Raw genomic sequence first — 144179 nt, forward strand, 5'->3', positions numbered from 1 at the left:
AGCACTGTTGGCTTTTATGCTAGGCTGTTTAGTGTTCTTTTCCTTATTAACACTCTTCATAACATTGGCAGTAAACATCTGATGACAAATTCAAAGTGTGCTCAATGGGATCAAAATGCAACAGAAGCATCTCCAAATGCCTCCTGGCCCAACATCCTCCCCCTCCTCCTCTTCTTTCCTCTGTCCAGAGGTTTCTCAAAGGCAAGGTCATTAATTAACAAACCCTTCACCCCAAGCTCAGCCCTGTCAGCATCCGTGTTTTGGGTCTGACACAGAACTATTACCCAATGATCCAACCAGCTCATAATTTCAAGAGTCTGCTCAGAGAGATATTGAGAAAGACTTGAAAAGAACACTCACATCTACACTCACTATGCACTAGTGAATGGATGTTATGCCAGCTACCGCAACAAATAAATGTTCGCATTTCAATGGATAAACACAACAGATGTTTATTTTTCTTACCTATTAGTCAAGTGCAGGTGAAACTGGCCAGAAAGTATCTTCTTTCCAAGTGGTGATTAACAGACCCAGGCTCCCTTCTGTCTTATAACTCCATCATCCCCTGGGACCTCATAGTAATCTGCATCCATTTGTCAAATGCAGGAAGAATGAAGGCAGAGGGTATCTGTTTATTTAAAACCCCATCCCAGAGTGATGCATTCAGTTGGTGAGAACTAGTCACATGGCCACAACAAGTTGCAAGAGAAACTAGGAAACTTTGCCCTGGACGTGGCAGCTGCCCTCATCCAATAATTCCACTGTATGGAAGAGGGCACAAGAATGTCGTGGAGTAGCTAGCCCATTCCTGCCCCACTGGACAAGACACAACCTATGTTTATGTTCTGTATGGAAAGATGTACGTGAATGCCAAGCTCTTCCACAGAAACACAGCATAATGAGTATAAAGGTTAAGAATGAATTCTAAAGCCCGCTCTCTGTGTTCAAAGCCAACACTCCCTCTTTACTGTCAGTACAAAATTCAGTCTCTCTGAACCTCAGCTTACCCAGCTGTAATATGTGAACGAAAGTAGCTAATATAAATCAAGTATATAGGATTTATACTATACACTGTTCTAAGTGCCATATAAATGTTATTCCTTTTAATTCTAACTGTAATTCTATGAGATAGGTCTCTCATCATTATCCCAGTTATTCAAATGTGGAAGCTGAGGTACAGAGAGGTTAAGTATGTTGCCTGTGATCACACAGGTTATAATGGAACTCTTAGGCACTAGTCACAAGGCATCCCATAGAGTTGCTGTGAAGATTAGATGAAATGATAAATAGAAAAAGGTCTTGACAGCTAGTGAGCCCTTAACATACTTATTTACGCCACAAAATGTCTCCTCTACCAGCTTGTTACAATGCCTTACGTATATACAGTTAGAATTATTGTTTCAGGTTATGGCAGCAGTTTTCAAAGATGTTCTGCCTTAGTCCATTCTCAAAGGATACTCTTCAAAATGAAGGCTCCACGGTCCAATGTGAAAATGTTGAAGACCCTTGTCTTGGAGATTCATAGGCATATTAGCCTATCAAAGGCTTTGGTGAGTCCTGCCGTAAAGAAATCTGTTGAAGATTGTTTAACCCTACAACTGTCAACTTTATTTGCTTTTGCAACATATCCCAGAGTTAATCGAAGAAAAATCTTGATTGGTTAATCCACCAAAGTCACTTAATTAGAATTCTCAACCAGAAATGTGTCCCGTTACAACTCATTGCAGAGAAAAAAGGGTAAACAACATGTTAATCAGCTGATAACAGTACATTTAAAACAAAGGCAATAAATACAAAAATATTTTTATGAGAATGTCAAAGATATGACCCTTAATAAATAAATAAGTCATAAAAATTAAAAACACCAAGAATTAATCGATAATATAGGCAAAGGACAGGAAGAGAATATGTATGGAAAATGTAATGGCTGATAAGCATAAAAAGTCTTACTGGTAATCAAAGACATGTAAACTAAAATGAGGCCCAGTTTTTCACATGGCAAATGAATACTATTGAACACCTTCCACACTGGGCAGGATTCCAAACGTAAAAATATTTGTGCCCATTGACCTGGTCATGACTCTTCTAGGGAAGTATCCTTAAAAAATTAAAGAAGCAAATAAAGGTTTATGTACAAATATATTAATTGCAGTGCTATGTATAATATTGAAGGGAAAAAAGGCAATCAGCCCCATTGCAGAAAAAGAGCTGAGAATATCATGGTTATTCATGGCAAAATATTATGATGAGTCTAAAATGATATTTTCAGGGCTGGCCGGTTAGCTCCGTTGGTTAGAACATGGTGCTGATAACACCAAGGTCCAGGGTTCAATCCCTGTACCAGTCAGCCACCAAAAAATAAAACAGAATGAGATCTTCAAAGAAGTATTAATAACAAAAGGAAAATTCTTATGATATAATTCATAGTAAGACAAACTGCAGGATATGAAACTACCTTCACAGTATTAACTCAAGTGTATAAATATGCTAGTGGATGGGCTGGCTGGGTAGCTAGTTGGTTACAGCACAGCCTTATAACACCAAGGTCAAGGGTTTGGATCCCCACACTGGCCAGCTGCCAAACAAACAAACACTCAAACAAAAAAATTGCCAGTGGGACAAAGAGAAGAAAGGGAAGAAGGCAGATGAAGCAAATGTAACCAAAAATGTACCAGCCTGTAAAATTAGAGGTAATTTTGTTTTGTAATTTTTGGCTTTCTATATTTTCCAGCCCAGAAATGATTTTTGTTATCAGAAAAATAAAGTAAAAAAAAAAAAAAAAACAATAAAAGTTAGCATCAAATAAAATCAAAGAAGACATTTTCCCCTCACCGCTGACGCTGGTGGGTCTCTGTCCTCCGTACCCCAGCCTGCATCCGAAAAACTGATGTTTATTCTGAATGGCAACCCAGCAGCCCAGTGAGAGCCTCAGACACCGAGAAAATATTCTGCTGAATTTGCCACACTGAATTTCCAGAGGCAGACACGCACAACATCACATCTTGCAAAGATTTTCAGCAATAAGATTTGAAACCAAATGACTTCTTGGCTAGCCCTCATTTAACCAAAATATCATGTTAACCAAAATAGCACATTCACAGGGAATTCTGATCAGGTGATTTACATATAAATGGTTGTTTAATTATCTGCTCTGGCTGACTGATACCTTTGCCTTTTCTTTTCTGTAACATGGAAAACTAAGACCTGGCTACACAACTCAGTTCTGGAACATTCCCCTCCACTCTCTCCTGTAGTGGAGATTACTTTGTGTTCACCAAATCCCATATTTTTTTTTTTCCTCCTGGGCACACAGGCTACATCTCCCAGTCCCCTTAGGCAGCTAGGGACAGCCACCATGATGAGCGCTGGCCGAAGGATGGTGATCAGAGGTGATGTACACCACTTGCTGGCCTGGGTCATAAAACCCTCCCGTGTGCTATCAGCTCTGTCCGTTCTTGTTTTCTCCACCTGCTGCATACATGAAGAGAATCCAGTAGAGGACTTGGAAAGCCTAAGAAGCCATTAGAAGAAATGAGCCTGAATCCCCTAATGACTATATGGAGCACAGTGAATGCGCCCGCGCACACACACACACTCACAGATCAGGCCTTTTTGGAATGGTGTTGTAAATGAGAATTAAACAATTATTGTGCTATACCCCTGAAGTTGGGGAGGAGGAGGCTGTTTGTTACAGCAGTTAGCTTACCCTGACTAACGAATTACCATACTACAAACCCACTCAGTGCATTACTCTTGGTAAAATGATGACAGAGAGACATTTTAGATTAAGCAGAAGATTTAGAGATTGTTAGTCTTGGATTTACATTCTAGTCCCACCACTTTCTAGCTCTATGGCCTTGAGCAAGTTAACTCTCTCTCTCTCTGAAGCTCAGTTACTTTTCTGCAAATGGAGTATTAAAATTGTATCCATCTTGTTTTTTTTCTGGGAAGTTTAAATAAACGAATGCAATTAAGTGCTCGGTGCAGTTTCTGACAAAGATGCATAATCAACAAGTGGGAGCTTCTCTTTCTCATATGAGCAAGATCCATCATAGCAACTGCTTTTCTCAAAGAAAAACTAAACTTCACAATCCGAAAGCAAAGAGACAGGTCCCTGAGGTCAGCCTTCTGAGTACTGTTTCTTCCTCTTGACACTGCCCACAATTCCCTGGTCTCTAGAACTGTGCCCACCATCTCATTCACACGTCTTAAATTGAAATGTGTCTAAAAAACTAAAAGTAAGAGAAACAAAGAGAGGAAGTATCAGCAAAGAACTCTAAATCACCTTTGCTGTGTTTGAGTGTGCCTGTATCCTCAGAACAAAAACCATCGGGGATTAAGAATGTGGAATAAAGAGCCTTCACTCATTCATTCATTTAAAAAAATTTATTGCGCGTCCCCAGGCCAACAGACATGGTAGGTTCTGGAGTCATAACAGTGGAAGCAGCTCATAGTCCAGCGGGTGAGATACAGAAGTACAGAGATGAGAAATGGGGAGATTAGGGCTACAAGTCACTTATTTAGTCATTCAATAAATATTAAGCATGGAAATATGACAGGAACTCTTCCGGGTGCTGAGGCTTCATCAGTGAGCAAGACAGAAGGGAAAAAAAAATCCTTGCACTTACGAGGTTTACATTCCAGACAATGTAAAGATAATTTAGCAAATAAGTAAAATCTATTTCATGTTAGATGGTGGTCAGATCTATAGAGAAACGTAAAGTCAGCAAGTATAGCAGCAAGTGCCAGCATGGGACGGGGGGTTTTGCCATTGTAGGGTGGTCAGGGAAGCCCTCACTGAGGCTGAGCAGGTGACATTTAAGCAGAAGCCTGAGGGAAGTGGAGGAAGGCACCATACTGTTGTCCAAGGGAAAGTGTTCCAAGCAGAGAACCTCCAGGGCAGAGGCTGTGGTGCAGATGCTGGCTTAATGTGCTTGATGAACAGCAAGCAGGCCAGTGTGGCCAGGGTCGGGTGAGCAGCCCGGTTGCGTTATTCAGTGTTGCCCATCTTGTTGCACCAGGTTGTGTGTGCTTCTGTTCTCCAGCAAGAGGATATGGGGTGTGGAAAGGCAGGAGCTGGAGGAACATGCTAAACATGGAGATGAAATAGGCAAAAGCCAACTCTCATCATGTTTGCTACCATGGTGACACGCACTATCTTCCCTTGTCCAGAGATAAGGAGATTGCAGCCGTGAAGGTCAGTGGCGGAGAGGGATTGAAGCTCTTGCAATGCTCAAAGGACATGGCCGAATAAAACAGGAGAAAGACCACCACTGGGTGATGCAGATGAGGTGGGTGAGCATTAGGGAGACACAGGGCAAGGGCTAGGACTCAACAGCATTCCCTTGAGATTCTTCCCACCTTTGTCACCACCCCTTGCCAATGACACACATCCTGGGGAGAAGGTGGGCTAAGGAGTCGTTGGTTGTTTCTATTCTACTTTGAAGCCAGAAAGCTTCTAGGATAAGGTGGTGTGACCCTCTCCATTATTTCATGGATTCCTAGAACCTCACACCCTGTGCAGGGGCTCATGCTTGAGTGAAGAGCAGCCTCATTCTGGACAGTCACAGCAGCTCGCTCGGGAAGCCTAGCACTTTGCACACCCAGTTTGTAATATAATTTCTTCACTGTTCAAAGATGGTCAAGTATGAGCTTTTAAATAGGATTTTGAAAAAAATATTGACTTTATTTTTTTGGATAAAGCCTACACTTGTACAAAGCCCCAAAAGTCATTCCATGAAACCTCCCTGCTACCCTGTGCTCCAGCCACCCAATTCCCTTGCTACACCCAACCGATGTCCTCAGTTTCTTGTGTACCTGTGGTCCAAAAGAGATCATGTTGCTATGTCTTCACTCACCTCTTTACCTTTAGTGCCTGTGACAACACCTTGCTTTTTTCACTTAACAATAAATCATCACACATAGAGTCTCTTTCTTCTTTTACAGTTGCATAGTATTCCACCGTGTGGGTGAGCTATGATTTATTTAACCAGTCCCCCATGGATGGACATTGGGTTTTCGCCAATGTTCTGCTATTACAAACAATGAGGTAATGAATAGCCCTGTGTATGCAGCATTGTGTCCGTGTTTGAATATATCAGTGGGATGGCTTCCCAGAAGTGGAATGTCTCTGTCAAAGGGTGTGTGCATGTGATTGTGACAGATGCTGACCAAGTGCCCTCTTAGAGGTTGCTCCTAGTCACCCTCCTACCAACAATGTAGGAAGGTGCCTCTTTCTCTATACACTCTCACCCACACAGTTTGTTTTCAAACTTTTTTATTCCTGCCAATCTCATAGGAGAAAAATGGAATTTATTTAACTTGATTTATTTTTATTATGTGATTAGGAGGGCGGTTGTCTCCTTGGAGTAGATTGGGCCCCTCCACATCCACACTCTGCCCTTTTCCAACCAGCTCTCGACCTGGGAGGCTGACCTCCATGGACGATCACATCACTCAGGCTCCCTCAACTCTGGATTCTACTTAGGCTTCGCCCATAGGAGAGATAAGGAGGAAAGCAGAGAGAGAGAAGAGAGACATCCCTCGAGCCTCACTGAGTTTTGGCCAGTACTGCAGTCAAGGAAAGCAGTGCTCTGCCCATGAGCACAGAGCCTTGATGGAAACCCCTCTTCAATGACCAAAACTCTTATCAGGCTTCATAGCATCATTTTCTGTTCTCACCCCATTAAGCCTAGGTGCCTCTGCAGCCATTGGTGGTCCCCTTAGTTTGGTCCACACCTCTATACTTAGTGTCACAAAACAAACCCTTTGAGTGTGCCACCTGTTTCCTGCCTGGACTCTGATGCATGCAAAAATCTTCCCTCCAAAACTTAACATGCCAATCTTTTGGGGAGTTTGGTGGTGGAGAACAACTGATAAATTACACATCTAAGAAGAAAAAAGCCCAAGAAGAAAGAGGGCCCAAAGAACTTTCCAGTTATTTTCCTGGAACCAAAAGCCAGGTCTCTTCCCATTAACCATCTGTTCTCCCAGCAGAAGTGACAGTCTGAATTTTTCTACTTGGGGGGCCTAAAATATTCACATTTGTTCACCCATCTACTTTTCCTATCAAATCATCGTCTCTGGCCACCACCAGACCCCACGACCATTCTATAGAAGCCCCACCTTCCTCCCCAGCCCACCACACTTGGAAGCAGTGTGTGTTCGACTAGGTGTTGTCGACCGCTGCCACCCACATCATGAACCTTCAATGGCTCTGGACTTTCAAAGTAGAACTTAAACTCTAACTGATGAGATCATATGCAGGTTAATTACAAAGTTGCTTGTTGAGCATCTATTATGTACTGGGATCTGAGCAAACGAAGACAAACAAGATGCTTTTCTTCCTTTGAGGTTCTTATAGTCTGGGAGTATGTGGGAGACAATAACCTGATAACTGATTTTAATCAACAGTGAATTAAAAGCCTATTGGATCTATGCAAGATAAGGATAATTAGTGACTCTGAATTACAGAATTCCACAAATGGAACCAAAAAATATTCAAACACATAATAGCATGAAATTTCTTTGAAATGGAAAAAGAACTAAATTTGTAGTTCACAAGTGCACACTATGTTCCAGGAAATACTGATAGAGAATGATTGACACCGAGACATTTCCTGGTCAAGTTCTTAGACTTCAAGTGGAAAGAAATATTTCTTCAGGCCCCTGGGAACCACATCAAGGCATTGGCAATAGAGAAGTCATCCAATGAGAAATGTTCACAGCCAAAGGATGACTGAGGGATGTCTACAGAGTTCTGAGGAATAGAACGTGTGACTCAAGTAAATTGTATCCAGTCAAGTGGTCATGCAAGTATAAAATCAAGAGGGAAATTCCAAAGATAAAATACATTATAAAATATAGCATTCCAGTTCTTTTGAAAAAAAATTTTTTAAAAAGCCTGTTCAGTGATGAAATGCAGCCAACCAAGAAGCAAATGGGAAAGAATTTGTATGGCACTCAGTGCCAAAAAATAGTGGAACAATGTTGTCTTAGTTCGTTTTCTGTTGCTATAACTGAATACCTAAGACTGGGTAATTTATAAAGAAAAGAAATTTCTTTCTTAGAGTTTTAGAGGCTGGTAAATTCAAGGTCTAGGAGCTGCATCTGGTGAAAGCTTTCTTGCTGGTGGAGACTTTTTGCAGAGTCTCAAGGCAGCACAGGCAATCAACAGATCTAGTCACATGATAACTAACCCACTCTCATGATTACCCATTAATCCATTAACCCATAGATGGATTAATCCATTCATGAGAGTAGAGTCCTCATGACCTAATCACCTCCCTGAGGCTGCACTTCTCAATACTCTTACATTGGGGATCAAGTTTCGACATGAGTTTCAGAGGAGACAAACACTCAAACCATAGCAAATGTCTATGAAGCTCAAAAGGAGAGGAAGAATTTTATACCCAGCCAAGTGGTATTTCAATTATAAAGGCAACAGCCAACCTCAAGCATGATTGAACTCAGGGCAAACAACCCAATGATCCTGTCATGATAAAAATAGTATGCTTTGTAAAATCTAACCAAGTACTTTCCTATACTCTCATAGCTTGTATCACCCCTGGACCCAATCCTCATTATATAATTTTTCAGATCTTACAGGCTCTCTTTCCATGGACACTCTCTTTGGCCAGAACAAATGTTGTGGAACCCTTCTCTACCAACATGGGAGTTCCTCTTTCTTTGAGCCTTCCATGGGTACCAACACTCATGATGAGTTTTTCCTTCTGCACAACAGAACATGTCTCAGCACCACTGTGAAGCATTTGAAGAGGGCTAAGCTAAACTGGAGAAGCTAGTTTCCACCCTTAGACTCAGTAAGGATGAGCAGTCATACCTCACATCACCCCTCTGAGGAAATAGACTCTCATTTGCAATATCTCTGCATCCCTGCTCCAACATTGCTGCTGCAGGACCTATTGGAAGCTCCACACTTTCACTGTGACACCCATAGGAGATTTTCTGCTTTTTCCAACTTTTGAGGTTCTCCATGTGCCAAGAGTAAGTGCCAGAGTGGCCAGTGCACCAGCTTGGGGACTTCTGTGCCAGGTCCCATCACTGAAGACTCATATAGGAAGTACTGAGCTCAACTTGTATTCTTAGGATTCACTTGCTTTCTTCCTCCCTTCCTCCCCTTGGGATAAACCACCTCTGAGTTGCAGTGCTGACTGGCTTTCTTCCTAGCTCCCAATCAGAAAGTTCTCCATGTCCTTGGCAGGCTTGGGAAAGAGGAACCAATGGGAGGCTTTGTTGGGTATCATTCATTTGTTTATTTGAGACTTAAGCTCAAAAAGCCAGATCCAATCTTCAGAAGCTTATCTTTATGGTTTCCATTTTATTGAATCTCATTTTGCTAATTCCTCATGATTCCACATGCGCTATTAGCCATAATGGGTTCTTTATTGGTTTACCTTGAATAATATGTTAATTGATAGCTCTTATTGCCTTAACACCCAAGCTTTCCCACATTGAGAAGCCCAAACAATCAAGCCATTACTAATAAGGCTTGGATATGGGGAGATTTGTAGGATTCCAAACTTGGCAGGGGCAAGAGGGGTGTTCTTTATGCAGTGATGTTACAAGAAGAAGCTCCTTTGCCTGTTTAGAAAGGTGCGTTGCTCAAGTGACCGGTGGTAGGTTGGGAAGGCGAATGGGCAAATTTGGTGCAAAACACATCGCTGCCTTGAAAAGCCCCTTCCTGCCAGGTAATGCTGTGGGGATTCCCAGACTCAGCTTGCAGCCGGCACCCTGAAGACAGACAACACCAGGACAACGTCATGTTCAGCTATTTGTAAACCAAGCAGGAGCCTAGGAAACATCCTGCTCACGAGGAAAACATCGATTTGAAGAGGCTTGGAGTGGGGCTCGAGCCCCAACAAGCACGGAAGGGCTTCTTAAACTGACACAATAAATTAGTTCAAAGCCGATGACAGCCCGGAAGATTACCCACCGCCCCACAAAGGAGGGAACGCTCTGGTCCCCTTCACGAAAACATAGATAAAAATTGTGTTCTTCTCCTCTAATGAGGCAAGCTCAGATATAAGTCAATAGAGCAATTCATTAACAAATCTAATGAAATCCCCCGGGTTTCCAATGAGATGGCAATGAAAATCTCCTTGGGAGGATAGTCCATATGTTAAGGGTCAGATGGCTCAGTGGTTTCCTCTGGCCTATTCACCGCCCACATATGGCAGTTAAGGTCACTGTTATCAGACACTTTCTCTGTACACAAAACAAAATTTCCATATGGCCCATGGAAATGGCCCGGCCTGGCTCCTGGGCAGCTTCCCACGGCTCTGTCTTTGTGCGGCGCTGGTTAGAAGTGTAAAAGAGGGTGTGAGGGGTTACCTCGTCACTCAATCGCTTTCCCTGCTTTGTGCGTCAGTCCAATTTAGGGAAAATCTGCATCACTTTTTCCCCTGTCTTTCAGCCACAAATGCTCATGTCAGTCTATCAGAACGTGATGGAAGTACTGATCGCAGCCTCCGTATTTAAATCCTTTTGAAACCACAGTGACCTGCTGAAGAGGGTTCTAAGGGGAAGGACCGTCTCAGGGCTCTTTCAAATCCACATAAATAAAGGGCCTTTCCTGGCTTAAAGTGGCCCCTCAGATTGAGCCCCACAGAGCCCCTAAAAGAAGCCCAACACGATTGTCATGGATATTACATGACAGTAACAAGAACAGGCCAGGAAAGACAAGGCTCCTCACCGCACAAAACTGGACGGGGCTTTCTTCATGATTCGGGCCTCGGATTGTTGACAGCCCAGTAAATAGGCTGTTTAACCCTTTGAACATGAATAAAGAGGGTGTAGACAAATGCTTTCTGATGGAGTTTGTGCATGTAATAGGCAAGAGAGTACACACACTCGAGGACTTTGGGGACTTAGAGGGTGGTGGGGGCTGGCTGTGTTCTTATGCTGAGGTGGAAAGCCGCCACTGAATTTCTTATGAAACTGATGGAATGAGGCAGGGGTCGAGGAGAGCAGATCTGGACATGCAGGGGACCAGGACATTTGGAACAACAGCAGTGACACCTTTAATAGCCAACCTTCTGTAGCTCCCATGGCTTGTCAACATCTGGTGCTGGGGAAAGTTTGGAGAGAGGTCCTAGAGGCCCTTGTTCCCTCACACTTTTATGGTTTCGTTAACTATCTTCCTGAGACAAGGATCATAGCAACAATGGCAGTAGCAGCAAGAGCTGGTATGTAGTAGAGCTCCGACTGTGGCAGACACACGGCTAAGCACCGCATAGACGCTATCTCACTTAGTTATCATAACCACTCTGTAAGGAAGAAAGGATGAACCCCATTTTACTGATGAAGAAACTGAGGCACAGAGTGGTTAAGACACTTGCACGAGATTCACAGCTGGCGAGTGGTGAAATGTGACTTAGAACATTCTCACCCCTTCCACTACCCTGTCTCTAGTCCTGGTCTTCCCATTGTCTTGAAATGGGAAAATCCCTGCTCAGTCTCTTCACATTGTTTTAATAAATACAAGAATGCAGTTTCCCTTTCTCTCTCTCTCTCTCTCTCTCTCAATCTGATTTTAGGTGAAAATATTTCTCTTGACCTAAGAAGCCAAAATAAACAGGAGAATAAAAACTGCCTCCCAGAAATGTAAAATTATGCATATTCCCTCCAATTTCATAAGCTGTTTAGGTTACCATTGAAATGACTCCCCCGTGACCCACAATTCCTAAGGCTTGGCAGCTGTGGAGTTTCCATAAATCCAAATACTACTGTTTCTGACCTCTGACTGTACTTTAACTGGGAAGGGCCCTTTTAATTCATTTAATTCATTTTAATTGTCTTTGGGGGGACGAGAGCTTTCTTTGGCCAGCTTTGCTGGCAGGGGAAGCTGCTTGCCGAGCTCGCGCTGCCATTCACCGAGGCTCTCATGAAAATGCATGCCGGGCTCCAGCACCCTCGGTAATTGTAATATCTCTTCCTTACTGTTTATGTCAGAGAGTCATTACTGGGAGAGGCTGACACCTCTGACATGTGCAGCATCGACACACATTAGGTGGTCCTTAGATAATTTTTAGACAAAGTTTAGTTGGTGTTGCAGGAGCCCAGCCCGGTTGTAAGCAGCAGAAATAAAAGGAAAGACGTCCTCTCGAGTTGGCTCCTTGCACGTTAGAAGCAGCCCTATGTGTGTGGGTCTCTTTCTCTCCAGCTGAACACTGTGAAGTTCTTGGGGTCTGGGCCAGGTCATAATCACGTGTGTACTCTCTCCCTCTGGCCTGGAGGGTGGTGTTTCTATTGCTAGATATATTGTCTCCAGCATGACCTTGGGTGATTTACTTATGGTATCTCCTTTAATGTTCCTATCAAACTTATGAGGCAGGTTCTATTACTATTTAATAGAGAAAAAGGTCTGAAGCCCAGAGAGGTTAAGCAACTTGACCAGAATTAAACAGCTCATATGCCTGAATTCAAACCACGATGCGTTTCCCACCCTGCTGCCTTCCGTGGTGTAGAGCCCAGTGTGGTCAGAAGTCAGTAGGTATTTGTCCACATTTTGGTGGAAGGTGAAGGCTTAGGTTTACAGATGCTCTGGCACTGGTCTTATCCCATCCAGCGGAGCTTGGACTCGCTGGTCCTCTTGTTATCTGTTTTCCTCTGTGCTGCCCCTACAGTTTCTCTGACAGTCTGGGCATTCGTTTTAAGCAAGATCAATCTATGTTAAGAAATGTCTCATAATTGCTTGTGTTTTACTACAGAGAAATGAATGAGCATTTTCCATCTCCCAATTTAATAATGCTCACTCTGACTGCAAGAGGAAGCAGATCAATGGCTGGCCAAGAAAAGAAGCATTTTTTTAAAATTATCCACACTTTAGATACGTGATCTCTAAGTTATAACAAATTATAAGGTTAAGACCTCTTAGACAAATCCTAGCTGGTTAAAAATTTAAAACTCCAGGGTAAAGCAACGAAGTACTAATGAGCTTCAGGCTACTAAATATCAGAATCTAGGGGAGCAGCCGTGTTTCAGGTGAGAGCGTATGAGCGCACGACAGCCAGTCTATGAAACGTGGAAGGAAGGACTAGAGCGGGGGAGGCAGTGGGTATGGGATGGGGCTTCAGAGAGATGAAAAAGGTAACAGTGGTGGCTGAGAACATTCTGGATGAGACTGGTTGGTTCTCTGATTGAGAACTATCAAACGTGAAATTCCTCCGAATGCTTCATTATGTCAATGCAGCATTAGGTCTCCATAGCACATGCCTTTCAGCCTCTGAAGAGAAGAAAGAAAAGCATTTTATGAACTGTAGTGACTTCACACCAGGGTTGGAGAAAGAGAGAGAGAGAGAGAGTGAGTGTGTGTGTGTGTGTGTGTGTGTGTGTGTGTGTGTGTGTGTGTGTGTGTGTGTGTAAACCTTTCATGAGGAATCGGGATTAAAATCTCTAAGAAAATATAGCAGGCAGAAGCGACATGTAGTATTTATTTTCCCAATGGAAATGTAAACGGTGGCGGGGGAAGATGAAAATATTTAGAGAACAAACTGACCCGACCTAGTTGAATGCTCCAAGAAATGCCAGTCTCACAAAGCAGGGCAAGAGCTGGCAGGCTTCACTGCATCTGTGATGGCATGTGTCACGTAACCCTAACTGCCCCCAGACCGTCTGTGTTAAACGCCCCTCAGCTCATCACCGAAGCACACCATTCGAGGGAGCCCACAGCTCACAGAGGCCGAGAAGGACCTGATAAAGTTCAGACTGCAGTCCAAAGGTTTTGCTGGGATGCGAGATGACAATTCTCAGGTTATCTCCTGACTTTAGTAGTTCAGAACCACTTTCTCAGTGACCCAATCTATTATTGTCAGCTTCCTTTCCACACTCCTGATTCAGGAACCGCCCATAGTGACACCCCTTACATAGCCCCAGGTCTCCCCCTCTGATCACCAGCATCCCCACTGGGACTGACAATAAACCCCCAAATGACTCCATTTTAATTAATAATGCTAAAATGGGTAGTTTTGAGCTCCTGTTTGCTCAACACAAACCTCGCACTATCTGGCCAGCTTAGGTTTGAGTTCCACATTTAAAATTAAATTATGCTTGGGATAATATTGTCTTGAGCTCACAGTTGCTGACATGGATATTGACAAAGACTTAGCCCGTATTTTAATAAGAAAACAAAACACAGGGAAAGGCGCCAGAGTTTCCAGGCGGATCATTAAGAAGCCGCCTCGGAGGCCGGAGGCTGGTGGTGACGAATCACAGCTCGTCATACAACTTAAACTTCTTTTGACATCTAGTTATGTCGAAATGTGACTGATCACCTAGGGGTTGGAGCTCCTGAGAGGGAAAAGTTCACTGACAGACAGCAGCATGCAAGCAGCTCTTAAATGAGAATCAAGAGAAAGTAGCAACCAGGCTTGCTGACAGTCTGCAGCTGCTACCTGGCTCTGTCTAACTAAGGCAGGCCTGTTCTGGTGAGGAGTTCCATTAGCATCTGCACGCTTCTGTCTCATTACCACACATCTGCCCACCTTGATTCCAGTGACGCTGCCTCTCATCTGACAGCTCAGGCATTGTCAGGGACTGGATATTATGGGAGCAGGGTACAGCAGGCTCACCGTCTCTCCTTTTATTTTCTAAAGACTGGTGTATAGTTTGACAGTACCATGCCACGGAGGTAAAGGAGATAATTAACATATTGGGCAGTTCCTAAACAAAGCTGAGAAGCAGATTCCGGGTGAAACCACTGCTGCATGAGCGGGGTTGTTTGTAGGGCAGGGAGATCAAAGTTCTTGTAGATAGACCTTAGTTCTTTGCCCAGTCCCGTAGCAAGCCACATGTGGCCAAGAGGAGCTTAACTTCTTGACATTTCCAATTTTTAAAAAAAGTCAGGTTTCAATTTTTATCAACTTAACCATCAATATCTTGACTTTGGGTTATTGCGCAGAAACCCACGATACTGAGCATCTCATATGTATTTGATGTTCCCAAACGCACTTCATGCTAATGGAGGCGAGAGTGGGAGACACTGCTTGCCCTCAATTTCCTCCCATCACCAAAACTACAGGCTAGAGTGGCACCATTTATGTTAAACAGTAGCCTCCCATAGCTACCTTGAAACCAGAAATCTACCAGCAGCATGTGTCCCCCCAGAACCGCTTCAGAGGGTCAGATAGGAGGGTTTGGGGGCTCTTTGCTCACTTCCAGTTACCAAAGGAACTGGCTTTCCTCCCTTGCCTGCAGGGCTTTTCATGAGGAGAGAAGGAAGATCCCTCGTGTTCCGATAAGCTTGGGATCTGAAAGGGCTTGGAGCATTCCTGAGTTGAGTTCTGAATGAAGACTGAGGTCCCCGGCATGGCAAAGATGTAGGATAAAACTATTGTCCCTGTGAAGGGAGGGAAACCCAGCCCCCTGCTTCCCAGAAGCCCTCTTTACCCTGCTAACACAGAGGAAACAATAGAATTTGGCAGAGAGAAGGAAAAGTGCCTACTGAGACTCAAATCCCAAGGGACCCCAAAGGGAGCCTAAAATGGCATCCCTGACGAGCCCCAGCCAGCCTAAGAAGCTGGTGTGTGCGGTTGCATTTAGAACCATTTAGGAAACTCCTGGCTTCCCTCCTGGCGCTCACGGCTTTCATCCCTCTGATATTTCTTTGTTCTTCTGCTCGCTGAGGGTTTGTATGGGTTAATGGAAAAATTACTGCTATTTTGCAACAATGCAATCAAAGTCAGTTCAGCAAACCCTGATAAAGTGAGAATAGCTTATTCAGATTGAGCTGGCAGGTCTGAACTCACCATTGCAAAGTTTGAATACAAAATAAGATATTCCCCCTTTTTAAAAAAAAAAAGACAGAATCCGTTGTCATTCATGCTAAAAAGGCATTACAGACTGTCGACACTGTATAGAAAAATAGGAGATGTTGACCTTTTTATTATAGACTTTTCTCTACTGTTGCCCTTCTTTCAACTGCACATGGCTCCCCCCAGATCCCCCCGCCTCTCTCTGCACTTACACACACTCTCTTCAGCTGTATGTTATCTCAAATAATTACCCTCGCTTCTGGCTGTCCCTGGTGACTTCTGCTGCTAAAAAAGCTACTCATTGTCGGAGACTGAAGAGGGATTTCAAACCTGCTTCTTGTGGCCGGGCAACGGCTCTTAATTAACCACTCAGGTATTGTGGAAGCTCCCAGCCCAGCTCGCTTCCATATGGCTGGAACATGTCCGCAGTGATAATCATGGAAGAAAATATTGTATCAAAAAAGAGCTCACACAACCAAAAGCTTGTGCAAATTATTTTTAATGATTCTTCTCTGGTGAATCGGCTTATTTGTTATTTCAAGCAGAGAGAGAGAGGAATGCATTCGTCCTTGACCCAGATCCCCCCAGCCCACACCCCTCATGCCCCCCACCCTAAATCTGATCCTAAGCATTGTCATAAAGAAGGTGCCCCAGGTAGCAAAGCCCCTCCAGACGCCCTAGAAAGCTTTTCTCACTGTGATTTTCATAAGCTTTTGTTTCTATTGGGTGCCTCAGTGTTCTGAAACACACACACACAGATTTCACAGAATTTCCAACAAGCAAGTGATTTTAAATAACTCGAGGAGTGAGCTGTTTGGCAGTACGTCACATATTCACGCTTGTTGTATTTCTTGCTTTAAATAACGGGGGAAAGGGGTAAGGAGAGGTGGTGAAGTTTATAAATCAAATTAAAAATGAAGTTGCATTTACATTTTAAAACCCACCCACCCGCCAGCATACTGTGTCACTCGACATTATGTACGATTTTACTTTGCGACAGAAACCATTACATTTAAAAATTCATTACAGCAAGGTTAGTTAGACACATGATGGATGCAGCTTTAATCTTGCCATATATTATTACAGTTAAAATGTAAATGATGAAAAATATTTTGTGCTTATCAGCATTTATGTGGAAATGTGTTTTACAGTGATATATGGCATTATATTTCTATTATTGTGATGAAAAGAAAGCAATACAAAAAGATGAAGTGTTTATTAAAACATGGTTACTTGTGATAACATATTCCTGTTGTACATGACTTTAAACATATTCACCGAGGGCATTTGTCCAAAACAACTGTGAAATGTGTTTACTGTGCGAATTGGGCTAAGTTTTTTTCTTCTGATTACAGCTCTTTTTAACAGACTAATATTAATTCAAAATCATGTAGAATGCTATGAAGTTGGCAGCCCTGTTTCCTTTCTGACGTGGTTAAAAATGCGTGTGTGTGTGTGTGTGTGTGTGTGTGTGTGTGTGTGTGTGTGTGTTTAGAGACACAGTCCATGGTTATGAAAGGAAGGCTTGTATATTTATTTCGTATAATCAACCAGAGAAAGCAGGCCACCCAATTAAATGACGTTTCCAAAGTGATGTCATCTAGGACACAAAATCCTGTTAGAGTTGTAATTAACATAATGGAAAAGTAATAGCAAACTTCACTTTCCAATCAGATGAGCATAAAAAAAAAATGAAAAGGACAGACTGGGTATATTCATGGCTCCATTGGGGCTCAGGAATATTTCAGATATGACCATGGAAGATTTAACAAGCCAGGCACCCTGCAAACCTCACATACTATGCCTTACAGGGAAGGCACCGCCCAACACTACTTTTGCCAAGTTCACTCACAATGTGGTTCCTGCTTCTCACTCCCCTCACCTTTTTTTTGCCAACCCAGAACAATGGTACATCCAACGACAAAATGAAACAGAACACAAGAAGAAAAATAAACTCTCATCAGCAACCAAAAAAAAAAAAAAAAAGAGGAAAAGAAAATTTATTACTAAACTCTATTTAAAGAAAAGGAACAAAAGACAAAGGGCCTTCCTACATGCACTGCTGCTGTATCTCTCATCATTTAGGACAAGGACCCAAATGTTCTTTTCCTCATAACCTTTTGAGTCAGAATATCATAATTATGTTTACCCAGATACCCAGGAAGCATATCTGTTTAAGGTAGGTCCATTTTACCTGAGTCACTGTATAAATTGCAACTCTTTCTCCCACCTCCTGTTGATGACAGATCTTGGAATAGATTTGGAATTGACCAGACTTGAAAATCAGTTTCACCTTCCCCTCCTTTCACTCAACATCCCAAGTGTCTCCCAGAATGAGGGCAACACAAGCTTAATGCAAATTTCCATCAGGTCCTCATACACACCCGCCGGCTTCTTTTTTCCTTCTTCTAACATCTGCTTGTAGGAGGATGTTGTTGTGTACATTAGCACTGTAAAGTTTAGCACCCTTTAGGGCTACCTTTGGCACAGGAAACAAGGAAACGGTGGGCCAATGATAATACAGGCATTTCCTATCTCAGCACTCTCCCTAGCTCTGCTTCTCAGCTGCCTGGAGTTGTTATCTTTAGGAAGTCCAAGGTGGAGGAGAGGGAAAGCTTATCTGGCTTCCATCCTAGTTATAAAACATGAAGCTCCTCCCTGTACACCTTGGGGACATTGTCACAGAGGGGTTACATCCGCTCAGATTCCACGCCAGCGACCGAACGTGGGCCTGTGACCTATACTGTCCTCCATCTCCTTTTGTTTGTGGCATAAAACCGACTCAGCTGATTTCCTTCAAAGCACAGGTTGTAGGATTTGTGAGAATGTACAGCCCCAGCACCCTCTCCAAGGCATGCTCTTTCTCTTGCATCTCTCTCTTTTTTTTTTTTAATTTTTATTTTAAAGAAACACACATGCAAGCTTTCTCAGGGAAAAAGGAGCTCTCAACACAACTCGTCCCAAGCACACCCATTCAGTCCGTGTTCCTGTTTAAAGAATTTCCCTAAGCCAGGACCTGAGAAGCTGTGGACTGACCTGAGGCTGCCCTATTAAATGTATATATTTCTTGGAGTTGAAGAATATTTGCTGAAAGCTGGATTATCACTTGGTAGACCAGCAGCAGCTGTTGAAAACAAGGGCATAAAAGCTTGTTTATGTCTTTAATGGCCCACTTAATGATGGAGCAAGTATGTTATTCATAATAAAATGCCAACGAATAATCTTAATACCCCAATGCATGGTGCTAGTGAATTAAGAAACATCTGCTATGTCATAAAAGAACATTTTATTTGGGGTCTACATTAAAAACATGATTCCATGGAGTTTTACTGATTTATATTGTACACAACAAATTATGATGTCTTGAAGTAATTATACTTTACAATTAAACCTACAAGGGCCACTCTTGGAAAAAAAAAATTCTACCCAATCTTCATGATTCTAGATCATTTAAGCATATACTGTGGCCTTGCCTCAATATATTTTGACAAAGCAATGTTTAAAATCTCTCTTGGCATTTGTACTTCTCTAATAAGAGATCCAAGCTGAACAGTACTACTGAAATCACCACTGCAGAATAAAATGGCTATTTGTAGTCACAGAGAAAAATGTAAAAATAATTCCTATCTGCCTGTCTCTTGTCTGACTCTGACCCGGGAGCTTATTTTAATGTTACTTGAAGGGGGGAAATTCAGAGCTTGGACTTAGTCAGGGATTAAGTGGATGACCCCTCCCCAAAGGCTTAGCCTGTGTGGGGAGTGTCCCCCCCCCAGAAAGAGACTTGAGGAGTCTAGGAGAGAGTGTCCCTAGAGATGTCTCTGAAAGGGGGTAGGTGCTGAAGGGACAGGGTGTGGCCAGCTCAGTCTCAGCCCTCATCCCCTCTAGTCCAGATGGCGTCTGTCTCTGACACACCCGCTATCGCACCAGGAAGCCATGTGTCACCACCTTCATGCCCAACACCACTCATGAGCACAGGGACATGTCTATTGCTTCCTGGAGCTGGGTGCTTCAAAAAGGTCCTCTCGCTACACAAGAGAAAAGACAAGTTATTTTAAAAGCTGGCTGCAGGACAAGCTGGTTGTTCAGGGCGGTACCTCTTGGCCTGGCTGCACTGGAGAGTGACCTGGGAGAATGGAAAAGTACCTGTGCCAGGCTTGACTCCCAGGGATTCCAATTCCACTGACCTGAGATACTCTGTCCCCCCACCACCACACACATACCTTGGTATTTTTTAAAGCCCCCCAGATGATTCTCATGTGCAGCCAGGGTCAAAAACTACTGCTCTGGAGAAATTGGATTTTTTTTTACAGGTGGGTGACACTTTTGTAAGGCAAACACTTCCACGAGACTTTCTGGTTTTAAAAAGTGAGGCTGCCTACTGTTGGGGGGAATGTTAAATGGTGTGGTAGCTATAGAAAACTGTAAGTCAGACCCTCAAAAAATTAAAAATAGAATTACCTATGATCCAGCAATTCCACTTCCAGGTATTCCCCCAAAAGAACTGAAAACAGGGATTCAAAGAGATATCTGCACACCCGTGTTCATAGCAGCATTATTCACCATAGTCAAAGGTGGAAGCAACACAAATGTCTGTCAATAGCTGAATGGATGAACAAAATGTGAAATAGTCATACAATGAAATATTATTTAGCCTAAAAAGGGAAGAAAATTCTGATGCATGCTACAACATGAATAAATCTTGAGGACATTATGCTAAGTGAAATTAGCCACTCGCGAAAAGAAAAACATTGTATGATTCCACTTCTATGAGGTACCTGGAATAGTCCCATTCATTGAGACAGAAAGTAGAATGGTGGTTGCCAGGGGCTGGGGGAAGGAGGGAGTAGGGGTTTGTTTTTTAATGGGGACAGAATTTCAGTTTGAGAAGATAAAAGAGTTCCAGAGGTGGATGTTGGTGAAGGTTGCACTCCATATACATGTGCTAATGCTGCTAAACTATACACGTAAAAATGGTTAAGATGGTAAATTTTATGTTACATGTATTTCAACACAATTTTTAAAAATTTAATGTTAAAGTGAAGCTAATGATTGGCATAATAAACTGAAGTGAATTTGGAATTCCTTGTGGGCACTGGTGCCCTGAGAGAGGATTTGAACACTGGCAAGGTTGGGAGACACACTCTTGGAGAATGGATGGGTGGGCAGGTGGAGAGAGGGCAGTGGTTTAAGTTGGGACCCCAGGAGGGACCCAACCAGTGAGGAGTTTTCTGTGTGGCAAGAAATAGCCCATGAATTTTTAGAAAGAGCAATTTTCTATCACTCCATTTAAAGACGATTATTTTTAACTCTGTAGTGGGAACTCCTGTCACCACCCATATACCCTTAGACCCTGGCAAGAGGTACCCCTGCCCTTGGCAACAGTGATTTTAGGGGCCCCCCCACCCCCGGTTTTTCTTTGGCTCTAGCCCCTCGCCATAAATAAGCAAGTTGTGGTGGGCACCTTCTAGAACTCCCCTTCTCTGTAAAGTGTCAGACAGTAAACATTTCAGGCTTTGCCAACCAATCAGTCTCTGTCACAAATGCTCCAGTCGGCCGTAGTAGCATGAATGCAGCTAAAGATGATATGTTGATGTGCAAGTGAAAGTGCCTAGTTGGATTCCAAGAAGACTTTATTTATGGACACTGAAATTTGAATTCCACATCCTTTTCACATGTCACAAAATATGATTTTTTTGTGTGATATCTTTCAATCATAAAAAGCCATCTGAGGTTGGCAGGCCCTACAAAAATGGAGGGTGGGCTAGATTTGACCACCAGCCATAGTTTGCCAACCTCTGGTCTAGACCCTACACGGGATCCTAGAATTTCCCATCCAAATTGCCCAAACCCATTTCTGCTTAGATGTGCCTTCCAAGGGTTAACTGTGCCCCAGTGTGCCCATGCCTAGGTCCCGAGGCAGCCGAGGGCTGGCTGTGTGTGGGGAGTATGGACAGAATTGGACATGAAGGCTAGACCTGTGGGCTAGAGGTCCCTGCTGGTGTGCCACAAACTGAGACAGGAGAGAAGGGAGGTGAACTGCAGGCCTAACTCGGAAGAGTCTACGATGTCTAAATCCAAGTAAAACTTTTTAATCCTTAGAATTCTGGTGAGTGGGCCTCTTTTCTCATGGTCTACACCTCACAGCAGACAGGTATGGCACTTTGGAAGACAACAGGACAGTGCTGAGAAGGTTGAGGGACAGACACCATGGCAGGGGGCTGATGGAGGTTCCAGCTCAGCGCAGGACTTCAGGGTGACAGGAAATAGGACCTGTTCTCAGGAGTCCTCAGACTTCTTGGCAAGAGGCTGTCCTTCCTTCAGTTGGATGACCTGTGAAGGATTGCGCACACTCAGGGTCACATGAGGATTCTCAGCGTGCCCCTCTCTGCAACTGCAACAGGCTTCAAGTCTGGTGTTGACAAAATTAGAGGTTTTGTTTCACACCCCCCACCACCACCACCACAACCATCGATTTCTCTCTGGGCCAGATCCATCCCTTCCTGCCTAGCTCATCTTTTAATTCTTTAAGTGCAGTTAAAATCTCCGTCCAGGTACCAGCCTTTGCCCAGAGAGAGGCTGGCAACCAAGAGGGAGACACTTCTTTTCCTAAAATTGCACCAAGGCCAGGCCCCAGCTGTGTGGAGTGAAGTGCTGTGTGGACCAGACCCACCTGTCCCTTTACAGGGGCCATAAAAGCCCCTCACAGAAGCCAGGTCCAGTTCTCAGTTTCTTCTGCCTGAAGAAGGCAGACAAGAGCCAAACTTTTTTAAAAAACAAGGAAGTGATAAACTTACGAGAATATTTTTTATAAGATGTATATGAATTTGATGAGTCTTTGTATCATCTGAGCATTAATCTGTCGGAAAATATTTCCTAGAGGAATAGAATCTCTAAGGCAGGAGCGTGGAAACATCCCAGTGGTCCCCCGTGGTCATCATGCTACCACAGCCAGTGTGAACAGTGGACAGCATGGCTGGAAGGAGCTGAGCAGGCCATGGGAAAGGGGGCCTTAACACATGCCCATAGAAGAGCGTCTGTTTTCCAGCCAGACACATGGCAAGCATTTGATAAGCTGAATGCAAGCAAAAGCGAGCAAGCCAACCAATCTTCTACTCCACTCCTGTCCTGGAATCCAGTGCATACCTGTATTAGTCTGTCTCTGTTGCTTATAACAAAATATTTGAAACTGGGTGATTTATAAAGAAAACAACATTTATTGCTTATAGTTTCTGAGGCTGGGAAGTCCAAAGTCCATCTGGTGGTAGCAACAGTGACCCAGGGGTCTCACATTGCAAGATGGTGGAAGCAGAGAGAGCAGAGAGAAAGAGACAAGGTCTCTTCTCTCTTCTTTTAAAGCCCTCAGAACCAGGCTCCGATCACCATTATTAATCCATTCACTACTGAGTGGTCCTACAATCCAATCACCTCTTCAAGACTCCACCTTTCAATTACCATAATAGGATTTCCCACCCTCTTAACAGTCACAGTGGGGGCTAAGTTTCTAATGCATAAAACTTGGGGGACACAATTCAAGCTTCAGTGAGTTTGGGGAGGACATAATTCAATCCTCTACAGCACCTCCAGCCTGCTCTCCAGGCTGATGCTATCTGGCTCTCTCTGCATTTGCAGCCTCAGCTCCTGTGACTTCTCCACACTCTCCCCTATAGCTGGACTCATCCACACACAGTGGGTGTGTTCCAGCCTCCGTCCCTTTGTTCACACTGCTCCATCTTGGAATGCCTCCTATTTTCAACTTCCCCTTTCAGAATCATTAGGATCTGATTCCCACACTTCTCCATCAATCTAGGATTCATCTCTTCTTCCTCTGTTTGAACTTCAGATTCAGCACTTTATCATCTGCCTTGGGTCTTGTGGTTGAGCCATACTCCCACCTGTATGACCCTGGGGATTTGCACGACCTCTTGGAATCTTAGTTTCCTCCTCTGTAAAATGGGAATGTTAATAGATGTGCCTAATCACATGGTTGGTTGTCTGAGGGTCCCATGAGATGGTGCATATAAATAAGGTGGGCAGCACCAAGCCTGGTGCAGTAAATGCTGGCTGCCATCAACAGTCAGGTTTTAGGGGTACCTACCAAGATGTTCACTAGGAGCACAGGCAATTTCAGGGCAGGGACTGAGCCTAATGCACCCCATAGGTGAAGCACATTGACAAACTCTCCATAAGCAGTTGCTCTCTTAATTTCCACCTAATATTCTTGCATGGGACTTCCCAGAATATAAAATGTGGAGTCTTCCACTTATGTGACTCCTCTTGCTCCTCAAGAAAAGGTTCTGCTTTGCTACCTTCTCAGCCATGTCCTCTGCGCTCACTCAAGCCCTCTAAGTCAGCATTTCCCAAATCCAGTTATTTGCATTCTTCTGCCATGATGTTTGACATATCCAAGTGCATTAGTTGGATTTAAATTTGTCTGCATCTAACAATCCCCAAATAACAGTGGATTTTCAAAAGATAGAATAAATATCTCCCTCATTTCCAGAAATCTGGAAGTAGTCGATCCAGGGCATGGCATGGTAATAGAGACCCAGGCCCCTTCTACCTTGTTACTCTGCCATGTGTGGCCACCATTCCAAAATGCTCATAGCTCTGGAGCTCCAGTAGGAAGGGACGAAAAACAGGGCCACTCCCTTAAGGACACATCTCAGAAACTGTAAATACTATTGCTGCTTATAATTGTTTGGCCAGAACTTAGTCACATGGCCATATTTAGCTACCTTTATTCGAGGTAGACAAATGTCCAGTAAAGAACCGAGGTTCTGTTTCAGAGGATGAAAGGCTGAAGGGTCATGGGAGATGAGAAGCTTCTGCCCTATGGTGAAGGACTTGCATCATTATTTCTTTTACTTATTAGTATATTTTAAGTTTAGCAAAGTAATACAGACACAAAATTGAAATACTCAATAATGCAAAAAGATTTATAAAAAATTACACTTTTCACTATTCACCTCAATCCACCTTTCTACAAGCCTCAGTTTAGTTCTTTAAGTGGTTTCTTCAGGCATTTACCTCCACATTTCTAATAAATCATATGATTTTACAGCTTTCTCTTGATCCATTAATTTTAGGCTTTTTCTATCAACTTTCCACTTTGGTAAGTAAGAATTTGACTTGCTTTCTCTCAAACATGCATAGCTGCCCTCTTCTTCACCCCCAGATCTTCCCAACAAAGTCATATAAGATTTTTCAGTAAAAGCAGTCTTCAGTGTTTTCACCAGCAAGACCATGCAAATATTGTGCACTCTTGACCCTAGTGTGGTGTCATGACTATGTTTCTTTATTGGAAAATATATCTTTCCTTTGAAAGAATAATCGTCTCACTTTTCATTTTATTTTTTTAGTTTTTAAAAATATCTATTTAAAATTCTTCCCATTTCCTCCAATAGTTTAATATATTTATCCATGTGTTCAACAGATCAGATCATCTATTGGTTTATTTTTTATTTATATTTTATTTATTTATTATTATTATTTTTTTTTTTTTTTTTATTTTTTGCAGACCCTCCCCCTGGAGCCTCTGTCTTCCTGCTCCAGTCTGGACTGGTTGCCTTTTAGGACTGGTGTATGGCTGTTAACATGACCTCTTCCTAGAATTCTCTTTGATTCTTTCGTGTCTTAGATTTATTTCCTGGATCCCAAATTCCCTTCTTTGGTGAAGTACATGCTCTAGTAGCTTCCTAGGAGAGGGCCCGTGGGACATAAGTTTTCTGTCTGTAAGATGTCTTGCTTCTACCCCAGCATGTGATAGTTTGGCTGGATATGGAATTTTAGTTGAGAACATATTCATTCAGTATGTTGAAGTTTGTATCTCTTCTCTCCTAGTGCTGTTAACACTCCCTGTCATTTCTGTGTGGCATAATTTGTTTGTTCTTCTCAGAAAGTTTTCAGGGTCTCTATCTTTGATGTTTTGAAATACCATGCTGATGTGTCCAAGGTAGGTGTTTTAAAATTCATTGTACTACACTCTGGTTGAGTTCTTTTAACCTATGTAAGAAAATTCATATTCTTTAGTTTTGAATATTTTCTTAATGTGATTTCTTTGATAATTTCCACTCTTCCATTTTGTGTCTTCCCTGTTCTTTCTCTCTAGAATGTCCAATAATCAGATGCCACACCTCCTGGGTAGATATTATAATTTTTAAAATATTTTCTTTCCATATTTTAGTCTTTTTGTATCATTTACTGAAAGATCTCTTTAACTGTACCTTCCTATCCTTAAATTGCATTTATTATTTCCCCAACTCAACTTTGAATGTATTGAGTTATTTATTGTTTGTTTTTTGATTGAATCTTAAAAGCAATAGTATCCTGTCCTTCTTTTCTTTTTAATACATTGTTATCTCTCTACAAATATTTATTGCAATATTGTGACTTTTCTTCTATTCCTTGCATTATCTCTGATACTTCAGAATTTCTTTACTTCTGATTTGTTGTTTAGTCTCTGTCTTTCTTGTTGGGGTTTCTGCTTTTAATACCTGTGAATCCTTCACAGCCAGTTTATATTTAAGAATGCAGCACTAAAAATAAAAATAACGATGATTGACTGGAGGTTTAATAATTGACTGGAGGTTTATGTGTCTGAGAGAGTTTGTTGACTGGTGAGTAATTAGTTGGCAAGCCAGCTTTTTCATGTGTTCCTACATATTTTCTCTGGTTCCGGTTTCTCCAGAGAGGAATCTCAACCACTTCAGCTCCAGCATTCAAGTTACACACCTGGTGGCGCATTCTGGGAACCAGGCAAAGAAAGCTCTCTGGGTATCTCAGGGTACAGGTACACAGGCTCTCACCTAACCCACCTATTTTTATCACTGCGTTTCACCCTCACTCTGCTAATTTGGTTGCCTCTTCTCTATAAGCATTCCATTTTAATACATTATGGTTCAACATTACAGATGGCTTTTAGTATCAGCAGAGATGGAGACTGTATTTTTGTTTCTCATTCTTCTGGACATTTGGGAATGACCCTCAAGAAGAAAAGGAGGCAGAAAAACACTGCTTAGTTCTGGAAAGTCCTGTGTTATGGTTTAATTAATATTTGTCTTTATATTGAGTCATTCTTTTCACCTACCTACATTTATTCAAAAAGGAAATTTTATATCTCTATGGCAAGTGGAAAACTAAAAAGAAACTATGAAAATAAAGAACAAATAAAATAATATTAGTAATGCTAGCCAGTTACTGTTGCTTGCTGAATGTTCTGGGCTTGAAGCCTGTTCTGTCTTTGTTAAAGAAACAGGAGAGCAAGTATTAGAAAGATGTTGCTGATAGAAAAACATACTAATACCAAGCAGAGACATTATCCGTTTGTTAATCAAACAGACTAGAAAAATCGTCAAAAATGGAAATGACTGGCCCATCTGTAATTCAAGGTTATTTAGCCCTGTGTGCCTTACTACCTCCCTGAAGGCCTCTGCAGAGCTGGCTTCTTGTTATTGTTTGGGTTTCAGCTCAAATTTCTTCTTCTCGGAGAGGTCACCCTGACCACTCCCACTGATGGAACCCCTAGTAACATCCTACCACCCTGTCTTATTTAATTCATTAGCACCTATTGCTATTTCAAATGACCCCATTTGTTTACTCATTCACCTTCTGTCCTTTCCCCACCCTGCTAGAATGTAAGTTTCATGAGAGCAGAAACTTCGCCACATTCACCCAGATATCCCATGCCTAAAACAAAGATCAGCACACAGTAGATGCTCAATTAATATATATGAATGAATAAATGCATGAATAAAAAAATAAGAAATTTAGCTTGGTATTTATTTTCAGTCTTTTGCACGTTTCCGGCCCTCCAGGAATCCTACTTTCTCTATTTTTTTCCCTCCTCTTCTCTCTTCCTTCTCTTCTACCATCGGGTTTCAGCCACTAGATTCACTCCCACATGATGGGAAGAAAAGCAGTTCTTAAATGCTGGCCGAAACCAAGTTGCAGTGTGCTGACAGCCCTCACACCACCTCTCAACATCTCTCACGAGGGCCAGCATCGCACAATGGCAGATGCTGGTCAATTAGGCAGAAATACTCCCGTCTTAAAAAAGTGAGGGAAGAAAGGATTTAAAGACCCAAAGGTATTTTTGGCTGACATAAGTGTAATTAATTTCTTCATGAGAAAAAATGGACAGAAAATGAATGCCGTTAACAGTCAAGTTTTCATGCCGCCAAACCAACAAATCAATTCAGAGAAAGTGGCAAACTGGCATGTTTTATTTTTCCCTCACAGTTTTTATTTTATTTAAATAAAAACCCTGTTAGACAGGGCATAGGATCTCAAGTTGGCCACAGTCTTCACTCGGCATGTGTCACTCATTTACACTGGCCCTTATGAGCATGAGTTTGTGAGCCCTGAAGACAGATCCCCTTCAGGCAGTTGCTAAGAACTAAGCCTTACTCCTCCCTGGATCCCCTAAAGGACTGATCTGAGTACCAGCCATACAGTAGGTGCCCAACAAATAATTGCAGAATAATTGGATAAAATTCCTTGTATTTTCCCACTTTGTAACCAATCCTTTGACTCTCATGTATTGTACTTTTATTAAAATTTCAAATTTCTTAGCATAAGAGATTCCCCTTAATCAATAAGATAGCTCCCTAAACTTGTTTACAAACAATATCTTCTTCCAGAAATGAAATAGTCATCATTAAAAGAAAAAGGTTAAAAAAATTTCTCTGTGTTTCCAGAACCAGCCTGACCAATACTTCAATTCACAAGAAGCCATTTCCCACAACAGAAAGCATTCATACTTCATCTTCTCCCTTAAAAACAAACATACGAACTTCCTAAAGTAAGGTAAATGTCTGTGCTGACTCATAAACCAGATTGTGAGATTATTGCATCTGGTGGCTAGAGGCTTCCCCAGGCAATGAAGGAAGCTGGCCATACAATGGCATTTCTATGGTGACTACAGGTGGCTCTGGGTTTTGCGTATGGTGTGCAGGTCAACTCCTCTCTAAATGAATATATAGAAGATCAGGTAGACTTCTGTAGAAGAACTGGATAATAAGTAGGAATAACTGCGAGTGATTACAGGGCTTTAAAAATCTATATTAACCAGAGGGAAAGTGAGCCACCATCCTTCCCCAGTAGAATAAGTTCCAGCTATTGAGACGGTGTATCAATTTATTTAAGGTAATTTTAAAGAACATCGACTCAGCAAACATCAGGAAATGTCAGAGTTTTCTCTTTAATAAAGCACCTCCTCATGGAGGTAAGTTTGTTCACTGTTCTTGTGAATATTGAGCTGGAATCAGGTCGGGCTCGTCTCTACTTCGTGTTGTAGTATGTAGAATAAGGCACATGAAGTTATGCAGGTGATCAGCTCTTTTATATATAAATAAGAGCCAATTCAAAGTGAATGTCACCTTCACTCATTTGCCTTGTTGAGTGGGAGAGACAAGGATGTGGTTATGATGTACCAGGAATTGCACGTAACCCAAATCCCAGCTTATCTCTGCCAAAAACTGTACAGAGCAATTGTTCCCAATGTACTAGTATTAGTCCTGATCTGTTCCATTACTGTGGAGATTAGCTTCTCTGCCAGATTTTTTCAGGTTAGTCAAAACGTGGATTTGTGACATTTCACATGTATCCTAACAGAAAACAAAATGTTAAAAACCACTGTTCTTTTTCATCATGCCAGAGCAGTTGCCAGTTCTCATTTTTTGCATTATGCATTATGTTATTATGTCCGTTATGCAAGAATCCCTGTAATAGATTCCTCTAAGAATTTAGTGCCAGGAAAAAATGTTTCCCTCTAGATAAACTTACATGCCTCCTTTTGATCAGATCGTGAGATGAACCACAAAGTTCATCTTTTTGGTCTTTTAACTCCATCTGCCATCTGTCAAAACTAATACACAAGGGTACGTCGAAAAGTTCATGGAAAGAGTCATGTTATCTTTTAATTCTATTTTTTCATGAACTTGTTGACGTACCTTGTACTGTTACAGTTGAATGTAGTGAAATGAACACTAAATTGGGAGCCAAAACATCTGACATTTAGACCTAATTCTATCACTTATAAGTTGCATATGCCTTGAAAATTTTACTTTGAGCCTCAGTTTCCATATCTATCAAATAATCATAACTTCATCTGCCACCGCAGGGTTTGTCAGACATTCTCAGTTGCCTGCCAGCCAGTCATCCCCCACTGTTTCTCCTGATGGAAGAAGTCCTATATTGTTTGGGTTTCCAGTGGCAATGTGCTCAGGAAATGTAGAGCCAATTCAAGTGAATGGGTCATAATTTGGCCAAAGCCAAATATAATAATCCCAATCTCCTTTCTCTGTGACTGCTTTAGAGATGAATATGTGACCCAGTTATGGTGAACGAGTCATAATAAAAAGACTGCTGATGAGCAAGGAGAAAATTGACCCTGCCCGCTGCCCCAAACCTTTCTTTTGGACAAGGTTTTGTGGAAATGTGAGGGCTGGAGCTGTGGCAGCCATGTCGGAACTGTAAGGGAAGCCAAGAGATTTCCTGGGAAGCCAACACTGAAATCAGGGATCTGCTGAACACCCCTGAAAACCTCTGGGCTTCTTATTCTATAGGGCAACAAGCTTTTAAGGCATCGATAGTTAAACTTTTAAGCCATTGATAATTGAGCACTCTACTCGTAGTCGAAAGTATCTTAACTGTTAGTTACTTTGAATAATATACGTCAAAACACTTTGAAAAACTATAAAATGCTATGTTGATTATTGTTTATTCCCAGGACATCGATTTTCTCCATCTCCTCCAAAGGCTTTTTGACTACTAACTTTTTATCTCTGTTTTTCCTGTGCTGTTCTAAGTGGTTTTATTGAAAATCAGCTCTAGTAAGGGTTGTCATGGTTATATCATATAGCTACTATTCACTGACTACTGTGAGCTTAATGTTGTGCTAAGTGCTTCAAGGACATGACCTCATTTAATCAACTCAAGAACCCTATGAAAGAGACTCTATAATTATCCCCATTTATAGATGAGTAAACTGAAGCTCAGAATATTGAGGGAACTTGCCCAAGGTCACACAGCTTGCAAACGGAAAAGCTGAAACATGAAGTCAAGTCCAGTCTAAATGACACTAGAGGCTGTACCTTCAAATGAATTCTCAAATATCACAAAGTTGAGAGCTGTAAATAACAAATCTCTCTATCTATCAATAAGAGACATAATTATTAGTCACCGAGACTTTTTAAGATACCCAAGCATAATCGTAATTTGCCTAACAATTTTAAGAAGGCTCAGCCTGTTCAACGTTGAACCTTTGTCATGTCAGACACTAGAATTTCTTACCACCGTGCTTCTACCATTGAAACTTGGCTGCCAACTGAGAAAGTCAGGCAGAACCTGCAAGACAGGAAGGGAGAAATCCAAGCTTTTAACAAGAGGGGAAACAAAATAAAAATTAAAGTCAAGTTCACCATTTTTTCACAAGCCTCAAACAATACAATACAAATCTCAGAATTGGTTAAGGTCAGCTGGCAGTGAACAAAATTACCACCATGCCGACATCACAACGCTCGGTCTCTTGCATAACTGATGAACCTGCCTAGTGTAGAGGACTGTCAAGAATGTATCAATTAGCTCAGATACTACTGGCTTGACAAGAAACCCTTATCATAAGCAGATGACATGGTCTGTTAAAGAAGGTGCTGAGAGAGAAGTTTTCCATCAGGCTCATCTGAATGTGAAATGCCTCCCCAAAGAAATGCTTACTTTTCAGCATGTCAGCCTCCATTTCAACACACGAAAAGGCAAATGTGGGAATCATACTGAGTGGATCTGACATTGTCTGCTGTACCAAGATCGCCTTCTCCTCTTAAAGGGCGCTGTCGTTCAGTTTGTCATCAGCTTTCCTCCAGCAGAATCACAAGCGGTGAAGAAATGGGAAGATAGAGATTAGGGAGAAGCTGAGATTCAGAAGCTCTAAGAAAAAGCAGTGGGTAAGATCTAGGAGTCTCCTGCCTCTAAAGCAAATGTCAGGGTATGCACTCAGGAGGCTGAGCCAGTCCCAAATGCATGGCTATGTGCCCAGAGGGCTTGAAGGCAAGAAGACCGGTAACCTCTTTAAACAGGGGTCAAAAAAATATGGCCAAGAGCTTGTGCTGACAATGTAGCAAAGGCTTCAGAGACTGCAGAGGAGAAAAGTAGGTTACCCACTGGGGAGAAGTTTTTGGAAGCAGCCTTTGTCCCAGGCAATACTGCTGGCATCAGGATGCTCTCCTAGAATAATCTGGTACAATCCAGGGTGTGGGTGGAACTTTGCATTGTGACTGGGAACACGGGTTCCTCAATTATACAAGGTTCTAGGTAGCTTGTAGGGGAACACCTTTAAATGAGTCCAAAAATAGATCTTTCCATCTGTTCCTTATTACTGGGGCTCTGTCTGTCCAGCCATCCCCATTTTGTGAGACGACCCTTCTTACTTTGAGATGACAAAAAAAGTAAGACCCCCTACTCCTGCCCTAGCCTCGACCCCCACCCACCGTTTTGCACAATGCTTACCCCAATCCTTCCAGTTCTTGCTACCTCCAAGAACTGGAAGAGAATGTTCTGGGCAGGCCACCTTCCATCCCAGGTTGGCCATTTACTGCCCAGGCATAAGCATTATGGGGCACCATGAGGCACCAGGACCAAGTATTCAAAGTCATTTCTGTTATCCTCTGTTTAGGTCAAGCAAAGGAGCCCTTGTGAGTAATTCATAAAGTGCTTATACTCGGAGGTATTGCACAATCTCATTACCATTAATTTTTGCATATTTAACTGCAGTTTTTAATTAGATGGTATTTTATTATTCATGCACATAATTTGAGTCCAAGTAGGGCTGCTCTCTTGGAGGAAAGAAAAAAAAGAGGGTGTGGGGGGAAAATTCTTCTGAATTGGAAGTTGGCGTTGGCGTTCCTTCTTGAGTGGTAAGCGTGGAGGAGTCTAAGTCTATAATGGTTCTCTTTTAATTTTGCTAATAGCTATCATGTAATGTACCTTTATAAATTTGTTAAATCCAGAGTGCTGGGAGTTGTCTCTGTATGCGGTAACTGTAAATAGTTTGCTCAGTTTGGTTTGCACATACAAACTGTTTGCTCAGGCTCCTTGATGTATTATTAAAATGGGTAATGGGCCCCTGGGAAACCATCTAGTTATATGCCTTCATTTGCAGAATAAACCATGCGTTGTTTTCATCTTTACTCATGATTGTTAATGGCACTGATGATGAGATGGGTGGATTTTTTTCTCTACTGCCTTTATCAGCACTGTTTTATTATGCAGGCAAAATGGCCAGGCTGCTGATTTTGTCTAAGGTTTTCAATTAGTCATTTGACTGAACACATCTGTGCTGGCATCCACCCAGAGCTGGTCTGCAGCTATTACTGGTTTACACCTGCTGAACCATGGCCATAAACGCGGATGGGAATAAACCTAAATTGGCCTTTTAGATATGGTTGAAAAGTTGTAATGTTGCAATGTTTTATAGCAGTGTCAGGAAGGTGTGAACTTTTCCGCCTTAAGACCCAAGAATCTGCCACAATATTCCAATCCACTCAAATGACTCACTTATAGGTTGGTTATTAATATCTGTTTACCATTTTGCAGCCCCGATGACTTAATCGTCTGACGTTAAGTAGATAAGATTGTATTTATAATGCAGCAGGGAATGGTCGAGGTTTAATTGTGTTGGTAAACAGAGCACAGTGGCTGCTTTGGAATCTCTGCAGATGGCTCGGAATTATTCAGCAGCACTTTGAAACGTGACTCCTACATCTTCCACTGAAATGAAACTTGCTTCATGGCAGAGCAGAGGCCTTGGTGCTGGAACTGGAGGAGTGTTATTACTTTAATACTCCAAAGAATCTGTCATTTATCATGGAGGGGAAAGACTGAGCAAATTTCTGCAAGATAAACTACCATCTCCTCAATGCTTCGTGCTCATGTGTTTTGTGAGAGAGATTGTTAATTGCTAAATTCCAAGAAATCCCCTTTGCTGGTCCTCAGGAGCCCCAATGTGTAGTAGGTTAGACTGCAGGGAGAAGTAGCCAGGTCACCGAGAAAGAGCCAACGTTTGTATACTGGAATTCATAGACATTTACAGAAGCAGCAGCAACATTTCTGTGGGATCCGGCAAACTCACTGGGGACTGGAATAAAAACATTTCTCTAACTGTGGGAAAATCCTAAGCAACATTTCAGACTCTCAGAATGACAGAAGATATTGGCATCACTGCCAGAATGGAGGTGCTTGCCACCTCACTATCTCTGCCCCCAGGGGATTAAGCTTTTGTTGATTTCACCATGACCACATGAATATATAGTCACCATATTCACCCCTAATAAACATCAGTGCCTCCGTGTTGAACCCTTAAATCCTGGCTTCTGTGAAAGGACCCTGTCTCTTCATCACCTCTTCCCCTCTTTCAGATGTCACCACCAATCACTTTCTAACCATTTCCTTTTTTTTAGTACAAAATGAGCTTATCTAATTTGTAAATAACGATCAAATCTTTGACTAGGTTCATACCAGACAAGTTCATTTTTCTGAATTTTATTCTTTGTTCTTCTTTGTTTCTTTTTACTTTTCCAATCACTGTCTGAGACACATCCAAGCCATAGTTAATCCTCATCATCATTATCGTCATCATCATCCCATCTCAAAACTCACTGAGGCTGTGTAGCAATACTAGGCAATAAGCTCTATGCAACATACACCGTTCTGGGAGATTTGCATCAATACCTTTAACCTTCATAATGATAGTTATGGTACCAATGAGCAAGGTATTATTATCATCCCTGCCATGTCATAGATGAAGAAACTAATGCACAGAGATCAGGAAAATTACCTAAGATCACACCATAAGTAAAAGAAGGAGCCAAGATTCTTAGCAGGCAGTCTGGGCCAGCGCTCATATTTCTAACCGGTAGACTACACAGCCTCTTACAGGTAGAGTTTCTCAAGCCATGGGTTTGAAATAAAAATCTGAGATCTGGCTGAAAAAAAACTTCTTTTTTTTTTTGGCCCATTGCCCTGACCGGTGGATACTTAGGTTGTTTCCAGTATTTCCAATGTTTTTATTAACATGCTTTTACCCATCCCCTTGAGCACACATGGACATGTTTAAAAGTGAATTTGCACAGTCATAGGGCGTGCACACATGAAATTTCAGTCCGTACTGCTGAATCGCCCTCCATGATGGTTGAACCAATTTACATGGTGTATGGAAATAGCTATTTCTCCACACCCCCGCCAACCCTTTGATACCATCAAACTCTTTAAGCTTTGCCAATCCAAATACGTTTTTCAAAGTTGAGGTTTTCAATCATGGGACAATGTAATGATGCCCCTGCTTTATTTCTGATTTTAGTAACTTCGGTCTTCTCTCCTTTTTTCTTGGTCACTCCAGACAAAGTTTGCAAATTTTGTTGATCTTTTTAAAGAAACAGCTTTTGGTTTTGTTGATTTTCTCTCTTGTTTTTTAATTCTCTATTTCATCTATTTCTGTTTTAATCTTTATTTCCTACTTATATTTATTTTCGGTTTAGTTTGCTCTTCTTTTTCTATTTTCTTTTTTTTGTGTGTGTCTTTTTCGTGACCGGCACTCAGCCTGTGAGTGCACCGGCCATTCCTATATAGGATCCGCACCCGCGGCCTTGGTGTTATCAGCACCGCACTCTCCCGAGTGCGCCACGGGGCCGGCCCCTTTTTCTATTTTCTTAAGGTAGAAGTATACATTCCTGATTTGAGATTTTTCTTCTTTTTAATGTAGGTGTTTACAAGTATAAATTTTCCTCTACGCAGTGCATGAGCCCTGTGTCCTATAAATTTTGATATGCTGTGCTTTGATTTTTATCTCGAAGTACTCTCTAATTTCCCTGGGATTTTTCTTTTTACCCATTGTTTATTTAGGAGAGTGTTGTTTCATTTCCACACATTTGTGCATTTTCTAAATTTCCATCTGTTATTGTGGTCAGAGAACATACTTGCTATGATCTTTGTCTTTTTAGATGTATTAAGGCTTGTTTTATGGCCAAAAATGAAAAATAAAAATATAAAAATTTTTTTAATTAAAAAAAACAAAGTGGAAATTTTCAGCTGTTTGTGAAATTAAACCTTTGAACTCACTGTGTGTGAGGTTAAGCCTTCTCTCTCTCAGCCCCACCCTCTCACTCCCTCCTCAGCACCCAAGAAAATAAAGATGCCCTTTGTTCTTTAAAATACAAGTCAAAACAGCCATCTTTCCTCCTCTGGTTATACAGATTCACTCCCATAATGAGTAATTGTATAGCAGCATTTTGCAGCCTCAAAACTGTAGCAACAGCAGGTTGAGTTGGGAAGTAGTAAAATAGTGACATGTGCGGGCTCTCGACAAGATCAGGCTCACTACTTCCTAGCTGCAAGGCCTTGGTATGTGACTCCTCCTGTGTCTCAATTTCTTCATCTGTAAAATGGGAATACTCAAATAGCACCAGTCTTATAAGGTTGTTGCAGAAACTAATGATTAAATGAAATAGGTGCAGCACTTAGAAACGTTCCTGGCTCGCAGCAAGTGTCCCGTAAGTTTTGTCTACTACAAACTTTACAACGACTGGACCTAATAGGCTAGGGAAAAGAGAATATCTCTGCTTCTTTCAGATTTTTTTCAAAAGCAGCTTTTTAAAGGTTATAGTATCTGAAATGGTAGGAACTGTTACAGTTGTTGAGCTCAACCCTTTTTTTTTTTTTTAATTTTATTTTGTCGATATACATTGTAGCTGATTATTGCTCCCCATCACCAAAACCTCCCTCCCTTCTCCCTCCCCCCCTCCCCCCAACAATGTACTTTCTGTTTGCTTGCCGTATCAATTTCAACCCTTTTTAATAACCATGAGTGATTTGAGGATTAGGGCCAAGCCTTCTTCTAAACCCCAGTGCCTCATCCAGTACCTGGTGCATAGCAAATGCTCAGAAAATGATAGCTAGAACAGACACACATGCCATGGCTCATTGGCCTCAGTAGGCAAAATGTGCACTTATTCAAATGCAAATGCCCAGACCCATGCTCGACTCAAGGATCAGAATCTCTTGGGTGGAGCCCTGGAATCTGCATTTTGAACAGCTTCCCTGGTGATTTTTGGCATATTAAAGCCTTGGTTGTGGGACTGTAGATAATTCTGGCTGTGGAGAAAATTATTTACAGCACTTGGCATAGGTCCTTACACATAGTTGGTACTCAATAAATACTGTTGCTTGAATGAATTAATCATCTCAGGTGGTAGTTATAGGATTTTCACGCTCACTGGCCCTAAGATGGAGGCTCATCAGACCCTTTCTGCCACAGCTCTTGTGGTGCAGATCCCAGAGACTACATTCTGATGCCACAAGAGGAAGAGGCAGAGGTCCCCTGTGGCAATCTCACTTCTCACACTGCTCCTCTCACCAGTCTCAGGCTGTCACCCAACACTGAACTGACTTCCTGAAAACAGCTGGGACCTCCAAATTTCACAGATCCTGTTAAGCATGCTGGAGGGGAAATCACTCTGAGCCCAAGGTCAAGCTCACCTCAGCAGTTGCCTCATCACTCCACCTGGCCTCATCAGACTGACCCCTTACATTGCAGACGGTGGCCTAACCGGACCTCACAGTCTGGAGGCTCCTCCTCCCTCTGACTATTGCTGTCTCCCTGGGCTGAAGGGCTGCAGATCCCTGGCTGGATTTTCATCATCACCATAAATCTTGCTCTCCCTTCTCTCATGTCCAGCCTGTGCCCACTCCTACCTCCCTCCATACCCGGCCTTATCCAGGGAATTTTTTTCTCCCACCAATTGAGTTCCATGTAGGTCATTCCAATAAGTGGAGCACATTACTCAAAACTACAAAGTGCTCAGTACACATTTGGGGATGGACAGTAAGTTTGGCTAAGCTGTATTCATTTTTTGGAAATCACAGTTTTGCTTCATAAAAATTTTTTCCACTGTTGGAAAAAGCAGTCATCTCTTAAAGCTGCTTTTAAAATATTGAGGATTTCTGGACTGTGTTCCAATGAATATCAAATGGATGTCTGTAATGACGGTGGATGTTTGCAGGGCCTTATAGTGCCAGGCAGGGCAGTGAGCATTGTGTGCATCTTAACTCCAGTGGATCCTCACAGCAACCCCACTGGCTGATACTAATACCATATCCATTTTACAGATGAGGAAACTAAGCAAGAAAATGATGAAATACATTGCCCAGGGTTAAATAGCTAACAGGGGACAGAATCTGGATTCGAACCTGGGATGTCTGCTTCCATGTATTACAGGTTATGGTGAACGGCACAGTTGGAACCCCTGCATGCCCTTCGTTCCCTTCTTTACACGGTAAACATGCCTGGAGCAGCAGAGACACAAACAGGCTGTCCTTGTTGAAAGGGATGTCAGACCGGTTGGACTGGCCAGGGTTGAAAAATTCCCCGGCTAGTCCCCAGGGTGGCCGTGCGGGACACAGGGGAGAGTTAATTTCAGATGGGCAGCCACCCCTTCCTCCAGGCTTGGCCTGTGCCTCAGTTCCCCATGAGGCCTCCATCACCGAGGTGGTCACCTGCTCCCCACTCAGGCCCCAAATTGGCTGCACAGGCCTGAGTCCAGAGAGCCACCTTCTCTCCTTGTGGTAGCCGGAATGTACATCCTGGCAGATGAAAGCAGGGGGCCCGACAAAGGGAAAATGAAATTTCCCTTGAGCTATTTGCCCTGGCTGACTAACCTGAACCTTCCTTCTCAGGATGAAGAACAGCTCTGATGTTCTGATGTTGAAAGCATCAAAGGCTGATCCCCTCAGCCGAGCAGTGACACACAGTCGCTTGGCAGCCAGGCCTCTGGAGCTCCCACCCCCACCGTTTCCAAAGCCCAGACCCTCGGAATCAACCCTGCGTTATTAGCAGCCAATATTCTCCTGGCTAGATTGTGGCTACTTGGGCTGTTCCTTAGCCTGCATGTATCCTTCCTCCTCCTCTGTCTATGACACCACCCTCTGACCCCTACACCTGTGACAGGGACACAGACTTACCACTTCCAAACCCCCCCTCTGCACCAGTTGCAGAGTTCAAAGCCCGTGGAAGGAGAGCTTCGAGAAATACAGATCAGCTTCCAGAAGGCTAGAAAACACATCTTCTAGAAAATATTTCCCCCAACAGTTTTTACTTTTTTCCCTGATTGCAAAAGGGATTCATGTTCACTGTTGACATTTCAACAATTCGGAAGAGTATAAAAAAGAAAGAGATGGCTGCAGAGCCCACGGTAAAGGGATTCCCACTGTGAATATTCGTTGGAAAAGTCTGTGCCTAAATATCCTAGTATCTTGACGCATACACTCTGTCTAACTTGGACTCCACTCTTTATGTGGCCCTGTCATCTACTCTCCCCTCTCCACAGGACCATCGTCACCTTTCCCTCCTAGAGACCCTTTAAAGCATCTCTCTGAATTAAACATAAATTCTGAACCTCTTCCAGCGCTTCCCTTAACACTCAAGAACTTCACACTGGCGACAGGGCAGAGCTTGATGCAAACTTTGCTTTTAAGCTAAATTGAACACTAAAATGACGGCTGAGAACTAACTTCAGACAGCCACGAGCAGCTTTGTGAGACAAGAGCCTCTCTTCACGATTTGGATAAAGCAGAAGCATGATCTCCTCCACCCTTTGTTTTTAGAAATTAATAAAGCTTTTCCAACACACTGCCCTCTGCCACGAATAGTGAACAGTCAAATCACAGCTTTTATTCCCAGCTCACTACGTCAAGTAAATAGAAGCTTACAGGATAGACCAGAGAAAGATAAGCAATTCCCACTGCAGCGAATTCTTAATATATAAATTCATCCAGCAGCAGTTTAGTATCAACTGGCAAAACCAGAAACAATGGGACGCAGCCAGCCCTGGCTCTGATGAGGTCAACCATCAAGGTTATCTATATTCAATTACTGATATCTACAAACTTGCATAGCTGTCAGCTGGTCAGAGCCCAAATGAAAACTCACCATGCACTCAGAAAGCAAATATAGTTTCCGAGGAGAGCCTCAAATTAGCTCCGTGGATGACTTGGCTTCAAACGGACACAAGCCATCAGCCTTTGGGGACATTTCTGCCAGCAGTGCCTCGATGTCTAAATTTGGGCATCATCTCAGAAATCTCTGTTCCTGAAGTAGGAAAGGACTGGAATTGCTCCTTAACCCTCGGCAACGATAAATTATATCCCTTAACAATAGATAAACTTAAGACACTTTTCCTGTACTGCAGACCTATTGTGAGGTAACCCCTAATCTCCAGCATCTCTTCTCTCCAGTCAGTGCCACTAAAGACCTGTCGGTGGTGAAGAGACACAATAATTTGTTTTCTAACTCCTCCTCCGGAACCATACATCATGTGTGGAAACAAAGCTTCCCCAAAACAGATATGTATCTGTTTCCTTTATCTGAGTTCCTCTTCCCATCAGGGGCAATGCTAAGAGGACACGTGTTCCAAGTGATGCTTTCATGGCTCATCTCCCTCCCAGGCCCACAGGAAGTGGGGTGAAGGTTTGGATCTCCAGGAGGAGAGAGGGGATGTCTGCGAGAAAGGAGGCCTTTCTGTTTGTTCGTGACCACATCCCACCTTGCCTTAAATTACACCTCGGTTTTTCCTGGTGGGCATCTTTCAATCCAGGCTACTTTGGGGGCCCCACGGAAATTTACTGACTGTGCAAGTCAGGGTTAATCAATGCCAAAATAATTTCTAGGTTAGCTTGTGGAGGCCATACATTGCAGGCATGTTAAGAACTAGGTGTCTTTGGTTTTCTCCTTAGGCCAGAAGCATCTGAGTCGCTCCTTCCGCTCATTCATTCCAAGCTTCCTCTAATACCTGTCATCTGCATGACCTTGACGGTCCCCTTCCAATGATCCTTATGATTTTCTCTGGAGGCTGGTATGCCAGCCATGGGTTCACATAGTCCATTTGAACTACAAAATTAAGGACCGTACATTCAGAAGTGCAATCTGTTTAGATTGATCAGACCAGGCTTTGAGACAGAAATAAAACTATGATTATCTTCATAAACTATTTGACATGGGTTCATATAGGGAGGGAAAGGCTAGAGGGAGCAATGTCAGTCTCACTTTTCAATCGGGTCAGGACACATTCCACTTCCAACCTGGGCACTGAGTCCACCTAGACAGAGTGCCATATGTACGGCTATGCAGGTTATGTACTGTACATGTGGCCATATACAAGGGGGTGCCATTCATATCAGAGCTTTTGTAGATTTCCATGTTTGTTATGACAATTACCTGTCACATAACAATCATGTGTTTTAAGAAAATCAGTCCAGACACTTTTCTGATGGATGAAAGTAAAGTATCTTGAGAAAGGGAAAGTTTCTTTAAACAGCATAAAGGTACCGTGTAGGCTAAAGCAGCCCTGCAACAAGAAACTTTTTTTCCCTGAAGCCCACCTGGCCACCTACTTAATGGACCCACTTCTGCATGTCAGGGAGGAAACTTATTATAATGAGATGATCTGTTCATGGGTCTATCTCCCCCCTTTAGGGTCTCCTTGTCCATCTTTGTATTCCTAGCACAGAGCCCAGCATCTGGCCCATGAAGCTGCCCATACATGTTTGTTGCATGAATGAATGAAATTCCGTATCCTTCCACCCCTCCTACAGTCCCTACCACACAGAAGGTTAAAAATGAATGTTTTGATGAACCAAACTGATTCCATCTGTGGTTTGGAAACCTCTCTATTTGCCAGATAGAACACGGGAATTATCAAAATGTGGTCACATTATAGTTTGTCTCTTACAACCTGGTGCTAGGAGCTTATCCAAAGAAGAACATGTTTTGCTCCATGTCTCAGAGGTGTGCAAGGAAGGAGGAAAATGCCACGACCAAAATGATAATAGACACCTCTTGGTAGGGAGGTGGTGGTCAACTATGGGAAAAGTTGGTACAGGCAGACCATGGGAAAACATTTCCTGTTCTTATCTTAGGATACTGGCACATGTTTGCTTAAAGTGTCAGAAGTGCTAGGGGAGCATAAGTGACATACTTTACAAGTGGTAAACTCAGTGACCCTGCTAAAACTCCATGTTGAGGCTTTTAAGATCAACCTCCCTCACATAACACTACCTGACTTTAAGCTATACTACAAAGCTATAATAACCAAAACAGTATGGTACTGGCATAAAAACAGACACACTGATCAATGGAATAGAATAGAGAATCCAGAAATCAACCCACACACTTACTGCCATCTGATCTTTGACAAAGGCGCCAAGCCTATTCACTGGGGAAGGGACTGCCTCTTCAGCAAATGGTGCTGGGATAACTGGATATCCATATGCAGGAGAATGAAACTAGATCCATACCTCTCACTGTATACTAAAATCAACTCAAAATGGATTAAGGATTTAAATATACACCCTGAAACAATAAAACTTCTTAAAGAAAACATAGGAGAAACACTTCAGGAAATAGGACTGGACACAGACTTCATGAATACGACCCCAAAAGCACGGGCAACCAAAGGAAAAATAAACAAATGGGACTATATCAAACTAAAAAGCTTCTGCACAGCAAAAGAAACAATTAACAGAGTTAAAAGACAACCAACAGAGTGGGAGAAAATATTTGCAAAATATACATCTGACAAAGGATTAATATCCAGAATATATAAGGAACTCAAACAACTTTACAAGAAAAAAACAAGTAACCCAATTAAAAAATGGGCAAAAGAGCTAAGTAGGCATTTCTCTAAGGAAGATATACAAATGGCCAACAGACATATGAAAAAATGCTCAACATCACTCAGCATCTGGGAAATGCAAATCAAAACCACACTGAGATACCATCTCACCCCAGTTAGGATGGCTAAAATCCAAAAGACTCTGAACGATAAATGCTGGCGAGGTTGCGGAGAAAAAGCATCTCTCATACATTGTTGGTGGGACTGCAAAATGGTGCAGCCTCTATGGAAAATGGTATGGTGGTTCCTCAAACAATTGCAGATAGATCTACCATACGACCCAGCTATCCCACTGTTGGGAATATACCCAGAGGAATGGAAATCATCAAGTCGAAGGTATACCTGTTCCCCAATGTTCATCGCAGCACTCTTTACAATAGCCAAGAGTTGGAACCAGCCCAAATGTCCATCATCAGAGGAGTGGATACGGAAAATGTGGTACATCTACACAATGGAATACTACTCAGCTATAAAAACGAATGAAATACTGCCATTTGCAACAACATGGATGGACCTTGAGAGAATTATATTAAGTGAAACAAGTCAGGCACAGAAAGAGAAATACCACATGTTCTCACTTATTGGTGGGAGCTAAAAATTAATATATAATTCACACACACACACACACACACACACACACAAACCGGGGGGGGGGGGTAAGAAGATATAACAACCACAATTACTTGAAGTTGATACAACAAGCAAACAGAAAGGACATTGTTGGGGGGGAGGCAGGGAGGGAGGAGGGAGGGAGGTTTTGGTGATGGGGAGCAATAATCAGCCACAATGTATATCGACAAAATAAATTTAAAAAAAAAAAAGAAAAAGAGAAAATAAATAAATAAATAAAGATCAACCTCCCTCAGACAGTTGGCAGGGAATTGCTATGAAGGACCAACAACTCTGATGCCTCTGACTCTTCCTCTCTGGGAAGTCCCAAGTCCTGGGACCACCTGACACTTTTTTTCCTTTTGGATTTCCTTGGAAACCCTCACAGCACTCAGCCGCATTTCTCCCGGGGTCAGGAACATGTGTGATCATGGAAAAGGAGTCAGACCTGGAATCCAAATAATGGGACAACATGAAAACTTAATTACTGTAGAATTAGTGCTTTATTTGGTGATTATGAAACCAATAATTGTTCACTGTTAAAACTAATCCAAGAGAGAAATAAAAATATAAAAAGAAGATTACTTGCGATCACACCTTGCCCCTACCAGAGATTAACATGCTGATGAAAGTGGTCTGTGTTCCTCCAGACTGTTTCTGTGGTATCTGTCTATAGAAGCCTCTGTTCACTTTTATGTTACCCATTAAAATAGCAAAAACAACAACAACAAAATCTACATCATATCGCTGTATTTGTCAACTCCTTTTAAATTTAATAATAGATTATAAACAATTTTATTGTCAATAAATATATTTTTAACTTACTTTTCAAAATACCTAAATAATATTTAGTTATAAGGATGAACAGTAATGCATTTAACAGATTCCTAATTTGACGGACATTTAGATTATTTCTCTCTTTTCTTTTTTTTTTTTTTTTTTTTGGTTATTATACACAGCACACTGTGATGAAATTCTTTACATGCATATCTTTGAGCATTTGTCACTATGAAATTAACTTTTAATAGAAAAAAATAAAATCAGCCTTCGGGCTCAATATATATGAAAGCCTCATTTAAATCCACACACACACACACACACACACACACACACACGTATGACTATTCAATCAAAGCACATGTGTGAATCCCTCTGTCAGGGGCCGGGGACCAGAATGAGAGTATAGCGGTAGGGTGGACATGAGTCTTGCCTCCAAGAGCTCACCAACCATTTGGGATAATGGTGTTTCTGATGAATAAAAGGTTTTTACAAATAATTCAGCCACAGAACTAGAGAATCCAGAGGAAAGAAGGAAGGGCCAAAGCCTATAATCTCCCTTGAAATGTATATATTTTTCTTTAAAAGGCATTAGAAAATAAAAGCTAAGCATTTATCATATTTCATCTAAGACATGGCCCAATTCCTTCCATTTACTGGATGCCTGCTATGTGCCAAATGCTTTACAGTTTTAACCCACTCAAACCTCATCACACCCTCTGAGCCAGGTGGTCACACCAGTGAGGAAGACGCCGTAGCAAAACAGGAGTTCAAACCCGTGGCTGTCAAAGTCCAGAGCCTACTACTTCCTCATGGCTAGCGTGGTAGTCACAGTGGTGTTAATGCTGTGTTAGTGGTGGTGATGTTGGTCATGGCAGAGATAACGGTAGTGGCCATGGTGGTGGTGTGGTGGTAATAGTGGCGGGATTGGCAACAGTTGTGTGGTACTGGTAATAGTGGTGGTGGTGGTAATGGTGGTTAATAATATTTGTGTTGATGCTGGTAGTGTTGTTAACTGTTGAGGTATTAGTCTGTTTGCTGTCACTTAGAGCAGAATACCTGAAACTGGGTAATTTATCAAGAAACACAATTTATTTCTCATCATTTTGAAGGCTGGAAAGTCCAAGGCTGAGGGGCACATCTGGTGATGGCTTTCTTCTTGGTGGGAACTCTCTACAGGGTCCCATGGTGATGCAGGGCACCACACAGCTAGGAGAAGGAAGAGCGTTTCTACGTGCCTTTTCTTCTCCTGACAAATTCCCCAGTCTACTCCCTGATGACCCATTAAGCCATTAAACCATTAATCCACAAATGGATTAATCCATTCATGAGGGCATAGTCCTCATGATCCAATCACCTCTTAAAGGCCCCACCTTTCAAATACCATATTGGGAATTAAGTTCCAACATGAGCTTTGGAGTGGACAAACATTCAAAGCATAGTAGCGGGTGATAGTGATGGCCATGGTAGTGGCAGTGGCAGTGGTGGTATTGCAACAGTGGTGATGGCAGTGACACTATTCATGATGGTGGTGATGGTGGTGGTTGCTGGTGGTGGTGATAGCAGTGACGGCAGCAGTGGGGGATGGATGTAGGATGGGATAAAACACAAGGGTTTAGCCCTACTACAAGATGTACCAGGAAACACAAGCATTTGGACCACAGAAGCCACTGGGAACTTTCCAGCATATGCTGCATTTCTAAATAGTGATTAGGACCAGGGCAAGGCCAGAGTAAAGCCCAACAAAAATCACACTGGCTCTAGGGTTCTCGCTGACAACATCTTTGTTGATTGCTCTCCCTCCACTCTAAAGAAGAACCACCTCACCTTCTGCCCCACCCAATAAAACGGCTCGGTAAATATAATTACTTGCACCATCTAATCAATAGCAGATTGCTCCTGGCCCCTGCTTGTTCAATATCAGTGTCTGGGATCACAGAATCTTGATACTCCCTCAAGATGTCAATTTCTGCTTAATGTTAGATAAACCACATCTTTCAACCCCATCCACTAATGAGATTTTATTGTGTCATTAATAACACACATCTTAAAAAAGTATGTTTTCGACTAATATAACATGAAATATGAGATTGAAAATATTCTACGCTTCCCAGTCATCTAACTCCCAATTGCCAATTGAACAACCCAAATCAATGTTGTATTAAGCAATCTCAGAAAGTGATTATGGAATTTGAGAGGCAACCAATGGGTAGGTGAAGAGAAACTATTTTCCCATTGATTTTTCTGAGAAAGAGAGAGAATTAAAAAGCAGTCTCCATCCATACTGAGGCCTGTTCATGAACTCGTAGCATCTGTCACCCCCAAGGTAGGTTAGTTCTTTGCCCTAAGTTTGGGTCACAAATTCCAAAGGATCACAGGGCTCTGAGGTCTCCTCAACTCTCTATCATACAACAACCAGAGCTCAAACTTCTCCATAAAGAGGAGGCACAGAAAAACCCTCCTCATTAGAAACACATTGCCTATAGCATGCGGCCGGGATGCCTGCTGTTGAGGTTCATCTGCACACAGAATTAACACTGGGTAAGTAGGGCCGGCCCGTGGCTCACTCGGGAGAGTGCGGTGCTAATAACACCAAGGCCCCGGGTTCGGATCCCATATACGGATGGCCGGTTCGCTCACTGGGTGAGCGTGGTGCTGACAACACTGGGTAAGTAGCCCAATTCAGAGAGGAGCTGTCTCTATGTCAGACCCCAGCGCAGAAAACCCCAGGGATTGGCAAACTGCATCACAAAACAAAAACAGCTGCAAGGAGCACAGGAGAGGTGCCATAGAGTAATTAACAGGCCCAAGTTTTCTTGATCTGGAAAATCACATTTATTTTAATTGCCTCACTGTTCTGTTCATGCTGTAAAGAATTTGGCTCACTCTCCTTTATTTCCTTATGAGAAATAATCTTTCATTTTGAAACAAGGTGATCATTTGTTCCATCTTCTCAGGGTTTGTGGCTCTTAAATAAATGACAGGCGGAGTCTACATGATGAGAGGTTGTCTGTAAATATTTTGTCAGTAATTCACCCTAATTTTCTACGACGTACTTCACTAGTTATTTAATTAGTAATATGATAAATAGCAAGTTTCTTCAGCAGAAGAAAGCTGTAATTTGGGGTGCCACACATATTCAGAGAGTAGGAGAGACTTTTCAGAGCCAGCATGAAGGCATTTGGGCTTGTCACTCACAGGGCCACTGCTCCCTGGCCAGCCACGTCTGGATGCTCTTGTGTATGTGGCTGAGTGTTCAGACCTATGAGTGCTTGTGTGAAGCTAAAGGACTAGGTGGATGTATGCATATGCACTTGCACACACTGAGTGTTCAAGAATTTGAGGTCCCTAAGTTATATTCTCACTGCTTGATACATAGTTGCGAACAGACATGCAGGTTTCCATCTCAAGGACTGAAACTGGGTATGACATATGACTTCATGTTCCATGGTTTCTCTATTCAGTCTCTGATAGAAATTATGATTATTTCTATATAGAGACATCAAATAGCTGTTCGACTTCATCAAACAGGCCTCTCTATGTGGGCAAAACTGGATATCTCTCTCCCCTCCACCACCACCCCCAGAATAAATCAATGGAAAAATATTTTCTCTTTACCTATCTATTGGTTTTCTCTCAAATTTCATAATCACTCTTTGAGATTGCTTAATATGACATCAATTTGGGTCTAAGAGTCCTTCTAGGTCTGAATTGCTATGATTCTACAATTTTCCTTTTTTTTTTTTTTTGACAAATATTCCGTTTTAAAAATTTCCCGAACAAATGGTGTCACTACCCTCCCTGCCTCCTTGTCCTGAATGTGTATGACTTCCTTAATCGTTTCTCAGAACCTTCCTCTACTATTTCAGTAGACACTAGAAATAACTGTGGCAGCCTGGTAGATACAAATTCACACAAGAGCCATTCTTCCAAAGCAGTGGCAAAAACTTGAATAGTATGTGTAATCTGCTACCTTTGTGTAACCAAGACACAAGACCATGTGTGTGTGTTTACATTTGCATTAGGAAGCCTCTGAGGTGGTGTGATCATCGGGCAGGGGATTGGAGCAAGACTTCACTGAATATATTGTTGAGCTATGTGAATATCTTATCTATTCGAAAAGTTAAAGATAGTGAATTTAAAAACGAAAACAAAACACCATTGACTTGAGCTATTCAACTGGCCTTTGGGAGTTGTATGACTATGGCATATGGAATATTTTCCATCAAAAATTGGGGAATTTTTTAGAAAATGGATCAGTATACTCGGCATGGTTTGCTGAACTCCCAAATTAACTAGAGAGCTCTTACTTCACAGTGACTGGTCAAGTTCGCACTGTGTAGACACAGCCTGAGAGAAATCCTAAGGAGATCACCCAGTACAGTACGTTTTAAGTATGGGTGGGAGGAGGAAGGGCACACGCAGAGGAAACCATAAGATGCCCGATTTTGGAAACAGCATGTAGGACTGAAAATTTGGGAAACTGAGGCCAACACTTAGGGGAGAGATTTTCAAGTGGTATATCCACTTTCTCGTTACTTTCCATTGGGATAAAATATTTCGAGAAACTGGTGTTGATAATGAATGATCTTTCAACAAGAACTCAGAGGGGGTTGTTTGCACCCTGCAGGGCAGCGTGGGCCGCTGCCGCAAGTCTCCAGGAGGGGGTGCTCACCAAGGACAAAATTTAGTTGAAATTAAGGCTCTATTTGAACTCCAGCTGTAGACTAAGCAGCCATTAACAAAAGACAGCCGTTCCCTCTGCTTTATTGTTTTACATGTTTTTTTCTTGCACTTGTCCAAAACACTATTCTTTGTTCTCCCGTTTTTATTCATGAATCCCACATGGACAAGACAACAGATTACTGAAGGCACACAACAAGCGTTTTCCTTTTTCTTTCTTCTTTCTTAAAGCATAGTTTCAAAAACGTGTCTCGGTTTGTTGAAAAGCAACACTATGATTGATCCACTTTATTTTTGATGGCTGCAACAAACACCTGTGCAAGGAAGGGGGGAGGCAGAGAAAGTAAAAAAACAGTGGATTCATCGACTGGAGACGGTATTTATGTGTAAGCGATACTAAGACTAAGCTGGGTAACTCAATAGTAAAATGGGCAGGTTTTAGGGCTGTTGCCATTAAGAAAATAACTCTAATACAAGACACATGTGGGTGCTGGCTAGGATGTGTCCCCAGAGCTCCTGGGTAGCCCAAGCTGGGGATCAAGGCTGAGAACTCAATGCTAGCTCACAACCTTTGCTGTGATCCCAGGTCAGAATCTGGTAATGTAATTTTCTGCCAAAGTGGGGGAATTCATGTGTTCCTAATGACCCATCAGGAGGGTTTGTTTTGATCTATTGAATCATGGAACCATTGACCCTTAAAGCTTGAGATCTTCAGGTTTTGCCTGGTCCTTTTTTAGAGAAGCCCAGAGAGGTTAAGTGACTTACCCAAGGTCACACAGTAACCAAGCAGGACCAAGACCAACACCTAGATATTAATAGCTGTTTTAGCTGGTGTTGATAAGGAATGATCTCTTTCAACAAGAAAAGTGTCTATGTTACAAGAGAAATAAGGTGTTTGTGGCTGAACGTTCAGACCTGTGAGTACTTGTGTGCAGCTAAAGGTGCATGTTGCCAAAGAAATAAGGTGAACTGCATATCACCTCTACTTAGGCACCCCACTTGATTTAGGCACCATTCTAATTCTGAGAAATTATTATGATAATATATTCTCATACATAGAAGCACTATACAAATAAACCAAAAGCACATATAAAAACAACAAAAATATTGTTTGGGATTCCTCAGCTTATGATTGCTGCCTCCTTTTTGAAGGCTTTTCTCTTTTTCTATTGCTCACATTTTGAGTCTCAGCTTGCAAGTCACCAATCAGAGAGACCCTCTCTAACAACCCAATCCAAAGTTGCCTTCTCCTCACCACATCCCAGTCACTTTCTGTCATCTTCCTTGTTTTCTTCACTGTCTGAAGTTTTCATGTTTGTTCGTGTGTTTACTTATTTATCATCTTTCTCTACTTCTAGAATATGAGAAGTGACCACTTGTTCAATGCCATATTCCCAGTGCCAGGCACATAGCAGGTGCTCAATTTTTATTTATTTATTTATTTATTTTGAATGCATACATCAGTAAATTCCAGTGTGGGTACAACTTTCCCTTCCCTAAAACCTCAACACATACTCTTTTACACACCTTATGGCACTTGTATTTTGCTTGAAAGATCTACCGCCACCCTGTCCCACCCCATCTAGCACCCTCTTCCAGGTTAGAAGGCCTTTGAAGGCAAATACATTTGTATCTGCAGCATTGCTTAGAACCATGTGCTGCCCATGTTGTTTCTACAATTCAATACAGACAGGCACATAGATCAAGAGGTTTTGGAGCCTGTCCAGAAATAAAAGTCAACTCACTATTTCTAGATCACTGAGCTAAAGGAGGACATGCATTTAAAGAGAGAGCTTCTGTTACAAATAAGTAAGTTTTGGTCTCTCTTTTTCTTCTGGACTTGAAGTGGGACACAACAAAAACACTGTGTTCAAAATATCTTGGACCAAGTTCTTGTTTTTGTCTCCTAAGCAGCTACTTCCAGCTGGTTTTAAATGAGCATAGGATAAAATTTCATCACAATCTCCAGTGAACATGACAAAAGACTGCTTCAACTCTCGCCTCCAGGGCAGGTGCTCAAAGGTCCCTCAGCGCAAGAAGGGACATAAGACATTGAGGGACCATCACCTCAGTGTAGAAACCCCACCCTCAGGCAGTCAGAATACAACACTGATCAAGACTGTCCATGTAGAAGGGTGAACAATGTCTTTGGAATCAGATCTGAGTTCTAATCACAGCCCTTTCATTTGTAGGCTGGATGACTTTGGGCCACTGGACGTCAGTTTTCTCACCTGGAGAAAGAGAATAATATATAACTTACATGGTTGATCAAAAGGGTAAATGTTTATGGAATGCCTGGAACAAAGTAGCCACTTAAAGGGTAGTTATGACTACTCTTATTCCTGCTGTTACTTTCCCACATTATCCCTTGTATTTAAAATCCAAACCCATTTCTATGTCCTCAGCCCCATATAGAGCTCTGTCCTGCCTCAAGGTTTTTACACTTGCTGTTCCTTTCTCTTGGAACTCTGCTCCCACACCGGCTCCACCCCATGGCATGCTGGTTCTTACATCATGTGGATGTCAGCTCAAACATCATTTCTCAAAGAGGCCTTCTCCAATGGCCTAATCAAAAGGAAGCCCACACTAAGCCCCTTCCACCACGCTACCCTGCATCACGTCCTTCACGCTCTCCTCATCCACTGAAATTTGCTCATTTGGTTGTTGAGACTCTTCTCCTTGTGCACCTGCAGCCTTGGAACTCCCTAAGCCCTGGGACCTTGTTAGCCTTTCTCATTGCCGCAGCTCAAGCACCTGACACATAGTAGATGCACAGTAAAGATGTGTCGAAAGAAGGCATATGTAGATGTATAAACAAACACATCTATGTTAAGACAACCCCCCAAAAGGCTGATAAGAACTGAGAACAAGACCAGCTACACAATTTGCAGAGCCCAGTGCAAAATGAAAATGCAGAGCCCCGTGTCCAAAAGTATTAAGAACTTCAAGACAGCAACAGCAGAGCGTTAAACCATGTGTAGGACCCTTCTGAGCAACTGCATAGGTTGCCCACCCATGAAGCCAGCCCTGCCCAGAAGGCCATGGTGGACAGCTGGAGGAGTCATTTCCAGATGGGCAAGGCCTTGGGAGGATTCTCAGAGCACACCATGAAGCCAGCCCCAGCAGACACAGTTCAGGCCCCCACTTCCTCCCACCCCTCTTTCTGCTCTTTTTCCTCTTCCCTCACCTTCTGGACATTCCAAAAGACTGATTCCAAGTGGGTTCCATTTCTGTTTCCCAACCCTTCTGTGGGCCCCTTCTCATTGCCAGGCCTCCCTTCAGGGGCATTACTTCAGAGCAGAGTCACATTATGAGGAGCTCTTGGAAGGGTAGTGAGTGAGAAAACCCTCACACCAGAGAGAACAACAGCTCCAAAATTGCTGGGATGGCAGAGGATGGGAGAGGCCCAGGGGCAGGGCTGCCACAGACAGGTGCATGGGTTGTACACTGTAAAAGGCCTTTCTGAGGGTAAGCGAGGATTGAAATCCAGCCCGAGCTACAGTTACCAAGCAGGGTGCCCATTTTAGGGCTGTATCTGCTAGAGGAAGGGGTGCAATTTTCTTTGCACAGCCACTGTCACTTGAGAAGGTGCGTGCCTGCCTGGAGGGGGCATCATTCTCTAATTTGCACAAAAGTACCCTATAGTTTAGCAAGGTCCCTGCCCAAGACCAGAGGAAGGAAGATTTCCAAGCAGCTGAGAAAACTTAGAGTGCAATCAAAAAAAAGAAAAGAAAACTAAACATTCTTCCACTTTTTCTTGTTAGACTGGCCTGCTCACTGCCCAGAGTCGAGTAGAGATACAAATGTGAGGGTTGTCAACACCATCCATACACTGTGGCTATCAGGACATGACATGCAACTGGAAACAGGGTGGCTCATTTCTCCCAGCTGGCCCACAGGACATGGTGCACATTCCTTCAAACCTTGGCAGACGTCTCAGTGGTGACAATTTTCTGGGATATATTTGGAGGTGGAGTAAGGAGCAAGGAGTGAGAGAACATTAGTGCCGACTTGAGAACAAAATTGGACTTTCTGGAATGTTTGCAGGGTGGGAACCAATACCCGGTTTTCCCTGGCACCTGCCTTTGTGTGGCTTTAAAGGATTCTTCAAGCCCTGGAGCACTTGCGAAAGGGTTCTGTTCTCTCCCCTTAGCTGGGAGGACCACAAGCAAAGAGGAACAAGTCATCACTCTGTTCCACTTGGAAGCCTGGATGGGAACTCTGCAGGCAATATGGCAGCAGGTGCCCAATGGAGACTTCTCTGGAACTCTCAGGATTCCAGGCACCTAAAGGGCACATCTGACCTTCAGTGGAGGCCTCAGGGGCTCTCATCCAGTGTTCTTGGTGAAATGTCACTTTTACTTCTTTCTTTTTCTTTTTTCTTTCTTTCTTTCTTTCATTCTTTTTTATGGCTTAAAAAGAAGAAGGAGGAGGTGTGATGCTAAGATCTCTCAAGAAAAAAACTTGCCACCTTTTTTATAACTGCTTTTGAAAAGTTCCCGGTTTTTAAGTGGAACTTAAAAGATAGCCAGAACTGTGGAAGAAGCAATGTGGATTTCTGTGTCTGACTTCAGTTTTAAGCACTCCGTCCCACCGGTTCACAGTTGGATAAAGGGTTGATGAGGGAACTTGGGAGTAGGCTAGTGTCTGAGTTAGGATCATTGTATATGAGGTTCTCAATGCATTCTCATAGCAGCACTGTCAGGCAGAAATTGAACCCTGCCCCCCCTTCCTACAGATATGGAAACTGAGGCCAAGAAAGGAAATATTTATCAACTCCCAACTCTCCCAAGGGCAATATAATAAGTTGCTCATCCTATACGTTAAACACCCCAACAACCCAGCTCATGTGTTAAATACCGAACTGTGAGATGAATGTTATTACTAATTCCCCTTTACAGCTGAGGAAGCTAGAGTTCTGAACAGTCAAGGAATAGACTCACAGTTTATATAGCCAAGGAGTGGTGTTCCTGGAATTCAGATCCAAGGATCAGATTCTTTCAATTCTGCTTCCCTCTCAAAGTGATGGAATCTGGGCTAATCCATTATAGCCTAGATTCCATGCTAAAGGAGAGAACTCAGAGACAACCTGGGTCAAATACAGCTCCTATCCTGAAAAAGGACCCTTTCCTCCATTCTGGATGAGGGTGGAGGTGGAGGGGAAGTTCTTTGTTAGCATGTTTCAAAAGTCAAGTGGTGAAATTTCCCAGTCACCATCTGGGTGGGAAAAGCCTGGTCCTCCCACGCCGTCCATGGCCACTGGAACTGAGAGAAGCCAACAAGTCAGTGGCAAACATGTCCTCGACCCCCTCTAAACACACACACACCCTGAACCATGAGATTTACAACTGCCAAGGGCCTTGCCTTGGACAGAAACCAGCCCAGCACCATGATCCAGGCATCAGAGGCTAAAACCTTGGGTACAGAAAACATCCTGCCCTTTACAAGTCCGTTCTTCCCTCAGTTTCATTAACCAGAAGGCTGAGAGCTGAATATGGGTTTGCAATACCAGTTACCAGCTGGTGGAATCACAGAGCAAAGCCCTTTCTCCTGGAAGCAGCCTGAAGACCACGCCAAGCCACCAGATGGGCAGTAAAATCTTTTAAACAGCTGCTGTCTATGGCTATGCCCCTATTGGAATTGTAAGTTTATTTTATAGAGATCACAGGCAAGCAGAGTTCTTCAGACTGAAAATTAAAAATGCCGTATCACAAAGGCTGTCTCATCTTCCCAGTATCTAGGATTGTGGCTGCATCATGGAGTTTTGTTTGGGGAACCCTAGGCTCTTTCAGATTCTGGGGCCAGAATGAGAAACTGTTACCAGTAGGAAAGAATCACAGAGCAACAACATCCACTGACTGAACACTTGCCATGTGTTTAGCAGGTGTTATCTCATTTAATCCTCATGACAACCATAAGTGGGCACTACTATTTTGTCCATTCTGTAGATGGGCATCTCGAGGCTTAGCGACGTTAAGGATTTGCCCAGAATTACACAGCTGGAAATTGGTAGAGATGGGATTCAAATCAAGGTCTCCCTAATAATAAAGCCTAGGCCATTGCTTTTGGGGACATTTGCACTCCTCACAGTAACTCCCATTCACCTGTGGAACAATATACACTCTTGGAACAAATGATCACAAAAGAAATCAGCAAATCCAGTAAGAAAAAGGGTCTGTGACTCAGGGCTCACTAACACAGGACTCCGCTGCCTACTGGATCTTCTAATTTCACATGCAGTACCCTGCCTCAGTTTCCCCAGCTATGAGGATGGCAAGAATATCCCTTCATAAGGTTGTGTTGAGAAGTGACAAGATAAAGAATGCAAAATACTTAGCACAATGCTTGACATAGGATAAGGACCCAATAAATGTTGGCTTCTATTATTAAGATTATTTGTCTTATTATGATTATCTGTAAAAGGATATGTGGCAGCCCTTTGTTCTGTTCCCTTAAGGCCATTTCAGTGTATGGATCATATCTGTCCTTGGAAGAAAAATATCTAGGAATTCTGCCTTGCTCTGCTTTGAGGAGTCAAACTAGTCCTCTCTTTCTTTCATTATAATTGTAGAAAGTCCTTAACATTCAAACCAGATCCTGTTTAACCTTTTGCCCAACATAGCTTTACCTACTTCAAACCCCTTTGGCTCTCTGAGGCCTGGCTTCCTTCAGGCTCAGGCTGTAAATGTTTGACTTTGATTTGAGATACATGACAATAAATTAGGGGACATTTATCAAAGCTGCTTTTTGCATAAATTACTGCATTATACAAATACACTTAGCAGGATCCTGCTTCTTTGATGTTGGGAGCAAAGATTTATGTGTGATGGAGTTTTTATTTATCTGCCCTGTTCACCTCTACAAGAGCTGGACATATTCCTCAATTAGTTCCATACTTCTCGAAATGACATGTATCTCTCTCAACTTGAGTCAAGGGAACAAAGACACTTAAACCCCATCCAACTGGCCTTTTTAAGGATAGGAGAAGCTATGTCTGACCCAGGGTGTCTCTAAGTTCTTTCCTCTGAGAACAGATTGAAAGCCATTTAAATCTGTTGGTTTGGAACTTTCTCCACCATTTCATTAAAAAAAAAAAAATTGAATAGAGGAAAGGGTTTGTTCTTCATGATGATGAAGACGATGATGATGATGAAGGGAGCCACAGAAATGTAAGTGCCTATCCTCCAAATTCAAGTGGGTTGAGGGAGACAGGAAACCCCATGTCCTGGGCTTCTGATTTCTGAATTTAGTTCCACTGAGATTATTCCATGGAGTACAGTTCTGTGTAACCTGATGGAAAGGGCCAAGATTTTTAGATTCATTGGCCATTAAAAATGTCCATGCATCATTGAGATGATTACTCCAGAGTTATCATTTTTGTCCTTTTTGGAAGCAAGAACAGTTTTAAAAAGTAAATTACTGATTCCTGTCACCATTATTTTGTAAACATTGATGCAGTTGTCAAAACACAGGATTTGAAGTAGGAAGATGTGGCTCAAGTCATGGTTCAGACGAGTAGTGAAGTCTGAATAGGGCAGGACAGCCTCTTTGGAGTAGTTCCTGCCTGTCTTCAGACAGGGCTCCAGGGCTGTTCCTAGTCGAATTCTCGGAGCATATAGGTAACCCTCTGCCCCTAAGACAGTAGCAGCCACCATGAGGGTAGGGAAGATGGGACAGAGACCTGGAGCCGGGAAGCTAGGAGTGTAGCCCCATCCAGGCAGGAGGAAGCCTCCCAAGCTCAGAGCGACAGTGCAAGGAGACACGATTCACAGGGAGGAGGTCACACCAGCTGCCAGCAACGAGAGGCATCGTCCCTCACCCCAACAGCCATGTCTCATGTCCAAGGCAGCCCCCTCTGGCAGCAACCTAGAAATCAGGGGAAGGCAGCTCTCCAGCTAGAAGCAGAAAGTACATCTCCCTCCATCCTTCCCTCAAGCCCCTGGGGAACATATCCTTCTACTATCCCCTTTGCCACCTACCCCATTTACAGCCCAGCATCTTATCCTCGTCCTTGGTGTGGTCATTCATCGTCCCTGAAGCCCCAACTAAATGCACACACAAAGCATGAAACACAAGTAAGAAAAAGGCATGACCTGGGAAAGGATTTGGTTGAGTAAAGAGGAGAAGAAATGGCACTTCAAAATGGGGAGAGAGTGGGATGAAGGAGGGAGAAATATTTAGGAATCAATATGATCACGTGGTAATGTTTGCACTTACTGAGCTCCTGTTCTGGCCAAGCACTAGCGTTCTGTGTCATTTAACCCTCCCCTCAACCTGTGAGGTAGGTAACTGTGGCTAGCCCCATTTCATAGATGAGCAAACTGAGGCTCAGAGAGGTTTGCATAGCATTCCCTACGTCACCCAACTTGTGAACTGCAGAGCTAGGATATAAACCCAGTCTGACTGCAGACATTCCTACTGCTGGAAAGCCAGCAGGGCTACCGGGGGTGTGCGGGCACTGGGATTAGCAGCACAGACGTTCTTTCCTAGGCAGCTGTGTGGTAGCTACAGCATAGGAGGGCCCACAGAGATAATTAAAGTGCTTGCTCTCTGCAGAATCACAGCACCTAGTGGGGGAAATAACAGCAAAGGCTACAGGGAGGGCTTTCGATCAGGAAGGCCTTAAACACCTTATTAAAGAGTTTGTAAAATTTCATGAGCAACAGAATGACAAAACAGGAAGGGTCCAAGGCCTTTATGCCACACTTCCTGCAGAAGGCTCTGGAATGGTCTCCCATAAGAACTCTGCTTATGTGGTGCCCACCTGCTAATCAGACAGAAAAGTAGAACCAGAAAGGCCCTTCCTCGGTGTCCAGGAGTCTCCCTAACCTTGGCTATTCTCCATTAAGCTAGGGGCTCTACACCACTCTGCGTCCAACCACAAGGCCTCTATGCTGAGGGTGTTCTGCTGAAGGTCATGGCTAAAACTTCCACACACTGGGCAGAAAGACCCTCCAATCCCAGTCCACAACACAATTGGCAAAGGGGGTGGAGACCAGAAGGTCCATGATAACTTCTTGTCCATTTTGGTAGAAAGGGAAAAAAAAACCCTAGGCTTTGCAGAGTTCTGCTCTTCCTCACAGTAACCATCTGATCTTGGACCATTTTCCTGCATTCGCTACCTTCCTACTCCTTTCCACAGGCCTATTGTAAAAGAGTTTGTTTGCTCAGGGCAAGGGGAGTCCAGCACAGTGCCTGACACATAGTAGGTGCCCAAGTTAAGCTAACTCCATTCTTCCCAAGCCCACTCCAACTGGTAACTATCATTCTTTTATGATGATGAATTTTTTAATAAACTTTTAGTTTCAGATTTGCAGAATTATTGTGAAGATACTACAGAGTTTCTGTGCACTCCACACGAAGACTCCCTGTTAATAACATCTTAGCATTATGATACATTTGTCACAATTAATGAGCCGATATTGATACATTATTATTAACCAAAGATCATACTTTATTCCAATTCTCTGTGTTCCCCTAATGTCCTTTTTCTGTTCCAGGATCCCATCCAAGATACCTTAGGCTCCTCTTGGCTCCTTAGGCTCCTCTTAGCTGTGTGACAGTTTCTCCTTAGGCTCCTCTTAGCTATGACAGTTTCTCCTTCGGCTCCTCTTGGCTGTGACAGTTTCTCACTTTCCTTGTTTTTGATGACCTAGACAGTTTTGAGGAGAACTGATCAGGTTTTTGCAGAATGTCCCTCAAATGGGATTTGCCTGAAGTTTTTCTTTGAGGAGAACTGATCAGGTTTTTGCAGAATGTCCCTCAAATGGGATTTGCCTGAAGTTTTTCTTATGATTAGACTTGGGTAATGTGTTCTGGGGAGGACGATCACAGAGGTGAAGTGCCCTTCTCATCACATAATACAAGGGTACATGCTATCAGCATGACTGTTCACTGTGGTTGACCTTGATCACCTGGATTGAGGTAGTTATTTGTCAGGTTTCTCCACCATGAAGTTATTCTTTCTTCTCTCACTTTCCATGCTGTGCTCTTTGGTAGAAAGTCACTATGCGCAGACCATGCTTAAGGAGTGGGGGGTTATATGTTACCTCTTTTAAGTACATTTTTAAGTACAGAGTATCTACATAAATTATTTTTCATTCTTCTGCACAGAAGTTTGTTCTATTCTCCCCCATTTATTTATTTATTTACTTACTTACTTACTTACTTACTTACTTACTTACTTATTTATTTATTTATTTAATAACTTCTTTATATTAGCACGGACGCATGGATATTTGTTTTATTCTTTAGGTTATAATCCAAGTCTGTTTTATTTTGTTGCTCAAATTGTTCTAGCTCTAAGCCATTGGGAGCTCTTTCAGTTGGTTCCTGTATCCTTTAGACTTAGCCCCATTATTGTGGGTTTGATTTTTTGGTTTTGTTTTGTTTTCTTTTTTCTTCCCCCCCACCCTGCCCCCCAGCCCTTTTTTGCTTTCTGGTGCTCTATGATGTTCCAGTCTTACCTTGTATATTTCCTGCCCTAGTCGTAGAGTCCTAGAATCAGCCATTTCTCCAAGCTCTGGTTTCATTTACTGGAGAATGTGCACTAGATACAGACACCACAACTGGATATGGATGTCATTACTTCCAAAGAACCTTCTCAGCTGACAGAGCAAGGAGATATATGTATGTATACTAGAGCAAGAATATACACACGTGTATAAAAATGTCTATATGTACTAACCCATGAATGCACACATATGTACAAAAATATGTATGTGTAACCATATGTGTCTATATTAAGCTAAATGTGAGTTCATTGTGATGTCTCCAACTCTAATCCATTACCATATGGCTAGTTCTAGCCTCAATCCCTTGCTTATCTGTAACCTCCCACTTCAACTGTGAAAACCCTGGCTCCCACCATCTGCCATCATTTACTTAATTGTTCAGTTCCAGTCCACATGAATAGTGGATTCAGAATTATTAACCCCTATCTTTGTGAGAAACAACCTTATCAACTAGAATAGAGTGCTTATGTACACTAACTGACTACATTCATTGCCAAAGTTACTTAGACCAGCACCTTATTTCCCTCCTACTTCAGCGAGGTTGTATCATACATTCGTAATACATTTGTAATGCAGTTAGATTTTTTTGTCACATTGTGCATTTCATCTTGGGATTTCTCAACTTTGTAAGTTACATTTTTTAATTTGTATACGTTTTGCAGTTTCCTCTGTATTCTGTAATGTTCTATGGGTTTTGACAAATGCATATCTTGTAGCCATCATTACAATAGCACAAAGAATAGTTTCTCTGACCTAAAATATCGACTGTGCTTCATCAATTGACTATCCCCCCCACCCTACCTTGAACCCCTGGCAATCACTGATCTTTTTACTGTCTCTATAGATTTGCCTTTACCAGAATATCATATAGTTGGAATCACACAATATGTCATATAGTTGGAATCACACAATATGTAGCTTTTCAGATTGGTTTCTTTCACTTGGCAATACAGTTAAGATTCATTGTCTTTTTGTGGCTTGATAGCTCACTTTTTTTTATGGCTGAATAGTATTTTATTGTATGGATGTACCACAGTTTGTTTACTTATTTATCTGTCGAATGACATCTTGGTTGCTTCCAGTTTTGGGTGATTATGAATAAAACCACTACAAACATTCAGGGGAACGTTCTTGTAGATGTGTTTTCAAATCAGTTGGGTAAATACCTAGGGATTCAGTTGCTGGATCATATGGTCAGCCTATGTTTAGCTTTCTAAGAAGCTACAGAACTGTCTTCCAAAGTGACATCCAAATGCTATTTTGCATTTCTAACACCAATAAATTAATGTTTCTGTTGCTGCACCTCCAGCAGTTGGTATTGTCAGTTTTTTGGATTTGGGTCATTCTAACAGATATGTAGTGATATCTCATCATTATTTTAATTTGCAACTCCTTAAGGACAAATAATGTTGAGTATCTTTTCATATGCTCATTTGCCATCTGTAATTATTTTTTGGTGAGGTATCTGTTCAGATCTTTTGCCCATTTTCAAATTGGGTGGTTTATGTTTTCTTATATTTGTTGAATTTTCAGAGTTCTTTGAATTTTTTTATAAGTTATTTTATTCTTATCGTCACACTCTTTGGGCCAGTTCCATTCATGTTGCCCCTGCCTCCCTGCATCTGTGGTATCCTGAGTTCAGAACACGTGAAATGTTCTATTGCCGAAACTCACATAGCCAGGCTTAGAGAATTAGAAGGGGGCAGCTCTCAAGCTGTGGCCACCAGACACAGCTGCCTCCCTGAGATCCCTGAGTCTGAAAAGCTCAGCCAGGCTAAGCCCAGCCCTTTCTTGATAGCCCCAGACCCCCAAGTGAACTTCAGAAGTTGCCCATGTATCTCATGAGATCATGTGCCTGGGGGTGGGGGGGAGCTTTCCTTGCCACCATCCCAGAGCCAACACAGAAACAATTTCATAGCAATGCATCTGAAGACTATCATGTTTTAAGCCACATGAGCATTTAGTTCATTTTACAGATGAATAAACTGAGACTCACTTCATAGATGTTACTAGGTATTACACCAGGAAAAGGCAGAATTTGATATATTTAGGATTAAAACAATTAAACTGTTCAGTTCCTTGCAACTCAAAACACAACAACATCAACAAATGCAAAATCTCAGGCCCCACTCCAGACCTACTGAATCAGAACCTGTGTTTTAAAGATTCCTCTCTCCAGTTGATTTGAATGTTCATTAAAGTTTAGGGACACTGTCTTAATTTAGGAATTTCTCAAATCATTATCGAGCATTACTACATGCATTGTGCAAAGCCTTAGGGATTCATCACAGGACAGATAGCACCTGCCCTCATGGAGTTAGTCATGAGTGGACACTGACATCATCAAGTTACTTCACAAGTAACTGGCTCACTGACTGCATTTGTCATTTGTACTATAAGTAAAAAGTGCATCTGAGAATCAGAGACCTGAAGGATGGGTAGGATTGAGCTAGGCTGAAGACAGCATGGAAGATGAATCCATGTACATGATGGATCATGAAAAAGAGAACGTAACTGCAAAGATGCCCAAACTTTTTTCATCCTGGTATCCTTCAGAGCATTTCACAGGACTCATGTTCTACAGAACAACACAGTTTAGAAAACACTGCCCTGGAAATTATGTGACCTACCAAGACCCAGCAAGATGGTGGAGTGGGAGTCCAAACCCAGCTTTCCTGCCTCCCCAAACTGAGCCCTTTCCATCCCACCATGCTACCCTGTCCAGGTCAATAAGAGTACCCTGGGACCCCTGGAGAACCAAAGTCCAGGGCAGCATCAGGCTGGCTGCCAGCCAGGCTGGACACACATGTGAGTTATTTTCATGGGGCAGCAAATTCTGGAAAATATGTGGTTTAGAAGCAACATAATTATCATCCTCTAAAATTAGGCTCATAGTCTAAACAACCTCAAGTCTTCCTTCTGCAAAAAAACAAACAATCGCAGGCAGGAAGCCTGCAGTAGTGCATGTCATGTTGGCCAACAGGCCTGCTAGTCTCCCCGCTGAGCTAAAAAGGCAAACAGCATGCAAAAATGTAAATATTATACTATTTTTCACATACCACCTATTCCATTCTTGCCCCAGCTGGCTCTGCCTGTCCACCTCAGCACCCTCTGGATATTCCACCCCACCCCCATGCTTTGGCCACGAAATACATAGATATGTTTTTTCAGAAGCCATTATCTAAACTGCTGATGTAATAAGGCCCTGGTATATGAAATTCACTTAATAACTCACGCTTAGTTATTTATTGTGAACCTGGGTGCATTCTCCTTGATTCCATTTCCCAGCGAAATATAAGTGCAGCTTTCATCGTGAGCGCCTGAATTTATGGCAAACAGACCAAGTGACATTAAGAAAGCCGCACAATCCCTTCATTCAGTCTTTAATAAGGAAGCCAAGGAAAAATTATCCTAGCTGGTTTGCGGGTGACAGCACACGAACTTTCTGGAGTCAGAAAGTTAGCACTGTGCCTCCTTGTCAGCCCATTAAAAAGCAAAGCTGGCATGGTATGATATTAGAACCATGTGTGAGAAGGAATTTCTCCTCTGGTAAGACATTCCAAATACTGTCTCCGAGCCAAAGACTTTGGTGTTAGACTAATTTAAGCAGCATGTTGAAATCAGCGCTCAGGACTTTGATCATACGGAGATCGTTTGTTACAAATTGAACTAACCCAGTCTCTATTTCTGGCGGATCAGAACTTTGGATTTGTTGAATTAAATGCCTCATTTAGTGCCGTTTGCACATGAAAAGGAACGCTGCACTCAGGAATCTGATAGTGAATTTTTCACCTAACCAACAGGTCTACTTTTTTATTACTTTTAAACCTAATCCATACTCGGTCCTCACTGTTCCTAATAACCCCAGGGCTGTTCAGAGTGAAGTTTTAAATCAACTCCCATGTTATTGGGGGTTGGGGGAGTGGAGGGGCGGTGGCAGGGCAGTAGGGGTGGCTGGGCCATCCCCGAATTATCAAACCATGTAATACAGAACATATTGGAACCCGGTACCCACCCCCCCAAAAAAAGAAAGTAAAAGAAATTAGTCTTCAGTTGTTATTTACTGTTTAAATAACCCTATTTCCTTTCATGACAACCGTGGGCTAAAATAGCAAAATGATTTTGCAGACCTATGATTTTTGTACTGTTGCCTGTCTGGTCCGGTTGAAACTATGAGGAAGGAGGGTTAAAAGGGCACAAAATAGACCATTTCCACATATGGCTACACTTTCTTTTCATTTTTGAAGTTATAATATCTTTAACTGTAGATAATGATATTATAAACTGTCATTTAGTGCATTTTAAGTATATTACATACATGAAACAAAGATCTAGAAGGAGCTGCAGCTGAAGTCTTAACAAAAACATTGCAACTTAAATCTGCCAAGCAGGAGACAGGTATTGGCTTTGCTGAGAATGTTGCATAGCAGATAATCACAAGCACAGCCTGTGAACTGACTCCTGGGCGTAAATTGTGATCCCAGACAAGACTAGGCAATGATGATTTAATAGTAATTAACTGTTAATTATTAACACTAAGGGGTCAACAAGCTGCTTTTCGGTGAGGTTTTACTTTTGCATTATTTGGTTCATCTATAACTTTGTTTCCCATAATTTACCTCCTGGTGGAAGTAGGGGTGGGGGTAGCGGTGGGGTTAGAAAGCCATCCGTGCTTTAGCTATTAAAACAGTCCTGACATCTCTTCAACTAGAAAAAAAAAAAACCACCTATATTTAGGAAGATGATTCTTTCCTAAGCCCTGTGTGTAGTTAATTCATATTCACCTGCAGGCTTAAAAATCCTCTTGGAGCAGGATTGCCTTCATTTAAAAAGAAAACAAAAATTTTTTTTCAAATGTTACTCGCTATTGCATGCAGAAAAATCAACAGATGATTCCTTAGTTTTATTGGCATGAAGATGAGGTTGATTTTTCCCCCCTTTGGAGAAAGAAAATGGTTACGAAACAGATAACGATAATAAATGTTTTATTGGTGAAAAAAGAAAGATCAAATCTTTAATGAAATCAGGATGGGCTTAGAGATGAACTCCGTCTGAACTCGCCAGGATTCATGGAACTTCAATTAAAACAATTTCAGAAGGGCAGCTGACAGCAAGGCGCTTGGAAGTGTAATTAAAATTGAGCAACATTTTAGCACCAGGTTTTCTAGCAGGATCCTGAGAACATGCGGTAGCCCAGGGGCAGAGGGCAGAGTGGGAGATGGGGTGTGCGGGGATGGGTGAGGACTGCAGGCAAGCCAGGTAAGAAATCCCACAGATGCTAGATCCCCAGGCACCAGCTAACAATATGTATTTTCTAATCCACTATTTTCACCCCCATCCTATAGTCATAGAAAACTGGCTTCTTGGGCAAGAAGACTGGCATTTTTAACCTGATAGATTTTTTTTTAAAGAGGCTTTTGTGAAGTCACACACAAGAATTCCAGTTAGAAGATCATTAAGCCCCATATAATGTTGCAGTTAAAAGCTCTAGAGCCACAATACCCGGATTCCAATCTTGCTTTTTCATACTAGCTGTGTGACCTTGGGCAAGTTACTTAACCTCTTTGAGCCTTCCTTTTTCAGTTGTAAAATGGGTTGGGGTATGTTTTAGTCAGTTTTGTGTTGCTATAATGGAATTAACTGAGACTGGGTAATTTATAAAGAAGAGGTTTATTTGGCTTACAATTCTGGGACAGCTGCATCTGGCACAGGCCTCAGGCTGCTTCTACTCATGGCAGAAAAGTGGCAGGTAGCCGGCAGGTACAAGCAGATCACATGGCGAGAGGAAGCAAGAGAGAGAGAGAGGAGGTGCCAGGGTCCTTTTAACAATCAGCTCTTGCGAGAACTAATAGAGCAAGAACTCACTCATTTCTCTCCCCTCCGCCAGGGAGAGCATTAATCCATTCATGAGGGATCCGCCCCCATGACCCAATCAGTTTCCAACACTGCCACATTGGCGATCAAATTTCCGCATGCATTTTGGAGGGGACAACATATCCAAACTCCATCATTCTGCTCCTCGCCCCCCAAAACTCATGTTTCCTTTCTCAGTTGTAAAATGGGATGGGGTAGCACCTAGCTATTAGAGTTGTCAAGGGGCTTTAACAAGATATTCCCTGTAAAGTGCTTAACACAGTGCCTGGCACCTAGTTAGCACCCAATAACTGTGGGGAAGTATTGTTATTTATTAGGGTGGAAAATTAGGAATGTTTACTCCAGAAGTTCAGCCTCTCCTTGTAAGAGGCAAAGCCTTATACCAGATGGGCGGCGGCATATTGCAGGCAGAATGGAAGGTCTTGCGTGGTGAAACGTGGGCCCCTAAGTCAAGGCTGAGAAGCTTTTCCTAAGGAACGTCCTGGCTTCAGGAGTTAGAGCTGATATCTCTTAAAGGGGCTACCCCAGCAGATGTGCAGCAGAGGCCTGGAAACTTAGGGAAACTCTAGTCTGACCTTCAGTCAAGAGAAGAAGGAGGCAAGAGAAAGAGAGAGGAGCTGGAAGGAAGGAAGGAAGGAAGGGGCTTTGGTCGATGACATTCTGGCCCCTGCCTTTGATCCCATGAGAGTTGTATCCCAGCAACAAACCATTCTCTGACTTGAGTTAGGATGAGTAGGTTTCTGTTCCCTGGCCACCCATACAGCTCTCTTCACCACTCTGAGTCACACATTAAGTGTCAGGGAGGGGTTTTCAAGGCATGGCCAAGGCAGAGAAGCCATGTTCACAGATACCCAGCTCCACAGAGCATAGTGGGAAATAGGGTTTGCACAGAGCACCCCCAGAATTCCTGAGAATCACCTAGAACAAATCTACACTCACTACCTGGCCAAATCCAACAGGCAGCACATGGCCTTTCTCTTTGCCCGGGTTCTGATTTAGAATGGATCTAGACAGAGGCTCTCTGGGCACCAACAGCCTCCTGGAGAGATCAACTCTCTGCCTGGCTCCTGCCACTGAGCGCTGGGACTGACTCTGCAGTTTCCCAAAGTTTTCCAGCCCCCTCTGGTAGTAGCTCTACATTGGCTTTGGGGAACTAGTTCATGATTTTAAGTCAACTTTCTACTGGTACAGAGAATCCTAACCTGTGAATAATAGGAAAAATAATTAATTACATATCTTTTGGACTGCCTTCTGTGATCTTTTAAAAAGCTGAAGCAGCAGAATTACCTTCCAAATTATATTGGCCCAGGTTATTAAAATAACTTTCAATTCACTGAGTACACAGCAATAGACAGCCAGGCAGGGAAGTTGAAACACTGGGATTCTCTTTTTTTTTTTTTCTTTATTTCTTTCTTTTTTTTTTTTTTTTTTTTTTTGTCTAAACTTATTGCAGATAAGCCACATGCAGATAAGTGAGAATTGACTGTTTCCATATCCAATTAATCCATTTCCTCTGGTGTCTGGTGTTTACTCCTAGAGTTCCCCTGGTTTACAGTACAAACCGATACTCTGTAAATACTCCAAATCCATTAGACACTTTTCTCTTCCCTTGTGAACAAAGGAGAAATGTTTTCGTGCAACTTTATGGAAGCCATCAATCTCCCTGAGAGGCTTGCCATGCTCAACAGAATCCACATTACAACTTATGCAAAACAGAGGACGTGAGGCATGGGGGGATATCCTGGTTTCTTGGAGCAGTAGCAATGCATTAAAGAAAACATGCATTTCTGCTGAAATTCATATTGGTAAATGGATTTCCCATCTGAAACATTGTTTTTCACTAAGAGAAGCTTTTAATCCCCTTAAGTTCCTTTCTAATCTGCCTTGGAAGTGCGTGTCTCAGGAATATAACAGTGATGATATAACAGATTTAATTTATTAAAATGAGACAGCAGCCAGCCAGCAGAGTACACAAGAGTGCATGCCCGCCGGCTGAGCAGGGCTGTCATTCCCAGGTGGATAAAGCTTGTCCCGTCTCCTCCCAATCCAGCCCCACTGCACCGCCACACACCAAGGTTCAGATAGCAACACCCCAGGCTCTCTCTGCAGCAAACACCCCAGATTCATGAGGGAAAGTGCTTTATTTTCTCTAAGGGCCAGAGGACAGCTGAGGGATTGAAGGCAAGTCCTCAATCATCACTGCCTCCTGCCTGTTCCCACTGCCCAATCCTCTGGGGAGCAGGCAGCTGGGTGGGAATACAGACCACCTGACCTGTGGGAGCCAATGCTACAAAGCCTGGTGAGGGGTCTCAGTGGGGCATGCCTTTCCCACTGCCTGGTCTGATGGATCACCTTGGGTAGCAAACAGCCTCAATGGGCCAAGAGCCAGAAGGACAGAAGATGCAAACACCACCCTTACCCCACCCGATCCCACTCCCAACCCATAAGTAGAAGAAAAGAATACGAAAGTCAGCAAGCCCTACTCAATCCAAATCCAGTTGATGTGGGGAGGCAGAAGGGAATTATTCTTATGCCTGACCTGCTTCATTCTCCAGTCCAACCAGTTCTGCATCCTAGTTGAACTGAGACAACTCAGGACGTCGGGTGACTAGCCTACTTGGCTGGCAGGTGTCCAAACCAGCATGATGGCCGCAGCATGATGGCTCCATTTCCTCTTCCTCTGAGTGGCACGCTGTCCATGTATTCATTGTCTGTGCTTATTAATGTTCTCAAGAATCAACCCTTCCAGCACTCTTCCAGCCTCAAGAGGATGAACAGGATTTTGACACTGGGCTCAGTGTCACTTTCTAAGTTGGCCCCTCTACTGTCATGCACAGTATATGTACCATAGTGATCCAGAATATGGCCTCCAGAACCAGGACGGGCTAGGTTCAAATCCCAGCTCCAGCACTTACATGGAAGGAGACACTGGATAAAACACTCAGCCTTGCTAAGCTGCTATTTTCTCATCTGTAAAATGGGAACATGACCACTTACTACCAGTGAGTAATGAATGACATCATTTTGTAAAATCCTTAACAGAGTGCCTAGTACATGCTGATTAATTACAGCTATTATTACATAGGTTTACCTACAGACACATTTATCCCTCTGTTTGTTCATTAATTCTCCAAACGTTTATTGAACACCTAGGATGTGCCTTGCTATGTATTATACACTCTGCATTTATGACGAGGAGATGCAGGGGATGAAGAGATGTCTAATAAAAATAATCCTTGATGGAAATGCAATTTTGTACTCAGTCTTTCATTTGAAGTTCACCCTCCTCCAAAAAAAAAAAAATGGTAGATATTTAGGGGAGATATAATCAGTCCTATTTTACAGAGGAGAAGCCAGCTCCAGTAAGATTAGAGGACTTTATCAAATGGCAAGGCTGAAGACAGCCAGGGTGGTGGGTTCTGAGGACAAGCTCCCACCTAAACCTTTCCTTGAATAGGATCTTCCAGAAAATGACAATCCTGAATCTAGACAACGTAGAATACAGTAACACAAAACCCAAGTGCACGTGACCCCCAAGGGCCCAGGACATACACCATGCCATGCAAGTGTGTGCTTAAGTAGGAAACCGTATCCTGTTCTCAGTGGAAGCCAGAGATCTGCTGTCTTCAGACACTGAGAAGGAGGCCAGAAAAGAAAAAGAGGCTTGGGAACTTGACGCTTATTAAAAGCACTTGCTCACAAGCTGTGTTCAGGCCCACATGGTGCCCAAACCCGGGAACCCGGGCCGCAGCAGGGGTCAATGTCCCGTCCCGTCAGGCCTGAGCTGGGGGTCTGGGCTGAAGATGGATGAGGGCGTGAAACATGCCCGTGACAGCAGTAATCCCACGACCCAGCAACACTGGCTGGTATTCTGGCAACTGCCCTAACACTTTTTATGGGCCTGAAGTAGGGGGAGGGAATTTTCATCATTTCAGACATAAATAACTCCAGGAACAGTGTCGAGATCAGACACCTCAAAATTAACCACTCCCTGCAATGCAAAGCCTTCGGCTGGGCTGGATTTATTTCTCAGTTGCAGAGCTGCCTGAGGTTAGGCAGCCCTCCAATGGCACTAAAACTCACCTGGCACTTCTATCACGGGTGCCTGGTGACGTCCCTGTCCTGCTCAGAGAGATGCCCATCTCACGCCTTCTCCTCCATGGATTTTGCCCACACTGCCTCATTCTTTATGGAGGGAAAGGAAGCCACCAGATTCACACCCTCTCATTTCTCATCACCCAACCCTCAAATTTGCCCACATTTGTACCTCTCTCTCCTTCATCCTTCCAGATATAGTGGAAGACAGGTCTTTCCTCCCACCATGAGACACCCTCCTCTTGTATCCTGAACCCTCTCCCCTTCTGAGAGCCTCCACCCTTCCAGCTAGCTATACATGCTCATGTGCATCAATAACCTCCCTCCTAGATCTTTCTTACCAGCAATCAAACATACTCCAGTATCCTCCATCTCACAAAACCAAACCAAAACAAAAATCTCGCTTGATCCTCATCTTTCCCCAACTACAACCTGTTTTTCTAATTCCCATCTTGGCAAACTAGCTTGCAAGTCTTATTTCCAAGCCCCGACTCTATCTCTTCAACCAAGTCCAAATTGACTTCCCCACCACTCCACCAAAAGTGTTCTCATCAAGTTTATCAATGAGCTCCGTGTTGCCAAATGCAAGGGGATCTCTGACCTTCTCTTCGTTCTCAGTTGGCCCCTTGTTCCTTCCTAAAGCATCTCTTCTCTGCTCTCCCACTCTTTCCTCTCCCTGGCTTCTGCCCCAGACCTCCAGATGTTGGAGGACCCCTAGGTTCAGTCCTCAGCCCTCTTCTCTCTGCTTTGTTCATTCTCTTTTAGGTGAGCTCATTCATTACCAGGATTTTAAATACCATCTATGTACTGCTGACTTTCAAATTATAGTCCCAGCCCAGAAAGTTCCCCAGAGCTCCAACTTGTATATCTGGATGCCTTCCTGACATCTCCACTTGGACTTCTAATAAGCCTCTCAACTTGACATTTCCATGACTAGGCAGTTTACAGAACAAGAAATACAACAGGCTTTTTAGACATGTCAAAGATGTTCAACCTCATGGAGTTAATGAAATGCAAATTAAAACAAAAGTGAGATATTTTTCACCAATCGGTTTGGCAAAGAGAGATCAAAACATTTTAAAGCACACTGTTGATAAGTATCTGGGGAGAAGGGTGCCTTTGTAAATCAGTGGGGAATATAAATTGATAGAATCCCTTTGTAGGGCAAATTGTCAATAACTATCCAAACGAAAAACGCCTGTCTTTGACCCAGCAATGCTACTTCTAGGAATTTATCCAATAGATATATTCAGTTACATATTCAATAAATGTATTTGTCCAATAGGTATAGTCACGCATCTGCACATGGATGTTGAAAGACTTTCAGGAAAACACCAGCAATAAGAGACTGGTTGGTTGCATAAGTAAAAATACAGTTCCACAGAGAAATATTACCTAACTGTTAAAAGAACAGAAGAAATTTTTACAAGCTAATACAGAAAAATTTCCAAGGTGTAATGTTAAACGAAAAAATTAAGGTGCAGAAGGTTGTGTACAATATGATACCACTGGTATTTTAAAAGTGTAATAGAGTCTACGGCCATACCACCCTGAATGCACCTGATCTCTTCTACAAGTGTGATAGGGACAGAGACATGCATAAATGCTTATGTAAATATCAAATACGACTGGAAGGAGACACACAAAACTTGTGTGGACTGCCTTTGGGGCAGTGGAACAGGGAGATCAGTTTCAAGGAGACTAGGATACTTTCCCTGTATACATTTTTGTTTAAGTTTTGTTTAAATTTTTTTTTTTGCCATGTTCATTATTATGTTTTCCATTTTAAAATAAAGTTACCATTTATATCCTGACTCCTCATCTTTCAGCTCTTAGCTGAAAGGCTACCTCTTCAGCAGGCCTTCCTAGATCACCTTATCTATGTCAGTTTCCCCTGTTTTTTCTATCCCCCTGCAGAGCAGCTTCACTTTCAATTATTTTAAATACTGCGGTTTCAAGGAAGATTTAATTCAAAAAAGCTCTCTGCTCAGGGAGGCTTCCCTGTGCACCCCATCTGAAGTAATACAAAACTCACTCTCTAATCCTTTATCCTGATTTTTTTTTCCAATGTGTTTATCACCACCTGACATATATATTTTTCATTTATTTATCACTGCCTTTCCTCATCACACTGTAAACTCCCAAAAAGCAGGAATCTTGCCCATTTTGTTCACAGCTCTGTCCCCTGTGGCTAGAATAGTGCTTGGCACATTATAGATGCTCAATAAATATTTGTTGGGTGAATGAATGTTTAAGGAAACTAAATAAATAAAAAGACATTTAAAGGCCATGAATCTAGAAAAGGAACTATATAAAGCCACCAGTTCAGTGCAGGGTCTAAAATCCATGCTGGGTCATCACTATTGACCCTATTCAGTTTGTGTTGATGTCAGTTTGCCAAGCAAAGGGTCTGGGGTAGCATTGCATAGCACGAAGTGGCAGAGACAGAATGAAGAGGACAGGAGTGGGTGGCTGTGCAGGAAAAGCCCAGAAGTGTGGAGCAACGGAAGAAACAATGCTACATAAAGCAGAGACGAGAGAGTCCTTAGCAAACCCCTCAGAGGAAGCTCCTTTCCTGGTCAGAATCCCCTGTTTAAGGGAGAGTTGGGGCTGGAGAGAGAAAAGAAACAAGGAAAAATAAAGGGAGTCCTTGGGTCTTTACATTACCCTGATTGAGCTGAGTTCCAGCTTCTGATGGATGATATACAAGGTGTCAGAACAGACAACTGCCAAGGGAGGGAGTGAATGAATCATTAAATTGCTTAAAACCCCAGCGATCTGGCTACAGGCACCAAAGCAATGAGTCAGCAAGTGACTGGGAATCAGCAATTTAGGTGGATGAGCCTGAGTAGAGGAGCAGCCTGGGGAGTGTGTGCCAGCGACCCGAACCTCTCCAAACCCACCTGCCCCCAGCACCCAGCTCCTCCTGAAGAAGAGGCCCTCTGACCCTCTTTACTCGGGAAGAGTTGGGGGCAGCCTCCCACTGACTCCAGAAAACCGTGTTCTCAGCCCTGGTGCTTCTGCGCCAGCACTGATCCTGCCGGGGCCTCCCGGAACCTCAGGAAACCTCATGTTTTCTAAATTGTACTTTTATGCTCAGCAAGCCCTCAGGCTACCTGGTTAAAAGTTTACATTAAAAAATCCTCCATAATTGGTTCATTTGAATGGTGCCCTCTGCAGAGTCATCAGGTGGGCTGTGCTCATTAGCAGCAGTTCACATAAAACCCAGGCAGTAAAATGTCAATCATTCCAGGGCCTCAAAAACTTCTCCAGGCTTCCTTGAGCCCAACCAAATGCCAACACCAAAAAATCCAGGCAACATGAGCTTGGGGTGTCATCATCTAAGCCAACGTTTCTCCACCTTGGCGCTGTTGCCATTTGGTGCTAGATAATTCTTGGTGTATGTGTGTTGGGGGGGTGGATCTTGTGCATTATAGAATACTTAGTGTCATCTCTGGCCTCACCCACTAGATGCCCATAGCACCGCCTATTTATGGCAACCAAAAATTGTCCCCAGACATGGCCAAATGTCCCCTGGGGGGCAAAATCACTCTGGGTTCAGAACTACACTTCTAAGCTTCTATCCATTTGGACAGCTGAAATTTGGGAGAGAAAGTCATCAATTCAGAAAAGATTTCTTGAGAGTCTACTGTCTGCTAGGCCCTGTGCTTGGCTGGCATTGAACATGGTTAAAAAGCAGGTGGTGAACGTGGCTCCAAACAGCTCTCGTAAAAGAAGGGGAAACCAGGCCCTTAGTGCCTTCTCCATGGCCTAGTTTCAAGCGCTCTGTTTTCCAGCAGGAGGAAGGCAGGGTGAGGTCAGGCTGTTTCATTTGGAGTGAACAGGTGGGTGAGTGCTTGGGAAACTCCTCCAAAGGAAGGCTTCAGCAATACTGTTTTTAGCTCCTCATGTAAATGGATGTCGCTGGCCTTGAAAAGAACCATGGGTGTACAGCAGTGAATCATCTCAGTTAATTACAGAGATCACTGAGGAGCCGTGCAAAGCCCAGCCAGGCTTAGCTTGCAACACCAGGCGGCAGCCACAGCCACCGATGATGACGTTCACATTAATAATTGGCACTGACACAGCCACAAAGCACTCCCTGCTCCAGGGCTGTGCCAGGAAAAATAGAGGTGCAGTCAAGAAAAACACAGTAGCATTTATCACAGCCTCTAGTGAAAGGCAAGCCACCATTTTCCCCCACTATGGTCATTGAGACTGACCGGCGGGCCTAGTGGGGCTTTGCTGAGACCAGTAGATGGATTTGGAGTGGGGACAGGTGTGTGGGGAAGTGGAGGGGGACTGAGACAGAAGGAGAGATGGAGACACAAGTATATGTAGTTTCGTTGTATTAAGGGTTTATTCAAACAACAGCAAAATGATCCCAGGAACTGGACACTGACAAAGTCAAGGTCCTCCAGAGAATTCCATGAATAAAATCTATAGGCAGCGGGTATGCAGGGCTCTCTCTACAGCAACTGATAACTGTAGATGTGCAACGGGGCAGGAGAATTTGGTTGTCTGGGAGTAATTTCAAGCAGACAGGCCTGGGAGGTGATTGAAATGTAGCAAATGGAGAGCTAAGGGGGGAATGTCAGCTAAGAAGCCTGTTTCCCAAAACATGGCACAGTGGTCCCAGGTGGTACAGAGACAGTTTGGGGTGGGTCAAGCTCACAGCTTTCCTAACTTGAGTCATAGGGGGAGAGAGGCTTTCCTTTCAAGTCTCTTTTAGTCCATCTGATGACGACAAGGAGAAAGCCTTGGTTTGGTGCTAGGAGATCTTTAATACCGCTTCAACATGTGGTTGTCATCTCCCGTTTTGGCAGAGAAACTGCGGGCTCAAATCTCAGGCAAGCAAGAATATCTGGCCAGAATTTAATTGCGTTCATTTTTATCTTTTCTCTTTAAGTCAAGTTTATCAAGGTAAAATTTACATACAGTAAAATTCATTTTTTAGTACAGTTTTATGAGTTTTGACAAATACATACAATTGCAAAACCACAATCACAATAAGACATAAAAGATTTCCAACACCAAAAATGCTCCCCCATACTCCTTGAGGTCAACTCTCTTCCACCCTGAACCCCTGACAACCAATAATTTGTTTTTTTCTCTCTACGGTTTTGTCTTTTCCAGAAGGCCATAGAAATGGAGTCACACAGTATGTACCCTTTTTGGTTTTTATCTTGTATATTTCTTTAGCTTAGATTTATGAGGTAGCAACTCGTTTTCCATTTAAGATACAGTAGTCCCCCCTTATACAAGGGGGATACGTTCCAAGACCCTGTGGGTGCCTAAAACTGGGGTAGTACCAAACCCGATACATACATATCTATGGTAAAGTTTAACTTAGGAATTAAGCACAGTAAGAGACTAACAACAACAATAATCAAAACAATATACTGTAACAAAAATTATGTGAATGCGGTCTCTCTCTCTCTCTCTTTCAATATCTTAGTGTATTATACTCACCTATTTTTGGATTGCGGTTAACCACAGTTAACTGAAACCTCGGAGAGCAAAACCGCAGGTAAGGGGGAGGACTACTATAGTTCTATAAAGTTTTCTTTTTAAATAAATCAACGATTTAAAAGAGGAATCTGGTTTATAGACAAATATCCAGTAAGTAATTGCACAGATATTGTGCAGATATGGCAAAAATCAGAAAGACGGAATGGAATTGTCAAAAACTGGGAAGACTGAAATTTTATCCTACTTGCAATTTAAGTTAGCTTGCCAGTTTCATGCATGCTGGCAGAAGCCACAGACTCTTTTGGGTCAGAGACAAAGAACTTGATTACTCATGGCACAGCAGGCGGTATGAGCATTAGCATATTTGCAAAAGATCCCTTTGTCCCTAATCCCACAGGGCTAATGCGCATGGGCCAGATGGATGTCTGCACATGCAGAGAGTATATTATAAGAGAGAAACCCTGAGGTAAGGGAACCAGAATCTTTTATAATGAGCAATAAGCATTCCTGTCCTTTGTTCTGGAGGGAGACACTATCTCCATCTTCCAAAGCTGTTTGATGTACAAATATCCTTGCAAAGATAACAAAGGGCAGTCAGTACCTTCCTTACAAAACCCGCAGAAAAATGAGAAACCTGTGGAGTATTATCTCCCAAGAGGGATGACTGAAATCTGGGCCATACTGGAGTAGATGACAGAAAAAGAAAACCTAAGCAATCACAAGTTGGGGGACCCAGGGGAAAGGACATGATGGCCTGGTAGACTTGAATACCACATTTCCTTCTAGAAGGCTCTCTCTGGAGAGGTGAGAGTCCTCAGATTAGCTGAGACCTGATTCTAAACCCCTTTCTTCCCATTGTATACTCTCCAGAGCAAACTTCCCATTAGAATTTGGTCCCCCACAAGTGAGAGGGGTGCACCACTTTGCCTGTGTGACCATGCCATACTCCTTGACAGCTGTATTTCTGATTGCCATTTAGCTCATACAAATTCAGATTTATATATCAGACTCCATGCTGGCTAATGTGTGTCTGTTTCATTCTCACTTTGCTCATACAGTTGAGCTTCTAATCCTGAAAGGTTGAGAACTAGACCTATAAATTCAACATGGTGAATTAAATAATAACAAATAGCGTCCGCACTTGTTATATGTCCTGAGCTCTTTATATTCATAACCTAATTTATTCTCCAACCAACCATATACTTGGTAGGCCCATCTATGAGTCCCATTCTATACACAAGGAAAGTGAAGCACAGAGAAAATAAATTACTCAACCATGACTCATAGATATATGTGGCACAGCTAGAACTTGAAAATGATCTGGCTGAGGCCGAAATCATTCATCTAGCCACTGGTCAACACTACTTTGCCAGGGAAATATTTCCTGAAGAGGCCTTATAAGTCAGCCCCTTGAACCCCTCTGCAATGCCCTCTGTGCTGAGCCTGCCAGTGAGATAGGAGATGGGTGAAGCCCCAGGCTGCCTCTGGGGAGATGCCCTAAGTATGACCTAGGAAGTCTACAAACTCAGGATGCATGAGACAGAAGCTTCACCCCCAACCCTTCAGCATCCTCCACGCTTCCAAGTCAGGCACACCTGGAGATGTAGACTATCTCCTGTCCCTGGAACCCTTTCCCCTCATCTACACCCCTCTAAAGCTTTTCAGAAGGTTCCCATCAAGCTTTGGGTCCTATTCCAGTTACTATTGTTACTTAATACATTACTCCAAAACCCAGCATCTTAAAACAATGATTTATTTTGCTCAAATTCTGTGGGTCAGGAATCTGGAAAGGGCTCAGCTGGGATGTTCTTCTCACTGGGGGTCTTTTGAGAGGTTACAATCAACTGTCAGCTGGGACTGCACACTTCTGAAGGCTTGATGGGGCTGGATGTCCAAAAGGTCTCATCCACATGGGTGACAGTTGAAGCTCAAGTTGTCAAGCCAAGCAATCCCGGTGTCTACACATGGCCTGCCCAGCATGGTGGTCTCAGAGTAGTCGGACTCCTTACACACGTCTGGCTTTCCCCAGAGCAAAGGTCCCAAGGACCAGGAGGAAGTTGCATGGCCTTTTTCTGACCTGGCCTCAGAAGTCACAAGGTATAGCTTCTACCATACTCTGTTGGACAAAGCAGTCCCAAGCCTGGCTAGATTTAAGGGACTCCATCCCTTGATGGAAGGAGAGTCAAAGAAGTCGGGGTCCATGATTTAAAACTGCTGCAGGTCCCAACCAGTGTCTCCTCTTCCTGGTCCATACCAGCAGCATGGGCCTCCTTGCACTTTCTGATAGAGGGGCCCAATTTCATGGATCAGAACTGGGGGATGGGTTGGAGGTGGTTGAAAATGGGGAGTGCACAATCTACCTTTGGTAACTGTCGATGGGAAGAAAGACAGCATGACCTTTGACTTCATGATAGAGTGGTTCATTTGAGGTCTAGCAACCTCTACTATGCCAAACCCAGCTTCCAGCATAATAAATATTGGCCTTCAGGAGATGATAGGAGGAAGCTGAGACCCATGCATCATTCGTAAGCATGCTTGTATTTTCCAATGGTGAGCCAACAGGCAGAGTCTCCTCTGTAACCTGGCTCTCTAGGGGCCTCTGTGCGTTCATCTTACCCTCCGCACTCAGAGATCCCAAAATATACCAAACAACTCTCCTGCTCTCCTCATTTTTGGAAGCTCCAGCTTCAACCTGTAGTGCGAGGTTTTGTGTGTCTCCTCTTAAACACCATGTATTTCTCCCCAGCCCCACCATCCCAGTAACACCCCCTGAAGTAGTGATGTTCATGGGTTGAGAATGGGCAGCAGCCAATGCGAAGTTGTCACTCAGGATCACTGTCCTCTTAGATATACTGTTTTCTGGAGAATCTATACCTCTAGGGAGACTTCTAGCCCCCTGGGATTTTTCTCTGGGACCCTGTAACTAGCTTCATCTCAGATAGTAATCAAATTCTTGACCAGACAAAGGAATCTCCTCTATGTATAAGAGCTTTGGTGTGTAAAGTAAGGCTTTATCTATCCTTTGGTGACAGCTGCCAGGGTCTACAGAGGGAGCAATCACTTTTACATATTGTAAATACACAGTTTTCCATTAAATACACTCCAAAAACTTCCCATATTTTAAATCATTCCCTCTGTATGTGCTTCAAGCTGCAAGACCAATTCAGTACATGACTAAGGTGAGGATTTTAGAGCCAGGGGCAGGAAAGTTCAGACGGGGCTCTGCTCCCTACCAGCTGCCCGGAGTTTTTCATACTCCACGCCCCAGTGCCTTCATGGGGAGAGTCACTGTGAAGACTGCAAGAAGTAAGATAAGCAAAGCATTTAGAACAGGGCCTGGTATATCGTAAGCACCACATTTAACTATACTTTCATGCTTAAAATGATATTCTCCAAAATAAAACACTATTAATTAAATCAACTATCCTTGAGTATCCAAGCTATTAAATAGTATTACACAATCCAAACAATTGTTTTCAAAGATTTTGTTTGCAACAATGAAGCCTGCTAATGACCTCTAAAGCCATCCCACCTGGTGACAGCATACAGAGTGTGCATAGAAGCTCTGCAAGGAGTTTTCAAGTGCTGCTCACCTATATAGGGGTGCCACTAGTGCACATAACATGAATTCTTCAGTGTGAGCTTAGCCAAAACAATTTTATTTTAAAACATTTGGCATTCTGGAAAATTATATTTGGCACATAGACTCTTTATATAGTATACATCACTGTACACATTTTATATCTCTACTTATAGCTAACTGCTCAGGGTTATCTTAAATGATTTGCAATGGTAATTTTCAGTGTACACAAGTTTTGGCTTATGTGCTGGCTTTCCAAACCTAGCACCCACTGAAGATCAAAGTCCACTATGCTTCATTTTATCTTCTCAATAGCCCTGGTGTGGGGGCATCACTGTCCCAGTTTACATTTGAGGAAATTTAGTTTCAGGGAGGTCAACTACCTGGCTCCATGTCACACAGCTAGTAAGTTGCAGAAGTGGGATGGGATGCAAACCCTTCCCTCTTTAGGGTACCCCGCCCTGCCTCTCATAGCAATACCTTCCTGCTCTGTCCACTAGTTAGTCTCACATGCATTGAGACATTTGAAGCACTTAACAGCCCTTTTAACAGAAACTTTTAACTCCTTTTTAGAAATAAGAAATTGGGACTATTGAAGTTAGCAACTTATCCATGGTCAGAACTGTTCCCTCAACACTGTTAAACTTCTGCCTTTATGTATTTTTTCCCAAGGCATCTATGACTCTGTCTTACCGTACCTCTTAGGGCCACATTTTGTTAGCTCCTTTGCCACCTTTTTGTTTGCATGCTTATCTCTGTATGTGGGGACACTGAGGGTCACTAATATAAATGCAGACAGATGCTAGGTGGGTAATATAAATGAGCCGTGTGGGTTGGGTGTGAAACATTAGGGAAAGGTGGAAACTGTGGCAAACAGAGCACAGGCTCCTGCTGACAGAAGCAGCCACATCTCAGCTCCAACCTAGAGTTACCATGTAGAAAGGGGGTTCAACACAGCAGATCCCTAACTTTTTACAGGAATTCAGAAATACAGCATTTTATGTGATATTTTCCTATTTCAATCTATTGGCAACTAATTCGGATGAGCTCATTAGCTCTACAAGAACAGCTTCCCAATCTATTTTCCGGAGTTGTTGACTTCTAGGTACATGTCTATATCCCTGGATGTGCTGGGGACCTACACATGGACATCACGCCAATTCATAAAATACTGCAGTTTCTAAAAAGAAATAAGTTAAATAAGGAGACTGGCCATTTTCTCTCCAAACCAATGACTCACCCATATGCCCCTATTTCTGCCATCATCCTCCTGGTACCCATGAACCCATACCCTGCAACACAAATGTGCATCAGAATTATCTGCAGGCTGTTTTAGAAATGGAGATGACTATACCCCACTTCAGACGTACTGACTTTTCAAAAGTGGAACCCAGGATTCTCCTAAAGCCACGCTTGATCTATACCCTACCACCTCATAAACAAGGCTCACATCACCCCACATAGGATGTATTCAAATACCCTCCTTGTCAGCTCAATTGCCACTGGTCTTTTCCTGTCCAATCCATCCCTCACACCATTGTCTGTTTAGTATCTCTGCAACACAGTTTTGCATGTTACATGCATGCTCCAAAACCTTCAGTGGATCGCCATGCCCATAAGAAGCATCTAAAGCCTTCAGCCTGGCATTCTACTTTCTACTGCTGTTTGTATTCCTGATCCCTCCCAGAACCCTGGATTGTCTGTCCCTCTCATTGGGCAACAGGCTAATGCTGTCTCGAATTGATATGAACATTGTTAGTATGAGTCCTGCCTCCTCTTTCATTCTCACTCATTCATTCAATTTATTTGTCCTTACTGAGTACGCACTTTGTGCAAAACAATCAACTGGATTACAAGCTCCTTGAAAGTGGCAAGCTATGTGCTAACAGGGACACAGTGCTCTCCCAGAACTGAGAGTTTTATGTAAAGAATCAGACATTAGCTGACAATGACATGTTGAGAGTGACTGAGGAATGGTTCACCATGTACGGAGAAAGAACTGAACAATGAAGTGCAAGTAGGATGTGGCAAAGGCAAATTCTAGGCTTGGGTGGAGGAAGGTTGTCCAGAGAGGAGCCGGAGGAGAGGTAGGCCCAGGCAACCCTGCAGATCATGCTGCAGAGTGTGGTATCTGTAGTGGGTGAGGTGTTTCAGTAAGGGCTCTGGGTTGAAGAAAACCCACAAAATCAACTCAAACTGACTTAAGGAAAAAAGAGAATTTATGAAAGAAACAAAGAGAGAGAGAGAGAATTTATGTGTTTGTGTAAAAAAAAAAGAGGATTTATGAAGTCTTCAGGTACTGAAGGCTGGATCCTGATGCCAAATGATGTCACTGGGCCCAATCTTGCCCTTTCTCCCTCTCAGCCCTGTTTTACTTTGTCTTAGCCATCTCAAGCAAGAGTTTCCCTCATGGTGACAAGTTGGCCTCCAGACTACAAATTGTCCTTCTCTCGGCCTTAACCACTAGGGGAAAAGTGTATCTCTTTCCCAGTTATTCCCACAGAGAAAGGGATAGAATCTCTTGGAACACCATTGAAATCATGTATCCATCTCTAAAACAGTGACTTGGCCCAAAAATTAAATATTCTTATTTTCCAAACCTGGGTCACAGGCCTACCCCTTAACCCATCACAGGCTGGGCAGGGGCTACCCCTGAACCAATTACTATGGGCAGCAGCCTTGAATACTCTGATTGGCTAGTCCTGGGTCACATGCCCAGACCTGGAAGTAGGAACTATAGAGTCTGCCCCTTCAATGTATGTGAACTGTGTATGAGAGGGAAAGGTGGATCTCTCCAGAAGGAGGGGACAGGACAACAAGCATATAAGCCGGCAGACATTCAGTACACAATGGGCAGCCATGGAAAGAAGATTCCAGAGCAGCACTGACATGCTGAGGACAGCATTTTAGGAAGACTCATTGGACAGCCAGTCCTGTGCCATCAGGTTCTCTAAACAGAGAAAGCCCTGTTTTATCTAACCTGGAGCATGTGACTCTCACCTCGGCAGGCCACTGCCAGCTTCGGCCCACTTCCCTGATCCAGGCAAAGCAGCTCTCACATTGGGCATACCATGGGAGCTCTGGGAGTTAAAACTGCTCTGAGTCACTCCAGGACCCAGAGGCCCTCAGAAGAATGTCTGCTCATAGTCAAGGAGCACCCATACACCCGCTCCAGCCAGGAGTCCTGCTTCCGCAGTTGACCTCTGCTCCTTCCCTCTGGCCCCACAGACTCTCCAGAGTGGCCTAATCTCTGGAACAGGTGGGAGGCCTGAGCCCCAGATCTCAGCTTTCACGGCCAGGAACATAGCAAGGGGAAACTCATTACATGGGTTTAATGGGGTTTAAAGGGTGTTAAAGAGTCCTATGGGCCAAATTAAGAGGCCTTGACTTACAAGCTATGTCATGAAGAGATCTAAGGCTTACTTAGGCAGAGAGCAGGAGCCCAAAACTTGGTTTAGCGCAGTTGCAGTGAGAAAAATGTACACTCCAGGGGGTTACAAAGCAGAAAAGAAATAACAGGTGCTAGAGGCTGGGAGGCTGGCCTGGGTCTAGGGGTTGGAGGGAGTCTAAGGGCACGACTTTCCCTTTCTTCTCCATAAACATCATGAAAACCCAGGTACTACTTAGCAAGAGTTAAATAAGTTAAGGGATATCTTCACACGGGGATACTTCATGACTTGGAAAGAATGAGATATGTCTGTAAGAACTGACACAGAATGGTCTCCAAAAGACATTATTAGGTTAAAAAATAAACAAGATGTAAAGGGGTGCATATAGTAGACTACTATTGTTTACACTCACACACACTCACATACCATTTAGGTTGAACCATATGAAATTCCCATTTTTGTAGATCATAAAAGGCTATATACATACACGAGGGTACTTCAGAAAGTTTAAGGAAAGATTGTCTTTTAATTCTGTTTTTCCACAAACTTTTTGAAGTATCCACATATATATTTATGTATATATGTTTTCCATATTCATATATATGCTTTCCATGCTGATATATATGGAGAATATCTTTAGCAGTTTACATAAGACTCTGATAACAATGGCTCCCTCCAGAGACACCCTATAGGACTAAAGGGTAACGAGTGGGAAAGACTTAATTTTCAGTGCATAACCTTTTTCCTGCTAGGATCTTTTAAGTCTTACACCTCTTTTACATTTGGGAAAAACATTTTCAGGAATATATTGAGTGTTCCCACTATGCAGAGTGTTTATATGTACATCATTATCCCACTCAGTCCTCACAACAATCCTATAAGGTAATTACTACCAGCAGTCCCATTTTACAGATGAAGAAACTGAGGAAGAGAGGGTTAGAGATTTCCTTAAGTGGCTGAGCGGGTATGCGTAGTCAGGCATGTGCGGTTCCAAATGCCTAGTCCTTGACCATGAGGAATGCCACATTTCCTCCAGCATGGGTGATCAACTCAGACCAGAATCTCCTGGGTTCTGCCCCATCTTCCCTCCCAGAAACAGACTCTCTAAGACCAACAATCAACAAAGGCCTCCTCTGTCTTGCTCAATGGTCACTTTGCCTTTGGAAGGAAGATCCCATTAGAGGCTCATTCCTTCCTCTGATGGAGGCTCATCCCGAGGACAAAACATCAGGGATCTGCCCACTAGGCCAAGAGGGTGCTGATCTGTGGTCCCCAGAGACTACGGAAGATTCAGATGTACCCCCTCAGGTGACCATTCTCTTCACAGGCCAGATCCCAAACACATCTTCAGACCAGTATGCCCTGCCCCCTCTGTGGAGAAACTAATGAACCATGCTGTTGACCATGGGGATGAGTCCACTGATCCCCACAGACTTCCAGTAGTAAGTATAGAAAGAGTAATACCGAGTGCGGGAACTGGTCTAAGTAGTTCGCAGTATGATATCAGCTTCACGGTGGGCCTGTGATATAGAAACTATTTACAATCCCATTTCACGCACAAAGAAATGAGTACAGAAAGCCTAAGTAACTTGCCCACGGAAGCAGAGCCACGACACTTCGAGCCTGGCAAGACCCCGTTGTTACCACCATACAGTACTCTCTGCCTGGGCAATTGCTTCAGAAAGGGCCACATGGCAGGACAGCTTGATCTGGGGCCAGGACGTAGGTTCAGGAATCAGTCTCTAAGTATCTTCTGTAAAATAGAATAATTGACAAGGAGAAGATAAGCCAAAGAGTCAAACCATGATCTCTGCCTAGTTCCAGAAACCATGAGCTTTCCAACACTCCCAGCTCCTCTCAAGAGAGGTAGTGGCTAGTGAAAAGAATAGCCAAGGAGCCTTCTGGAAGTCACTTGGCTGATTTCCTTTTGGGTTTTATGGAAGCTTAGGAAAACATTTCCAAAGCTTCGAAGGTGAAAGGCAGGTTCAAGGGATCAGTACTGGAGCCCAAGGGAGGGCAGGGGAAGCTTCCTGAACCTCTGGAGAAAACAGCGATGCTCTTAAACTTTCATAAAGCCATTCCATTTGTTCTGCTCAAGGTTCTACATGAAGCAGGTGTCCAGCCTGTTAGACAAATTATTTCCAGAAAGAGAGCCTGTAGGATCACCTAGGAGGCAAAATGAAAATGTACAGGACACCTGTACAGCAAGGCACTACTTTTCTCCCACACCAAAAAGAAGTTAAAACTTGGCTTGTTGATTTTTTTAAAAATAGGAGTAGCTATCACGGGGAAAATTGGAATTTTGTTGGACATGGTTAATATCTATTTTACATGACATGGGAGAAGCAGAGAACACTAACTCTTGCCAGTGCCTGGGGTATTAGTTAGGGTCATATCAGCTGCTGTAACAAACAAACCCTAAAGGATATGAGGGTTCAAACAAAATTGAAAATTATTTCTCATTATTATTTAATTAATAATTAAATTATTAATAATCTAGTAAAGTCTAAAATGGGTGTTTCTGGCCAGCATACAGTTCTCCATCAAGCAGTGACTCGGGGACCTAGACTTCTTATATGATGTGCTCTGCTGTGTTTAATATGTGACTATGTGACACTCACTGGCATTAGCCACAGAAGGGGAAAGCATGAAGGACTGCAAATGGGAGATGTCCATGGGCTGGGCTGGAAGTGATACATATCTGCTTAAATTCCATTGGCTAAAACTCAGTCACACGGCACACCTAATTGCAAGAGGGACTGGGAAATACAGTCTAGGAGAAGACAAAGGATTGATAAATAGCTGGCCTGTGTCTGAAACAATCTCCAAAGGTCTTAATCTAACCCTAATGGAGAAGCTGATTTATCCCAACTCTAGGCAAGATGGCAGAGGCAGAGAAAGGGGTCATGTCTCCAATCCCCAGCAAGATACCTAGAAAAGGTAGCTCTTCAATAAAGAATGAAACTACTTTAAATAAACTACATTAAATGTAATATGTTAACTTAAGAAGAGGATGAACTATCATGATACAAACTTATGTTAAACAGAAAGGGGCTTTCTACTTCAAAATCCTTTCATTTAATAGGTATTTTACTTGGCACCTACTATGAGCTGAGCATTCAGCTAGCTAAGCTCTCATGAAGCTCATAGTTTTATGAGAAAGACAGACATTAGTCAAATAATCACAAAGACGTACCATCCTTGTCTTGGTTTGGGTTCCTCCAGAAGCAACTCTGGAGACAAGGATTTGAATGGTGACATTAGGGAGGTAATCCCAGGACACACCAGTAGGGGAGTAAGGAAGGGAGACTAGGAAGGGAAAGAAGCCACTAACACGTGCATTTTCAAGTGAGTTATGACTGTGGGCGACAAGAGTGTATTCACACTGGGAAACTCTAGGGAACAGCATAGAACACCCAGCTCAGAGTTTTCCTACCAGATGGGCAAGGAAGCTGGGGTATTTATACACCAGCTACCATCAGTCTTGGGGCAGGGGATTGTTAATTTCCTGGTACATCTGACCTGTTGCAAAAATGGGCAGAGCAGACTCCATGGCCAAAGAAAGCCTTCAAGCAAAAAAAAGGCAGATAGTGGCACTTGGAAGTGGGGCCACCAGTTTACACTGACATGGTAAGGGCTAAGGGCTTTTGGGCAGGTTATGACAGCATCTGTTACATCACCCAGGTGCCATGAATAAGAAACACAAGGAGAAGGGAAATGAAAATAAGATGATCAGGCACAGATGGGAGGGTGTAGGTTCTGGAACTGCCTGGTTCCTCCACCTGCCAGCATGGGACCTTGGGCAAGTCTACCACTCTCTGCCTCAGTTTCCTCATCTGTGAAAGGGGCAAATAACAGTACCTGCCTCATAGGGTGGCTGGGGAAATTAAATAGGACGATCTATTCGAGGAGCTCAGAATAATGCTTGGCCCGCCCCCACCGGTGCTCCACAAAGCCGGCCCCCAGTATCTGGGTCCTCCTCTCAGTCTGTCACAAGCAGGTGACTTCCACCCAGAACAAGCCATTATACCACCACGAATCAGGTGGCACTTTCCGCCTGTCCCCTGGAAACCAAACTTCCCATGACCCAGGGACTGGCAGAATCCTCGGCCTGGCCGCGCTCTGTGCTCAATTGATCCCGCAGGACACTCGATAGCCCATTTGTACGTGATGGCATTTACTTCTCCATTTGTTGGATTCCAGTTTCAGGCCAGTTCTGAGCACCCGGCCACAGGGAGAACAATGCCCCCTCTGTTCCCCCCAGTCATTCATGTCGACTTTTGTTTCAGCCTAAAATAACACCGCGCTAGAGGGTATTTTCTTAACACTGACAAACCCTGTGGAAAATGTGATGGGTTGTGGCTGCTTGAGGTCCCCGGCTGATAATGATGTCGTGATGTATAGGTGAACTCCTGCTCCTCCAGGGCGGGGGTGACCCTGGGATTAGGGCCGCGCTTATCTTCCAAGACATCTCAGAGCGCCTGGGATTCCATTTCACGATGGAGGCCCTGGGGGCTGAAGTTATGTTATGTGCTTATGAACAAAGTGGACTAGTCCTAGGCAGGGCTGGAGTGGATTATGGCTGATCACTTGGCCTAAACGGGGGACATCTGAGAATGTTGAAGAGAGGAAAGGGATTCTACAAACCCAAACAAACACAGACTTCAAGCAAAGGCTTGGGCACTAAACATTTTAAAAGGCCTGCCTGGGTGAACATGGGTCCCATGAAGAGTGCGCTCCCAGAGTCAAAAACCTCTTCAAAGTCTCTCGCCAACCTGCCGGGAATGGCTCTCAGCACAGCCTCTTAACAGCTCCATAAATCACACACACCGGCAGCTTTATGCCAAAAGGTGCTATTTAAAAAAATTAAAAATTGACTTGTCCAAACGGCCTGAAAAAAATTCTCAAACCCACCACTTTCTTTATTAAAGTTCACAGAAAATAAATATCAAATTTCTTTCAGCCTGAATTTTCTCTCCAACTATGATCATAGAAACTAGAGATGGAGAAAGAAAAAAAAAAAAGAGGTGGTGGGGAGGACCTTATTCAGTAACTTTTTCCGTAATTTGTGTCATAAAATTTGTTGCCACAGTCTTTGCAAATTCACCTTCCCATCTGCTCTCAAGAAGCCAAACAGAACCCCACAAACTGACTGTTGAGAGCAATCCCAATTCTAGAAAATTCTAAAAATGTTGCAGACAAAAAAAAAAAAAAAAGAAAGAAAAGCTTCCCTTTAATTACAGATGAGCTTTCTCCTTCTGTTTAGTTGAGCCCAGTCATGAAATGGAATTGAACTTACTTTCTGATTCATTCTTCAAAACCTCAGTGTCGATTTTATCAGAAACAGATCTGATACTCTCGTGGTACTGCCTGGGTCAGCCTCAATCCCAGATCAGCATCTTCATTAAAGCTCTCTCTGTTTGGTTTGCTTAAGGAGAAATCATAACAGATCAGGTTCAATTTCTTCTCTGTTCATGAAAAAATGTACTGACCTTTCCCTTGCCTTATTAGAGTAACTAGAGGTGACAAAACTCACAAAACACAATATTTTCCTAAGAGGGTCCCAAATTTTCAGCAGAAACTCACAGCACAGAAACCTTCCTGTCTTCTGGATTTCAGAGCCCCGGCCACTGAGATGGGTGGGAGAGTTGCTGGATACCACCAAAGTTTGCTGCCTGCCATTGGAAGATACTCAGGTGACTGCAGATGTCCCTGAGAGCTCATAGAAACAATTTAAGTCCCACCCCCACCCCCCAACCCCACAGACCTTGGCATTCATGCTTCCTTTTCTCACTAACCTTAACTAAGCCACTTAAAAAGAAAGTAGAAGAGAGAATGGGGAAAATCTTTATAGATCACCATCAAAACCTGACCACAAATGGTTCCAATTTGCTGCAGTGATTAAATCTATGTGAGTTTAAGGGTTTTCATTCGGGTCATTTGCTACTTTGGAATTTTGCTGCATGCCTGGCTAAGGAAACGAACTTATGACTCACCAGCGAGTGTGCAGAAGGAAGAAGGTTACTAAACAAACTCCAAGCAGAGCTTAAGTGGATATAGAAAATAAAGGCTCCAAATTCTAAATATGGATCAGGAGATGAGTGTAGAAGGGATTAGAGCAGCCTTTGTGCCTGGTGGGGCAGCCCGAAGCCAGCTTGCCTTTTCAGAACTGACAGCCTGGGATCAGAGTAACCGCCACCAGTTTGTCAATATGCTAAGCTAGGTGTTTACATAGAAGTGTCAGCATGCGCTTTCCACCACAAAGGGGTTCACACATTCGAAGATTAATTACTTCCAAAGCAGAGATTGTGGATAAGTACGGGCTTCTCCAGGGTCTAGCCTCTTCAAGGGTATTTGCCTGGCCCCAGGCCGAGATGCACTGCCAACGGCAGAGAGTTAGGGGCCAACATAGAGAAGCTGACCAAGTCTCTGATCCTGATCCTAGTATTTTCTTCTCAGCACAAGTGGTTTCTTGGTATTTTGCCTCCCCTGGAATACACAGGCTGGACTCCAGGTGTTCAGGAGTCCCATGTATGACACGGGTCTTCTCTTCATCTCTTTCTCTCCTGTAGTCCATTGTGAGACAAATTTTCTGGGTTGCTCCCTTCCTGCTCCTTCCTCCCACCACTACCAGCACATCATTACATAGGCTACCATGAGCACAGGAGAAATTGATGGACCATAGAGTCCATGGTGAAAGATCCTGAGCAAGCCATTTAATTTCAGAGTTCAGTGTCCTCATCTGTAGAATGGGGACAGGAAACATGCTTGTCCCATCTACCACACAGCTCTGTTGGAAGATTTAAAGGACAGAAAGCCATCATAATTGAAAGCAATCAGGTAAGGGTGATGATGGCAGATTTCTGTGCCAGTGTTCTGATAGAATATACATACATTATATATATATAATTTTTTGTATCAGACATTAAAAATCTGCCTGAATATGGATCACACACACACACACACACACACACACACACGCACGCATGCACGCACGCACCTCCTCACACCAAAAACCAAGCTTAGGGCTCAGGACAAGGTCCTCAGGGTACGGTCTTCAGACCACATGCATTAAAGTCTCTGGGAATGCTTGTTCTAAATGCAGGTTGCCAAGCCCCTGTCCAAATTAGAACTAAATTTCCAGCTTAGTATTTGCTAAATAAGGCACTTTTCTTGCTGGGGGTACAAGATGGCATTAGGTGGGGCAGCCAGGAATATCCTTCAAGTTAACAGCTTTCTATGTATTTTAAAGAGTATTAGAGCAAACAGGACAGCACAACGAGCTACGTGACCTCACAGAGCAGGTGAGTGCAAACCAGGCAGAGAAGAAAAAAGAAAAGGAGGTACTTAAAAAATTACCTGAGTAACTAGGTTGGGCAGAGAAGAAGGTTATTACCAAAACCATAAAAGGGATCCAAAGATATTTGAATCTAAGAACTCCTACCCTGAAGGTGAGAGAATCTGTGGCTCTCAAAACTCCCCACTTTGAGAGCACAGCCTTAATGTCAGCTCCCAGGCTCTGTAAACAGGTGGTTTTCTGTTCATTAATTTGCTTGTTAAAAGGGAAAATGACTCAGCAAGGGGTAGGTTACTGGCCTCAGATTCATGGTATGGCTGATAACACTGGACCCTCCAGGGCTGTCCCCAGGGCTCCAGGAGCTTCTGGCACTAAGGAGATCTTGGGTATTTGTGAAGGGAATGTGGGGCAGGAGCAAGAGAAATCCTTCCCCAAGCCCTCCCTGGGACCCCCAGAGCTTTGCTCTTCTGGTTGTAGATGCCAGAGGAACATTTTCTCTAAACCTTCCCTAGGGAAGCCTGAAGTCTCACAAGAAAACCTGCAAGGTCAAAAGATGGAGGAAAGGAAGAATATGTTCTTCTGAGTCCCACTCATTGATTCATTCATTCGTTCATTATTTAACAAATATTTACTGAAGACCCACCATGTGCCAGGCACTATAGCAGGCACAGGGGACCCTATGAGGAATAAAACTTATGAGGTTCCCGCCTTCAAGAAGCTCCTGGTGGGGTGAGATGACATACCCCTGGCAGATAAACATATAAACCAGCTAATCGGAGATAACAACGTCAAATGTGAAGGAACCATGATAGACTTAAGAGTACCTGGGGACAGCCTTCTTTGGAGTGGGAGTCAGAAGAGGCCATTCCGAGGAGTGATGGCCAAAGAGCCAGGGCATGTGTTCCAGGCAGAGGGTCGAGCAAAGGCCTGGAGGTGGAAATAGCCAGGCTGCAAGAGTGACTGCAGAACAGTCAAGAAAGGAGCCATGTAGGGAGGTGACATCCCAGAGGCAGGGGGCAGGTCTCACCTTGCCAAGTAGGCCTGGCCAGGTAGGAGTTTGGGCTGAATTCCAAGAACAGTGATAAGCCATCGGAGGGTTCTAGCCCAGGAAGGATGGGATCCGATCGACCTTTCAGAATGTGCCTCAGCTGCCGGGTGGAGAACGGCGCCAGTTGCACTCGGCCCAGCCACGCTGCTTGCCTTGCTCTTTCCTAAATGCCCCAAACATGCCTCTGCCCTCATTCCCTCCTCCAGGAATGCTCTTGTCCTAAAGAGCCATATGCGACTTGTCCTCACCACCTTCAGATCTCACCTCCAGTGTCTCTCCTTAGCACAGAAGCTTCCTGACCCCCTTTTCTGCTTTACTTGTCTCTGTAGCACTTATACATTGTACAGTATACATCTGTTTATGTGTTTGTCACCCTCAGTCAAGTGTAAACACCACTGGTATGTAGTGAGTACTCAGTAAATATTTGTGGAATGAACTCATTGGCCAAGTGGACTTGGGCTGGTCAATTAACCTCTGAGAACCCAAGTTTTTCATCATGTCAAACAGGCTTCATAGTACCCACTCTAAAGGTGATTCATGTTCATTCATTAATTTACCTATGTATTAGTTTATTCATTCATTCATTATTTAAGAAATATTGATTGAGCGTCTTCTATATACCAGACACTGTGCTGGAATTAATGAGACAATTCATCAGTGTAGCTAATTAAGAGTCAGTTAGATTGAATAGATAATCGGTTAAAGGTACTGATGTAGCACCTACTATGTACTACTGGTATCTCCTAGTAATGGGTAATCCGTGTAAGAGGACACAGCAGCCTCACTCACACAGCCAAAGTGGATTCCAGTTCCAGAGCCACACAATGTCCCCAACTGTGCTGTCACCCCCACTTGCCCCATACCCCACATCCATTCTTCTCCCCTCTTTGCCTGCCCTGTGCCCCATGAGGCTGACCCCATGGACAGCACACCCAGGTTTCCATGCTGTCTGGCTCCCAGTTGGCCAATGGGAGGCCCCAACCAAAGATGGGGAAGAGGAGAAGACAGAGAAGCTATGCGATCCCTCTTCGTGCTTCAGCTGTGTTTTCTAGCAGTGGTCATATTGGAGAGATATGGCCTCTCCGAGGCCACAGCTCTTGGTGGGCAGTGCTGCTCTGCAACCCTTCCTCCACCCGTCCCTTGAGGCCTAGAGGTAGTAACAACAACCTACTATTGCTAGTTTCTGGGGCTCTTGTCATCCCCTGATCATGCCCTTAATATCCCTGAAAGCAAGCTCTTCCTTAAAGACCTTTGGACCATCTGCGTTGGAACCTATTTCCTGCAGGGTCTCAGACCAGTAGACAAACCACATCATATAATAGTTCAGAAAATGGTCATGGTTATTAAAGAAATAACTTATATAGGTATGTATCGATATGTACATACATATACACACATTTTTATATCTACTCCCCACCCCTCCCTCCTAATATTTGGAAATGCCACACTGGCTGAACTTATGACATAACCCTGGAGAGCTCCTCCCCTCACTCCCAGCCCACCCTCACCGCTGTGGCCCCTTCTCCCTCCCACCAACTCAGCAGAGCCCCTGTGATCCTGCAGAATGGCTGGCTGATGTCAGTTCCTTAAGAACACCCCCACACGGCACCCTACAGAGCTTTCTGGAGGTGTCTATAGCCACCAGCCCTTATTGCCTCTTGTCTCCCACCCACGGCAATAGCTGTTCTGACACCTTGAGACCAAACTGGGCAGTTTCCTTCCAACTTATAAATTGAAGCTTGTCCTTAGGCCTGGGAAGGAGGCGATAGTTGGGAGGAGAGAAAGTAGGCTTGGGAAATGAACTGCCAGCCCCTGCGGGGTGCTGGAGTGCTTTCATTCCTCAGAATTCACTCATTCATCATTTGTTGCAGGCCAAGAATATGCTGGACACAATGCCAAGTTCTGGGGACCCAGAGATGAACTGGCCGGACAGGGGCTGAAGCTTTGAGAAGCTCTGTTGGGGGTAGAAGGGAAAGAGAGAGAGAGAGAGACAAGAGAGATGTGCCAATGCAAACCAGTTTGCTGAGTCCACATTTCTTGGCAGGAGGAGAAATTGCTCAAAGGGAACAGCAGGTTCCCTTCTCCTCGGGACAGGCAAGAGACCCAGGTGAAGTTCTGCAGAATCAGAAAGGCCCTGGGATGGTATCTGAGGACCCTGCCCGTCCAGCAAGGAGATCTTCACTATCCGCTTGGCTGCTCGTTGCAAGACGTTGTCCCTAAGGGGGCCAAGGAGAGCACAGAGCGCTCACACTGCAGAGAATGCCATTAGCGTGGTTAATTACAGGAGGCATGGCAAGACAACTGATGGAGATACAGCATGCTGTTCAACAAGAAAAATGGGTTGTGCGGCCTCACTGGCTGTCCAGGGAGCCGGTTCAAGATCTCCCCGCATATCTTCCTTGCCTTATCTCCCATCTCAATCATGTCCATGATTGCAAGACAGAGAAGGTATTATCACTCTCATCTGCCTGTGGCATCTGATTATAGATATGACTGAACAAATCAGTTTGCCAAGTGCAGCCCAGTGCCTGGAAGCTCACTTCTGGGTACAGGGTGCCCAGTGGCAGGTCAGAGCCCGAAAGACTCACCAGAGCAGTGATAAAGAGGGCAGATAAGAGGGTTGGTTCCTGCAGTCACAGTCTGTTCAGAAACTCCCAGGTGGTCACAGACTTAGGGAAAATTCTCACCCTTCCACCTCAGTTGGGTCAATGCCTCGGGTCCTACCTAGGGAGGAAAACTTTAAAACAAATTTGAAAATGGAAGAGAAGTGTCGTGGGAGCTGGCCTACAACACTGGGAACTGAAAGCCATGCCAGAGGAAGAGCCGGTCTCAGTGTTAGGCTGAAGTAGACACATCAGCCTAGACAATGGCTCTGCTAGACCTTCCCGGCCTCTGCATTTTAATTCCCAGTGCAGGTGAAACCTAAAAGGCCACAGTGCAAACAAGGAGATACAGCTAGGTAGATTTCGTAAAGCTGCTTGCTTTTTGAGCCAAGGGGCAGAAGGAGAGGAGGAAAAATGATACTGACTCAGCAACTGGAGGTTAAACCTAAGTACAGTCAGTGTAAATAACTAGCCTTTCAAAGAGAGCATTTCACACCATTTCACGGGCACCCATGGGAGTAGGAATGGGGAAAATAGAATGAGCATAAATTGCTGAAGGCACCTTTCCCTTTTCCATGCCATCTTTCAGATTTCTTAGCCTGGCACTAAGAGGAACATGGAGAGAGAGGCTGACCTCTGACTGATTTTGTGAACCTTGTACATACGTGCACTTTTGTTTGATTTTTGCAGAGGTTCATGACCCTTCCCCTAAGGTTTAGAAGATCCAGTCTCTACGAGAAATACAAATGAGCAATCTGGAACCAGGAAAAATAGGCATGTTGGTCCACAAGGGCTAGAACTGCATCTACCTCAGTTGCCCTGAATTCCATGTAACACGGAGTCTGGTGCAGAGGAGGTGCTCCATGAATTTTGGAGTGAAAACAAGTAAACCAACAAAGGTGTCCACACAAGTCTAGCTGCTCCACCACAGCATCGGCCAACATTTCTTGGGCAGCTTCTAGGAGCCAAGTACTTTTTATCCATTAACCCATTCTACCCTCCCAGAAATGCTGCAGACCAGGTACTGCTGTGCCCATTTTACAGATGAGAAACCAGCCTATAGTGAGGATAAATGACTTGCCCAGGCCACCCAGCCGGTTAGGAGCAGCAGCAGGATTTGATCCCAAACTGCCTGCTCAAAAGGTTATAATTTATCCACAACTGAAAGCAGAGGACAGCACTGGGTCATTTTGTAGAGGAGGCCACGCGAATCCTGGCCTTCAAAATCTCAGGTCCAGATGCCTCTACTGCCAGACACATGGATGGCCAAAGCCCAAGGTGTAGAGCAACAGCCCATTCCTTCTCCCTTCGACCTGCTGCTTTCAGGAGAAGACAAAACTATTTCTCAAACCCCATTCTAACATGAGTTGAAGTTAAGGGGATTGGAGTATGCCCCTGGGTTTCCCAAAGAGCTGCCTGGCTCTCCCAAAAGATGCCCCAAGGTGATCATGACATTACAAATGGTGCTGTAACTTCTAATTAAAACTACAAAAGAGGCTGTAAATCACTGTGCTGGGTGCTAAGGGTCACACTCTCCTGGCCATGGGGGTGGCTCTGAAGCTGGACCTTGAACTTGCTACTTGCTGACTTAACAGAGAACCCCTCAGGAGCAAGCAAGGCAAGGTGCTTGACTTATAATCAGACACCAGGAAAGTGACCATGGCAGAATTTGGTGATTTTGCTTCCTAAACGGTGGGAAGCAGCTCCCTGTAATGATTTGTAGTGATCTGAATATGTCTGAATATGTATGTTGTGTGAGTGTGTGTGTGTATACATATACAAACGTACAGACCAATGCAGGAAGTGGAGGATATTGGAAACCCGGGAAGGTGTTGTACAAATTACTATAATTTAGGACACAGTGACTATCTGTCTGGCTGGTTTTGTCAGTCTGCCTTCCTACTGACTCCATGCCTGCCGTGCCCACAGTTCCAGCATGTTCTCTTTGAGCTGCCTGTCCCTGTGAGACACGTTGTGCACAAGGGCCTTTACCAAATGCAGCCAGACTCTACAGGTGGCCTCTCTGCTGCTTGGAGGCTTGCAGAGGAGAGGGAAGGGAATGCCCATTGTTCTCCAACAGGCTTGGTTCAGCTTATCTTTCCTGCCTCCTACCTGAAGCCTAGAGGGGCCTAGCTCACCTGACTCATCTGACATTGGACAGTGAGAGAAACTTCAGCCCTTCCTACTCTCTGCCCACACCACTGGCCCTGAGAAAGCAGTCTGAAGGGCCTAGATCCTGTGGGATACTAAGCCAAGGGCTTAGCACAGCCTTGCAGAGACTCGTGGAAAATCTGTGGGCCCACGAACCTGCTAACCAGCCCTGCCCTGATGGGTCTGTGCTATCCTTCCTCAGTGTCATGTCACAACCTTAGAGAGGTATAGCTCCAGCTGCACTTTTTACCCCCTTTGTAGAAATACAGGGGGACACTGTGTTACTGCCTTCAGGGTCCCCTGATGAAATGAACTTTGAAAAGATTCTGTTTTGCGTGTCAGTACCAAATGTCCTTGGAGGGAAACCAAGATTAACTTGCCTTATCTTGAATTCTGCCTTACAATCAACTGGGTTATGGCAAAGTTCCACTGCAGGCAGAGAAATTCAAAACGTCCCAGGGCACCTTAGCTCCCCACCAGATCCTTCTGAGGCAGAAGGCAGCCAACAGACCTCCTAGTAGCCCCAGTGCTGCGGCAGCTGGGGGTTGCTCAGCACCGTTGGGTTCTGTGCAATTTGACAAGCATTACCCCCAGGTCAAGACCCCTGCACACTAAGTTCCTTCAGGAAAGGGAGATACGGGAGAGCTTTAGCATCCCATATCCTTGGGAACAGCCGAAAAGCTGACAAGAAGAAACTAAGCCTGAGCAGGGCCCTCCACTAAGGATAGGTGAGGTCTTCGCTAAAGTAATCAATGCAGTGTGGCACTGGCACAAGAATAAACAAACAGATCAAGGAACAGAAAAGAGGGCCCCAAATAAGATGCATTTATGAATAGAATACAGCTTATGATACTCGTGGCTATCAAATGATTATTTAGAAAATGGTTTCATCAATAAATGATGCTGGAAAAATTGGTTAACCATTTGTTAAGAGGGATAAAATTAAATCATTACCTACACCATACACACACACAAAAATAAATTCCAGATGGATTTAAAATCGAATGTTTTTAAAAATTACATGAACATTGTGTTAAGTGAGATAAGCTAGTCACAAAAGGACAACACTGTATGACTCCACTTACATGAGCTACCTAGAGTAGCCAAATTTACAAAGACAGAAAGTAGGATGGTTAAATATGGCTCAGACAGGAAATTTTATGATCTATGTATTTTACCACAATTAATAATAATAATAATTTTTTAAAGTCATATTTTTTAAAATTATATGAGCATTAGAGAATAATATGAGATATTGTTTTCTTCCTCTTAGGGTGAGGAAGGCCTTTTCATTGTTTTAAGCAAGACATGAAATACAGGATCCATAAAGGAAAGGGTTGACAGAGTTAAAGTCACAATTGCAGTAAGACTGACAGAGATGGCTGAGGAATTTCTTAGTGACAGAAGAACAGAGAATAAGGACAGATCCCCTGCTTGAGATAGTGGAGTTCCAGTCCAGAGCCTCCTAAACCTCAGCCATTCCTTTACCATTTCACAAGTTTTGCCTTTATATGCAATACTTATTTTGTTATTTACCTATCTTTTCTCTAAACACTTTTTTCAGTCATTGAGGTATACTTTGCATGCAATAAAATGCACCCACTTTAAGTATACAACTCCAGGAGTTTTGACAAACTTATATACCCAGGTAACCATCTCTACCATCAACATATAGATCTTTTCCATCAGCCTCAAAAAGTGCTTTGGGCTCCTTTGCATCTGTCCCCCCTCCTCATCCAGCAACCTGTTCATTGCTGCTACAATTTGCCTTCTCTAAGAAGGTCATATAAACAGAATCCCAGAAGATGCAATCTTTTGTTTCTGATTTCTTTCACTTAACATATGCATTTGAAAGTCATCCATGTTGTTGTGTGTCTTAATATTTTTTTTTATTATGGAATAGTTCTTCATTGTATGAATATACCACAATTTGTTTACCCACCTGTTGATGGGAGTTTAAGTGGTTTCCAATTTTTTGGCTATTACAAATAACACCGTTATGAACATTTCCATTTAAGTCTTGTGTGGACATATGTTTTCACTTTTCCTTGGATAAATACCTAGGAGTAGAACGAATGTCAAGTGTTGTTGTTGTTATAACAATAGTATAAAATGCTACCACGCGGGTTGCTCTGTGGACAAAGGAGTTTATAAGTCAGTCTGTCAACAAGTGACTATTGAGAGAGCCACTATGTGCCTGGCACTGTCTTAGGCTCTGGATCCCCAGTGGTGGAAAAGGAAAGACATGTCTAGTCCTCCCCCTCGTCAAGCTTGTGTTCAGTGGGAGACAGAAAATAAGCATGGAAACAGTAGATAAAAAAGATAATTTCAGGTTCCAACAAGGGCCTGAAGATGATAAACTAGAATAATTTGATGCAAAGAAATTGAGCACAGCAGGGTGGTCAACAAGGGCCTCCCTGAGGATACAGAATGTTGAGACCTAAATGATAATGAAGAGTCAGAAGAGGATGTGAAAAGATGGGAAGGTAAGGAGAGAAGGGTGGAATGATGGTGAGCTTTCCATGCTGAAGGATTAGCATGTGCCAAGGCCCTGGGTACCTGGGTTTGAGGGGCAGGATAGGTCAGAGATGAGAGGTAAGTGAAGGTCTGACTCTACAGGGCCTAGAGAGCACTCCAAGAAGTTTGTATTTTATTCTGGTTGAAACAGAAATAGTTTTCTTTAAGTGTTTTGAGCTTAGGAAAAATGTGATTGGATTTGAGTTTCAGAAAGATCACTCTGTCTGCTCTGCAAAAGACAGACCATAGGGGCCAAGAACAGAAGCAGGGAGCCCAATTTGGAGGCTGTTGCAGGAATCCAGGCAAGAGATGTGAGTGGCCTGAACGTGGCTGGACACAGGGCAGATGGTGAGAAGTGGCCCCAGACAGGCTGCTTTTTGAAGGTAGAGATGATAGACATGCTGATGGATTAGATACATGGTGTGAGGGAATTAGGAAGTCAGGATGAGTGCTAGGTTTTTAGCCATAGCAACTGGTGAACAGGGTTGCTGCTTCCTGAGATGGATAATGATGGTAGAGGAGTGAGTACAATTGGAGCATGTGAAGTTCCAGGTATCTGGTAGACATTGCAGAGAAAAGGAAGAGTAGCATCTGGAGCTCGGGGGAGAGATCCAGGCTGGAAATTAAAATTTCAGATAAAAGTGTAATGTATTCTAAAGTTTTGGTAACAGATGACATCATCCAGGGAGATAATAGAGAAGAGGGGTCAAGCTCTTCAACACTTAGTGGCCCAGTAGACAAATACATTCGAGAAATGCTGCATACCACATTCCCCTCTTAGAGATTCCCAGTACACACCAGCACATTAAATGCTCCTGATAAGTCCTGCAGTCAGTAAAGAAGTCTGCTTAAGTTTGTTTAACTTAGGATTACCCACATTTATTTGATCATGGAAACCTTTTTACATATAAAACTGATTAAAAGCCATGGAGCATCAAGCAGATCAAGAAGTCAAGGGAGGTCTTCAGGAATGAATGGAACTGGTATGGCATGGCTAGGAAAGCATCCAGAACAAGGGTCAGCAAACTTCTTCTCTAACGGGCTAGACAGTACATATTCAGGCTTTGCAGGCCGTATTGTCTCTGTTGCAATTATTCAACTCTGCCATTACAGCACAAAAGCAGAAACAGACAATAAGTGAATGAATGGGCGTGGCTACGTTCCAGTAAGACTATATTTCCAAAAACAGCCTGTAGGCAACATGTGGCCCGTGGGCGATAGTTTGTTGATGTCATCATCCCCTGATCTATGATAAGGAGATCTAAAGAAGGCAAAAGGCAGAGAGAGGTATGATCCAGAGAAGAGAAAAGTGCAGAGTGAGGGAAGGAGCAGAGAGTGTCTGGGGAAGAGTGAAGCTGGTCTGGCTACAGGTAGGCACTTCTCTCCTGTGTGGCTCATCTCAGCAAACTAGGAGGGAGAAAGGAAGTTTCCAGTAGCCTGTTCTTCAGATGCAGAAGCAGAGACTCAGAGGTTAAGCCACTTACCCCAGTGGGACCCCAGCCCATGTCACCTGATTCTGACTGAGCCCAGCACTATCTTGACCACACTGCAAGATAACCTACCCACATGGACAGGAATGAGAAGACAGTCCTGCAGCCAGACTCCTCCTCCCCTGTGGAAGGAACTTTATCTAGAGGCCACCTCCACCCTCTGTCCCTCACTGAGACTAGGAATTGGATTAAATGGCCATCCCGGTCCATGCCAGTCTGCCAGCCTGAGCCTCCTCCTTCCTCCCCTACTCCATCACATTAAAGGGGAAAGTGCCTCTCCAAACAGAGCAGATATGTGAATTAACAAATGCCAGTGCCTCCAGTGCCCACGATAGCAAAAAGAGATCCAAGAAAACACCGATATTTATTTATCTTGTGTTTTCTTTCAGATCTAGCAATGTGACAATAACACATGTCACTGTCAGCCCAGGCCCTGCTGGCAACACCTTGAAAACTACGTGGAGGTTCAGAAAATAAACAGCCGTCTCTCTGATTCCAGTGATAAAATACCAGTGTAAGGAGAGCCTCCTGGGATCCATAATCTGGAATTGTCAGGGGATAAGAATTGTCTGTCTTTTTGATAAAAGATGTCAGCTAACCTTCTGGGTTTTAAACAGAAAGAAACACTTCTGATTATGAGACTGGTTGTGTATCACGAAGTCTGTTGAAAGAATCTGTGTGTGCAATAAATGTACTTCCCCTGCCCATCAGAGTCCTTAAAATTTCCTTATCAGAAAGAAATTCAGCCAAATCAGAGTCACAAAAAGTGCATAACTCTAAAGTGCCTTGTTTTTCTCTGAGAGCTTGCTTCGTGGAGGCTGTAGTTTCCTGATTACTATTCAGTTTGAAAAGCCTTCAAAGAGTGCTCCAGAATTGGCAATTATTATTTTTCTTAAGGCTTAGGACTAATTAGCCTCATGAAAGATTGTTTTGTTGTTTGTGGTCTGTGGTTGTTATATGGCTTGTTCTGCCTTGAAAATATTGCAAATGCTTTTTTCTTTCTCAATTGAAATTCAACAGGGGAAAAAATAGCCCAATTAGGAATCATCAGTGGACTGCCTCACACATCATAAGCCCCAAATAAATAAATATTTACTGAATGAGTGGATGAGTGACTGAATATTAAACAGCCTCACAGACTGAGACAGACTGAGGATCCAAAATAAGAATTTAAATAGCCGTCAATACCTGTTGATCAAGGCAAACTAAAGACTAGGCTTACTAATACTGGTTAAACTCAACTGACCTTCAGGATGTTGTGAAGGGTCACTTATTCATTCACTAAACATTCAAGGTCATTATTCATTCAATGAATATTCAAACATTCAACATTCATGGTGAAAGATCATTTATTCATTCAACAAACATTCATTCAACAAATAACTGCTCTGCTCCAGGCTCCCTGCTAGGTGCTGGGGAGTAGCAGGGAGCGTGACACGATGGCTCCTGACCACCTGCAACTCATGTTCTAATGCGGGGTGGGGAAAAGCAGACAAAATACAAATACACAAACTAGGCAAAGAATTTAGGTTTAACTAAGTGCTGCAATCAAGGTTAAAAGGAGTTAATCTACTCTGGTTAGGGACGTCTGGGAGGCCACTCTGATGAGGTGCCATTTAGTATGAGCCCTGAAGTCTGAGAATATACTAGCCATGTGAAATCATGGGTGCTTGTGGAGTATGAAATAAATATTGCTCAGAACAGATGAGTTTTCTGTGGCTACTAGAAACTAACCCAAATCTGATGGCTTAAAAACAACATAAATTTATTCTCTCACAATTTCAGAAGCCAGAAGTCTAAAATTAGTATCACTAAACCGAGATTAAGGTGTCAGATGGGGCACGCTCCCTCAGGAGCAAGTCCCTTCCTTCCCTCTTCTGGCTCTGGTGGCTGCCAGCATTCCTCGGCTTGCAACTGTATCAAGCCAGTCTCTGCCTCTGTCTTTAAGTCACTTTCTCCTGTGTGTGTCTCCTCTTCTGAGCCCTTAACAGAAGCACCTGGAGTGTCCATTATTTCTGCCAACAGTCTGTTTAAGACCATCTAGCTTCTTTTCTCACGTGCCTCAAAATTCTCCCAGCTTCTACTCATTCATTTCCAAAGCCACTGCCTCATTTTTAGGTCTTTGTTACAGGAGCACCCCACTTTCTTTTGCCAGCTGAAAATCCCTTCAGTTTTCCAAGATGTTTGTAAATACAATGTCAGTCTTGACCATCTGGCATGCTCAGGAGCCCTGTCATTACAGAACATTCTAGAGGCATGTGATGTATCCCTTTAGCAAAACTTTCTTTTTTATCTAAACCATTTATTTGGGAATACACTTACAATGTATTATGTTGCTCAGTATTTTCAAAAACAAATAATACTTAATATTTTATCTTTCCGGGCTGGCCCTGGGGTCATTAGGAACTACTGCACAACAGCAAACCCAACTCAAAGGCTACTGAGTGCACTGCTGGAGACCCCCACACTAAATGTTCCCAGTCTGCCAGATTTTGTGCCTAAAAGTTGAGGTCCCTCCAGATTGGCTATTTTTCCACTTGGGTTTTCTCCTAGGCTCCGCACTGGATCTTAGCACCCAGAGTCTTACTTCCATGACCCCTCCATGTTGGAAACATGCCCTTGCTTGAAGTTCTGCCATGAAGAGATGAGGTTGGGCCACTGTCATCTTTGCCAAACACAAACCGGTATGTCACTGCCCTCCCACCGCTTCTCCTCCCACCCCCCCATCTGCATGCTTAAAATCATTTAATGGTTTCTCTCTTGTGACAAAAACCAACCCCTTGCATGGCCTTGGCATGGCCAGCATGTCCCAGCCTACTGTGGCCCCTATTGACCTATCCAAACCCACCCCAACATTCTATACTCCAGCCACCCCAGGCTCTTTCAGTCCTTTATGTCTGCTATGTTCTCATCTGCCACTGGGCCTTTGCACTGCTGTTCCCTCCGCCAGGAGTGTTCTTTTCTTTTCTTTTCCTTGTCGGGTGAGCTCTTTTCATGCTTTAGGATCAGCCTCATATCTCTTTCTTGGGGAAGCCTTTCCTGACTTTGCTGACCAGGTATTTTTCCCCTCTAGGCTCTCAAAGCACTAGGTTGCTTTCAGCTGTAGCTCTCATCACAGAGGAGCAAATTTGCAGTTGTTCATGTGGTTCTACAACTGTCTCCCCACCAGCCTAGATCATTCACTCCTGAGGGACTGTGTCTGTTCTATCCATCGCTGTGCTCCCCATGCATCCCATAGTTCCCACTGCACACCAGCTGAATGAGTGAGTGAATGAATGAATGACCTGGTAACATCCTAGATTGCCAGTGGAAATAATGACCTTCCAGAGCACAGCCTTTGTCTACTATAAAACAAATCACCTTTCTTTCACAAGCCTCTCTATTTCTAGGGAAATTGGGCCCCACCTCCACTCCAAATCAGTCTTTTACATCCCACACATCTGCCCCAGCCTGGGCAGGTCTAAGCCTGTCATTCCACAGAAATATTATCTGACTCTTACTATCCTGTGTTACACACAGGGGCAGATTCATAGCTTAGGACCAAGGAACCAGCACCATCATATTTTGGGAACCCCCCCCAGTTCCCTGGAGCCACATCCCAGCCCCAGTGGGGAAGCACAGCTCTGTGTGTTCCCATTGCCCTTAGCCAGGCCGCCTTGTCCTCCAGGGGGTTTCTAGCTCCACACACCCTCTCACAAGTACGGGTCCTCCAGCCATGCTCACAAAGGGGGAAGGAGCAGAAGAGTCACAGCTCCCCCCAGCAGAGCGGTGCAGGAGGAGCCACACGTGGAAAGGATTGGCTCCCCAGTTCATCAGATAGCAGCTCTGAATTAGTCCGTTTCTGTTGTTTATAACAAAATACTTGAAACTGAGTGATTTATAAAGAAAACAACATTTATTCCTTATAGTTTCTGAGGCTGGGAAGTCCAAAGTCCATCTGGTGATGGTGACAGCGACCCAGGGGTCTCACATTACAAGATGATGTTGGAAGCAGAGAGAGGAGAGCAGTCTAACCTCCTCATTCACTCTCCTTTTAAAGTCCTCAGAACCACACCCCTGACCACCATTTTTAATCCATTTACTAGGCATGGTCCTGCAATCAAATCGCCTCTTCAAGCCTCCACCTTTCAATTAGCATAATAGGATTTCCCACCCTCTTAACAGTCATGGTGGGGGCCAACTTTCTAATACAAAACTTGGGGAAGACAATTCAAGCTTCAGAGAGTTTGGGGGGATCATAATTCAATCCACTACAAGGTCTCTGGAAGCAGGCTTCTCCTGGAGTCAAGTAGAATAAGCCACCTTTCCAGAGCACTAGACACAGCCCAATCCAACCCCACTGGACCATCTCACAGATGCAAAAGGGAGAGCTTGACCTGGTACACAGGACAGTCCATGTTGGGGGGTACAGAGGACTTCCATAGCTTAGCCCACATCAGGAGTTGTCAGAACATGGACTCCAGACTGTGGCTGCCTGGGTCCCAATGCAACAGTGTGACCTTGAGCATTTAACCTCCAGTGCCTTAGTTTTCTCATCTGGAAAATGGGCCTTTTTAAAAAGAGTGCCTATCCCATAGAGTTGATTACCATTAAATGGGTTGATACAAGCAAAGTAAACACTTAAAACAGGGCCAGACACACAGTACAGGAGTTACAGGTGCTTTAAGATTAGCTACTCCTATTATTGGTGGATTTGACATGCTGTAAATACCATCTCCCCTTAAGCATCAAAAGAGCCAAGGCATAAGGTGAATTGACTAATCCAATTCTCTGGATTGGGGGGACAATACCTGTTTATACCAATTTTCAAATAATGCACTATTATAAAATAACATGCCAGCTGGATGGACTAGAGCATCAACCTTTTTGATGTGTCAAAAGGATGTTTCAGACCCTTCAGGGTTCAGGGGTCCCTTTGAAGGGCCTGGGTGTCCCTGTGGCCGGGATGTAGGCAGCACAGTGTGAGGTTACACTGCAGGCTCTGGAACCAACTCAACTGGGTTCAGATTCTGGCAGCACCATTTGCTAGCTCCACTGCACTCTGCTGAAATCCCTCCTCTGTCCTCATCTGGAAAATGGGCATAATACCAGCACTTTTATCATAGGGCCACTATGAAGATTTCATGAGATAATTGATTTGAAAGCATTCAGCCTATGTCCCAACACGGAGTAAGTACTTGATAAATGTTTGCATCTATTCGTTAGGACTGGACAGAATTCAGCACTGCAAAGCAGAGTCCACCCTCAGCAGATCCTCAACAGCTGAAGATGTACAAGACACAGGCTGGATCCACAGGGGTCTTAACTGAAACCCTGACGTCCTCTTGTTTTTCTGCCAGTCGTCTTGCTCTTAAAGGACCAGAAAACATCAGGTGACAGGAGTCAGCTGCTGCCTGGGTTCTGCATTAACAGGAGCTGACAATATTGGAGCAAGTCAACACTTGCTTTGGACAAAACAGCAGCCTTTCTTTGCCACTATAAAGGGGATTCATCTTTTTGGGGGGGGGTAGGGGGATGGTTTCCCCATTCCTTCTGGACTTGCATCTAATTTCAGCCAGAGTGTGTCCTAGCTGCCCACCCCAGACTGGCCCAGCAGCCATCTATCTTGATGAGAAGCAATTTCATAAATTCAAATGGGGCACATTTCCTACGCAATTTATTTAGTTTAACAAGTTAATCAGAGTGCATGAGCCCAATTTGTCACTGTGCTGTTTTCTTTTACTGGCTGCTCTAATTGTATAAATATGCCCAGAGGTTTGATGAAACTTCTAACACATCAAACAATAAATGGCCCACTTACAGAGGGTGCTGTGGCTATTCCGAAGCAAGGCATTTCCCTTCTGAAGCTGGCAGCTCCTGCTCACCCAACAGCCTGGCACAGTTTGGTTGCTGCACCTCTGTTTGGATTTACCCCTAGAACCCGAGCCTGAAAGAAAGCAAACAGGGAAGAGGGGCAAGGAGGAAGGATGCTGCAAATTGCAGCTGTCCCTGACTCCTGGTTTAATTCCAGAAAACAGCAAATCGTATCTTCTGCAGATCTTCTGTCTCTTGGGGATTATGCAGGAGGGCAAATGGCCCAACTTGAGGGCTTGCTTGAATACTCGCTGCCTCGGAGGTACAGGCCTCTTCTATCAGATCCTCATCTGAACCCTCTTGGTGCCTGATTTATTAAGAGGCTGGAGGTGAGGCTGTTCGGCTGGTCCCTGGAAACTGATAATAAATCTGAGGCGTGTATCACAGAGTTCTTTGAGTTGATGGCAGAGAAATCTCAGTAAACCGAAACGAATGTGTCTGCATTTAGTTCTGGAAGTGTGAGTTTTCAAGATTTCCTTTTTATTTATTTCAAATTTGTCCTCTTGGATTTAAACCTTCTGTCTCCTCTCTGTTCATGTTAACATTTTAACCTATAAATTTCATTTTAATAAAGGAGGTGTCTAGCAAGGAGATAAAGCGTTTTTTAAGACAGAAACCTTCTGTCCCCGCCCCACCCCCATCTTTCACACATTTTGTCTCAAGCCACAGATGTTTCCTCTGCCTTATCGGTGTGCTGAAAAGAAATGCCATACATGGGGCTTTCAAATTTTCCGCCACAGAAACAAAAGACAACAGGAGGGGAGAGAGGCTTTGCTTAACTTGGAGCTGGGATAGGCAAAGAAGGAAATGGAAAAAGGCCAGTGCCCTGGGAGTGGAGCTGGAAGAGCCAACGCTGCAGACTCCTGTTCCCTGGGCTCACCCTCCACACACACACATGTGCGCACACACATGCACACACGTGTGCACGCACACACACTCTGAAATGCTGGCGAGTAATAAATGCTCCGACCACCTGTCGGGTGAGGCTGCAAATGCAGCCCTGATGTCACGTTCTTAATGATCTTCCAGAGCTCTGGTTACTGGCTATGCTGGGACTGTGCTCACGGCCCCGTGGACAGCCTTCAGCCCAGCCTGCTTTCCACTGCCCGACCACACTGTCTGGGAATTTCCATTTCCCCGTGATGTTAACTGCACTCTTCCTTGTCCAGGGCCAGTGTCCCAAGCCAGTGGCCAAGTCCTCTGCCCTAACCCACCCCACTATATCAGATGTAACCTAACCCTCAAAGCACTTTAGCATTTTAACTTTGCTAATCACAGTATGGGTAGAAAGCTCTTGTAACATTCACTGCTTGCCCCCAAATGTGTGGACCAAGTCACAAATTGCACAGACCTCAGCTGTGCACCAGGAGGTCTTCACCACATTCCAGCCAGTTACTATGTCATGCTGTTGCCAAAACCTCGTAAATGGGTCTCCAGCCCCTCCTTGTCTGCCCCTACCACTGTGTTAGCTCACACCTTCACCTGTCTTGTTAGACCTCAGTATGGGTAAGTGTTTTATTTTAATAGTTAGATTTTTATTTTAATGGGTGCTAGAAAATAAGTTGCCTTTTCAATTATAATAATGATGTAAAGCTATCTTTTCCAATACATATATCTATGTACAGAAGTAAATCCATTTACATTTTGGAAAGATAAATAAGGGAGCTAGTCGATGATGTGCAGAGAGGGCAAAAGAGAGACCAGCATGGTGGACTGGTGCAGAGTACACGACTGAGTCTGAAACCCAGCTCTGCAATTTGCCAGCTGTGTGACTCAGGACAAGTTCCTTAACCTCTCCGCCTCTCCCAGAGTTGCAGTGAGTTCCTGCTTAGACAGCACAGGGCGAGTGCCATACGGTGTTGCCACATCACCATTGGGGAAGTCCAGACTATTGTACTAGGCTCCTCCATGTCTCTTGGAGTGATATTTCTAAAAGCTGAATCTGATCTTGTCATTTCTCTGCTGAAAACTCTCCCCATTGCCTACAGGATGAAGTCTGAGCCTCTCACAATGGCCCCAGGGGGGCTTTGGTGATCTGTCTCCCATCTATTTCTACAACTTCTTCCTCTACCATTTGTCATCTGCAGTCAATGATGCTGCAATGGTGAGCTCATTGCTGCATCCCAGATGCACCTCTTGGTTCATGACTCTGTGCGTTTGCCCAGGCTGTGCCCTCTGCCAGACGGGTCTCTCTCTCTCCTCTTGTCCATTGGGCAAACTCCTCCTCATGTTTCAAGGTTTGTTCAAATATCAGTTCCTCAAGAGACCTTCCTTGATACTTCCTCCACGGACAGGGTTAGGCACTCTGAAACAGCAGAAAAATCACTAAACATGATTCCATTTAAAATCACAAACAAAGCTGCAATTATTCAAAATTAAAGTTTATTTTTTAAAAACATTAGGAACAAAATCATGTTATAGTGCAAAAGCGCTTGATTTAGATTTTATCTTGACATGCAAAAGAGAAATTATTTCAAAATACCTTTATCTCACGTTTAACAACATTTAAGCTACCACTTCAACTATGTGCTAATTTTGAGAACTAACAAAGAACAGCTTCTGCTCTTAGTTTATGGTTCCTATAAAATTGTACAATACATCAGTTTGACGGTTTTCACTCCATATTTGACTTTGACAGCAAGACTATTTAGAAAGGCCTCTTATGAACATAGAGAGTTTCGTTTTGTTTTCTAAAAAAAACTCTCAATGCCTTGATTTTCATCCCATTCTCTTGGGATGCAGTTACTGTGTCTGTTCAATTTCCTCTTCTTCCTTTGCTGACCCCTCTACCGTGGCCAGGTCCTCTTTGAACACTGGTTTTGAGAGCTATTCCAAGTGGTTCTCCAACACCACTCTCATCAACTTCACGAAACCCTACGTCTTCTGTGAGACTGGAAATTTTAGTTCGCAACTGATTTGAATTGTGCTACCCGCATGTGTTAAGATGTTTACAACACGTAACAATCACAAAGAGGCTGAAGATGAGATTTGTGCAGGACCTGGAGGGATATTCTAAGGACGTTTGCTTCCTTTGTTGCACAACCCGAGACTTCAGGGACTCTGAGAGTGAACACCCAGATGGCAAGGACCCTTGTCTCTCTGCAATGCAATTGGACATTTGGCGTGCACCCAAAATGTGCCTTCAGTGCCCTGTCTTCCCCTTTCTGCAACTGTTCCCCCAACTCCTCTCTCCTCCGGGCCCACCCCACCCTCACCACCATCACCACCCAACACACAGACAACTACACACACCCTTCCCTCTTTTCTGCCATTTCCATTTTTGAACTCTGGATGTGGAGAAAGGTGGTTCTCGTTGATAACATCAAGCAGGAATGGCAAATATATTTTAATTATCATGCTAAATTTTATCAATTAATATACCTGCCCCAGAGCACCGAGACAAGAGTCTGAGGCCAAGTGATGTCTCCATAGGAAAGACCAGCATTCCGGATTATTTGCATCTGCCCTTAGCCCAAGTGGAGGGTGGCAGAGGAAGGACGATGTGATTCCAAACACGACCCAGGGTGGATTTTAGACAAGGAGTCATCTCCAGGATGTCTTCATGTCCATTCCTATCCTCCTCACATTCAATCATCTAGAAACCATCCATGGAACCTCTTCTATATGCCAGGGCTTAGCCCAGAGCCCTGATTAAGGAACAGCTTGGGCTGTAAAGGAATCTCACATTGCAGACGGGGGTAGAAGTGGGGGTTCCAATGTTTCTTTTTCTGTCAGAAATCTCCATCACCCCAAGATACCCACCTCTCCAGTCTGGAGGAGGAGTGTGAGCCACATTTCCTACTGGGCCCATATAGGTCATAGCACCCCTGAAGCCTCTGGAAATACCAGAATGGGTCTTAGAGGGACAAGATCCTGCTCCCTTTCAAGGAACAGTCTATCTATCCATCCATTCATTCATTTATTCAGTGAGTCAGGCCATCTGTCAACAATGCCCATGATACAGAGGTGCCAAAAGTTGGCCAAGTCCATCTTGGGGACAGAGCTGGGTATGTTAAAGGAAACTCTTAGAAGGAGCAATGTCCCTGTGATGTAGTGACTTTTATAATGTCAAACTTATTTTTTAATTCTTCAATTTTTATTATGAAGAATTTAGACAAATACAGAAGCTGATAGATTATAACACACCTCCAGATATCCTTCACCCAATCCCATCAATAAACTTCATTTTAATTTCATAAATAGCACTTTAACACATTCATTTGTAAAAATTATTTTCAAGCAGTTGATATAAAGCTTAAGATTTCCTTAACCACCTCCCCTAATCTCATACTCCTTGCCAGAGGTGACTACTTTTATTAATTTGGTGGGTTCCTCTCCTCACCCTTTTCTATAGATTTTCATGTACCTGTAGAAATACATTGTGCTGCTTTGGATTTGTTCTATAGTTTGTTGTATGTTGCTTTTATGTGGTTTATTTTGTGCTTAATCTTTCTGCAGAATGCTTTTTTCACCAACAGTAAGTCTTGGAGAGTTTTCCAAGTCTGTGCATTGAGTTCTACCCCTTAGCCCTTACTGAGAGTGCATGGGGGCCAAGGTCACTGGGGACATGAAGTAAATGCTGAGGAAGTGATGGCTACCATAGGACTGTGCATTATTTAACTATTTCTCACTAGGTTGTCCATTGTCCTGCTAAACAATGCTCTTATGAACATCTTTGTGCAAAGTGTCCTTGGTTCATGTGCAAATGTTTTCCTGGGGTAGATACCTACAGGTGGGATTGCTGGGCCAAGGGTCATGCCCATGCACATCTTTAATTCTAGTCAATGCTGCCAAATTTTCTCAATGAAGTTATACACCCACTAAAATTTTTTTTAAAAAAACTTTTCCCCACACTATACAGTATTAAAATTATTAAACTTTAAAGTTATTTTCAATCTGGTGGATAAACAAAAGCATGTGATTTTATTTTAATTGGCATTTCCCTAATAACTGGTGTTTTGGAGTTATCTTTCTTTCTTTCTTTCTTTCTTTTTGTCCATTTTTATCTTCTTGTGTTATTCAGTGAAGATAAGGTCATTTGAGGCGAAAACATGTGGCCTGTGGTAGTCACCACCACTTCCTCAGGATTCATTTCATGCCTCCTGTCCCCTCTGGTCACTATAAACTCTCAGTGATGCTGAATAGTCCCAATGGTTGAGCTTCTCGAGCTCTGTGGTTGGGAGTTATAAAAGAAATGCTGAACATGGCCCTGACTTCTGGGATCTGAGGTGATTCCAGGAAAGTTAAGATTGCACCAACATTTTTCATCAGGGAAGGCTTCTTGAGGAAGAAAGTGGTCTGGCTGGGATAAAGGGCAAGGGCCATCCTGGGAAGACTAAGTCTAGAGGTCCTGTCACCAAGGCATGGGATCCCAGCCCTGTCCCTTGCCACCTCTGCAAAGCCCTGTGCTGAGCTCTCAGGCCTGCCAACAGCCTGCCCCTTTCAGGCTGGGCTTCCTGGGACCCAGTGATCCCCAGAGAACTGGCACCAGCCCCAGGAGAGGACACAGCTGTGAAAGGAGCTAATGTTACAGGTAATTTTGGCAATTAAGACTCATGTTCAATTAAACAGATTTGTATCATGTTACTTGGGAGGCCCAGCAGTCTGGGGTGGGTCCCGAGAGGAATTAAGCACAGAGAACTCCAAGTTCTAAGCCCAACCCATCCACAGCCTTTCCCATCCAAAAATGCCTTTCCCACTCCCTGCCCGAGAGCTTGCAGCAAGAAATGCTTGACTGCGAGCCCCACTTTCGTGTGTATCTATGCAGAGCTTGGCAAAGCATCTGCCATGTGTGTTCTCTCCTTTGAATCTCTTCAACACCCCGCCCCATTCTAGAGGTGAGGAAACTGAGCCCAAGAGCTGAAGAATCTCACTCAAGGCCACACAGCTCATAAAATAACTCAAACCCAAAGATTCTGATTTAAGATCCACATACAGCTCTTTCTCTCATATATTGGTATTTTAAAAGTTGGGGTTTTTCTGTTCTTTTGTTTTTGCTCTACCCATATGTCAGCTGTACCATTATTTACTTAATATTTCTCTTTAAATCAACTCACTTGGAAAAACTTATATACTTACTCTAGCAGGAATATTCAGGAAATTATGGGTTTGGTGTATAAACTGTGTATGTTTGCTCACATGACCGCATATGGAATAAAAAGAGTTTCTTTTGTGCACCACCCAAAAGTCACCTTATACACATACAGCCAGGATACCGCATTTGTACCTCACCTTGACAATGTCGGCCAATACTAGGTCACTTCGGTGGGGAGCCTGCCCTCCACCTCTGGCCAGCCCTCTGGTTGGGGCAAGGGTACAAAGGAAGTATATGCTCTGGTGTCAGCCAGACCTAAATTCAAATCCTGGCTTCTCCACTTACTAGTTTTGTGAACTGGGCCCAACTCTTAGTCTCTCTAAAGACACTAAACCTCACAGTTTCTGTGTCTATGAAATGATGCTGATAAGAGCACTCTCCTTGTAGGGCTGCTCGAGTATCTAAACGTGATAATGCATGAACTCGCCACTTGGTAGCTCTCATGATGTTCTGTGGCTGCTGGGAAGGAGAAGGAGCAGGATGCTGACGGTTCCTGCGTGCAAGAGGTCAGGGCAGAGTCCAAGTGCCTGACGGTCTGCAAGGGCTGATGTTTACCCCTCTGGGCTGATAATTGCTCCATGTTAAGAATGCAGAGTCTTCAGGCAATACTGAATTTCTGTCTTGGGCTCAGGCCTCTGCCTGGCTGAACCTGGAGCTCAATCCAAACAGGCAAAGTAATGACCACAGGTCAGTGGGTCGGTCCCCCACACTGCCTCCAACCCTGCCCAGCAATATGGGACAGGCAAGACTGGGAAATGTGAGCCAGAGCAGCACAGGACACTGGCCTCCCCAGAGAGCTACCTTAATGACCTAGGGCACATCTACCTGCTTTGGTGGTGGGCTCCATCTAGGGTTCCCAGGAAGCAGATACCCTCACATATACTTAGGAGTAGGGGGAGTGTAGACAGGGCCATATTATAACATTGTTTGTGGGCCTTAAGCACTTTTTCCCTTGTGGGCCCCTTCCTCCATGAAAAAAAAAATTTTAAACATATTTTATAACTCTGTTGCTGTGAAGACAAACAGAATCCAGGCTTGATTCATTAGTATATTTGTTATTATTATATTCGTTTCTTTCTAATTTTAAAAGAAATTAACATTAAGACATTTTTGTGGACCCCTAGAAGTACTAGGGGCATAGACACAGTGCCTACTATGCCCTGAAGGATAAGCTTTCTTGGGGTGTAGAGAATCAGGCTGACAGCACCCCAGAGGTATTCCCAGGGCTAAGCCCAAAGAAGAAAATGTCCCTGGAGAAGATGCTCCCAAACTGACTCTCAGGTACTCCAGGACAAGCCTGAGTTTTCAGAACAGCCTGGAAGGGGCTTTCATCACCTGGACAGTGGAACCAGACCAGAGACTGGAGCAAACTCCCCAGGCTATGGACTAGGGTGCAGACCCCAGATTCCTGCTGTACCCCAAATGCCAGCAGTGGAAGGAGAAACCCAAGCAAGTGAGGAGCTCATTGGATACTCCAGCCCTAGAAACAAATCCCTCCCCCCACAAAGCCAGTGTGACCCTCAGCAGACTCCCACCCAAGAAGTTTACATTCCTCAAAAAACCTCACACCAAATACATCTTAATAACAACAGGATCGGCCTTCACCCCTGGCCAGCTCTGTGCATGGAATACCTTTTTTATTGAGGTACAGCTCTTGGTTGAAAATGAAACATCCAACCCAAACTGCTAAACTTAAGAGGAGGAATTTGTCACAAGGCTTCAGACCGTGTCAGGGAAGCCAAAGACACGGCCTGGCAGCAGGACCTAGTGAGACTTCAGAAGTAGCTCTCTCTTCCTCTGGCCTCTGTGTGTCTGTGCATCTCTTTCTTACGCTCTCTGCAAGCTGGCTTCTTCTGCAATCTTCTTGCTCTGGGTGGCAAAATATATCTCCCAAGTCGGTGTCCCCCGGACACCACCATGCTGTCTCTTCATTTTGAATTCCTACTCTCCAGGAGAGGGAAGTTAATTGGTGCAGTTCAGATCACTTGTCCTACCAGGGAGACAGGGACACCCAGTGCAAACAGCACTTCTGGGTGCCTTTGCCCTGTGGATTGAAGGGCAGATTCCATGGAAAGTTGCTATGGGTAGTCACCATGAGCTGGGAGACCACCTCGAAAGGCATCTGCTCGTGTCGTGTAGTGCATCAGAAGTAAAAGGATTGGAAGTCAAGTGGGTGCCAAAAAAGTACCCACTTTTTTGCAGGTTGAGTCCAACCATGGGAGTGTAGTGGGCAGAGCCTTCATGGTACAGCTGCCATCCTTAATGTTGCTTACAATCCCTCAACCAGAGTGTGATATTTACCCATCAGCTGCCCCCAGGGTCTTGGTCACAAGCACACAACAAGGACCGGTCCACACATAGCAATAGGCCTGCAGAAGCCCCATTTGTGCCTGGACTCTGCACACTTTCCAAGCTGAGGGTGTGTGCCTTACAAACACCCCATCTCCAGGGGCCCCGAGGCTGGAGGCAGCAAGAGGAAAGCCCACCAAGGCTCAGTGGGCCTCAGAGACAGGCGGGCGATGACAATTCTCATCCAAGAGCTCAGTGCCGGGTAGTGCTGAGCCTTGAAGCCAAGAAAAGTTGCCGCCAACATACCAGCATCCCAGTCACCGAACAGATGACGCGGCTCGTCTGCCATCTCTCCCGGGGAGCCTGCCAAGTCCCCAGGCCCGGCCAGTGCTGACATTTCAAGCAAAGTGTGTGTCAACCATATTAAACAATATACCAAGCTGTGGGTTATTAAGTGCAGGGTAAATTGACCACAGCAATTAAACTGAGATTAGGGAGTGATAAAGCCAGGGTCCCAGGCCGCGAACACTGTAACATACGGAGACCTGACTGTTACAAAGTGTGAAAGCCACATCGGAAACTTGCCCAACTCCCCAGCCCCCCAGCTCCCCACCTTTACTTGACTTTTCTTCTTTGATAATCTGACATTCTCAAGAAGACATGGCTGATACCCAGCATCTAGGAGTGGTTGGAGACTACCAGGTAGAGCCAGGGGGACATGTCTTCCAAGAAGTGCCTGATCTGTTGTGGCTGGATGCTGTCTGCCTCCTCCCGGCCCCTTCCCAGTTTGGATGATTCACATACCTGGGGGGTCACCCAGAGTCCCAGAGACAGGGAGAGCAGCCATTCTCAGGCCACAAATGCCAGGCAACCCTGTAGACACCAGGCAGTCTCAGAGCAAGAGCTGGAGCCCTCACAGGCAGAGGTGAACCAGGAAGATTCCAGGTACGGCCAACCCCATCTGACCTAACCAGGCAGAGCATGAGGATGCGGGGAGGATGTCCTGGCCTCGGGGACACCCACTGCACATCTTGAAACCATCACATACCACCTTTTAAGTCACTGGCTCAAGCACTCTGAGCAACAGGGCCATGATCTTACCAACAGCCCATGGGCCACATCCCCAGACCTTTGGCCAACTCCAGATGTTCAGATGCTACTTGGTGTGTGTGGGTAGGTGAAAGGGTGTCCAGAGGAGGCTCTTCCTGTAGGTCTGGGTTGGATCCCTGAGTCCTGCAAGAGCTGCCTTTTTCTCCCAAGGATTCCCCATGCCCAGGGAGTGGCTTAGCCTGAGAGCTCATCATCCCAGGAGCCCCAGGGGTTCAGGGATCAGTGGTGGAGAACACAGGATTTGGTGTCAGACTGTAATTCAATATCTGGTTCTGCCTCTTGCTCACTCTATGATCTTGGGCAAGTGAGTTACGTTTTCTCCACCTCAGCTTCCTCGCCTATAAAATGGCCAAATGACCAAGTCTTTTCTTTGAGTAGGTGCGTACACATTCGTATTCATAGTTAGGCAAGGATTCCACAGAGAAGGCATTCTATGCTGGTGGTAGTTGTCATGGTAGTTGTTGCAATTATTAGTATTATTATTATTCCAGGACAACGTGGCCTTGAATTTTGCTATTACCCTTGACTATTAGGGTGAGTTTATGTGCTGAGCTCTCATACAAAACTTTGACAAGGGGTTCCATCCATGGCCAGTGAACAGATCTATTGTTTTGTGAACAGATCTATTGTTCCTCCTCCTGCACTGCTCCATAAGGGGAGGGGAGAGGGGGCTACAGAGATCCACAGACTCCCATAAAAGCTGGCTTCCAAGGGCAGTTAGCTCATAGGAGGCCCCAGTGGGAGTCTGGCAGGTGAAGACAGGGAAAAGCCAGAGTACTTCCCTCAGTGTTCTCTCTGCCTCAGGTAGTTTTCAGGAGAAACTGCAGCTCCCCTGTGGTGCAGGCTCCCCCCAGACAGACTGGCATGGCTGCGGCTTCGACCAGATGACCTTGGTCCCTGGACCCTGGAAACAGCTCAGCCCTTTATCCCTGTAGCCTGGAGGGATGGGAGCAGTAGCTATGTTCAGCTGCTACTGATCTCTTACCTCGCTGCTGTCTACTTGGTGTCTCAGCTCTTTATCTGTAAGCAGTTCCCCATATTAATCTCCTTCTGTTGAAAATACTTGATGTCTGTATGTATTCCTGCCTGGACCCCGACTCATCCACTCCTTCTCCGAAGTACCTTTGCTGCATCCATAGAGGGCGAGGTCCCGGAGAACTTCTCAGCATTTAACTTTGAATGGATAATGTGCAAACAAACACACTAGATGCTAAGCTCTTTGAGGGGAGTTTTGTTAACTCTTGAATTCCCAAAGCTCAGATGAGTACAGACATATGGTAGGTGCTAAGGGTTAACTGCATCCCCCAAAAGTTCATGTATTGGAAACTTGACCCCCATTGTAACAGTGCTAAGAGGGTGAGGAATCTGGTTATTGTATTTGAAAGGTGGGACCTTTTGAGAGGTGATTAGCTCATGAATGGATTGATCCATTCATGGATTAATGGGCAGGGTTCTGATGGTTTTATAAGGAGAGCAAATGAGCAGGTTAGCTCTCTTGCTCAGCCCATTCTCATCATGTGGACACCCTGGTGGCCAAGGGACCCTGTAGAGAGTTCCCAGCCAGAAGAAGACTCTCACCTTGGACTTCAGCCTCCAAACCTTGGACTTCCCAGCCTCCAAACTGTAAGAAATAAATTCCATTTCTTCATAAATTACCCAGTTTCTGGCATTCTGTTATGAGCAGCAGAAATGGGCTACTACAGTAGACATCTTATAAATATATACTAAATGTATAAACTAATGATCTGAAGAAAGATCCTATTGGGAGTCAACTTCCTCTTAATGGGAGGGGTTCATGATCATTGTGAAGTTGATTAAGGGAAGAACTATGGCCTCTATAGCAGCTGTTTCTTTCCTAGTAATAAGTCATGGTTTTTAGAGGATTAGTTGAAGAAGCAGATTCCATCCATGCTTCCAGAAAGGCCAAATTTGCCCCCTGGATCAAATCAGATGTAGCCCACTGTTAGACAAGCTGCATGAATTAATGGACTGCACTTTTTAGCCTCAGTCCTAATTGAGTATTCTACCCCACCCTCATTTTTTTCTCTTCCTTTGCTCCTTAAGTGTGTGTGTTGGCCAGCAGGGGTGGGAGAGTAGGGGGAGAAGATGGAGACCATCTTGTTTTGTTTAACATATCCCTATAAATTGCCCAAAGTCCTTTCCGGTTGGAGGCAGATCTGAACAAATGAATGCAGTAATAATGTAACCCAGAGATGCTGTGGGTTGGGAAAACGGTTTAACCCAATGTACTGGGTCTATTTGCAAATGGGCCTCTGAGGTTAAGGCGCCACTCACCAGATTTTTTGAGCATTTTTTGCTTCTGAGTGGTCAGGAAGGATGAGGAATCTCTGCCCAAAACTGAGTAGGTTCCAAACTATAACAGCCTTGGCTGAACTGTAAAGAGGTATGCAGTTGGTGTCCCTGGGAAAGGGTGGGGGTGGGGGGTCCTGAGGCTGCCTTCTGGCTTCTCTGCTATTCTACCCCCAGCCATACTGGAGCAGATTTAGAAGGGCTCCAGGCTCTACCTCTACCCTGGATCACAATTTATCAGGGTCCTACCCAGCAGAACCCTTCTCCCAGCTAAGCACACTGGAAATCTTCTGATAAACTAAATCATACTAAAGTGTGAATAGTCTTACATGGGTTTAATGTGTTTGCATGTGAATGCGAAAGATGCTTTAATCCAGGTCCTTTAAGAAGGATTCTAGACATCAACAACAGGGCTATAATCTGGGACATTTCTTGGAAGGAAGCCTCCTCGCTGATGATCTATTAACTTACCCTTCAAGGTGCCCTTTCTGGTTATAGATCAGCCACAGGGGGACCTTAAGCAAGCTGCATTCTCTTCCTGAGCCCCTGGTTTTCCATCTGATACTTGATTGAGCTGAGTGAAATGTCCACTTAGTTCTCTTTAACTCAACTGCTGGTTTCTTGAATCCAAATTTCTTATCACAACATTTAAAATTTCCCATAGTTTGACCCTAAACTCAACTTTATTACCTATTACCCCTCTACAGAAACCAGGCAGACCAAAATAACAATGCTAAGAGTAATAATAATATCAAATTATTAATGTTTCTTGAGCACTTATTGTGTGCCAGGCAATTATTTTTAAGCACTTTTTCCTTCTAATCCTCAAAACAACCCTAATAACATTATGCCCATTTTGTAGATGAGCAAACAAGGGCTTAAGTCACTTGCCCATTGAGCAAGTAAGGGCTGGTTGCTAGGGTTCAAAGCCCAGTTGTCTATGCCCTGAACCATGACATTATGCTAGGTAGACTTGTCCCTGGGCAAGCCACAGGTATCCCTATCCCTGTACAGAATGAAAACTAGGCTCAGAGAGGTTAAGTAACTTGGTCAAATTCATGCCAGTAGTAAGTGGCCTCTGAAGCATTCCCCTTGGGCTCCACCCTGTTTCTGCTGGATCCTAAGACCCTAGAGCTGCCTTACAAGTCTCTCTCTCTCTCCATCCTAACTTGCTCTTAGCCCAAGACCTACCTCCCCATCATCTGGCTAGATAGGCAGCAGAAGGCCTGGACAGGAAAGAGAGAAGGGATCTGGGAGATTCAGCAAAGGCAGCAAGTTGTTCTTCCATAAAAATAAAATTGAGAAAGCCAAAGTCTTTTCATCAGACCCAGAAAATAAACTTCCTTTTTTCTGGACTGGGGCAGTGGATGCCAAGTTCCACCTCAGGCCTTTAAAAAACCAAACCAAACCAAACACTACTAAGCCTTAAACCCCTCTATGATTCCGTTTATAATAAAAACATCAACTTCCCCTCTCCCCTAGTGGGGCGAATTGCTGTGGTTAAAGAAGCTGTTTTCACAGTCAGCTAATTACCCCCTTAAAAGATGACTGATGATCTAACTTCCCGCCCTTGGCTTGCCCAAGTTCACCAACTTAGCTCCAGAGATCTAAAATGTGGAGGACCAGGCCCTCAAGGGGTAAGAAAGGGCAGGGATGGCATCCCTCAGGACCCCCACCTTCCAGAGCCCTGGAGTCAGAAAACCTGGCCTCTGCACCTGCCACTGCCAGCTCTTGACTATGTAAGTGATTTTACTTTCCTGAGCATCAGTTTCCTCATCTGTAAAATGGGGACACCAATGGTGCCATGAGAAAATGCATAGAAAGCACAGGGTCTGGCTCAGTAAGGACTAAATTATTCATCTCTTTCCTGTCCTACTTTTCCTTCCCTTCCTAGGCTTCCCAACCCTGAAGAACCTGACAAGGCAGTTGCTGTTTTCAGCATGTTCTTCCCCAGGAATAGTCCTAATCATCGTAATGAACATTGAGCAAGCACTTGCAGCCAGAATGTATATAAAGTGGTTTATGGCTGTTATCTCATTTAATCCTAAGAACAATGCTAGGAGGCAAGTCCTATTGTTTTGTCCATTTTACAGAAGAAGCAATTGAGACTCAGAAAGGTCACTCAACTAGGAAGGGCTGGGGCAGAATTAAATCCAGTCATTAGATTCCCGTCAGGCCCATACTGGGGCCTCCAGAGGAGTCAGAAGAGTTTAACTCTTCTTATCTCTCTGGAGGATGGAAGTCTGGAGCCTTGCAGAGGAAAATCAAGTCTTCCCATTCCCAGGGCCCTGGGCTGACTATAAATACCAGACCAGGAGGCAGAGGCTCTGTTCTCCACCGAAGTGCAGGTGGAGGTGGAGTGAGATGGTTCTGTGGTTCAGCTGTGATTTGATCCCACTGTAGAAAGTCATGCCTGCAGTTTCCCAAGATGCCCACTCAGATGGGGAAAGAGGGAGGGGTGAGGAGCAGGCTTTTCCATTATAAACACTCAGCAATCATTCATTAGGATAAGGGTTATGAAGGAAACCAGCAAGAGACAGAGACAGAGAAAAATATGGCGGTCAGGAGCCTCCTTCAGGGACAGCCTCTCGGAGGAGGTAACATTGTAGGAGACCCCTAAAGGCAGAGAGAGGACTAGCAGTGGGAAAGTGGGGGGTGAGTATTCCGGGGAGGGGGAACAGCACCAGCAGAGTCCCTCAGGGTCACAAGGGCTCAGGGTTCTGTGAGGAAATGGTGGAGCCGTGAGTGGCCCACGAGGGCTGAATGAGGAAGAGGGGAGAGCCCAAGCCACCCAGGGTGTTGGGAGTCGTGGAAGGAGTTTGAATTTTATTCTAAATGCAGTGAAAAAAGCTGTAGAGAGATTTGGGGCAGAGGAGTGGTGCAATCTGAGATATGGTGTAAACTTTTTTATTAAGTCAATATTCACATTATTTTGAATTATGCAAAAGTTTTGCCAATGAGGAACTAAGTCATGAGCTATGATTTAGTCTCCTTTCTTGTACACTTATTTTTTTCTCCTGGAATAAATCATTCATTGTCACACTTTTCATTTACTTAGTCTTCTGTACCCAATGCTAACTATTCCTTCTTCCCTACACTGTGCCTTCCCCCAACCCCAGCAGCCTCTCAAAACAGGTTTCCACTCTCAAAACATATTTTTCTTGGGTACTGCCCTTCTGGAGCCTCCATCCTTGGGGTCTAGGCCAGGCTGGGTGCTTTCCAGCCCTGCCATAAAGCTGTGCTCCTGGGGCTTCCCTTTACTTGTCCATTTCCTGGATTTCTTACCTTCCTCTTTTTTGGTTTACACTCTTGTTATGGAGTGAATGTTTGTGTCCCCCCAAAATTATATATTGAACCTCTAGCCCCCATTGTGACTATATGAGGAGATAGGGCCTGCAGGGACATGATAAAAATTAATTTAGGTAATAAGGGTTGGGCACTAACCTGATAGGGCTGGTGTCCTTATAAGAAGAGGAAGAGACACCAGAGAGCTCTCCCTCCACCATATCAGGACACAGTGAGAAGGCGGCTGTCTGCAAGCCAGGTAGAGAGCCCTCACCAGGAACCAACTCTGCTAGACTTTGATCTGGGCCTTCTATCCTCCAGAATAGCAACAAAGTAAATTTCTCTTGTTTAAGCCACTCAGTCTATGATATTCTGTTGTGACAGCCTAAGCTGACTAATACAATCCTTATTCTGCTAAAATAAATATTTTAGTAGCTGCCTGCAAGGTAATTTTTTTTAATGCTTTATTTCTTTAAAAAAAAAAATACTTGGATAAAGAATTTGCTGGTTATAGAATCCTAGGATTCTAAGAATCTTTTCTCAGCGTTCTCCACTGTCTTCTAACTTCCACTGTTGCTGTTGGGAAGTCTCATGTTATTCTTACCCCAGTTTTCAAGAGCTTTTAAGATCTTCTCTTTATCTTTGCCATTATAAAATTTTGCATTATGAGCTTAGTGTTATTTTTTATTTTTAATTCATTGCACTGAGAAGCCAGTGGGTTGTTTACTTTGAACACTTCTGGGCAGTTTTCTCGTATTTTTTCCTTGATAATTTATTTGTCTCTATTTTCTATGAGCATTCTTCCCAAGCTTCCTGACAGAAGGATAAAGGACACATGGATTTGGCCTCTACTTTTTGAAAACTCTTTCCCTCCTAACAGCCATCTTTTTGGGTTTTTTGGCTTTGTTTTGTTTTGTTTTGTTATACTTACCTTCTGAAAGATTTCCTGAGTTTTACCTTTCAACTCTTCTATTAAATTTTTTTTTTTTTACTTTTACTATCATATTTTCAGTTTTCAAGAACTCTTTCTTGTTATATGCTTGTTGATTTTTATGGTGTTTTTTCATAGATATATTCCTTTATCACTCTGAAGATTAAAGTTTTTAAAAAATTTTTTCTTGTTCCTGTGTTGTCTGTATTTCCTGCCTTTATATTTTTGGGGGAGAGGCAGTGTCTGTTTTTTTCATGTTGAAGACTTCTCAAATGTCTGACGATCCTTTTTTGTTGTTGTTTCTATTTAATAAATAGTGAGGCTCTAAAAAGCTAATGGGAAGCTCTGTGTGTTTGGGTGATTGGCCAGAGGTCATATTTTGCCTTGGGGCGGGGGGTGCCTATATGTCAATACTATTTGTCTTTCCTGGGAGGACATTTCTATTCTCTGGAGAAGAATCTTCTGATTTCTTGAAGAGCGGGAGTGAGGAAAAATGGAGGGATGGTTATAAGATAAGCAGCTGGAATTCAAGGAGAGGGAGAGAGGATCAACCATGTAACATTCTGAATGTGATATTGTCTTAGTTCAGGCTTCTATAACAAAATACCACAGACTGGGTGACTTAAACAACAAACTTTTATTTCTCATAGTTCTGAGGCTGGGAAGTCCAAGATCAAGGTACCAGCAGATTCAGTGTCTAGTAAGAGCCTGTTTCCTGGTTCACCAACGGCTGTCTTTTTGCTGTGTCCTTACATGGCAGACGGAAGAAGGGAACTCTCTGGGGCTTCTTTTATAAGGGCACTAATCCCATTACCAAAGGCCTCCCCTCCAAATACCATTACATTGGGGATTAGATTTCAATATATGAATTTTGGGGGTACACAAACATTCAGTCTATAGCAGATGAGTTATTGTGACTTTCTGGGAAATCACTGGGAATAGGGAGATGGAAAAAATGTGTAGACAGGGAAGATGCATTTTATTGGTGTGTTGGTTAAAATTTATTCTTGTCTGAAAACTCCACTTTTATCTTCACATTCCATGTTGTGATTTCCATCTCATTTGGCATCTAGTAGGTTGTCAGATTTCTGTTAAATTCTCCCCTTGAAACTTTTAAGAGGAATGTGAATACTGGGAATAAATATTACTAAGTGTTTGTGGGTTACTTCTTTCCATTTTCCTATTTTAAAAGGGACCGTTTTGATAGTTAAACCAATAGTTCATTGTTTTCTATTTTAGTGTTAAGCTTTTCTATTATACAAGTAAAAGGCGTTCATTGTATATAATCTAGATTGGGGGTCAGGAAACTTTCTGTAAAGAGCCAGTTTGCAAATATTTCAGGTTTTGTGGGCCATAAGATCTCTGTTGCATCTACCCAATTATGCTATTGCAATGTAAAAAGTAGTCATAAAGAATACAGAAATGAATAGGCTTGGCTGTGTCCCAATAAAACTTTATTTATAAAAACAGATGATGGTCCAAATTTGGCTTGCAAGACATAGTTTGCTGACCTCTAACCTGGAGACTAATAAAAAGAAGAAAGCAAAATTACCTGAGAAATCCTACCACCCAATGATAATCAATGTTGATATTGGGCCTATATCTTTCTAATCTTTACTTCATGCACATATATTTTATTTTCAAAACAGAATCGTTATCTAGATATTCCCACTGAATATTTGAGGAATATTTATGCTATTAAATAGTCTTCAATAACATTACTTTTAACAGCTATGAAATATGCCATTACATATAACTATTCCCCTATTGTGGGAATTTTTTTCAATTTTTATCTCTACTATTAAGAATCGGGGCTGAAGTTTAGTTGCTCTGCATGGGCCCAACCCCGCCAATGCCCTATAGGAGGCATCTGTTCTGGATAATTGGTGCCCTTGCTATTCCAGTCATTAAATATTTTGAATATCAATCCTATAAACAATATTGGAATAAAAATAATCAGAATTAATCTTTAGTGCTATTTAATAATTATTTACATAGGATTCATTCCCAGAAAAGAACTTGCTACTTACTAAGTATTAACAATTTTTACTCTTTTCATAGGCATTATAAAATGAACTTCCAGAAAGGCTATACCAATATTTAATCCTACCAGAAGAATATGAGAGTATCTCTCTCCAACAAAGGATCTTTTTTATAATAAGTAAATTCCATATATTACCATGAATTCTTAAACTCATAAGTAATATCCAAGACTAATGTAATCTATTCTCCCTCTTGAACATTGCATCAGGTAAACTCTCCCTAACACATCCCAGGCATGTGACCTTAAACTTAGCCTTTCCCCTAAAATGTGCTCCTTACACACCCATCACAGGTGATTTGCTGAGAAAAGAGGATTCTGTGGTCAAATAAGTGTAGGAGATCCTACGTACCGTCACCCTCTTTGAGAGTCCCAGAGCTCACTGGCATGTTGAAAGCATTGCAAAGACCTGCATTTCATTTAGAACTACTTAGCTCTTTAACCTAGAATTTCCCAGACAAAATCTTTTCTTCAACTACAGGCCCAACCAACTAGTTCTTCAGAACAATTTTGAGGAATTTGCTGTAACGAGTGGCCAAAAAGTGTAATCTTATCCCTGTACATTCTAGTGTTCCCACCCAACAATCCTGCTATTAAACACCATGGTAAACACAACAAACTTGTTAAAAAGGAATTAAGGTTATAGCAAGTAATAGAATAATTTTGTATGAGAACAAGATTTTAAAAATGAAGATGACTAATTCTGGAAAGAAGAAAGATGAAGGGGACATAACTGAGTGGGAAGAGTGATTAGCATATCCTAGAAAGTGAAGTAGGCATTGTATAGAGCTTGAGGGACATCCTTTAACCTTCACAAAGGGACAACAATGTCAAGGAACTCATTACCCCACAAAGTTCAAGGAACATTTGGGCTAATTTGTGGATGTCAGGCTCATAATGGATTATTTGAAGAAAGCTAAGGATTTGGGGGAAGAAAACATCTCTGACCTTTCGGAATCTGACATCATAGAAGAAAATTACCTTGTTCCTTCTTTCTAAGTGAGTTATCACTTAGTCCTTTTCTTAAAGGTCTCCAAAGAGAGAGTTTCTCCATCCCTTAATAACCCACCTGATACTATTCCATCATTAATTGCTAAGAAAGATTATTCTCATGCCCATCAAAACCTCTTTATTTCCCTTTCCTACCTGGAGCTGAAAAATAGCAATTTAGAACTCTTCGCTTCTTTCATTTATGAGTGTAAAAGGAGGGGAGGGTAGCGAGAGGGTGGGGAAGACCCTGAAAACTCACTCTTACCATTGATTTTTAATAATCTTCCAGGGTAACGTTGAGTTTTGGAACTTTTAGGAAAACATACTTTGCATTCGCACTTAAAAAAGAAACAGCTCTCCAAGTGTCCTTCTACTTTCAATGATTCCTGACCGGGATAAATTCTATTAAAACAGTATTCATTTAAGTGTATATGTCCTCTCTCCAGAGGCCTCTTTCATAACAGGACATCCCACAAGATCATCAACACCAAACAGCCCTACGTTTCTGGGCATTGCAGCCACACAATGAATAAAGCGGGAGACTTCTCTGAGGGTCAGCATCCCAAGGCCCTCTACTGAACTTCTTAATTTCTCGACCTTGACAGAGAAGATAGAGCATGAAGGAAGGCCTATCAATCTATCGTGGAGAAGCAAATATCTTGTCCAACTCATTTCATTTTATGTATTTAAGAAATTAGTCAGAGACAGGAAGGGATTGGCCCAAAGTTGCAAAGTTATTGGGATTAGAACCCTGGGTCTCCATTCTCAGCAGAGAGCTCTTCCATTTCCTCCTGTTCCTCTCTATACTGAATGCCTTTTGTCAGCTCTCTAAGGGGCAGTTGATAGGTCAGAAGGGTTAGGGAGATTCCTCTGGTGAAGATAAAACTCCTGGACTTTGAGTCAGCAGAAGCAATGGACATCCCATTCTGGGTTTTAAGGCCTTCGTCTTGTTTGTGTTAAGTGTTAAACCTTTGGCTAGATGTGAACCCTTCCAAAACCCACTCTTCAAATGCCTAACAAGACCCTTCCAAAAATGCCCTCCTTAATTATGCAGAAAGCATCTTTCTTGCTGGGTTGCCAAATAACATTACAGGCACTAAAGCAAAACTGGGACTTGTTTTCCTCGCTTCCACTGACTGTACCTCCTCAGTTTGGATTTAAATTGCTCCATTCTCCATGGGTATTGGCAACGCTGGATTAGTAATGCTAAAAAATTTATCTTTACAACCTATTGTCTTAGCTAAGATTGTATCAACAGCTCCAGATGGACCAATCTCTAAGAATAATTTCACTTCCCCTTATCATTGACAGGAATCACATTTACATATTCTACTGGTGGGCGAGATAATGCAGAAATGATTAATGTCCCTCGATGTACAGATACCTGTAGACTGTTTGATCAATGTCTCCCCAAGAAAGTGTCTTTCATTCTGGATGCTCAAAGTCCAAAAACGCTCTGTGATTAATGTAACTAAATGTTTGGGGTCGGCGGAAGCTGCAGGCTCTGTTCCTGCGTCCCCGTCACACTAAAGAGAGGTCACAGGAGGCTGGATTAGTCATGTGGAGAAAAAGTCTATGAGACACATGTGTGCATGGGATTTCAAATGTCCCTTTAAAGAAAGAAGCATAATTTCCCCTGGAATCTTTCCTCCAAAGGCTCCGTAGGGAGAACAACACACTCAGTCTTTTCATGCAGATATAATTTTCATTTAGAAAACCAAGTGGGTCTGATTCTGTGTGTTGTATTGGGGTTGGGCTATATTCTGATTTATCTCACACAATTTGTTAACCAGAATTATCTGGCTTCTTCAATTTACCACGTTGAGAGGCACTGGAACCAGCTGGAATAATGGAACAAAAGGTATGAAGCGGAGTTAGACATTGTGCATTGTCTCCTTTACCCTCCAGATTTGTTTAAACATTTCCTCTGAGATGCCTTGGAAGATGACAACGTTGGGGTGCTAGTGCCAGTAGCCAGGACAGCAGGGAGGTTATAGAGGGACTCTGGGGTCATCCTGAACCGTATTAGGTGCCAGCGCCGCCTTAAGCTGGGTAACCTCAAAGCATGTCTCAAACCTCCATGCCTTCATTTACCCATCTGTAACCTAGGGGGTGATCATTATACTCTTAGGGTTGTTGGGAAGATTAAATGAGAACACATTTTTAATGTGTTTAGTCCAGTGCTTGGCACTCAGCAAGTATTCAATAAATTCTAGCTATTGTTATTATCATTATCAATCCTAAAAATAGCTTGTTGAAATGTTTCATGCATGCTTCATGCAAACAATGAGGCTCTCTTCAGGTACTGTCTGGCTAGGTTCCTCCTGCAAGGAGATCTATTTTCCATTGGAAACTATTTTTAAGGAAATTATATTCAATTCAAGTACATTTACATAATAATATGCATATCTAAAACCTGACTAAGCCAGGCTGCCCCTAGCTGTGGGAGCTGAGGAGGCCATATTTAGGAATACAAATGACTTCAAGAATATGTTTCCATGCCCTGGACTGCTCCCAATAAAGACATGCGAGACACGATTAAATGACAAAACTGGAAGATACTAGATGAACTGAGAAATAAAATCCAGAACCCCATACAGTGGTCAAATCCAAAAGATGGAGTTTGGGAGGGATGAACCTGAGATAAGAGTGAAGGGAATTTCTCAGAGGAGCGTGTAGGTCCTGGGAAAACCATTCATTCATTCATTTATTCATTCATTCAACAAACATTTACTGAATGCCAGGTACAGTTCCAGGTGTTGGGATAATATAATAAACAGGTCAGACCAAGTTCCTGCTCTCATGAAGTTTACATCCAACCAGAGAAAACAGACAGGACAGGCCAACAATAAATAAGGTCATTTCGGCCAGCCAGCCGTGCTGTGAGGAAAATGGAGCTGGCCCCGTCTCTCCCTCTCAGAGCAGTGAGGAGGGAAGCCACGCAAAGGCATTTGAGGAGTTGTATTCTACTCTCTTTTTTCTGTCCTGTATGACTTTGGAAAAATCACACCTCTGCTGAACATTTCTTCTCTTCGGAATGTGAGACCCATAATTCCAAGTCTCTAACATGGAATCCTTCAAAAGGCAGGCCGTCCAACAGTTACACAGTCTAGCCCAGATTTAGCACACACCCAATATGCTCGCTGCCATGTCGCCTCCTGCACCCGTGGAAAGGCATCAATCTATGCTGATGTAGCCTCAGACTCAGTCTACCTCCAGGCAGACCCTGTCAGTGAATCAGCATGGGCACCAGTGGACTAGTCGGTGGCCTCCGCACAGGAGGAGACCATGGCTAAGAAGATATGAGCTTTCCCTGCTCATTGGCATCATCAGAAGATGTGTCTACTGAACTGCCCCAGAAAGGGATGAGCTGATGTGTGATGGTGTGTGCCACATCCCCAAGCTCATCCTTGCAACAGCCTCATCCCCTCCATGGACATCCTCGCCCAATAGTGACAGTACAGATATCTCTAGCTGAGACACCCAGGACCTGCAAGGGCAGGTACTGCAGCCCAGTCCCTTCTTCAGTGCCATGCAAACACCCCTCTCTGAACTTTCATCTCAGAGGCAGCATCGCATGGCTTTGGTGTTAGACCAACCCTGACTGTGTGGCCTTAACCTCTCTACACCTCAGTTACATTGTATGTAAAATGAGGAACATGGTAGTGTTCAAGTGGCAGACTGAGCATTAAGTGAGTGAATGCTCAAAGCTTAGCAAGTAGCTCTCAATAAATGTTATTTATTATTATCATTATTGTTGTTGTTATCTATGTAAGTAAGGATAATACAACCTACCTTGAAGACAAGATGCAAAAACCACACATGGTTGTGGCTGGCACATAGTAGATACTCAATAAATGTCTTAGGCAAAGGTGTAGGGCTGCAGAAGTGAGGGGGTGCTCAGTTTAAGAAAGCTGGAGAAAGGAGAAAGAACAGGGTTAATTCTTTGTGGTAGATACAAGAGAAAAGAACCCCGTCATACTACTCAAGTTTTAATGCTTCCATCCACAAGGGTGTACGTCGCTTCTCCCCAGTGACAGCTTCTGTGGGTGTATTCTTTGCCATGGAAGCCCATCAGCTGCAAGAGATCTTCAGCTGCTATGACCACTGAGACAAAAATGCCTATCGCCTGCTAAATAATGCAGAGCATTTGCCCTTTCATACTGAGGTTTGGAAGGTTTATGTGATTTTGCATTTTTCTCCAATGGGGAGAGAGAGCCAGGAGGCAGGGTGGCAGCAGGAGGACTTGCCTCTAGTAAAAAAAAAAAAAAAATTCAATAAATGGGAAAATTATTTAAATAAGCAATCCTGAGGAAAAAAATATGGAAGCCAATTTTATTTATAAAACAACTGATTTACAGTGTTCTAGCTAGGAGCAGATTTTAACTCAAACCTCTGAGAGCCTATTTATTATTCAGCAAAATATTCAAGATTAATAAAGGTATCTTTAATACTAATATAGCAGCAAGAGCTAATATATGTAAAATAATTATGATGAAAAGTATTATCAATATTTGGGGGAAATAATGTACATGCATAATGAATGAATTTTGCCCCTGGGTTTAGGCTTATATCTTGGCCTGATTTTGCATGGAGAAATTCTGCATTAAAATGAAAGGCAAAATGATCACACATTATAACTGTGAGTTTTTTATCACTGCTTAGAAGGATCCTAAAACTGTCACCTAAACAGGAAAAAATATTTTCTTTTATATATAAGCACGCATACGGTGAGATTTATCGTTCTTTGAGTGGTGGAAAACACCCAAACACCCAACTGCTTTCACAATGACAATTACTGGCCCTGAAGAAATAAATTTAAAATTTTTGATAGCCAAATATCACAAAAATACTACCAAATCGTATGTAAAGGAAGGATTAGACAGATGTATTTCTCAGTTTAAACATTCCTGAGGCTGAAATCTTCAGGTATTTCTCAAATGGTATGTACAAACTAAGTCAAAGAACTATTTTTATTTTTATTTTCATGAGCCATGGAGGAATTTTCAAAATTTAAAGGAAGTTCCTTGCCCGCCTCTAAACTTCTGGAGTAAAAAATTACATTCTATTCAACCAACTTATGAGCATTTCTCTTTATACCAAACCCTGTGAAAATACAAAGAAAATTTGAGTGATTCTTCCCTTCTAGAGCATAGAATCATAAAACAGAATATGGAAGAAGAGCTAAGCAATTGTAATCAATTTCCACATTTTATAAGTAGGGATATTGAGTCTTCAAGATGAAAAATTCATTGAAAGCTACATGTCTGTGCTTCTAAAGCAAGGAACTTTCTAGCACCCTCCACCCCTGCATACCAGCTTTGCCAGGGCAGCCAATCAAGATTCAATGTCCTCTCATGACGTCAACTATTCTCACATAAAATCTGCACCTCCTCCACTGAGGCAGGGAGGAGGTACCTTGGAGGTCAAGCTCAAGTTACCTTTTATCAACCTCAGCTCAGACTCCAGTTGGAACAACAAATCAACTGACCACTACTTAGCACCTACTACGCACAAAACATGATGTTGGTTACACTCAACAGCTTCAGATCTTCTCTGCTGAAATTTCAGGAATGAAGGCTCCCACCTTAAATGATCCCTAAGATGAGGCAGGCATGTTCAGCATCATCTAAAGAAAACAAAAGTTTCCACACATTTGCCAGCTCTGGAATTTATGTGTAAGAACTCATGTTTGAGAGGTTTTATTTTTTATGTTAAATGACTACACTATAAATCTCACAGACTGCATAAATCAGACTTGACTTCAGCCCCATGAGGAAGACTGGGACCAATTTATGACTAGGCATGAGAGAAGAGTAGTGTGTTTTATTTGTTTTACCACCTGGCATTTGCACACAGAGAAGCGTTGGGGGAGCTGGCCTGTAAGGGCTGGGGAACAATCCACAAGGCTACAATAAATTCACCTGTGAATGGCAACTCACCTCGAGTTAAGAACTTGGACTCAAATAAACACAAAGACATGCTGTCCAGTGAAAGATTCTTAATCCTGATCAGGGATGGTGTATTGGAAGTCCAGTGTGACAACTGTCATGTCTTGCTTAACTTTAAACACTGCTAACTATTATTAATAGAGACAGTTCTTTCAGGACTTTTCCCATCTTTGTTGTTGATATTTGGAGATTTGAGGTCAATATGAAACATTTTAAAGAATATCTGAATTTTGAAATTATGGAAATTTGCCCTCAAGAGTCCTCAGTCATTAAAGCCCTCTCAGTGAATCTTGTTACTGGGAGAACAGTCATTTATCAAACAAATATTTAATGAGCATCTACTAAGTGGCAGGTACATCCCCAAATGGAGTTTACAATCTGGGGGGGGGGGCAGGCAGGCAGCAGGAAATAAACAAATAAGAGAGCAGATGGAAACAAGTGCTATAGAGGAAAATGACGTAGAGTGACAGGAGATGGGAGTGCTTTATTAGACAGGGTGGCCAGGGAATATCTCTTCGACAAGGTGGCATTTAATTAGAGACCTCAGTGAAGTAAAGGAAAGAGTCACGCAGACAAGAAAGGTAAGAGCATGGAAGACAAGGGAACAGCCAGTGCAAAGGCTGGAGGTGGGAACAAGATCAGCAACTGTAAGAAAGACCAGGGAGCTCAGGATGGCTGCAGGGCATGAGTGAGAGTAATATGCGATGAGAGCAGAGAGGTGTTGGGGAGCCAGATGCTGTAGAGCCTTGTGAGCCAGGGGGAGGATTGGGGCTTTAAATCTGAGGGAGATGAGAAGCATAAGATCCTTGAGCAAAGGAGTAACACAGTGTGACCTGTGCTTTGAAGGCGTCACTCTTCATGGAGGACAGAGCATTGGGAGGCGAGGATAGGAGCTAGGAGACCAGTTAGCATACTATTGCAATAGTCCAGGCTAGAGTGCACAGCAGTGGTTGACAAACTCCCTCACTCTGCTTTAATTTCAAATCACTCTGTGCACCCCATGTACATGTCTCACTAACCATTGGACCTAGTTTAAGAAAGACAAAAATCAGTTAAACCTAGAGCCTAAGATCTCTGAATAAGTTAGAAAAATAACAGGTTCTGTAAAATCCTAAGTCCAGAGGACATAAACAAGTCTTTTTCCTCTTCAGACATATCAAGGAGGCTGCAGTTCCATTCATTATGTGATCCATTTACTAGGATCAGGACTCATCCTACAATTATAGCATTCTTTCCAATGATTTACCTAAAAGCGGTTTGTGGCCGGTAGTTCCAGCTCTGGGGGAAAGTCTGTTCTAAACCTGTTTACCAATGTGTCAAGCAAATGAGGTACTGAAGACCTCATTGGGCTTAATTAAAGCCAACCTAGACTTCATAGAAAGAAAGGAGAGAGAGACAGAGTGAGCGAACAAGCATGCACCAGAGCGAAAGAGAGAGGGTGTAGGCTGCTCTGCTATATCCTTTTCCAGCAAATTGGTTTCTGGCCATGTGAGCGGATTGGGAAGAGCACTTAGGAGTGATTACTAAGAGAGGAAGGCTGTGGGGGGTGCGCAGGCAAGACAGTGAAGAATGGGGCCAAATGGGAGGGAATGGACAAATTAATGATTAAGGAAGATTTTTTTTCTTCTAGGAGTCGTGTCCAGCCTGGCCTCCCAGATTTGAGCAATCTTTCACTGTCAAGAGAGGCTGTGAGATTGATTCAATTAAGATTAGCAGAGTCGGAAAAATGGTATGGGTTAGTTTTGATTCGTATTGTCTTCTCTCTCATCTCTTGGTGGTGGTGGCCTACACACAGGTGGAGTTTAGCTCCACCAGGTCGTGGGGAAGGTGAGGCAGCCTTCCAGAGAGGGGTTTTTGGACCAGACTCTGGGCTGAAAAGGTGACATTTCCCTGTTACTTTTTTCTGAGGTCTCTTCCACTTGTCCTTACTGGATATGATTTTCTTATAATTAGCTAATTCTGAAGAAACACTAAGGAAGAGAGAAAACTCTGATATACAGGGGTCAGTGCTGGGTATAGTTTCTTGAAGCAAATAAATGTAATTGGAGTTCTCATTAATTCTGAGGCAATGCCCAGGTGCACTCTCTGATCCATCAGAAGGGTGCAGAACTCTCCCGGAGATGTGAGCATGTCGGAAACAAAGAGGGGCAGGCAGACCAGCATCTGCTGGCAAAGAATCTCCTGAGGCTTGAGGTCCTGGGGTGAAGAGAAGGGAGGGAATAGATCACTCTCACCTCATCCCCATGCCGCGCCAAGAAGCCAAAATGCACCAGGGCTGTTGATTGCTGCCCGATGGGTCTTGGAATACAGGAGCAACTGGCAAATGCTTCAAATCACTGTGCCTTGCAATTTACCACCACCTCTAAATTCGTATTCAGACCCTGTTGCTGGATAAGTTTAATGAAAGTGGTACTTTCTGCAAGGTCCCTGGTGGCATTAGTTCACATTACAAAATCATTATACATAATTTGACACTATGTGCACCGTTAGCTTAGAAAAAGAGCTTGTTTTACAGCTCTGGGGACAGAGGTCCCTCCAGATAAGGTTGGGCTTATGAGAGGCAGAGAGGAGAGAAGTGCCTCCCTCTGGTTAGTAATGAGGACTTTGATGTTCCATGAGTCTACTCCCTTTATGCTCATCCAGACAGATATTTAGTCCAAGGGAAAAAAATAGCCAATTTACTCTCCTAAAAGGCAACCATGGACCATGCGCTGAGCCCTAATACTCTTAAAAGCAAATATTTAATCTGCATTTTAAAGGCCTCTCCCAGCACCACCACCCCCCAATTGATTTTCTTCATTCTGAAACTCTCCTGGTGGCTTGGTGCACAACTTGCCACATGCTGTTCCGTGCTGCTGTTCCACACAGCCTACACAGGGTTGGCCTTTGTGTGGTCTATACAAATGAAGCCTTATCAAATGTTGGAAATTAAAATACTCCAATGGCAGTTGGTAAGTAGCCTTGGCCCCTTCATGGCTACACCCACTGCCTGGATACCCTAACACTTCCCCAAGCTCCCCAGATGTTCCCATGGCCCAGCAACTAAAAGCCTCATGTGTGGCACTCCAGAGCAGGCAGGTTGTTATGAACTGAATTGCTTCCCTCCTCCCAAAAAACTTGTATGTTAAAGCCCAAGCCTCCAATGTGACTGGATCTAGAGACAGGGACTTTAGGGAAGTCATTAAGGTTAAATGAGGTCATAAGGGTGGAGCAATAGATAAATGAGTCCTATTGGGACACTGATAGGACTAGTGTCCTTATAACATGAGGAAGAGACACCAGAGATCTCTCTTTCTCTCTCTCTCTGCACCCACACACAGGGAAAAGGCCACATGAGGACACAGTAAGAAGGCACCACCTGCAGGCCGAGAGAAAGGCCTCATCAGAAACCATCCCTGCGGACACGTTGATCTCAGACTTCCAGCCTTCAGACCTATGAGAAAATAAATCTGTTATTTAAGCCACCCAACCCATGGTATTTTGTTCCGATGGGTTGGTTCCCATACTCATGCCACTTGGCAAATATTTTCATTATCACCTGCTACCAGCCTTTCCTATAAAAAGAACTCATCCACTTCCCTCCAGCTAACTTACAAAGGTGTTTGTTTCAGAATCAAAATTAGTTCACAATGATCTCCCCATGTGAACTTTTGGTCACAGGTGTCATCCTTAACTGCTCTCTCTTTCTTGAACCCCTTGGCCAATCAGCCAGTCACCCAGCCCCCTAGAGCCCACCTCTTCTTGGTATCAGCTGCTGTCCCTTCTCTCCACCCATGCAGATGTTCCCTTGGCTCAGAGAGTGGCATCTCTCACCCAGACTATTCTGGAAGCCTCATAAAGACTGGCCTTCCTGCTCCAGGCTTTCTCCCTCCCACCCTCTGGCCTCTCTGCAGTCACCATAACTTTCCTAGAACTCTGGTCATTTCACTGCCCTCCCTGAAACTCCCCAGTGGATCTCTGTCACCCTCAGGATAAAACCTGACCATGGGTGCTTGGATGAGCTTTGGCCTTCCAGCTTTTGCTGTTCCATGAGCCTAAAATCACCCTGCCAAGCCCTTCCCCTGGGTAGCTCTCCCACAGCCTCTTGGTAAGGGAATGACTTGCAGAAATCTGGCAGGTCATCACTCTAACATCCTTGAACACTTTCAGAGATGGGGAACTCACCTCCTCATGTGAAGCTCATCTCATTGTAATAATTCCTTCAATGGGCACGTCCATCTTAGGACTGATCTGAAATCCACCTCTTTATAAACTCTCCTTGCTGGCCTTTTTCCTCCTTGTCCCCCAACTCCTGGCCCAGCCTTTCAGATTTCTTTAGCTCCATGGGACCTGAGACAACATTATTCTCATTCACTGCTGAATCCAGTGCCTACAGTGCCTGACACATAGTAGGTGCCAAGTACATATGTGCTGAATAAACGAATGAGGAAATATTTGAATTGGAATGCTAAACTAGACAAGGCCTTAGAGAATTTAACTTTCTCATCTCACATATGAACAAACTAGGGCTCAGCCAAGCAAAGGGAATGGCCCAAGGTCACATAGTCAGAGAGTGGCCAGGCCAGGCCAGAATCTATACATCTTCATCACATCAAAAGTACTAAGAGCAAACTGGCAAACGCAGTCCATTTTCAGATTATCCAAGTAGGAAGTCGATAGGCCCTTTTCCCAAAGGCATCATTGGGATAATGCACACTTAAGCAAATGTCCATGCCAGGTCCTATTCCCATTTATTCAAGGGAGGAGGATGCAAGATTGATAAGATTTTAAATGGTGTCGTGTTCTGGGCATTCGTAACTTGGACTGGAGTGCAGGAAATCCTGCTTGTCTCACAGGGGGAAACAAATGTGCTTTGGAAAATTCCTGTAGGGAAGGCTGGGCATCGTGGGGAATCTCCATCTACACAGGCAAACGTGGCCTAAATCAGACAGGAGAAATGGGGTCCAGGGTGGTTCCTTCACATTCCAGAAGTTTTCTGGGGACAATCCATTGTGGGGTGGAATGAGCATTTCACATGGCTTAGAGGCCCCAGACTCTCACCCACCAGAAAATGGCTTTACCCCAAAATGCCTCTCCCCTCCCCATCTTTGAGGCCCCAACCCCTCCAATGAGGAGGAGGAGAGGCTGCTTGCAGAAGCTCAAAGGAAATCACTCACACTCCCCAACCAATAGAGAGAGAGGAGAAAAGATTCCCAGAGACTCTGAGATGGAAAGATAGATTCCTAAGGATAATCTAAATAACTCAATGCAGAGAGCTAGGAAGTGAGACAGAATCTCCATGTCTTTTCACATACAAATAGAGGAGGAAAAATTTATTCCATGAAAACCTTGAACAAGGGAAAGACAACATAAAAGTATACATTACTTCTCTCTCTTTCTTCTTCTTTTCTTTTCAAGTCAGAGATCAGACTTCATAGGGACCATAGATGAGGGCAGTTGTTCCACTGTTTAATGGAATGGTTTTAGCCACAGAAATAAAGCACAGTGATGATAATAGTTATGATGCCTGGTACTTACCGAGACTTTACGACGTAAGCTTTGTTCTGAGCGCCTTGCGTGGATTTTCTCATTTAATCCTCACATCCCTAGGTGGTGAATGCTCTGATTTTCTCCCTCTTATGGATGAGGACACAGAGGTTCAGAGAAGTAGTCATCAGCCCAGGAACCCAGAGCTAGTCTTGTGTGGAGCCAGAGTCTACCCAATGTCCCTCTCCCAGTCTCCAGAGTCCCTCATCCTAGCCCCAGACAGAACTTGAAACAACAGCCTCTGGAATCCCCAGCCATCTCAGCTTGGACCCACCCGCCCATTTGCACCTTTACAGATCACTGTGAATTTTCTCATCTGCTCTCTGAATTCATTTTCCCAGTAGTGTTAGAAGGTTCCATTTTGAAGACCAAGAGAACCCTTTTATCAACTAATGGGCTACCTTAAAAAACTTTCAAGGTGTCCCCATGCCAGGTGATCTAGTAAATCCTATACTTTTCTTCCAAAGCCCCCCTTAGAGGCAGAGGAGAGGGAGCAGACAGCCCTGGGAGATCTTGGGGGAAGTAGACAGAGCCCAAAGGCATGCAGAGGAAGCTTCAAACTTCCATAAGGTTCATCTTTAATCTGAAAAGGTCATGGGGGTTTTGTATTCTACTACAAAATATACAAGGGTACTTCAAAAAGATCATGGAAAGATTTCTATTGTCTTAATTCTATTTTTCCACAAACTTTTTAAACTACCTTTTTATTTGTTTCTAAGAAAACACAAAAATAATGTTTTTAGTTACTTGCCTTGGAATGAAACAGATGATCTCAAAAGATGACATATATATATATATATATATATATATATATATATATATATATATCCCCTGGCTTTATCCCAAGGCAGAGAAGAGGTCAATTTGAGAAGCTCAGAACTAGTTCGGGTCCACCCATCCTTATCATTGTCCAGCCGGGAAGACTGAGGCCCAGAGAAGTGATGTGATTTACCCAAGGCTGCACAGCAGGGCAGGATGTAGAACCCAAGTCTGCTGAAGTCTAATCCAGGATCCCTACACCACATCGGACACAGTGGTTGAGAGCACAGGCAGTCAGCTGGCATGAGTTTTAACAGGCCCTGGGAGCTGCACAGCTGTAGGGGGTGTCACTCACAATGTAATCAATATGTTTGGCACCCCCTGGGGCTGGGCAGTGCCTGCATGCCATCCACATCCCCCTTCTTTGCACTTCAGTTTCTACACTGGTAATTCCCATGAGGCAGGAATGATAACAGAATCGACTGCATGGTTTTGACATGAGGATTAAGTGAGATACTGCATGTGCCTGCGCATAATAGTGATTCAATAAAATGTAACCTTTAATGCTACCATCATCCTTACTTCAGAAAAGGGACCCCCCCTTCTCTTTCCGTGGTTTCTTTCCAAGACAGGCCAGCCTGGGAAAGCTTTACAAGAATGGCTTTTGTGGCTATAATAATGTTAACCTGCTTCCATGGGTTGGTGTGAGACTTCACTAAGTTTAACACCTGCAGTGCACCTAGAGCAAGGCCTGGCATAAAGTGAGGACTCAGTAAGAGCTGCCTCTTTCATTATAGAGAGGTATGTATGTACATATATGCATGTTGACTTTAATCCAACAAACATTTATATACTTACAGATAACCTCCTTATAGAAAGACTTAACCCCCCCACCCCACCCCCGCAGGCTTCACTTCATGAAGATTTATTTGGGTTGTTGCTCCAAGAGAATCTCTTTTAGGAATGGGGAAATGAGCAATAGGAAGATGACATCAGGACATCAGTTTTTGCTAGTGTCACAGGGGAGAAACTTCTTAATCCAGACTGAGCTGACATCCACCCCACCCCCCCACCCCACCCCCCACTCCACCCAGATCAGCTCAAACCCCCTCTCCTCGAAGGCATGGCAAAGTCAGGCTCCCAGAGCCCTCTGGCTCCATTCAAAATCCCCTTTTCAGAGCTGTGGCAGTTTTATGGCCTTTAATGACCCCCTATTGTACCCTGATTGCCAATCAGGGCACACGTAATGACCAAGCAGCATCACTTAGCCCTTATTCTGATGACAATGGCCAGAGCGGCCAGCTTGCTGTTTTGACATGAGCGGGGTCACAGGGAAAGTTTTCGGGCGGGTGACTTAAAGGGTCCGGACGAGACAGCACCCTCGACTTCTCAGTTGCTGGGGCTTGGACAAAAGAATGAACTCTGAACTTTTCCTTTGACGGATGGAGGTCATTAAAACAGTGGTGGGGGCCCCTTCAAAGGCAGGTGTAGACCAGGCTGTCCCTCAAAGCGCCTAATAAAGAGAGAACAGGCGATTGTGTGGGATTCAGAGGAGTGGAACTTCTGAGAGCTTCACTCGAGTGGTTCAAAGAAATCAATGAGCTTCTCTGGCCGATTGACAGGGGCCAGAAGTGCTGTGGCCGCTCCCCTACCACCCATTGAATGGGTTGCTGCCCCAATTGTTCCCAAACAGGAGCCACCACAATAAATGCTATAGGTCCTTTCATAGGTACCCTGGGCTCAGGGGCCTTAGACCAGCAAGAGAATCCAGAGAAAGCTTTGCCACCAACTCCCTTTTTAAATTCCACCTGTTTTAATAAAGTGCCGAGAGGCCTCCAAGCAGCTTAAAATATTAAAGGTTTCTTTGAAACATCTGGAAGATAACATCTAATTACTAGATAGTGCTCTAGGTTATTAATATGTAATCAGAGCTAATCCCACCCAACACAAACAAACAGCAGGAAAAAAAAGCACTTCCTTAGAAGTATCTTCTCAGAACACAAGGCTCCAGTGCCAAAGAGCCCCCAAATCAGCTTCCAGACAACACAGCCCCCCCAACCCCATTCCCACCGCTGCACAACCAGCTGGGGCCACATGCTGCCCCTGGATAGGCAAATCCAGAAATGTTGACCTCCCGACAGTCGGCAGGACAAGTCAGCTAAATAGATTGACTGCAAATGACTCGAGTCATCGAAGTTCAACCATGAAGGGAAATGAAAGCTGGGGGAATTTCACCTCCCTCTTCTATTTTTTTCAAAAGGTGTTTTTGCTTTTCGCAGAAGGGTCAGGAATTTTGATCCCAAAGGTCTGAGGGGGAATAGAAATGGATTTGGATAAGCTGGAAGCTGGGTCTTGGGGGAGCAGTGTGTGACTGCATCATTAGGATCACTGGCTCGGCGCATTACGCACACATGCACACAGGATGCGGAATTCGGCACCCCTCTCCTGCCGGGGCAATGGTTATTAAGGGTAACGCGATCGGATGAGAAGGCAGCAAACGGGCAACCACAAAGCCCAGAGGAAGCAGCTGTGGAGACAAATAGATGAAGCTCCCACCTCCCCAGAATGTACCCACGAGGCACAGCCACATGCTCTGCATTGTCCAAGGACAAATCATTGCGGGTTCTTGAGCAGCCGGTGGTGTCAGCACGGCTGAAGGGAAAAGCGATGACTCTCAGACCCCCAGAGGGAGCACGGCAGCACGCATCTGACGAAAGTCCACTTTAACCCTTCCCTACCTCCTCCTCCAACGAGGAATGGAGACAAAGGAGCGAGGCTGAAGCCACGAGTCATATCAAGGGACGGCTGAAGAGGCCAGGAGGACGAATAAGGACTTTCCCTGTCTTCAGATCCCCAAGGAAAATGATCAGATTCACTCTAGTGATTCACTGTCGTGACACAAACATGTCCTGAGCATCTCCAAGCAGTGTCCTGGGTACCCGGGTTATGTGGTAAACGAGACAGACACCACCCCCACCTTCACCAGGAAGATCAAAATTAAACAGATAATTATTCAAATAGTAAATATTTTGAGAGCTATAAAGGGAAAAAGAGAGTGCTCTGAGAACCAAAAAGAGAGATCTGCCCCCAGTCTGGTGGGTCAGAAAAAGTTGTAGGGGTAGCCCGGCCTGGGATGCTGGGAGGGATGCTGGTCGTGCAGAGGCGGTTTGGGCAGAGGAGCCAGTATGTGCAAAGGCCCCCGACAACAGGGATATGGCTTTAACTTGTCCAGTAAAGAAATATAACCAGGATAGTGTGGCAGAGAACTTCCATCCCAGCTGCCTCAGTGTCTCTGCATGACTTCGGGGTCTGAATGGGAAGTTTGGTGAGGAGAGACCCAGGGCAGGTAATGGAGGATAGGTTACTATGGGCTGGTCAATCTGGGACTTTGCTGCAGAGCTGAGTTAAGAGAATAACAACAACACAACAATGACTTGAAAAGCCAATTAGATTGCTTGGCAGATTCAGTCGTATCAGGAAATATCTGGAAAGTGGAGACCCGGCCAAGTCCTGGGCCCGCTGAATCTGCCATGAGACAAAACACTCACCAGCAGCGTCCGGGTGAGCCCGTCCGATGCCACTACCTCCTAGTCCCGTGGAGAGGCGTGACAATCAACCCTCAGTGTCTCATCCCTCGGTTCAGGGACCCCCTACAACTCTTCCCTCTAACCATCAGCTCCTGAGCAATTTTGTTTGTTGAAAGGTGAAAGTAAAATCCGCTAGCTTGACTATTGCTAATCACTCACACTGTCTCACGGTTTACCGCGAGTCAGGCACAGTGCCACAAATGTAAGCCTCGTGTAATCCTCATGACATCAGCAGGTAGGTATCATCATTATGCCTATTTTACAGATGAGGAAACTGAGGCTCCAAGTAGCTACTTGTCCAAAGTCACACAGCTGAGAAACGCAGATTGGAATTTGTACCCAGGTCCTCTGGCTCCAGAATCCTTTCTTTTAACCACTGCAGTACTCTACATTTTTCCTAGGAGACAGGAAATAAAAGATTCTACTCTTTCCACATCACCCTGAACTCCAGTGTCCATTGGGATCGGGATGGAGAAACGTAGTTTACCAAGAGACACTCAAATGTGGGGCCCATGTAGGAGCCATGTCAGGCGGGCAGCCACCAGGACGCTGCTGCTGGCATTTGGAAGGACCACTCCTCCTTGAACATGCTCAGGGTGGCCCTGCGTTTTTTTTTTTACAGGAAACATCTCAGTGAAATATGCAAGCGTGTTTAATTGCAGGGGCTCAGGCAACTTGTTTATCTTCCTTAAACACTGCCAGGGTGGCTCTCGTTTGTTATCTGGAGTGTGAAATGGAGGCTGACAACAATTAATACCTCCTCCCAGGCAGCTCGGCGGCGCTCTGACGGGAAGCTGTGTACTTCCGAGCAGGCAGCTGAGGAGGTGGCGGGCCGAGCCGTCACTCAGGATCCGAGGGGGCGAAGAGTGACAGCGGCAGCTGACGGCCCCTCCCGCCGCCTCCTGAGAGGCCCCCATGATAAAGCATCCTGCTTTGTGCTGTAATCAACTTGCTATACATGCATTACCTCCTAATGAGCGCCGTGTTTAAACAAGTGTATAGAACACATCTGTCCGGGCCTGGGGACTCGAGTCTGTGTGACCAATTTCAGCATCTGAAAGTTAAATTAATGGTAAAGGGTTTAATTGTGAGTAAACAATACGCATTAAGGAGCAGTAAACACAGCAGTGGGGACCCACCGACCAGCTCTGGCATCACAGATGCGGCTGCTCCGTGTGACCGTTAATAGTCCTCCCCGCCTGGACTTTCTGACAGTGACTTGAAGCTCATTTGTCATCTAAATGGTCCGTCCTCTACTCAAACATAATTTTGGCCCATGGTCCATTCATAGGGCCTGCGAGGTCTGTGTTCCTTGGAAGATGTGTAAAAAAAATCCCAGAGCAAGTGGGAAAGGCCTGGAAAAGTTCCAGCTTCTACACTGAGGCATGGAGTGGGGTGGGAGGGGGAAAAATACCCCCCCCTTATATCCAGGCAGCCAGCATTGGTCCATAGGAGTGAGTCTGCCTTAGACTGCAGACGTCAATGGCGATGATTCCAAAACCTGGTTTTAAAACACCCTAGGGTGTTGCCAATGAACAAAGGATGCCTCCAAACCAAATTAAGTTCCCTTTAATTAAAGATCATAACATACGCCAGAGAACATTCTGTCACAGTAGGGGGAAGGAAGAGACTGTCACATAAATAAATAGGGTTCCACAACTCAAAAAATTAAGAATAACACAGCAAGGGCTCTACACCTTTCTGATTTGTAAATAGTTGCTGTCCTCGCCACCTTGGAGACAACTTGGCCGTCAATGCACGAGGCAGAGTGGAATAACAGAAGGAATGGGTTTCTTCCCAAACGTGCCCTTGGCTTTTGGGGAACGACACAGGCACGGGTCATCTCCAGCACCAGTCAGGTCGTAGGACAACTCAGGGGACTGGGTCCTTGGAGGGGGAGGAACACAGGAGCACAGGACTATGCTCTCCTGAAAGGGGCTGGTATCTCCCTCTGCACCTTTAACAATCCCCACCTGGGAAGCCTTGTAGCAGATAACTCACCCACCGAGTACTTTCCTCTCATTTGCCCTCCCTGTGACCTGGGCACAGTAATGTGCCATGTGGCCCAGACCGTCCCAGTAGAATGAATCAGGGTCAGCTGGGGCTGCAGGCTCAGCTACAACAGAGCAGTCCTTTGCCTGCTCTCAGTGTGTGTTTCTCAAGGACCCCAGGAAGGGGAACTGATAATAGCCAAGATCAAGTATCAGAGGTCTCAGGCTTTCTCTTTCTCTCTCTCTCATTTTAAATGTAGACAAATGTGGGTTCAAAGACAAAATAGTCTCATGACTACCCACACAGACTCCAGAATCACAGTCAAATCCTGCCTCTACCACTTTCTTTAAGCCTCAGTGTCCTCATCTGTGAAATGGGGATAATAACAGGGTGGTTGAGAGGATCGAATGCATTAGTAAAGGGCTCCAAACAGTGCACAAGGTAAGTGCTCAATAAATGTTAGAATCTATTATGATGCATGTGTGATGGGTGCCCCTTTTGACAAGGCCTAATCAAACTGACTTGTAGAAACAGCTCAAGAGAAAGTAGGGCCATCACTGTGTCTGGATCCCTCCAAGGTACCAGGTTGCTGAGCTAAGTCAGAGTAAGGATGGAGGCTTTTTCTCTGTACCACTTGGTCCACCCCTCTCAGCAGCCAAGGAAACACAGCCGCCCCAAACCCTCTGGACCCCAGCTGTTCAACATGAAGGTAGATTCGGCACATTTCCTGCTGGAGGGATGTCATCTACACTATTCAGAGCTCCAGGGCTCAGTATATTCCTGCCTCATAAAACCAGCTCCAAGTCAAAACCAGCTCTCCAGCTCCAACTCAAGTTTTCAGAACTAAGTTTCTTAGAAAGGTTTCCCCAGGTGTTGGCTCACTTTGTATGTTCTAAATACAAGCTTACATTTCTATTTCTGACAACCCTCTTGCCAATGAGTTTTTTAATAACCCTTAATGGTTTTCTGTATCTGGGCTGGGCAAATCAATGTGTCCTCAGTGGTCCCAGAATTCCTAAATAGGAAAGACTCAGTGCTGAAAGACTCATAGGAAAGCACGCTAGGGGACCTGTCTGGGACTGTGATGCAAACCCATATCTTATTTTGATTTTTAATTTTTGGGTTTTTTTTTTTTTTTGGAGTGGCTTTGGGAAAGACAAATGACTAGGTAGGGGTTGTCGATGAAGCCTCTTTCTTCTTCCTCATCTTTCCTTCCAGGCCACCCTTTTGGTGCCAACGTACAGAAGGTCTTGTTTCTTCAAAAGAGGCACAAGAAATTCTCTCCTAGCTTTGCCACAGAACCTAAGTCACAGAGTTTCATTGCCACCAAGACGGTGTTGCCATATTATTATTGTCATCTCTTGGTTTAAAATTATTTCTGGTCTGGCTCAGGCCTCCCCTTGTTCCATCTCTGACAACCAAGCCCATGAGATGGAGATGTCTCATCTGTCACAGAGGAGGCCTTCAGCATTTCCAGGAATAGCTGGAGCCAGCACTCTGTCACCCACCTGGGCCTGGCACCCTCTCTGCTCCTGCCAGTTCTATGCTAGTCACGGGAAGTAGGTGGAATTAGTCCAAGCTGGGTTTTCAGCAATAACTTGTGGACATGCAACAGATGTTTATAGACCCTCCGAAGCGGAAGGAAACTTGGAAACCCTCTCCTTCACTGATTTTTTTTCAAACATTTGTCTCTGCCATGAAATTCTAACTTCAAATGAAATCTTTGGCAGGAGCCCAGAGCTGTTCTGTCAAAGCCCTGCTGCAGGACAAGAGCCCTGACCACCTGATCCCAGCTTCCATTCTGATGATCCCTGCAGCACATCTGCTGTGGTTTCTCACCAGAAAACAGTCTGAGAATCATTGCACCTTGTCTGACTCCATTTTCCAGTTGAGAAGACTGGCCCAGAGAAGCACATAGATTTGCGGGAAGTAACACAGCAATCAGCCAACAGACATCCCAAAATTCACCTGCTGTGGCCCCGGGGGAAAACGTAGACCCATCCCAAATACCATCAGCCTTGTCATCCTCTGTGGCCCCGTCAATGATGGTCTGGCCCTGAGGTCTTGTCCAATGGACTCCCTGTGTATCTTTAAAAGAGAAAATTCCTTGTCTTTTCTTTCCTCCCTTTTTTTAAACATAGGCCCCAGACACAGCCATTCTAAATAGGAAGGGAAAACATAACCCATTGCGGTAACAGACACTGTCCCCCACCCCCCACCCCCCACCCATGTGGCTTTAGTTTACCTTTAAAGGCCATTTTCACCATTTATTGATTTTAGTTTTCTGCTTGTCTATGAATGACAACTTGAATTAAGACAACTCAGGCTGAGAACACACTAGGCAGTGCTAAATGGATGCCCTGTGCCTCATGGCAGAATGCCTCGTGTCATGTGGCCTCCTGCCCACTGTCACTCTCTTGAGGAGCCGTGGGCAGACAGACCCCTGCCTGGCTGCCGGGCATGAAGTCCAGTTGAGTCAGGACAGAGCTCTGAGCTGAGGGGCGAGCTGGGACATCATCACCACAGCTGCCAGCCTCGAAGCCTCTCTACTGACCTGGAGGTGATTAGTTTACTGAAAAGGCTGTGTATTTCAACAGTGGTTCTAGAAGAGGCAAAACTTTGCCCCTACATTTGCCTCCACGGGGCAGAACAACTAAGCTTAATTGCTCTGCTTCCTACAGGTTCCGTTACACTTGCAGAAAGAGAGTCAGCCCGTAAGTAACTTAACACTCGTATCTTCCAAAGCTCCTCACCTTGGACAAACTTTTGACAGAAAATGCTCTTTAAAGACACCTTAAAATTACATTAATGATGTAGCCTATCCCTTAATCTGTACTGTAAATTAAAAAAAAAAATTTACCACAAACTCTTTAAC

Source organism: Cynocephalus volans, chromosome 10, assembly GCF_027409185.1.
Source record: "Cynocephalus volans isolate mCynVol1 chromosome 10, mCynVol1.pri, whole genome shotgun sequence".
Lineage (NCBI taxonomy): Eukaryota > Metazoa > Chordata > Mammalia > Dermoptera > Cynocephalidae > Cynocephalus > Cynocephalus volans.